Source organism: Cyphomyrmex costatus, unplaced genomic scaffold (assembly GCF_001594065.2).
Source record: "Cyphomyrmex costatus isolate MS0001 unplaced genomic scaffold, Ccosl1.0 scaffold33, whole genome shotgun sequence".
Classification (NCBI taxonomy): domain Eukaryota; kingdom Metazoa; phylum Arthropoda; class Insecta; order Hymenoptera; family Formicidae; genus Cyphomyrmex; species Cyphomyrmex costatus.
In genome coordinates, this window is record NW_017277450.1 from 874,696 (window position 1) to 1,018,874 (window position 144,179).

The 144,179-nt window shown below is 35.2% G+C and overlaps 14 protein-coding genes and 1 non-coding gene across 16 annotated transcripts in view; 6 read left to right on the forward strand and 9 right to left on the reverse strand.

The window, feature by feature from the left end:
* The window catches only part of aPKC (protein kinase C iota type), a 13,775-nt gene extending 12,212 nt beyond the window's left edge, over window positions 1–1,563 (forward strand). Inside the window, exons 6-9 of the mRNA XM_018542305.1 lie at window positions 49–501; window positions 586–1,058; window positions 1,129–1,244; window positions 1,408–1,563. Coding sequence (XP_018397807.1) covers window positions 49–501; window positions 586–1,058; window positions 1,129–1,244; window positions 1,408–1,495 — 1,130 coding nt within the window. The 3' untranslated portion in view covers window positions 1,496–1,563. The remainder of the gene's footprint in view (window positions 1–48; window positions 502–585; window positions 1,059–1,128; window positions 1,245–1,407) is intronic.
* A 7,089-nt stretch (window positions 1,564–8,652) lies between these two features.
* On the reverse strand, window positions 8,653–12,186 carry LOC108775883 (lipase 3). The gene is made up of 8 exons (XM_018542339.1): window positions 12,073–12,186; window positions 10,876–11,080; window positions 10,650–10,764; window positions 9,674–9,917; window positions 9,422–9,580; window positions 9,241–9,328; window positions 8,984–9,129; window positions 8,653–8,808 (listed from the first exon to the last, which is right to left on the reverse strand). The coding sequence occupies exons 1-8, from the start codon at window positions 12,184–12,186 to the stop codon at window positions 8,653–8,655; spliced, it is 1,227 nt and encodes a 408-aa protein (XP_018397841.1).
* A 3,258-nt stretch (window positions 12,187–15,444) lies between these two features.
* LOC108775836 (sorting nexin-25) lies at window positions 15,445–19,767 on the forward strand. Its single transcript, XM_018542282.1, has 11 exons — window positions 15,445–15,705; window positions 16,330–16,640; window positions 16,705–16,874; window positions 16,969–17,363; window positions 17,429–17,855; window positions 17,991–18,295; window positions 18,376–18,633; window positions 18,710–18,846; window positions 18,915–19,154; window positions 19,314–19,596; window positions 19,696–19,767. The coding sequence occupies exons 1-11, from the start codon at window positions 15,460–15,462 to the stop codon at window positions 19,765–19,767; spliced, it is 2,844 nt and encodes a 947-aa protein (XP_018397784.1). The 5' UTR covers window positions 15,445–15,459.
* A 2,610-nt stretch (window positions 19,768–22,377) lies between these two features.
* Window positions 22,378–27,424, reverse strand: l(3)80Fg (dnaJ homolog subfamily C member 16 l(3)80Fg). Its single transcript, XM_018542320.1, has 13 exons — window positions 27,029–27,424; window positions 26,340–26,406; window positions 26,066–26,259; window positions 25,710–25,990; window positions 25,410–25,600; window positions 24,988–25,322; window positions 24,517–24,820; window positions 24,187–24,335; window positions 23,689–23,913; window positions 23,322–23,535; window positions 23,153–23,245; window positions 22,738–23,082; window positions 22,378–22,555 (listed from the first exon to the last, which is right to left on the reverse strand). Exons 1-12 carry the CDS (start codon window positions 27,274–27,276, stop codon window positions 22,963–22,965), a joined length of 2,421 nt encoding a protein of 806 aa, XP_018397822.1. The 5' UTR covers window positions 27,277–27,424; the 3' UTR covers window positions 22,378–22,555; window positions 22,738–22,962.
* Window positions 27,425–28,729: 1,305 nt separating this feature from the next.
* On the forward strand, window positions 28,730–33,942 carry Wdr24 (WD repeat domain 24). The gene is made up of 13 exons (XM_018542321.1): window positions 28,730–28,915; window positions 29,027–29,124; window positions 29,314–29,430; window positions 29,660–29,882; window positions 30,040–30,253; window positions 30,351–30,599; window positions 30,675–30,835; window positions 31,058–31,241; window positions 31,330–31,498; window positions 31,577–31,724; window positions 31,839–32,343; window positions 32,452–32,613; window positions 33,788–33,942. Exons 2-13 carry the CDS (start codon window positions 29,028–29,030, stop codon window positions 33,914–33,916), a joined length of 2,358 nt encoding a protein of 785 aa, XP_018397823.1. The 5' UTR covers window positions 28,730–28,915; window position 29,027; the 3' UTR covers window positions 33,917–33,942.
* A 1,913-nt stretch (window positions 33,943–35,855) lies between these two features.
* On the reverse strand, window positions 35,856–35,928 carry TRNAV-AAC (transfer RNA valine (anticodon AAC)). The gene has a single exon. It is a non-coding gene; the product is annotated as a tRNA-Val (tRNA).
* Window positions 35,929–36,567: 639 nt separating this feature from the next.
* Window positions 36,568–38,298, reverse strand: RpL36 (ribosomal protein L36). Its single transcript, XM_018542329.1, has 4 exons — window positions 38,231–38,298; window positions 37,890–38,028; window positions 37,439–37,573; window positions 36,568–36,761 (listed from the first exon to the last, which is right to left on the reverse strand). The coding sequence occupies exons 2-4, from the start codon at window positions 38,025–38,027 to the stop codon at window positions 36,678–36,680; spliced, it is 357 nt and encodes a 118-aa protein (XP_018397831.1). The 5' UTR covers window position 38,028; window positions 38,231–38,298; the 3' UTR covers window positions 36,568–36,677.
* Window positions 38,299–39,126: 828 nt separating this feature from the next.
* Window positions 39,127–43,736, forward strand: Non1 (nucleolar GTP-binding protein 1). Its single transcript, XM_018542318.1, has 9 exons — window positions 39,127–39,304; window positions 40,695–40,969; window positions 41,045–41,282; window positions 41,363–41,605; window positions 41,674–41,928; window positions 42,009–42,293; window positions 42,373–42,651; window positions 42,817–42,960; window positions 43,213–43,736. Exons 1-9 carry the CDS (start codon window positions 39,257–39,259, stop codon window positions 43,363–43,365), a joined length of 1,920 nt encoding a protein of 639 aa, XP_018397820.1. The 5' UTR covers window positions 39,127–39,256; the 3' UTR covers window positions 43,366–43,736.
* A 2,784-nt stretch (window positions 43,737–46,520) lies between these two features.
* On the reverse strand, window positions 46,521–87,220 carry mav (TGF-beta domain-containing family member maverick). The gene is made up of 3 exons (XM_018542283.1): window positions 86,333–87,220; window positions 61,964–62,084; window positions 46,521–47,434 (listed from the first exon to the last, which is right to left on the reverse strand). Exons 1-3 carry the CDS (start codon window positions 87,218–87,220, stop codon window positions 46,629–46,631), a joined length of 1,815 nt encoding a protein of 604 aa, XP_018397785.1. The 3' UTR covers window positions 46,521–46,628.
* Window positions 87,221–105,933: 18,713 nt separating this feature from the next.
* On the reverse strand, window positions 105,934–110,258 carry Miox (Myo-inositol oxygenase). Its single transcript, XM_018542364.1, has 6 exons — window positions 110,192–110,258; window positions 108,252–108,438; window positions 107,833–108,041; window positions 107,246–107,382; window positions 106,676–106,906; window positions 105,934–106,107 (listed from the first exon to the last, which is right to left on the reverse strand). Exons 1-6 carry the CDS (start codon window positions 110,207–110,209, stop codon window positions 105,999–106,001), a joined length of 891 nt encoding a protein of 296 aa, XP_018397866.1. The 5' UTR covers window positions 110,210–110,258; the 3' UTR covers window positions 105,934–105,998.
* Window positions 110,259–112,575: 2,317 nt separating this feature from the next.
* On the reverse strand, window positions 112,576–118,470 carry su(w[a]) (suppressor of white-apricot). The gene is made up of 8 exons (XM_018542363.1): window positions 118,243–118,470; window positions 116,954–117,123; window positions 116,673–116,875; window positions 116,369–116,591; window positions 116,047–116,126; window positions 115,060–115,224; window positions 113,691–114,973; window positions 112,576–112,874 (listed from the first exon to the last, which is right to left on the reverse strand). Exons 1-8 carry the CDS (start codon window positions 118,437–118,439, stop codon window positions 112,712–112,714), a joined length of 2,484 nt encoding a protein of 827 aa, XP_018397865.1. The 5' UTR covers window positions 118,440–118,470; the 3' UTR covers window positions 112,576–112,711.
* A 2,706-nt stretch (window positions 118,471–121,176) lies between these two features.
* lin (protein lines homolog) lies at window positions 121,177–123,144 on the forward strand. Its single transcript, XM_018542338.1, has 2 exons — window positions 121,177–122,986; window positions 123,121–123,144. The coding sequence occupies exon 1, from the start codon at window positions 121,192–121,194 to the stop codon at window positions 122,923–122,925; it is 1,734 nt and encodes a 577-aa protein (XP_018397840.1). The 5' UTR covers window positions 121,177–121,191; the 3' UTR covers window positions 122,926–122,986; window positions 123,121–123,144.
* A 3,934-nt stretch (window positions 123,145–127,078) lies between these two features.
* Window positions 127,079–130,276, reverse strand: Rnf11 (Ring finger protein 11). Of its 2 annotated transcripts, none has more exons than XM_018542303.1 (2): window positions 129,222–130,276; window positions 127,079–128,030 (listed from the first exon to the last, which is right to left on the reverse strand). In XM_018542303.1, exons 1-2 carry the CDS (start codon window positions 129,351–129,353, stop codon window positions 127,647–127,649), a joined length of 516 nt encoding a protein of 171 aa, XP_018397805.1. In that variant the 5' UTR covers window positions 129,354–130,276; the 3' UTR covers window positions 127,079–127,646. The 2 variants fall into 2 exon arrangements, with proteins under 2 accessions (XP_018397805.1, XP_018397804.1); XM_018542302.1 differs by having other exon boundaries at window positions 129,213–130,272.
* An 860-nt stretch (window positions 130,277–131,136) lies between these two features.
* Window positions 131,137–133,292, forward strand: GCS2beta (glucosidase 2 subunit beta). The gene is made up of 2 exons (XM_018542322.1): window positions 131,137–132,142; window positions 132,218–133,292. Exons 1-2 carry the CDS (start codon window positions 131,218–131,220, stop codon window positions 132,880–132,882), a joined length of 1,590 nt encoding a protein of 529 aa, XP_018397824.1. The 5' UTR covers window positions 131,137–131,217; the 3' UTR covers window positions 132,883–133,292.
* Window positions 133,293–135,563: 2,271 nt separating this feature from the next.
* The window catches only part of LOC108775901 (uncharacterized), a 97,764-nt gene continuing 89,148 nt past the window's right edge, over window positions 135,564–144,179 (reverse strand). The window contains exons 10-12 of the mRNA XM_018542365.1: window positions 138,603–138,663; window positions 136,774–138,185; window positions 135,564–136,295 (exon numbers count right to left, since the gene is read on the reverse strand). Coding sequence (XP_018397867.1) covers window positions 135,861–136,295; window positions 136,774–138,185; window positions 138,603–138,663 — 1,908 coding nt within the window. The 3' untranslated portion in view covers window positions 135,564–135,860. The remainder of the gene's footprint in view (window positions 136,296–136,773; window positions 138,186–138,602; window positions 138,664–144,179) is intronic.

Here is a 144,179-nt window from a genome sequence, read left to right on the forward strand (position 1 = left end):
TTTTAATATTATTTATTTAATACATTTTTCATGTTTACCATTTTGTAGGAATTGGACATGAGGAAGGGGAAGAACTACCATTGGATACATTGAACGAGGGTGATACTTCAAACGACATGCAACGGCAGTATTCGTTGAACGACTTTGAGTTGATTAGGGTGATCGGTCGTGGTTCCTATGCAAAGGTCTTGATGGTGGAGCTGAAACGTACTAAGAGGATTTACGCCATGAAGGTAATTAAAAAGTCCCTGGTGACAGACGATGAGGACATCGATTGGGTGCAGACAGAGAAACACGTATTCGAAACAGCCTCAAATCATCCGTTTTTGGTGGGCCTTCACTCCTGCTTCCAGACGCCTTCGCGTCTATTCTTCGTGATCGAATTTGTACGTGGTGGCGATCTTATGTTTCATATGCAAAGACAACGTCGTCTTCCTGAGGATCACGCGCGATTTTATGTAGCTGAGATCAGTCTGGCGTTAAATTTTCTACATGAAAAGGGTAAAAAGTTATCTCTTTTTGTTTTTGAAAAATTGATAGAAGAGATTGAATATGCAATTAAATTCGATAATCGTTCACTTTCAGGTATTATATATAGGGATTTAAAACTGGATAATGTATTGCTTGATCATGAAGGGCATGTTAAGCTTACGGATTATGGAATGTGTAAAGAAGGCATTCGGGAAGGCGACAACACCGGTACCTTCTGTGGCACTCCCAATTATATTGCTCCTGAAATTCTACGTGGCGAGGAATACAGCTTTTCAGTAGATTGGTGGGCTCTGGGAGTCCTATTGTATGAGATGTTAGCAGGCCGTAGTCCCTTCGATCTTACTGGCGCGGCCGAAGACCCAGACAAAAATACCGAGGATTTCCTATTTCAAGTCATTCTGGAAAAGACTATACGTATACCGCGATCCTTATCCGTTAAAGCTGCATCTGTTCTTAGAGGATTTCTTAGCAAAGATCCAACAGAAAGATTGGGTTGCGGAAAGAGGCCTTCTGGTTTCCTCGACATTGTCGCTCATCCCTTTTTTAAAGCAATTGATTGGGAAATGGTAAGTATCGTAAATATAAAATCTTAATCAAAATTTAAAAAAGTTTTTATTAATACCTTTAATTTTGCAGTTGGAGCAAAAACAAGTTACACCACCTTACAAGCCACGTTTGGACTCCGATCGCGATCTCGCAAACTTCCCACCTGAATTTACGGATGAGGAAGTCCGTTTGACTCCGGATGATCCGTAAGTCATTAAAGAGTTTTCTAAAAATTTACGTAATTTAAAAGTTAAACAAAAATATTTTTTTGATAAAAATGTATACAAAGTTCTTATCATATCAAACAAATAAATTAGTTTTTATTATATCAATAAATTCGATGCAATATTATTACAAGAAAATTTTCAGGAAACAAATTGAGAAGATCGATCAGAGTGAATTCGATGGTTTTGAGTATGTGAATCCTCTATTAATGTCACTGGAAGACTGCGTGTGACAAGAGCCACTTTTCATTGTGCAGCGTCACAATCAAGACCAGCAACAGCAGTATCAACTGCAGCAGTGTTACATGTACGAGTTGCAAGACAGACTCGCAAAACTTCGTATCGATCCCCTACTTCCCGTTGTCGGCTCAAGTAATCAAGGTTATCACAATAACGTATTTCTAATGACGTACTCGGAGGAGAATGAGAACGACAATAATTACAATGAGCATCATCGGCTACCGCCACCCTTCCCCTTCCGATACGAAAGTCCGGCGTACTCTCGTTCTCTAAGTATCACAGACGTAACTTACAACCCAGGCAATAATAATGCGATTGTTAGCAATTATGACGAGAACGACTATGACGATATGGAGGATGAGAATCCGCGAAAAGGTCTCCTGAAACAGATATTTTGCCTTCCATTAAATTAAAGCTCGATCCGAGCTTCTTTATTGAAGTCTTGTGTTTATGATATGCTAGAAATCGCTTCGAAACTTCAAATGGAGAACGAATTGACAGATCACATTTGAGTAATTTAATCAATTGACTAATGCGATTTGGGCAACTCTTTTTCCGAGATCTTGGAACAATTTCCACCATCGAGAACATAAGGCTTTAAAGGGATAAGATTGCCTCCGATTTGATTACTCGATACGCATTTTTGTAGAAACAGCTCGAGACTTACATTATTCGTCGGACGTAAACGTCCCGTGTAGTAGTTAACACATAGTGTTAAGAAATACGGAAATATTTAAAATTTAACTAAATATATATATTTACATATGTCTATCGTTAAGTTAACTTGTTCTCTTTCACACATGGTGCTGCGAATAGACATGTCGATGGGTAACGTTACTTTCCGCAACCTTTAGTTCGAAAGCTAAAGGTGAAAACGTACCTGACTGCTTTGATCGATCTTTATAGGTATTTTTACAGTACCATTTATTTTGCGCAGCGGATTGATATTCCCAAAGTATTAGCGACTAACCATTCCTTTTTCTATACATTACATTTTTACGGCAACTTTAACATATTTTAATATGTATGAAATGCGAATAATCTGAATTATAGATTAATTACGTTGTGGAAGAGTCATACCAAACATAGTAATAGCCTTCTTTCTTTTTTGTTGAATAGCTCTTACATGTACATTTTAAACTCGCGGATAAAAGATAACGTGGTAGTAATAATATCGATATTGCTTTTATACGGACATTCCTATGAACTCGATTAAATCGATACATTGGTCACTTTATAAAGGGCCATCGTGTGTTTTTTGTAGCAACATTCCAATCATTTCTTTTCTTATCGAGAAATTGTACTCGCTGTTAGAATAGAAAGATAATATGCAGTAACAATAATTTTCTATGAAAAACGTGGTTTTTTACTTATAGGAACATATTCTGAAAATATTTTTTACTCCGCAACAAGCTAGTTGTATTTACATGTCTACATTGATAGCATACTCCTCGTCCAAGTGTGAGAGAGTATACAGATTCCTATAGTGTTATTAGGACAATTTTTATAGTTTTTCAAAGTAACATTGAGCAAACGTACAACCAGGCAGTTGGAATACTAACGACTAGTTTATCTTCTTATTGTTGAAGCTACGTAGAGATCATCATGCACAGTATTCCCTGGATATTTATAAATTCTAATGATTAAGACGTGCAATGTCCGCTCTAACTTTATTCTAAACTAATCGCAAACAAATTTTGAAGCGTATTACGTCACAAGTATTAACCGTAGAAGTATTGCTGAGAGCCGCGTGGGACATTTTGCTAGATTAATATACGGCTCATAAAGTTTAAGAGGATTGGGTGATAAAATGTTTTACTTCGAAACGCGGACGTTCGCGGAATTAAATTATACGTAGACGAGAGTATATCGTATATATTAAAGTTACTGCGCATGATTTTTGTTCCGACGATTATAAGGATTGCTGTTAAGAAAAAAAGAGGGAAGATTAAGATAGCTGTGAGGATATGGAATTATCCACATCTTATGGATATGTAAATGTGAAAAGTATTTAACATAGGGATGTCACGTGAAAAGATGTTAACGAAACGAAAAGTTACATACATATATACCAAATTTACATCACATAAAAAAGAAGGATTTAACTAAATCTCGTAGTTCTCTCCGGATTCTCTCGAGCGTATGCTAGTATGATAAAAGCAGATAAATTAGTTCCGACATTAGAGTTATCTTAAAACACAATCGATGTTACACGATACTCTATCCGGCGTACTCTATCTATGCGACGACGCATTTACATAAAGAAGAAAGTAAGTATCGTGTAATTTGCGTTAGAGAGAATATGGTGCCAACACTCAACATCTTAACAGTATCGAACGATGAGTATTACGCGTTGCAGAACTTAAGTGATTTTCCTTTTTTTTCAGCGACGAGCCGCACTATCTTATCCTTGTGTTCGTTATCTTTTTTCCGTAAGAACGTGTGGTAAGCATAGAGACTTCATATATAAATTCCTATTGTAACATAGCGAATGAATTGAATACGTGTTATCTGCTGTAAACTTAATTGTTGCAAAGGCTGCTATTATTTTATATAAACGACGATCCGCTATTTTTTATAGGGACGAGTCTGACGAATGCAAGAGAGAGAGATAACTATAAAGGTATTCTAAATAAAGAGATCCTTAACGCTGATGATATCGAACAGTATATTACAGTATATGATAACGGTAATAATGTATAAATATATTCACATACTGTTGATTTTCGGCACCATATGCTGCAGTTAATTATTTAAGAGACGCTTAAATATTTGTTAAAATCTGTATATCTTCTGGCGCGAATGTTGTCTTTCCACGAACGGAGCACGGTATTTCACGTAACAATCGATATTATTGGAGGATATAAAAAAAAACAGGTAGAGTTATATCACTTATGATCAATTGATTGCACGTCGTACCCAGTTTTGTTTACGAGTTTAATACGCGGCACAGTAATGCAGAATCGCATGGAATATATTCCATACTTTGTATCGTATTTTATATTCCTTTTAAAGGACCATACAGAGCGAATTGTAGAAAAGAACATTAAGACGTATTGTTTTTTTTTTTAAACTTTATCATCATTAATTATAAAATTTCCATGTATTTGTACGCTTTTGTTGTAGAAATTTACGAAATATTATATATTTATACTCAGATATCCGAGGATCTCGGATACTTAAATGAACAGAGAGATACGTATTCTATATGAAAAAATATATACACGTATTATAATATATATTTAAGTTAGAGCTACTTAATTTAATTGGATCCAATATGTCATCGAGAGAGAAATTATGCAGACTTTCTGCGCATCCGAGCCTCGGATATCTCAAATACGTTCCGAAAGTACGGGAAGAAATTAGATTCATGCGAGCAAATATAGTATAAAATATAAACTTAGGGGAGTAATGTAAGAGTCAATCATTTTCGTACTTCTTGTTATATGCGATTATTATCTTATTATATCATGCACGCGCATGAAAAGAGAAAGAAAAGAAAAAGTTAGGCAAATGTTTTACGACTAAGAATTTATTACTGCTTATTGACATTTATTGGATAATACATATTTCAAATAATTTTTACAAACATTTCCAGGAATTGAGACTTTTGCTTTTTATTTTATTCTTTTTCAACGTTTATCGGTTTAAACGTTAGATTTGACAAATTCAAAGACAATGACCGCGAATATAATCTTTTTTTTTTAATACTACATAGCATGATTTTCAGATTCTTATCCTATTTTTATAATATTTCTGATTCAGTTTTGTAATTTTTCATTGTGCAGTATAACGTAAAACATCTAATTTTTTTTCTCTTGATTATTTTTTATGTACAACATTATCATGTAAGAACACGTTACGACATTAAGATTGTTTTCTTTTTCCACTATGTGTACTCAACGTGTATATATAATTATATTTATGTATGTACATAGTGTCAAAAGATACAAGTACGCGTACTGAAAAATAATTTAACACAGAAAAGTTTACGAGGAATTATATATATCGGAGCTGTAGGTATTTGTAATATATTAACTCTGAAAACTGATAGTGACATTATAGTACAATAATTTCGAATACGCATCACTCCTAATGCTCAGTTAGTTTATCGTATGATTATGTGAAATTACATGAGCATAATCTATATCCTCCTTTTTTCTAATAAATCTTCTAGTAATTGTTCACTTTAGGGGACCCAGCTCCGATGACCTTGACCTTGACATATGTTGTACCCTCTCTGCGGGGGGGGGGGGGGGGGGGGGTTCCACTACTTAAAAAGAATAGTCTGGACTATTGAATACGCATAGTATTAACTGTTGATAGTATACAATAGTCCAGACTATTGAGTCTAAATATCTCAAAAATTATGAGTCCCGCCACCTAGTTGTTAAGGCAAAGTTGCTCAGAATCATGACCTTGACAACATATGTGAAGGTCAAGGTCATCGGAGCTGGGTCCCCTAAAGTGAACAATTTTCCATATTCTTTTTTCTTACTTTGCTCTACATACTTTGCTCCGAATTCATTTGATCGCAATATACGTGTTCTATGTTTATATCGCAGGTACAATTGCTTAATTGTATCTTACAGACGTAACTCTATTTAAATAATATTTTATCGTATATATGTAAATGTATATTTATATATATATCTGTATAAAATATACCTTTACTGAGAGAAATATTAAAATTTTAACATAATTCTATTGTATTATTTCTACTTGTAACTCGGCGATGTTGAGACTGTCCTTATTTCAGTGTTGAAAAGAACGATACAGTAAGATGATTATTATATGATAATTATGTAATTATAAAATTATATATACATATATAATATTTATAGATAAAATTGAACAATGGCTGCATTTAATTGTTATAGAGTACAAGATATCAAAAAGCAGAAGGGACGCTTATATCTTTAGGATTTGTTACATAATCTAAATGAGAATATAAATTAACGAGGCACATCTGCCCTCGCAAGCAGGTCAGAAGAAGGATCTTGGAGAGTGAATATTAATTAAGTATGTCTCGTTTCACAGAATTAACGAGAATCGATTATACGCGTGCCTTCCCTTGTCTACGACGACAAAGTGCGGCGCGTATGTTATCGACGTATTAACAATGGCCTCATAATTATTACTGAATATATAATTATTGTCGAGTATATTTAAAAATTGTATACGTTATTATACATATATATTACTGTTGATAGTATTTTTATAAAGCTTGACTTGCGTTTTTCGGAACGGGAATTAAATTGTTTCTCTCAAATGCATCCTGTGTGCATAATGCGAACACATGACAGGCTACCATCCCTGCAGCCGCGACTAATATCTTCATGAACTGACGAAGATGTGTGATTCTGTTCCTTTAAAGTATGGTATAATAAATAAAACAATCCTTACGTGCAAAGGAATTAATCAGTTACCTCTCGCTCCACCACAAACGCGGTTTTGCTTCATTTACTTCTCTTATGCGCAAAGAAATATATTTTTTTATGAAAAATACTTAATCCTATTCTATTTTTTTTAAATATCATCTTTTGACTTTTATCTATTATATATCAATGATGAAATATTTAATATATATTTTTATTTCACTCTGAAAAAGATTTCTGATAAAAGAATTTACTATTAAGATAAAAGCAGTATAAATCCAATAAAAAGATTTCAAGTTTTTTTCTTTTTACTTCGTACGAATATAGTCTAAATCTTTCTTTTTAATTAAAGATGAATTAGTTTCGCGTGGTGGTGAAAGAGGTGCATATTAGTTAAATTATATTATATCTATATTGATATGTATCCTTGACGTTTGCAAACTCTTCTATATCGTCAAATTATCTCGTTAAAATAAAAATGTCAAATTATAATTGTTGTAACGCTTGGGGCGATCCGCCTCAGAGGAATTGTATCGTCAAATCGATATTGTGGTAATTATGGTAACGATATTGGAGATTTATGTGTTATCAAATTTTATAGCAACTAAATTGTAATCAGATGTGATTTTATTGCGAAAGATAGATATCGTTTTAGGTAAATCTCGAAGTGGCCAACACATAAGCTGAAGTATCGATTATGATTTATGCGCAATTTTTCATCGGCATACAATCATGCAGACGTAACGATGTGCGATGCGATGAAGTCCTGTTTATTCGTAACCGTGATAATGAGGTCTTCGCTGCGATCGAAAGCGATTCATAAATTTTCATAAGAATCACGCGGGAAGCTTCCCGATCTATCCATCCGACCTATTCTAACATAAACTAATACATATCATGCGACATACAACTATGTACATTATTATACCTACGTTATAAGGCCAGTTCTGCGAGCAATTTTCAAATGTGACTGATTCATTTTTCATTCTAATTATGTCATGAAATTAAAAAGTAAGAGACAGATTGAATTGATTCCAATTAAATTGAATTTTCAGTTTAATTTAAATTGCTGCGCATAACGTATCAAAGTAATTCTTAGTCATCCAGAGTTATCATCTCATATTTGACCCTGACACTCGCGAACTGGCTCATTCATTCCCGCATGGGTAACATTAAAAAGTTATGCTAAATGATTAAAGTGTAAGTTAGCATAGGTTACATATAACTCTTAATTACGATGTACATTGGGATAAATCAGGATTGATCGCTTAAAGCATCTGCCGCAAGAAATGAAATTTTTCTCAATGTCTATTCCAGAACACGCTGCGCTTTAGAAGGATTTTCAAAGTGGAGAAAGTATTTTCTCCGGGCGATGCTCAAGTGCGATTAAAGGAGTATAAGTTTGTAATTATACCGGCGGCGGCCGGATGCGATCGCGACGAATTGTAATCGCAAATGTAGTTTCTTATGCAGTGATCGCAGATTGATTACGATGGAGTTTGTATAAATGTACATAGAGCGACATTATAATCGAGAGAAAATATAAGCGAAGTTACGTTTTACGTTAGTGACACAGTGAAATTGATGCAGCGCTATGCAATCTGAAGTGGCGGAAGTGAAATTAAATAAGTACGAACTATATATGTAAACGCAACGTATTATATGATGATAATACTAATATTATAACAACAATAAATTAGATCGATTCATTATACGCACTTGTAACTTTCTGTCGGAAAAGGATATCTTTTTTTAACCCAGAAAAAATATCGCTATTGATATTGAGCCAATAATTGTAGAATAGGCTGTGAAACCATTTGCACAGAGGACTTCCCCCATATGAAGTCATAATGATTACAGGTGGTATTAAAAGGAGTTTTATAATGAAATATGAGGCTGTTGAGCTTCGCAGCCAAGAGGTCCACGTCCTTGAATGAAATTTATATCACATTAACAAATGATGATAGATGTTATAACGAATTTTGATTATATAAATTGTAAAAAACGAGAGAAATTAATACATTTAAGGTAAGTTTCTATAAAATTTGATTAAAGTAAATTCATCTTTTATAAAAAGAACATTTTTAGTTGCATGTAGTGTACCTTTGTAGTTGCTAGCCAGTCGTCGTCGCTACTGAAAAAAGCAATCGGCGCAGTAATTTTTTCTAATTGGTAATCCGGTGGCGTCGTTGAATTGTACATCTGAAGATTTTTGTCGACGTTACCATAGTCGTATTGTCTAAAGTGACCTGAAGCATTTTGAAAAGTTTCCTCAGATTCGTCGATATTATAATACACAATACAGCACTCGATGTATTATTTATCTTTTCTTTCTTTTTGTATAATTATCACGATGTTACCCGTATTAATGTATCCTTGACCGTAATGCACGAGTTGTTTCCAGGAAGCTCCTGCAGGTACGTGGCCTATGATGACCGTCAGGTACTCCTGATCGCAATGAATGAAAGCTCGATCAATAATACGAATAAAAGAAGCGATATAGGGAATCGAAATCGACGAATGCGTGTCGTTTATTCTTACTGTATTTAATTCCGCACGACTAAATCCTGCGACTAGAAACAGGATATTGCTGCAAATGAATTGCGTGGATGCTGCTCTCTGGCAAAATAGGTTCGACACGAATTTTCCCCAATCGGATCGGGAACGGAATTCTGGATAGCCGAAAGTTTCGCCGACCCACTGTAAGAGAAATGAAAGGAGAAATGAAGTCGACCTCGAAGTCGAGGTAAAACAATAATAACATTCATTGAATGCTTCGATGATGATTCTCACCACGCCGAAGTACGTCAACTTGGCGAGTTTTTGGATCGGACCGCGAATATTGCCGCTGAAAGCTGCTGGTGCTAGACCGATCATTAGAGTAATCTTCGAATTGTATTCAGGTTTTTCCGATGCCATTACCCAAAACTGCGTGGTACCTTCCGAATGTCCAACATAATAGATCCTCTCGTATCCCGTCGTGTCCAAAACATAATCGATCATTGCGGGAAGATCGTAGATACCAAGTTCATGATAACTGAAAGAAATATAGAATACAAGTTTCTTTGCGATAATCTTTCTCATATATTCTAAAATACGAAAATTGATACCTATAAATTAATATTTCTTTAAAAAATACATATTTAAAATTAAATTAAATTATGATTTTTGTATATTATTATTTAATGTTTTTTTTTTAGATTAATTAGAGACTTAAATTTTATATGTAAATTTGATCTGAAAGGCAAAGCTAAATGTCATAAACATGGCTAGTACAGAGCGATAATTTTATATGATTAACACTAAATGTATAATCGACAATTTATACATATCAGCTATTTCTACCGAATAGGTGGTCTTTAAATAAAAATTATACTTTTCAATTATATATAGATAATTATATATAGACAATTATATATAGACAATTATATATAGATAATAGTCAATTTAGTATACAATAATAAAGAAAATATATAATGACTTTTAAATAATAAAAACATTTTTTTCATTTTAATTATAAATAGGAAACAAAAAATAAACAATAGTTATACAATTAAGTAAAAAACGATAAGTTTAAAAATTTCAAATAGCATATAGCGTCTAAAAAACGTTAATAAAGCACCACAGTGTTACTTGGGCGGCAGTTAACCAGTCATGGCAGATTTACTGTTAATATTCTTCTCTCATTCTTAAATGTAATTTATGTAATTAATATATTTTTCTTATTCGTAATAAAATTGCCACTAATCCTCCGTAACGTTTCAGTTACCTGAAATCCCAGAAATCTCGGTCGGTCGGCGACAACCAGGTATGATTCCTCGAATAAAGGTTGCCTCTGTTGTTTCCAAGCCACACGTCGTAACCTTCATCGGCTAATATATACGCTAGAAGAAGTCCTCTATTATATTACTTTATCCAAACGAATGTCAAGATTATCTTTTTGTACTGATATTGTTAACAGTTTTATAGCTCTATAAATATGAATAAGGATCCACCTAACGACTTTCCAGGACCCATAAGGACCCAATCAGCAGAGCTACCTCCCAGACCGTGCACCAAGAGTATCGGCGTTTTTGTCTTAGATTTTGTTTCCTCCTCATCCCGGCCGCACGGTATTCGATGCAGTTGAAGAGCATAGCCATCGTTCGTAACGATACTGTGAATCTCCAAGGGATATCCGTATTTCATCACCAGTTCTGGCTGCGAATAAAATAATACATATTTATTTGCTAAGAAGGAAAGAGCTCATCCATTTTTATTTCATACATCAATTAGGTACGTGTCAATCATCAGATGTCGACAAGATGAATTTAAGAGTAGACAATATCAAATTTGGACCGTGAGTTTTTAAATTAAATACCGATGAGAATAAACCATTTACGGTCAAGCTGGATCTTGAATGCTTCTAATATAAATTCACACGTAATTATATTAGTATCCAAGATCCAGCTTGACCATAAATGACTTATTCTCATCGGTATTTAGTTTTAAGAGTAGAATTTTAGAAGATAAGATTTTAAAGAGACATCTTAAGATGTGTGATGTATTAATTTCTTAAGTCTGAGTTACAATGTTATTTTTGCTTTTTGTTTCTTGCTCTTTACTTTTGTCGCTTTTTTCTTCCTTTGTAACCGTTTTATCGATAAACAAACTTGTCACGTATTTCTTGTCTCTTCTGAAGTTCGTCAATTTTTATCAGGGGCTAGAAAACGAAGAAACAAGATAAGAGGCGAAAAAACAAGAAGGAAAAAGCAAAAGATAGAAAGCAAAGAGTATTGTATAGATCAGATTTTAGGAGTACTGCACAATTAAAGAAATAGAGAATACTGTCGATCGATTATGTATAAAAAATCCTTAAACATAATAAAAATTACAAAAATTATAGCAATAATGCACTAGTTTATCGATAAAATTAAAAAATAAGGCTCGGTCCCACCTTTATTGCTTTAATCTCTATTCCCTATTCTCCTTTAATTGTGTGCTCTCCTCAAACATTTCATTTATCCTTTATACCTTACTTTCTTTTCTCTAAGAATGCATCTAAATGCCAAGATAAACACTGCAATAGAAAGAGTAGGTAATTACGCAAGCCAATTTAACATGACATTCAAGATACAATAATTCGTTGTTCAGCGAGGCTCGTAATGTCACAATCATATTATAAAGAGAGTCATGATGAGGAAAACACTCACCGTCGTGAGCTCGATGTCAGGATTGTCATCGGGTTTGACGAACGTTGGGTTCGCCAACGAAATGCAACAGCACAGAGCGATCGTCGTGATGAAGCGGCATCGTCGATCCATCATCAATGGTATCGCGACGGTGTACATCTAATAAAGATCCAAAAATCTAGCTCACGTCGACATTTTATACGTATATCACGGTGGAACGTGTAGGAGATCCACGCCGCGCGATAACGCTGCGACGTCTGCCCGCTCGCTCGCTCCCATCCTCGCGACCCTCGGGGAACTCGCGGCCCTCACTCAAGAATGGAAAGTAAACTTCGTAATTGCACACCAAATTAGTGGATGAATGCGATTTTTTCCAAACTTCACCAAGCGCGCGAACAAATATCTTCAAGATCGAGAGACTTCATTATTTTTTCGAGAGATGATAAACACAACAAGAGATCCTTGAAAAACGCTAAAATATTAAAAAAATAAACGTTTACCAGAAAACAAAAAGATCGTTAAAAATAAAAGAAAATTTTAAGCTGGAATATATGAAGAGAGAACGATTAAACTAATAATATTTATAATAAATATCAACTCCATATCTTATACTTGAAGATATGGTGAGGTTTTTCTTTGGCTGCATTTCACTTACACTCGCAATGCTCACGAGCATCGTTTTTCTTTGTTTGACATTTGATAAACAACAAGGATGAAACTATTCCACAAGCGTTGTGAGCGTTTAATGGAACGCAACCTTTTTGATTCTGTACGTCTAGCTAGAAAACTCACGTGAAGAGATTTGTGCGGAACACGTTTAATTCAACGCAATCTTCCCCTTGCGATATTTGATTTTAGATAATAATTCTTTCATTCTAATCCTTTACCAAAATTGCGACAGAAGTTCATTGAGACATAATTAAATTATGTGAACCTACAAAATGTTAAAAATGGATAAATTATTAGGTTTAGAATACTTGTATGCATGAAAAATAAAGAAAATATAAAAATAATTGACATTGTAAAAACATAAGCTTAAAATATAGAGTAATAAATAATCAAAAATAGGACAATATAAGGCATATTAATTATTTTAAAGATATTTTTGCAAAAAAAAAACATGTTTTAAACATGTCTAAAAGACGTCTTATATATGTCTCAATTTTGAACTTTAATTGTGTCGTCTAGCGAATAATATATAAATATAGATATACATTATATTCGTCTAATATACTATACGCATATATAATATATTATATAAACACTATATAATTATTTTATTTTCCATATAATACGCAGAATCATCTCTGTATATTGACGTAAATTCGTCTCTCATTCCAAGACAATCGCAAGAGGTTAGGCGAGAGACTTGAAATTGAAACAAGAGTGCTCTTGATACCTTCGAAAAATCGTCAAAGTTATCAAAGGAACAGGATTCACCAAGAGGTTAGAAGAAGATTATTTCGATTCAAAGTTCCCGCCTTTCACAGGGAAAGCATATCAAACTGAAATGAGTTACGAATACGAATTTCAAGAACTGGGTACATACGTTCGTGTATTAGGAGCGCATGATACATAAGGAGTTAAAAAAGCGGAAAATTTGAATGAGATTTTATTTTACGTGCGTAATATACGTCTTTTATAAAACTGCTTGGAAAAGGAAATAATTAGGAAAAAAGGGAAAAAAGAAAAAAATAATAGAAAAGGAAATAAAGATTTTTTACATTCCCGGCATGAAAAATGGGGAACGTTTCAATCAGCGTCGTATAGGCGTCGCGCGTTGCGCGATAAACTGATGCATAATTTTAATGGCTGCGTTTAACAGAAAATGTAATTAACTTTACAATTTGTAAGATTGTAAAATTCTTTAATATGATTGATTTATACATTTAAGTCTAGTGAGGAAATAAGAGCGAGACAAATGATATTAAAGAATTTTACAACAGTTGCAAAGCTAGCTGCTTTTTCTGTTGAACGCAGCCATGTTTGCGCCGTTTCGAAGGCAGACGCTCGGCGATGCAGTTCACCGAATCGCGATCTCTTATTTTATCTTTGGCGCGCGGTATTGCGAAAAGCTGTTATAACTAGGACGTTGTGACGCGACGCAAGGTCGATTTCGTCAGGCCCCTCGTCTCTATGACCTCGCGAAAGAAATTGGGTGGAAAGAGATGATTTTTCCACTACTGTTTCGCGACAACTCTGATATATTTCTTTTATATCGTGAATGACGATTTATCGCGCTCTCATTTGTGGAAGAAAAAAAAATTGCGCGAATCCGCGAATTGAGCAACGTGAAAATCCGTGTTTATTTTTTTATGATCTTTTTATCCACGACATCGCAATGAGCTAGGTTGTCGGATGATTGCGCGTGTTGAGATCGCGACATGCTCTAATTATTTTAATAAAAGCTTATATATATAATATTTGTTTGAGATATATATATATATATATTATATATATTCGAATCTCGTTGCGATACATTGATAAAAAATTTGATAATAAATTGAGAGTCGGTTGGACTGTAAGATTGTTGATAAAAAGACCATGTTATCGAATTCAAGACTATATAGATATCACATGTATATATATATAGTTATACTATACTTATATATGATATTATTTGAAGATTATTTATAATCTTTACATTTTTTTCTTATCTGTTATTAATACTTCTTTTTTTATTTTAATACTAGCTTTAGGCTGAAATTTGCAGGAATTTTTATGAAGAATTATAGCTCGCTTTATGTAATTCCATTATTCATCTGCAACGGCACGGAATATTTTTGTTTCTAAAATTTTAATTTTTTAATTTTTGTACCGCAAATAAATATCGACACATATAATCTTATATATTTTTATTATAATTATATTTATATAAAAAATATAATCAAATTGAAAAATTTATAAAAACGAGACAATTGCGAACATATAGCTGATATAAGAACATCCTAAAATTTATAAAAACAGAATAACAATGCATCTATAATATTATATATTATTGTTTATTATTATATATATTTTAAATAAATTTACTTAAATTATACACATGAACTGCGTGCCGATACTTTTAATTTGGAAGGAAATTATTATTTTTCAGAATTTGTATGTCCAAAAATAATATCAGTTCAGTTATACCACATCTGCAACGCGATGACATGCAAACCACTTGACCAGCTGTGGTCAAGTAGCTTTTAACTGTTTGATCTCGTCGCGAGATGACCGTAGCCTCGGTGCAACAGAGCGTAAAGGATCGTAAAGTGCGAAACACTAGACCGCACTAGACATTTAAAAATGGCGGAACTCTCGGTATTATTTTGCATTATCAGCGCGGCGAGATTAAAAGGAATTATTGCGTGTACATGTTCACTGATATAAGTACTGTTATCTCGCCGCATCGTCGTTGTATTAATGAGAGCCATGGTTACTCCCATTGCTATTGGCATTATATCATTGGCCGTTATGGGTTTGGGAACTGTTATGAACTGGACCTGCGTCCAGTGTTGTTGTCTCTACATTGTATTAACTTGTTCCTGCCTGCTTATCGGCCCGTTAATCATGATACTGATTAACATAGCTCTGTCACCCAAACACCAGACTGGCTCTGGAACTGTTAGAACCATTGCAGAAGTGGACGCCTTCCGCAACATACTGATGGTACACGATCAAAACAATGCATTTAATTAGGTCCAGTGATGTAAGATTCCATTGATGTAAAATTAACTTTAATCTCGGTTGAATTTATTCTTTATTTTTTCTGAATCTCTGTTTAATGTACTAACTATCTTTTCCTAATTCTTAGAATTAGGAAAATATATGTAAAGCGTAAACTGAACCGAGATTGAATTGATTTTACATTGGTGAAACTGAATCTAGATGGAATAGAATGGTTTATTTAATTCAATTTACTATTTATCTTTTTCTAATTTTAACAAAGAGTTTAAAAAGAAATTAGAAAAGGAAGTAGTAAATTAAATTGAGATTAAAGTTAATCTTACATTTGTAGAACTGAGCCTTAATTACAAGTAGGCACAATATCTTTTTTCTTCTAAGAATAACGAAGACAGAACGATACTTATTAACTTGTTTTAACAAAACAAAAGAAAAGAAAAGACAAATAAATTTATAATTCTTTTTAGTTGAATTTTTACACTGTCAATTTTTTTTCTCTTCTTTCGGTTCAAGAAAAAAAGAAAAGATGAACACAGTGTAAAAAGTTCACTTGAAAAGGGCAGAGGACTAATTGTTATCATTGTTTACTCCTGATTATCGATTTTTTAGAAAGGATATGAGCCCAAATCAGCCAGCACTAGGAAGCACATGCGTTATCCTGTTATCTTCACACGCCTGGTGGATAATGCCCTGCAGAATCTTCTAGATTTGATCTTTCAGGACTTTGTCGGCTTCTGGCTGAACGATCTTGTTTTTGGCTCTGAACAGCTGATAGATAACATGAAGCAGGATGTGTGGGGCGCGATACAGAGCTTACACGATCGCTTGTCACATGTTGATCACACCAAACTAGTGGTTTGCAATATAGTGAATAAGCTCACTTTTCACTTTGAGAAGATCAGGATAGCTCAAGCGGCTTCGTAAGCGTCTTTTTTCATTGACGTGTTCAAGACGAGAAGCAATTGATTTATTTATCGCATTTAGGTCAGAAGGAGAGGACCCCGTGTTTATTTTGTCAGCGCATTTGATGTCGCCTGTCGCTGAGCTAGAATACTTAAGGAAGATCAGCGAACTTTATATCCTGTTTTTGTTACCACGCTGTTACTCCCTTTCTCCAGTAAAGTTTCTTTTAAGAGAAATTCTTACATGCAAAAGTAAGCTTAATTTTTAATATTAGTATTTTTAATATTAGTTTTTTTTATATATGACTTATACTTATTTCTCACTTACTTTTCTATGTTTTTTCAGTCCTAAAACCGGCGATAGATTTAATCACGGATCCCGATTATATCAATCAGAAGATTCTGACATACATTGATCAGCAGCAGCTCGCTGAAGCGATGCACAGGAAAACGTACGAATACGCGGAATCCTTCGAGGACTTTATTCGGATGGTTAAAAGCACCAGGGATCTAGAAGTGCTCAAACATATCAGATATAATATCGTTACTGAGATTATGCAAGCCACCACGGTGCAAAACGTAAAACGAGCTCAAGGTTTGGATCCTGAAAATAATGCTCTGGGAAATTCCGATGCCATTCGAGCGAGAAAGTTAAAGAGATATATCAGTCAACTGACATACGCTAAGAATACGTGCGAATGTCACATGCAGACATTGGGATGGGATGGATATCCTCGTCAGGTAAAAAATCGTATTCATGCGAATTACGGTATAATATAACAATATTTTAAAATTATATCTTTCAGGATACGGACGATATCTGCAACGCGGCGGAGATCGCGGAGGGTAGGGTACTTCCGCTGCAAGCGATTCTGGATAACGTGACTGGCCGACGATATCTGACTCAGTTTCTGGAACAAGTCGCTAGTCAAGGATTAATCGGTTACTGGGCGGCAGTGCAAGAATTACGAGCCGCAGAACGATCCAATTGGCATCAACTGGGAGCCGAGATCTTTTACACTTACATCAGATCACCCACCGCCGAAATCAAGGTGGATAAAAATGTACGAAAACGGATGGAAGCTTTTTTATTGGGCGATACGGGACCCAACGTATTTTACGAGGTCCAAGATAGCGTTGTTAAAACACTTCAGGAGAAGTATTATCCGTCATTTCTCGTTAGTGAGCAATATAAAAGCATGCAGGAGGCATTACTTAATGAGAGAGCAGAAGGTCAGTTATATTCTACATTATATATTTTTAAAATTAAATTTTATATGGTAAAAATTTATTTTAACGTAAGTGATGTTGGTAATTAAAAAAATATAATTTTATATATTATATTTATTAACTTCTGTTGTGTATTAGGTTTAGTTGAAGACCGTGAGATCATTGATGGTACATTATCAGAATCCTCGACTTTGCTCGTTGGTGAACGATCGAATTACGCTCGTAGCAAACTAGATCAGCTGCACGAAAAATTGAACAACAAAATGCAAGCTTTGCAGGCGCTCAAATCTTCTCTCAAGCCCGAGAGCAAAGTACTTAGCATATTGGCGAAAGAGGTTGAATGGCTGCAAGGCGAAAAGCGACAACTGGAAGCGCATTTAAATCATACAGAAATGTGGGCCGAACATCTGGGTCGTTGGAGAGCCGACGTGCAGAGCGCAGAGGTAATTTAATAAACTTTTTTTCTGTACATATATATATATATATATATAGAAACATTTTTCATAATTATCTTATTGAATAGATGCCTGATAACGGAGATCCTCCGCAATTTGTATTGGTTGTTCACATGGCAGAGGATGAAGACAATGATGAAAGCATATCCAGCGGATGGGTAGTGCTGAGAAAACTGCAAGACTTTCAAGATCTTCACAGGAAATTACGTCAGTTATGTTCTAATGTTAAAAGTTTGGACTTACCTTCGCAGCCTTTGAAGTTTTTCGGAAAATCCGACAAGAGCACTCTCGATAAAGCTAAGATGCAGATACAAAAATATTTGAATGTAAGTCCTTAAATGTGAATCTAGACTATTTTATTAACACTGTTTACTTTATTAATTTGTTTATTAATTCTTATAGTTTGTTTTGGAGGATGAGAGACTTAATCAAAGCGAGGCATTGTATGCTTTTCTCAGTCCAAGCTCGGAGCATCTTAAAACCGTAGTGGCACCATCTCCCAAGAAATCTCGCTTTTCTTTGTCCACGTTATTCAAAACGTATGCGTACACTAATTTCGTCATATGATCATTGATGTATTTCCTGATTCTATAAATCTTCATGACAGATCTGTCGGTAGCAACGAACCACGCGACAAAGAAGATGAAGATGATTATTCGTTGTTATTGGATGACAGCGAATCGGGCCGTACCGGCACAGACACCTATCTAAATGCTAGCAAAGATGCAATCGCAGAGCCGTTGTATACGCTTCTCGGAGAAGTTTTTGATTTAAGAGGAGTATTTCGTTGGCTCAGACGATCACTCATCACTTTCGTACAGATTACTTACGGACGTACCATAAATAGGTGAAATATCGTTTACACAAAATTTTTTTGCCTTATGAAACTTTTAAATACTCTGCTTTTAGTTTATACAAATAACTTTTTAATTTCTTGATTTTTGTAATTTAATTATAAGATAGAACGATATTTAATAAGATACGTTAATGTATCATTGATTTGTAGACAAATCAGAGATACTGTTGCATGGGTGTTTTCCGAACCGATGCTTCATTATTACATACAATTGTTTACGAGAGCGTGGTGGCCAAATGGGCAACTTGTATCTGAGACCGTTCTTCGCACCGATGAGGAGAAGTTGAAAACACGAGGCGAGGCACGCAGGCAATTTCTCAACAATGTACCTGAAGTATTAACAAATCTAGTAGGAGCACAAAGTGCTGAACGTGGCGCGATTAAAGTTTTTGACTCCCTGCAAAACGTGAATCTGAATAAGCAGCTATTTTACGTAAGTCAATCTGCTTGTAACTGTCTCTGTTTCGTTGTCGAAACATATGTGTATAAACCTTTTTGCATTTTTTTGCAATTATTGATTCCTCTTTTACAGGATATATTTGAAGTATTAATGTATGAAGTATTTCCAGAACTGCAACATAATCAATGTACCTTAATGAAATAAAAAATATCAATGTGGTATACAATGAATATATATATATATATGTGTGTGTGTGTGTGTGTGTGTGTGTGTGTGTGTGTATACGTGCGCGCGCAGTCTCATTTTATTCCTTTTAACGAATCTAATTTATGTAATTTTTAAACGCAATAAAATTATAAATTCAAAAGTAAATATCTTTTACTTGTGAATATGTCATTAACATTGTCAAGATACGTATATACTTCTAATGTGTATGACATATAATAAACTACACGTCTCTCACGCTGTATTAACTTTGATAAATATATTATTTCTTTACAATTGAAGTGTTTTTGTAAGAGACATAACAAATGTATATATTATAAATCATAATTCATACCTTGCAAAACCAGTTTAAAAGTTCGCTTATCACATAATAAGAAATGAGCAGCAACTTAAAGCACTTTACAGTTATCGTAAAATTGATATGAATATATCACTGTATTTAAAATATTATTGTATGATAATAATTACAGGTGAAATTTAGAGTACCAACAAAACATTATTAGGAAAAAATATTAACTTCATATGTTTCTCATTAATTTTAATCTTTATATAAGGGTATAAAGTATAAACAATTGAGCGCACATAATTTGCAGTTTCAACAGCATTACGATGTATCTCGTATGTCTCTATAATACACATTTAATACATTTTAATTGTTTCTTGTGATAAAGAAATATTATACGTAAATAATTATCTACATCTGTCGCTTTACAAAAAAGGATTAGGTATACATATCTAAAGGAAGTAAATCATTGGTTCAAAATTCACTAAAATATTTTGGCCAGATACATATGTGTATAATATTTAACGATATACACGTATATACATATACGTATATATATTATTCATAAATAATATATGTATTGTAAAATGTTATATTGTAACATATATTATATAACATGCATTATGTAAATTATACAACTAACAAGAGCACAAAAGTAGAGCAAGTAAAGATAAAATATAATGGACGTATATAAATCTTGACAATTAAGGACAATTATGTCTTTCATAAGTAATACTTTTAATCATGCTAACATTTGGGTTCGCGCTTTTACGAACATCAATTTTACAGTAACTATATCGACAAAGTGTAAATTCTGTAAATAGATATGTGTTACTGACATTTGGATTCGAGAAATATACTCATATAATATGATAATATTGATAAACGTAGAGCGAATAAGCGACAGATATACATTAGATAGGTGGTAAACATATCGATATAAATTTTCTTTTTATGACATTAAAAATAGCGATTGATACAATTTTTTTTAAGAACATATTCGAACGAAATGAGAATGGTAATTGATCGCGATTTTACAATCATATCTAAATAAATATAAATGATCTATTTGCTTGTACTGTGCAATATTGCTAAAATTTTGGTAACGTGTTGACTAGATATAAGCAATTTCGAGGAATAGAAGGAGGATTCCTAAATAATATAGGTCGGAGTATTCATAGTCATTTCTATATTCAAGACTGTATTAAGTTCAGTCTTGAGGTGTCACGAACCCATAAAAGGGCCGCATCTGAAGACATTAAGATGATCTTGAAATAAGAACCGACTGTGAATACCGACCATGGGAACGGACGAAGTAGAGTAATAGTAGTAGTAATATATAGAAAAAACTTGACTATATCCAGAGAAATTGATTCACTATATAGTGATAATTCTCTTTTTTTTTATATTTGCTACATAACCTTTTTATAATGTATTTTCTTTAACAATACTTAAAGACCAATCTAAAAATGTTAAAATGCAGGAAACTGTAAATATGTTTATAAATGATACTTAGTAGTAGGGATATTACATAAGTAATGAATATGTCTTGTCTTTATACAGGATTGTGTCTGTGTCCATTTGAATCACAGTATATCCAGATGGCAATAATGTTCTGTTGACTAGGCGAACCTTGTTCTTTATCACTTTTGTTGAGGTATAGAGGAGACTTGTGATACCTATTAATTTTTTTGATATACTTTTTTTGATTTTTTTCGAACATTTAACGATTTTTTCCTTTTTTAATATTTCAAATATATATTTGCAGATTAAGCAAAAATTGGTAGAAAACAGCACATCTTGAGTCTCTTTTTTCTAATTATTCATTTTTGTCTGAAATTTACATCCATAGAGTTGTCATTGAGGATAATAATGTTTGCAATGTATATTATATTATATTTAGAAGTTCCTGAGACTAAACGCTACCTGTTCGTCTGGGTGTTCCAATATTCCATGATCGTGAGCGTAAAAATCTTGTGGGCATTCGTGAACATCATCATCAAGATACAACGAATTTTTAAGCAGATCATTTGGAGATAATCTTAAGCAATCGTTTGAAAATAATTTTGAAATTATATATTTGTTTCTGCTTAAAAAATTTCTTTTTGTATTTGCATCTGCTTTCCGACGTACATCCCAAAATTGTGGACAAATCAAATTATTTTTTTTGACAAATTTATAGATTAAACGAGGAAAATATTCTTTGAAACATTCTATGCAAACACAATGTCCTTGGGGACATATTTTTACATATAATAGAAATGCTAATTCATCGAAAAATGATAAATTTTTATCTCTTCCTTTAATTACTTTTCCCTGACTAACGATTGTATGATAAAACATCGATAAATAATCCGCATTAAGTTTGTATGCTAATGCAGCAGCAGTTAAAGTACATCCAAACTCTAACATATCTTGAATTGCTATCGCGTATCTATACAATTTAGTATCGTTTTCTAAGTTTTCACACTGCATTATAATAACCTATGAAAAAAAGGAAAAAAATAAAAATACATTTAAAAGTACATGTCTCTTGAAATAGTATCTCATAAATGTATTTACAGCTAAAATTATAGAATCTCAGTCTTTTATTCTACAAATTTTTTAAAGAAATTAGAAAAAAGTGTAAAAATTAAAAGAAGATATAAATAGCAAAAAATACTTACGAGGCACTTAGTCTCGATAACGTGTCTTTGAGGACGAAAATGAGTCCAGGACATGTACTTAGTTGGATTGTAAACACAACGACTGAAGCAATATCATCAAGCAGTCAAATTTAAAACCTTTCGTTAGTGTTGGAAAGATAAATATCATGTGCCAAAATATATGTTCCTAGGCGTCACAGTCTCCTCTATTCGCCAAGGAAAAATGTATTCGTTTTTTTTTTCCTTTTACTTGGCAGTGAACTCGGGCCAATAATTTATATAATAACGTTGCGTTAATCCTTCGAACAATCTGTCGAGCCACATCGGTAATCCATCTAAAAGGTCTTGATATAACATATTTTCACCCTGTAAGAAATATTGTTGTTAATGTGGTAACTTTTGAATCAAAAACATTTTTTAGTGTATTATCGTGTACCTCGTCTTGATCGGATTCGTCAAAACCGATAAAAGCGCCTGTTTCCGGATCATGCTGTTTTTGGGCAAGTTGCTTGGTCATCTTTTCCATACGCTGTAATATAATACAATTGTTTCATTTCCAGATAACATAGACAACTTCAAAGAATTCAGATTGTTTCAATACATACTTTAGAACCTCTATTCTTAGTACATTCTGGATGTTTGGCATGGTACATGCAGAAATACTTTCGATGTCCATTTAAGGACAAGACTGTGCCGACGCAGTTCTTGGCATTTATGTTTAATTCTGTCTCGTCGGGTAAAACGAGAGATAACAGTTTCTTATACCAATCAAGACCCCTTTCTAACGACATATGCGCAAACATAAGCGTTTTATTCTTTCTGAGAATGAAAACGATTTACGATGATACTCTCTTTCTCATACTGTCATACATCGTTATATAATTTATATATATATATATATATGTAAAATTTCATATAATTTGCAGCATAGAATCCTTATTAAAATAGGAAATACTAATAAACAGAGCGTACCTATAAGGCCACACAGCTTTATGAAAAGCTGGTAATAACTTTAATCGGCTTTGTGTGTCAACCAGCAGAACGATAGTTCGACATCCTGGTTTCAAAAGCCGAACTAATCCATAGTATTTCTCCACGCGTAATTCGTGCAATCGTAATTGCGGCTGCGATGAAAGCGACTTGCCATTGTCCTTGTACTGAGCACGTTCAGATTGCACACTTACTTCTTCTAGTTTACTAGATATAAAAAACAGAATGCACAAATTCATAACTATATATAAACATGTATATGATAATTTAAATTCATATAATACGCAAAATATTATTTCTCTTTGCAATATATTAACTTAATGTACATAATTAATGTTTAACATGCTTTAAGTAAATAGTAATTTATTATTTGGCACAATTATTTTTCACAGTCTATACTAAATCTTGAAATGGATTAATATCTGTAATATTAAAATTAAGAATCAGAATGTATTACATTACTTGATTAATTCTACTCACACTAAATATGACATTCCATATCCTGCAACTCCTATGAACATAAGAGTAACTAGTACCGATATCAAAGACAATACTTGTTCTTTTGTCAGATTATCGGATATATAATCTACCGCTAATAATGCCCTTCCTATTAACTTGTCTACAGTACCCTAGAAAAATATGTTAAAATATATTAATAATATGACATACTAAAGTCGTATTCAAAAACACTACTCGAGTACTTTTGAGTATCATTTTATTCTTGTTATTTGAGTAGATTTTTTTAAACGCAGCTTAACAATTCTTGTAGATCAAGAAGAATATTATGGATCATTGTGGAGGCATACATACCTGTGCATGTTCATCCGCCAATTCTCTTACGACAGCAGCATATGATAAAGCTTCGGTGGTACGTAATAGCCTTTGTATAGTTTTCTCTAAATGTCTACGCGTCTCGTTCCATATACGATCATTCTGAACAGCCTCAACCCATCCATGAGACAGCCATTCATATTTCAAGTGATTGGCATCTCGTCTCCATATGATGACAATGTGCAATAAGGGCTCTAATGGACTATTTTCACCGGCTGACAGTGCTGATACAAACTCAGGTTGCGTATCTTTGAATACATATGCATATCTTACACGTTCCGTGCTGTAAATATTATTAAATAAAATATTTAAGAAATATATATAGAAATTATTGTCATATACATTTTTATTCAAAACTGTATTATAATTGAACAGGGTAAATGTAATTATTAATATCTTATAATCATATAATGTATTAAAATAAGAATTTATTTATTAGATAGACATTACCTGTAAGATGACTCTAATGCCGCTTGTCTAAACTTATGCCTAGCCATGTCGTGCAGAGGACTATTTTGCTGCGATATCAAAACGGCGCACAACCGCTTTTGCGGCCTCAGCCATTCAGGTGGGCATATAGAATCTAACATAGCTTGATTTGAAAGTCTCGGTAATATGAGAAATTTATTATTAGCAATAACATTATGCATGGTTTCACTGGAAATGTCTTTCATACTAACAGATGCCATAGGTTTCTCAGAATTCTCATTAAAAAGCAGTAAAGTATCCAATTCGCCTGAGATTTTGTATTTTGACGTTATGTTTTCAGTTTCTGATATGCCAAACTATAAAAAAATATTAAAAATGACAATTAAGGGATTTGAGACTTATTAATATTGATTATATGTATATCATAAATATAAAACATTCACCTGAACAAAGCCGAAAGCTATTCGATCTCTATAATAAAAGGACATAAGTAAATACCGCAAGCGAATAAAGTCTCTTTTCTCAAATATCAAAGCGCGTATTCGGTTATCTGTCCAACCCGATAAAAAACTTTCTACATTGTTATTATTAATAATACTTATTAATTTAGATGGTAGTCTACTTCGTACAAATTCTGCAAAAAAACAAAGAAATGGATTTTATTAGTTCACAATTTGAAAGTTTATAAAACAAAACAGCGCGCGAATAAGACAAAGTATACATTTTAAAAAGAGTAAACATACCAACTACTTTCTGAATACTAAACGTAGATTCTTTGTAGATAGTAGTGCGCCCGTCTACGATAATTACGAGACACGGAAGAGAATGGATGCCGAGTCTTCTTGCCAAAGTGGGCTCTTTCTTGGCATGTGCTGTAGCCAAACCAAGTCCTAGAGGTTCTAACTCGTCGATCAATCGTCTCCAAGTAGGCTCCGCTTGCAGACACATGTAGCACCAGTCGGAGTAAAATAAGATTAAATATGGCATACGATAAGTCTTGGGCACTATCATATTCTCGAATGATCTGCAATTTACGAAGCATTTAATGTAATTTCTGTAGCAATGATAAATCGTTGTAACACGTGCAAGAAATACATACCGATGTGTGATGCTCATTTTATGGAACAATGTGATGTCTCTGCTTTGATAGTGAAATTTAAAATTACCGGTAAACAATTCTTCCAATGGATCGAGAACATTGAAGTGACTATCGTCCCTCCTTTGCCTGGACATACCTTCCTCCGTAATTCCATGATTATCAAACTTTCTTCTTCTCTCCGGATCTGTTAAAAGCTGAACCATTCATTGCAATAAGTTAATTTCTTCTTTTTACTGCTTTTTATATATTGTTTTAGATAAAATATATAACTTACTTCATAAGCTTTCGTTATTTCTACAAATTTATCCTCGGCCATTGGATGATCAGTTTTATCTGGATGCCTAAAAGAAAATCATAATGTTTAATATACATACAGAAACGTTTTATATGTAGAAAAAGCGTGTTTTTATCCAGATAGCCAAACTGCCAGGGGCAACTTGTTACAAACTATGTGTTGTATATTATGAGTGTAGTCTATTTTGCAACACTCATGAGCATTATTTATCTTTGTTTAACGCTTGATGAACAAGGATAAAATGATCCAAGAGCATTGTAAACATCAAATGAAATGAACTTTTGTGCTACAAATGTTTTAAAACATTTGACTAATCAGAAAAAATACAGGTCTATTCTTTGTAACTGACGTAGTATACACTTGTACTTAAAATGAAATACATATACATTTGAAATTTGACAAAAGTAAGATAAACAGTTTTAATAATAAAAGTTCAGTCCTACGTTGACGAGGATCAAGCCTTACAATGATATAAGTTCATTCCTGCTGAATATCTGATGTTATGTTATTGCTGGCAAGTCTTGGTAGCATCAGAAATAAACTTAAAGAGAACATAATGGATAGAAATCTAAAATTATAATCAAATTTGTTGGCATCTCTTGGTATACAACTAGCATTTGCTATCTGGATACATTTTAAAGTAAAAACATATTAAGTACGTTATTTACCATTCCTTCACGAGATGCTTGTATGCCTTCCGGATGTCCTGCAATGTCGCATGCTTTGACACGCCTAATATCTTGTATGGGTTACCCAAGGAATCGCCGGCGGTCACCGGCAGTGTCAATTGGAGGATCGTGAAGAGGCTCAGCAATAGGAACGCATGTCTCATTAACGGAACAACACTGGCAACTCGCGTAACGCCGCCGTGGACTTGCCGATTATCCGTCATTAAAAAATCAATTGACAACATCATTCGCGACGTAGCGGTGGGCCTCACGGGGATTTTTCTCGCGCGTGGCACTGTGCAGGCTACCTCGCCGAGTGTCACGGACCCGCGTGACGTTACCGTTCTCTTCACTTTCGACTGCCACTTGCGTTCTCGTCGCGTTCGGGATTAGATGACATACTTCTCGTGCGGATATCGTCGTTCACTTGTCGTCGTCGCCGTACAGAATGTCGCGATAACGTCGGCGAGAAGGAAACCTCTCCTTACATCACACTCCCCAGTGGACTGCAGCCGCCACCATGTTGCACCGGAACGGAGGGACCGAGGGACAGATATATCGAGGCATATAGGCCAGCAGGCTACTAGTTAACGAGGTCTGTTTTTATTTCTGCATTAGACTGCTCTAGAACTCTCTCCTTCTTGCTTTTACCGAATCTCAAATACATATGTTTATCTCATTTTAAGTTCCAAAAGTGTACACCAGTTCAATTACAGAAAACAGATCCCGATTAACACGGCCGATTCACAGACGAGGCGCGTGGCGAGTTTTCATGAAGTTCCCGCGAATCAACGTCGTCCACACTTCGCCGTCGTTGCCGTCGTTCGCTGCGATTCGTTTCTTCTATTCTGTTTGCGAACTGTTGCGACGTTTCAGCGCGTGCTTCAGCCGTTTAAACTCTTCAATGACAACCTCGTGTCGATTAGAGACAAGCCCGGCACCCGCTTGTATCATCATGTTGAATGTCAAAAGTTTATTCTGTGCTTGTCACAATATTACGTTAGTAAGTTACATTGCAATCGTCGCAATTTGTGTGAACAATTGATTATGTTTGACTCGTCGTAATATGCTTGTGATACTTTATGTTTGTCCCTGTACTTATTTGTTTTCTTTAAGATGACTTTGATGAAACTTGAGGAGACTCCGATTAGGTCAATCCAATCAGTGATCGATTCGACAATCATAATATTTTTTGCAACAAAATTTTTAGCATAATTTATCGTTTTTAATCTGATCTTTTTTCCATGTAACAGCAAGAGCAGGTTAATAATTCTGAACATGTCAATATATAGGTATTGACAGTTTAATCGTCGGTTAACTTAATCAAAGTTTGATCGGAGTTACCCTCAAGTTCATTTTTATTAATGTAAATTTTAACTTGAGATCAAGTTAATTTACTTTTTATCTTTTTCTAATGTTTAGGACTAGAAGAAGATAAAAAGTAAGTTAAATAAAAATTAAAGTTTATTCTATATTAGGAATGGACATTGGTTTCATATCAAATTTTTTGCTTCTTTCTGCCTCAAATTTATATTAAATATATATACATATACATATATGAATACTAATTTTATTTATGTACAGTGAGAGAAATAGATGCATCAAGCATTGTGCAGTATCATCTTGCTACAACGTGATTATGGATAGCTGAAATATATTCCATACAATCTTTTGAAAAAATGACAAATATTCATGAGAAAAAGGAAAATAACAGAAATTTGTAGAAATAGTTGTATGTTTTACAACTGTCAAATCATTTTTTGACAAACTATTCCAAAGTATATACCAAATAAACATTATGATTTATATAACTCTGTGACATGTGCTTGAGGCACATCTCTGTAAAACGAGCTCCCTAAAGCAGAAATTATAAGCAGTAATTAGAAGGTATGTATATTATTAATAATTCTTAATAATAATAATTTAATTTTGCGATAATAATTTAATGTTAATTCCTAATACTAATTGGATATTTTAATGTTAATTTTTGAAACGCAGTATGACGTCAAGGACAATATGCATCGCTCAAGAAGGACCTGCAAATGCTCTAGCCCTTAATAAAGATAACAGTCAGGTTGTGATAGCTGGTCGCAATGGTGCGTCTACATAAGTTTAAAATAAGATGTATTTAAAAATATAATTAGAATATATAGTACAGTTTATTATAATCTAATTGACATGATTGAAACTATTATAATTTATTAATTTTACCTCGTCAAACTTATTTTATATTTCTAAAGAAAATAGATCATGTGTGAAAGTTATATTACAATATTTTATTACAGTTTTTAAAATATTCACATTATTGGAAGATAGATTTGAAGAAGCCTGTAATCTTCGTGTTGGAAAGAATTTAAATCTGAATTTTTCCTGCAATGATGTTGCCTGGAATCTCAATGATGGTAATCCAATTGCTTATTATAATATATTAATGTAATATATTTATATTGAATCCTATATTATACAATTAATGATATTATAAAAGATAGATACCTGAATTCTTCCTAACTTGACTCAAATTTTCATGAATATATTTAATTCAATTACTTTTCTGTAAATTATATTTATATATTAATGAATTATATTAATATAATGAATCAGATTATTTTGTAATGTTTTATTAATTTGTAGATCATATTCTTGCAACTGCAGCAACAAACGGTGCGGTCGTTGTATGGAACTTGAATAGGCAATCTCGATCAAAACAGGATCACGTATTTGTTGATCATAAAAGAACTGTGAATAAAGTAAGCTTTCACATGACTGAACCTATGTGGTTGATATCTGGCTCACAAGACGGTACTATGAAATGCTTTGATTTGCGAATAAAAGAAGCAATCAAGACTTTTTATAGGTAAAGTAAGCTGTGTGGACTTATGTAGCAAGGTGGTCTATAAAGCTGTTAAATATAATGGTGAAATCTTTTTTCTTGTATCTGAAGAGTTTTTTTTATTTAAAAAGATTTGATTTAATTTGATGGTTGTTATATAATTATATATTCATGTTTTTAGCAATACAGAATCTGTGAGAGATGTCCAATTTTGTCCACAACAGCCTCATACTTTTGCTGCTGTGTCCGAGAATGGTCATGTACAGCAGTGGGATATGAGAAAACCAGAGCGTTACTTTCAACATTTTACTGCACATAGTGGTCCAATATTTGCTTGCGACTGGCATCCAGAAGCTACTTGGCTTGCTACAGCATCTAGAGATAAAACTATCAAAGTACTTTATTTCTTACATATTAATATAAACTTTTTATTATTAATATAAACTTTGTTGTAGAATGTATGATTTTACTTTATATATTGTAATTTTACAGGTTTGGGATTTATCGGGTAAACCAAGTTGTGATTATACTATACATACTATAGCCTCAGTGGGTCGAATAAAATGGAGACCTCAGAAAAAGTATCACATAGCCAGTTGTGCTCTAGTTGTTGATTGCAGCATAAATGTATGGGATATTCGCAGACCATACATTCCATTCGCAAGTTTCAATGAGCATAAGGATGTTCCCACTGGTGTGGCATGGAGAGGCAACCCACATTCGTTTTTGTCAACAAGCAGGGTAATACTATCAATCATTATTTGCTTTTTTTTATTACAATATACAGCACAATTCTTTTTATGTTCCATTTTACAGGATTGTACTTTATACCATCATGTTTTCGACGATGCAGTAAGACCAGCCAGTAAAGCAAATCCACAGAGTGTTGCAATCAATTTAAAACATGACGTTACATGCGCTTCCAAGGTAAAATATGAACCAGCAAGTATCGCAAGGCAACTAAGTAATTTAATGAGGTGAATGTTTTGTTATGTTTTATTATATAAAAATATTGCAATCATAAAATCCAAGATAAATAAAATAAACAAAATTGTTAATAAATTTAGATACCATTATAAGCTGTTAATTTTAATAATTATCTTTCAGTTAATAAGGATTTTCACAATAGAGTTGATTTTTGTTGTTTTAATTTTTGAAAATTTTGTTTTGATTTATTATATATCTTTGTTCTTTTATAGGAGAACGCCTGTAACAAATGATGATAATTTTTGCATGGCTTCAAGTGTAATGAATAGATTTCGTGGATGTGTACGTGAACCGAATTGGTTTAAGATAGCCGCAGAAAATTATTTGCTTTCTGGAAATTTAAGTGAAGCCTGCGATCACAATGCGCGTGTTGCGTATGACTTCGGCAATTATGTTGTAAGGAAAAAGAAATATATATATATATATATACATTGTATAGTAGCTTCAATATATTTAATAATAATAATTTTATTTATATCTACAGGTTAGCAAAGCATGGCAAGTCTTAAAAGTCATGTATACAGATCCATTCGAAATACTCCAAAAGAGTACACCAACGGTGCCTAAAGAAGATGTAGCCAATACATCAAATATAGTACCTGGAGTAACAAAAAGCTCTGGTATGGAACAATCAAATGCGAGTAAACAATCAAGTAAGTAGAAATATCATGAGCAACATATTAATATTCTACTTGCATCACATTTAATTGTATAAATTAATTTTTTCTTAGGTCATGAACAGGACGCAAGATCTCTTCAAGGAGAAAATCCTGCTGGTGCTGCCAGTGGCGGTGATGATGAGACTGAAACGGAAACTGAAGCACCGGAGAATCAAAATATCACGGGAACATCGAATAATACGACAACTGTTTTGCCAAGGTACTGAAATATATTTATCATCGTATAAATCCTAGAATTGTATTGCATGCATGTATGTTGAGATCAATTGATTTCTATTGATATAATTAGAATACTTAATGTTTCTAATTATAGGAGACCACTGCTCAGCGATATACCTTCTACATCGCGAGGTGATTTCATCTTTGGTGAAACCGAGTATGAGCCTGTGTCTTTGGAACATCACGGCGAAAGTAGGCAAACTGTGATGCGCATGGAGGACGATGATTGGACCAAAGAATTGCAGAAGGAGGCTTTTCCTTTACGACATGAGATCAAGGATCGATCTCCGCCACCAGAACAATTTCCCAATCACCCTCCTGATCTTGGCGAGAATTCAGCTTCTGTTATAGTCGAAGATCAACCTAAGTTAGTAGTTCCGGTTCTATCAAAACCTCTGCCTTTTGATTTTACGCCTCTAGTTCTGGACGGACTGCACTTTCACACAGCGATAAGAGATGTACAGACGACAGTTTCGATGCTCATTGTCTTAGGAGAAATAAGAAAAAAATTGAATATTCCCGTAGCTTTACAGGAACATTGGATATTAGAATACTTGGACATGCTTGGCAAATTTAAGCTCTGGCATGTAGCTACACAGGTTTGTTCATAATTACAGCATTATATTATTTAATTGCAACTGGTAATTTCTTTTTTAATAATTTTTATTAATGAATGATAAATACATAATTTAATATAAATAATTTAGATAATACAATTAGCATGGATACCTTCTATATCGCAATTGAATCAACAGTCGACTATGATACACGCGTGTTGTGTAGCATGCACAAAATCATTGCAACGATCTGCATGGTTGTGTGATCATTGCCATACTCCCGAGCATGCTTTATGCTCTATTTGTAATCAGGTAAGAGAAATTTAGGTCTTGTCATTTAAATTTATAAAATAATTTGTTTTATTTAAAGTAAGGTGAACTTAAAAAACATAGAAAATTACAATATTCAAGACTGTTTTTAACAAATGGGAAATGTTATATTTCATTTTTATGCAATGTTATATCTTTGAAATTGATTTATATTTTTTATTACTTTGATTTATATATTATTAAGAAATCTTATATATTTTTTAGTTTTTATTTTTTGAAATTTCATTCATATTGTTTCGTCCGTGTCCTTCCATCTTCGAGCGAGCCGAGCGAAGCGAAGCGAGGAACGCGTTGTCAGGATGACGAGTTGTTTTTGGTGACAGCTTGAGTTTGACAACTTAACGATTTTGTCAGCAAGCTATTCTGTATTCTTCTTGTATTCAAGCGTTGTGTTATGGTCCTGCGTATATATGTATGTCTCTTTATTTCCGCGGACCGAGCGTGCGCGTACGCAGTTTGCGAAACGATCGTGTGGGCGTAACATTTTGGAGGCTCGTTCAGGATCGTAAACAGACGATAGTTCATTCGCCGATCTTTATCAAAAAAAGAGCCCAAATGGAAAACGTGACAGAGACTTCGGAGATTTCAGCTCTAGAGACCGCCCTACAAGAGCTGGAGCAAACACCAGCGATGATAGCTTTGCAAGCCACGTTGAGAGAAATCCGGCAGCTTCGAGCGGAACGGCGGTTGCGCGAGGCGGAACTGTTTGCGGAGTTACAGCAACGGAAGGAGGAGCTGACACAGCTGCGAGAGAGTTTCCAGAACTACCTAACTCAGCGAAATATCCAGCTAAGTCTCTGCGAATACAAAATAGCTCGTGAAGCTGTCAAACTCAAGCTGTCACCAACAACAACTCGTCGTCCTGACGACGCGCTCCTCGCTTCGCTTCGCTCGGCTCGATCGGAGTCGGAACAGCAGGAGTAATAATATGTATGAATCTTTCTTTCAAAACTTGATTGATTTGTTATACAGATAATAGAAAATTGTTTTAAAGGTCTAATTCATAACAAATTTAGTTACAATTTAGTACAATTATATTATAATTAACATGGAAATTAATTGCATTCGATTATAATAAAATAATATTAGTACAAATGATAAATAAAATCGTTAAATGCAAATATTATTCTTATTAATATTAATATTTTTTGTGCAGGTTGTACGTGGTATTTACGTATGGTGTCAAGGTTGTGCACACGGAGGCCATATAAATCATATGAGAGAATGGTTTAATAACAATCGACAATGTCCTACTGGTTGTGGACATCTTTGCGAATACAACTAAGAAAATGTGTCGACATTATAAATGTGTATGTTAGAACTAAATTTTAAAACACTATAATAAGAAAATATTACCTAATATGAAAATATGACCTAATATGCCATTAGAGCTCCTGTATAAAGGACTTGTGTATATATATATGTATATATATATATATACATACAATATATGTGTATATATATATACATATAAAATAAAAAATTGTTTAAAAAATATAAATTATATATGTATATTCTTTCTCGTACATAATTTTTGTTTATTTATACAAAAAAAAAAAAGAGATAAAAAGAATTAAAATGAATAATTTTTGCGAGTAAAGTTTTTATTTAGTAGAAATTGCTCATATATATAATCATATATACACATAACGACTTTATAGAAAGTTATATATATAATTATATATAGAATATCATATTGCAATTATACATATTTTATACTCACAATTATACATATTTTTGTGAACAAAAACAATGCAAAAATTCTTTTTTTTAATATTTTTCAATTATTATTTTTCTATGAACAAAAATTATACAAAAGAAAAGGAACATATGTATATATTCTATATATAATTATATCCGCATTTTTTTTATTACATAAAAAATTTGTTATCAGATTTTTATAAAACTGTCAGTATTTGTATAACATTTCTAATAAGTGGAAATTTTATTATCCAAAATTTTATGTAACTATTATTATAGTAAAGCAAAAAATCCATATGTGTATGTATGTATACATGTATTACTAATAATACATGACATTTTGTAATTGTTAAAAGTATAATAAGATGTTTATGCACTTGCAAAATAGATAAAAAAACACTTTAAATATTAACAATTTTGCGAAAAGTCGCAAAAAATTTTTTTGTTATATTATATATCAATTGTAATATAATAAATAATATGAATGTATATTCTATTTGAATAATACAATGAAAGTAAAGTTACAAAAAATATGTTATTTACATCATAAATTTCCGTACTCTAAAGATTCCAGTTCTAAATTATGAATTTACATGATAAAGATAGAAATGTAGAAATATAAAAGCCTATGTCACCAGTTTCTTTTAAACAATCTAAATAAGAGTTTGCGATTAAAGATAATCCACAAATTACTTTCTTTAAATTATCCCTGTCTTTTTCCTCTTTCATTCAAAATAGCAAAATAAAAAATTGAATTATAATTGGAATATGCATCTTTTGATCCTCCAAGAAAGCATAAAAGTTATTAGAAAAACATCTTTCAAGAGGAGGTCACTGGAAGCATAATTATATTTAATTTAAATTTTGCGCTGTTGAGTAATGAGATGGTAGTATTATCTATAGTCGGTATTGTAGTTATTAAATTTATCAGTAATTATAATTACCGACATTGTCTAATTATACATTTAAAGAGTGTTAAATTTTTGCACCACTCTGCCACTTCTTGTAATCTCCTGTATCTCCCCTTCAACATGTTTTCCTAATAACTTTGACGATTTTTCGAAGGTATCAAGAAGTACGTGTTTCAGCTCTCATCTTGCTCCTTGGACTGTCTTGAAGAATGATTTGTACAATAATAAGAAATTGGAAGTATTGTAAAATAATATATAAAATGTAATGTATATATTATAAAATTATTATTTAATTATATTTTACAGTTACATAATTTAATAATTTTGATGTAATTTTAATAACAGTTAATAGTAAAACAAAATTTAATATGAACATATTAACAAATTGATTAAATATATTGAGATTTATATTTTTATAATTAATAAATGCGTTTTTTCTTTTAAATGTGTAGATTGTGAATTATGAAATAGCTTACTATATTAACAACTTCAATTGTCATTTGATTACAATATTCGCAAAATAAGGCATAGATTTTAATAAAACAGTGGATTACGCCCAGTAAGTATTTTATATTTGTAATAATAATAAAAAAATTTTTTTTTAGACAAAAATGTTTCCGCCCGGGATCGAACCGGGGACCTTCCGCGTGTTAGGCGGATGTGATAACCACTACACCACGGAAACTGATGAAAGTAAGCGGTTTACTTTTAATATATCTAGTACAATAGGTATGTAAAATTTTATTAAATTATTTGATGTTTTTGAATATTATTACTAAATATATTACCAAAGTGAGAATTAAATACTAGTATCAATTATCTTTCAATTTATTTTTTGTCACAATTAGAATTTATTTAACGTTGATAAATAAATTATCTATAATTAATAAAATTTTGTTTTGTTCTTTATTAGCTATTAATTTAATTAGTAGGTAGTTAACATTATACATTAATAGCAATGTATAAATAGTTTGTTATTACATTCTAATTGCTAAAAGCTATTTTTATAATTAATATCAATTCTTATTGGACCGCTAAATTTCAAACCGAATGAGACAATGCCGCAGCAGTCTGAACTGGATCATGGATGCTTCTAAATAATTGCGTAAATTTATATACTACATAATTTTTCGATTACGCGCCAAAATTTTTTCAGAGTTCAAACGAAATATTTTTGTAACTTATAAAAATTATTTCTAGTGTTTGTTTTTTTTACAATAGTTTGAATAATGTATGTAGTTTTTTCTATCAAATTAGACAAAAATAGGTCGTTAAAATAAAGAGTAAACAGGCTATCAAGTTCTTGTTCAATTTATTTGAATCAAAGCTGATAAAAGCATTGAGTGTTCTTGAATAATGTACCCCATGCATCGATATCGAAATATTGATTTATTCAAGTACATATATAGCGGTTTACAATTTTAATGAATATAATTAATGATGAGCTGCTTTCCTCATCTGTACCAGGATATTTCCAAGCTCCTCTCGCTTCCTTTTGGCACGGATGTGTGTACCCAACTAGAAAAAAAAAACACATCTTATTTAGAAATAAAAAAAAAACATTTACAAACCTCTACTTCTTTCTCACTAAAAAAGTTTTGATATTTTCAATAAGAAAGTATCCCTACTGTGCAATCTCACTGATGTCTCCTCTCTCCACAGCACATTTACAAAAATCTAATACTGACCAATTTATTACTAAAAGACAGTACTGATTTGGAGTACTAAATGTACTGAACAACTAAGCTCTTAATAATTGAAATAAGGAATTCTTTACTTCTTTCAGTATTGGACAGTATTAAATTTTTTAAATATAAAGGCAGAAGAGAATATTAAACAAAACGGGTTTGAAATAGTTATAATCTTTTAAACCTTTTGTCCATAATAATAGAATTTTAAGTTCTTGGAGAAAGAATTAATAAGTCACATTTGAACAATTCAGCCATTTGACCAATGTGATTTCTTTTCAGAAAGTAATTTGAGATCTCAGAGTGAGATTTTGGCATTGTGGATGTAAGATCCTTTAGCTTTAAATCTTTTTGCATATTTTTTTATTCAGCTGTTAATATCCCAAAGCAAATTTGATTAATCTATAAAACAGAACTTAAAGCATTATGAAATTATTTGACACTATTATAGTTATAGTTTTACTAAAAACCTGCTATTATTTAAAACTTGCAAGAAGAGACATTTACCCTTCTCTTCAAGAATTTCAAGGCGCGTTTATCCTTTGACACCTTCAACAATTCCATGGCGCGCTTTTCATAAGGGGCATGTCCTGTAACTTCTCGGATCAGATCCCTTACGAACTTACTATGCTTGGTTTGTCTCTGCGATAAAAAATTGAGGATGATTAACAATATATATGAGAGAAAAAAAGAAAAGGCAAGTAAGCTTCTTGTAATAAATTATAGTGCATCAGCTTTTTAATTAATACTGCAAAGAGCTCTTTGTTGATCAATATACCATATACACAATAATAAATATATTTAACAGAATGCTTGTAGTTATCAAAAAATTTTTGAATGTTGGTTAGATTATATTTTTAAATCTATACTTGTAGAGAAATAATCCTCAGCAAAAACAACAGTTGCTCTGCTGAACGCGACAATTGAGAAAATTGTGGGTTATACATTTTCTACTTACACCTTTTATCCTGGACGGTCGTACGCAGACGGTCTTAGTCCTTTCCTTCGCGGGTATATTTTTGATTTTAGACACGCGGATCTTCGTCGTTTTGTGGCCCTTATTGAGGCCGACGGCCAACTCGTATCTCGGAGCCATCCTGTGGATAGAGATCAATTTGTTTTTTTAGGTTATCTCACAAATTATACTTATTCAATGTAAATACGCGCGAGTCGTGTCTCGATACAGCGAATTATAAATCCAACTTGGATGCCAGAGCGAGGAAATTGTTCAAATTTTTTGCATCATAAAAGGATTGCGATAATATTTAACGATTTGAGATCTTACTAAACTATGCTAACCTTAGCAACAAACGTCCACGCGTCGAAAAAGAGCTCCCATTTCATGCAGGCGCATGCGCGTACTGGCGTAGCAAGCTCTGAATTTCGAAATGATCGAAGTAATTTGATCGAGAGGTGAAATTAGACTAATTATTTCTAAGATGAGAAATTGATGAAAATAACGAAAATTAATGGCAAGCCAAGGCGATGAAATGTAATATTTCATGTTGTAAAGATTTGCAAATTCAATGACAATTCCGCGCTGAAAATTTTTCTGATTTTTTAATATAATTTTTTATTTTCTTTGTATAAATTTTTTTATAATTTTCATGCAATTAAGTTTTAAAATTTTTCAAAATTGTGTATATAATTTTTTAGAAAACTTTATTCAGATATTTTTTTAAGAACATTTTTTAATTTTTTACAAATTGGAAGTACTGAGAAAGTCTATATAATATAGGAGCGATGATATTTAAAATCTGCATTAATTTTGTGTGGTACAATATTCTAATAATTCTCAAAAAACGTAAGCAATCAAGTAGGAAAACAATAATAAGCATCTTATGCCGATCTTTAATTAAATTATTTTTGCAGTATAATATTTATACAATATTTATATAACTTTATATTTTCTTATTTTTGTATTTTTTAATTTTACAATGCATTACAATTATAATCTATTTCTTTTAGTTTTTTTACATTTAAATTAATTTGCTGTTTATACAAATAACCTAGATAGAGCAGCTAGAAAAGAAACAGAGAGAAAGAGGAAAGTGAGATGGATGTTTAGATGGCGTTACTGGAAAACTTACTCATTTCGCGCATGCGCATTTTAGGCTTCACTAACATCAAAGGTGCCGACAGCGAGATAACTGAATATACTGTGCAAAGCCTAAACTGGTATATAGACACGTGTTTTTCCGACTCAGAGGGACGTGAGAAAGTGAAATATCCTGTGCTTTCTCAAAACAACGGATATTTATTAAAAAAGAGAAAAAAAAGGAAAAATACGTTTTCTCTCTAACATTGAATTTAATAAGCTAAAAAATGGTTTTGTACAATTTCAAGAAAATTGCGGTTGTCCCAACTGCAAAGGTTAGTAACATACATTTATCATCTGAAATTTTATATGTTTAGATATGTCCTAATATTTATTATAATTGCAATATTTATTGTAATACAAAGGAAAATCGGAAAATAAAATAAATTTTATTGATCTCTTACATAATATAGATTAGCAAAATATATACAATATCATCCCATCAAACGCAAATTGATTGAAATGGATTAAAGTAGATTCAGATTTTTTCATAAATATATGTACGGATTCATGAATGTTAAAATGAATCCTTTTCAATCCTGAATACATTTTTATTCATTTATAGGAATTTTGTACGGAGTATATTTGTATGCCTTTCAATCTAAAAATAATATCAGTTTTTTCAGTACATCGTGAATACTGTTCAATTTAAAATTTTGAATAGAAAACGCAGTTTTTCAATCCAGTTGCATCCAATTGAATAAAATTAAATAAAAAAAAAGTTTTCGCTGTTTAAAATATGCATTCAAATAGACAAAATGTCCAATCCATTTTAATTCATTTTTGTTTGCTGGATATTTCTCAGTATAATTATCTGGCTTTGTAACATAAATTTCATATAACGAAGAAAATTTCTGGCTGTCTTTGAAGTTATGTATGCACTTCCTAGGGGTTGATATTTACAGTCAATTTTTATTTTAAGATTGTTTTACATAAATAGTATCTTAAGTTACCAAGGCCATTTATAGTCTGTTCTTAATATTATATGACTGTCTGAAGTAGTGTCTTAAGATACTAATGCAGCCTTCTGATTAGTTTGTGATCTCCAGACTGAACTTAAGATGGCCTTGAATATAAGAACTGATTATGAATACCTTAGCTTAAGATTATTTTATGACATCTTAAGACTGTACTTACAACAGTATAAGTCCTAAATTCTGCAGTTAGTTCTGTAGTTTATCTTATTTTAAGATTGTCTCAAGTAATATCTTACAATAATAATACAGCTTTGTAATTGATTTATTTCAAGATTATACTAAGACTATCTTAAATATAAGAATTGACTAGAAATATTAACCCTGAACTCTAGAACAATTGAAATTAGTCACCCGCCACACAAGACCTCCTTCAATGATTGCAACAAATAAAAATCAGAAGTGTAGGACTAAAAGATTAGATCAGAGTGTGAGAATTTAAAATAATGTATATATGTCTTTGAGGAAAACCAAAAATCTTTTTTACAGGTGGAATCAGAATATTTTGATTATTATACAAAATGTATTGCAAAGTTGGATAATTATACTGAGAAATGATATTGTATATATTTTGTTCATGTGTATTGCACATGTGAAAAATAAATAAAAATCATTTTCTAATTTTCCTTTATATTTTTGTATTACAATATTTTTTCACAAAACTGTGTAATGAGTTTTATCGTCATCATAGGACTTCATTGATATAATCTTATCAAAAACACAACGGAAAACACCAACTGTTATTCACAAACAATATAAGATCACGAGGATACGTTCTTTCTACACGCGAAAGGTGAAATTCACTCAACAGAACTTTCATGATAAATTATCTCAGATAATACAAGAGTTTCCCAAGTTGGATGATGTTCATCCATTCTACGCTGACTTAATGAACGTTCTGTATGATAAGGATCACTATAAGTTGGCTCTTGGACAGATAAATACAGCGAGACATTTAATTGACAAGTAAGAAAAGAGTTATTTACATATAATTTACAAGATTTGTTCTAATTGTCTTATAAAATACATTTTTGATTACAGTGTAGCGAAGGATTATGTTCGTCTTTTAAAATATGGAGATTCCTTATATCGGTGTAAACAGCTAAAGAAAGCCGCTCTGGGTCGAATGGCCACGATTATGAAAAGACAGGCAGCCAATTTAACATATCTTGAACAAGTCCGTCAACATTTGGCTCGATTGCCAAGTATAGATCCTTACACGCGCACGATAATCATATGTGGATTCCCAAATGTTGGCAAGAGCAGTTTTATTAATAAAGTAAATAATACATAATAATTTTACAATTATTTTGTCTATAAATAGTATTTTATTACAACATAATGTGATTCATTTTACAGATTACTCGAGCCGATGTAGAGGTTCAACCGTATGCATTCACAACGAAATCTTTGTTTGTGGGACATACTGATTATAAATACTTGAGATGGCAAATAATAGACACACCTGGAATATTGGATCATCCGCTGGAAGAAAGAAACGTCATAGAAATGCAGGCGGTGACTGCTCTCGCTCACTTGCGAGCCGCTGTGCTTTACTTCTGCGACTTGTCGGAGCAATGCGGTCACACTTTGGAGGAACAAGTGAGCTGTGAAATATAACACTTGTGATCTGTAATATTAATGTTATAAACTCCGTTTTGTTTATGTAGGTAAAACTTTTTGAATCCATAAAGCCTTTATTTATGAACAAGCCTTTAATAATAGTCATGAACAAAGTGGATATCGTACGTTTGGAAGAATTATCTCCGGAAAAGAGGGCTATTCTGAAGCCATTCGAAAACGATACAAATATACCTGTGCTAGAAATGAGCACCATCACTGATTTTGGCGTGATGGAAGTGAAACTGGAGGCTTGCGAGCGACTTTTGGCCTTTAGAGTCGATCAAAAGATCAAAACTAAAAAGGTAATTAATCCAAAGATCCTTTAACACAAAATCCGCATGTAAAATATGCAGTTATAATACACAATTTATAATAATTATAGGTGGAAGGACTTCTTAATCGATTGCACATTGCTCAACCGAAAAGAATAGATCCTAATCGCGTTCCGTGTATACCGGAGAGCGTTCTGAAGAAGAAGCAGGCTGCGGCGGAGAAAGCCACAAGGAAGCGTAAATTGGAGAGAGAGATAGAAGAGGAGATGGGAGACGATTATGTGCTTGATCTGAAGAAGAATTACGATATTGAGGGAGATCAGAAATACGACATCATCCCAGAAATGTGGGAGGGTCATAATATAGCGGATTACATAGACCTAGATATCTTTGAAGTCAGTGAAAACTTAATTATATCGATGCGTGATTGCAAAAGCGAAATATACCGTTTCTACACCGTTTTTTCATTTTCAGAAATTAAATCAACTCGAAAGAGAAGAGCAGTTGAGGGAGGAGGCCGGTTTTTACGATTATAAGGTGCCAGAGTTAGGAGAAACGATGCGCGAGATCAAACAGCTGGCGAAACAGATTCGTGAGAAGAAGTTCCTTATGAAGGATGAGGCGCGAATACTAAAGGCTTCTACGAAACCGATTATGCCGCGTACAGCTGCGGCTAAGACCCGCGATCGATCGGTCGCGAAACTGAAGGAGCAGATGGAAGATCTGGGTGTGGATATGGAAGATACTGAAAACGTGAGTGCCAGTATTTAAGTGTTTTCAATAAGATAATTTATGACAATTTTTTATATCGTACTTTGTTAATTTAGTCACCGTTTTATTGTAATTTATTAGTTTTATTGTACCAAGTATTATATATATTATATTATAATACATTCTGTATTAATTATAACTATATAGGCGCACTTCAAACGAACGAGAGGACGATCCAGGTCGCGCTCAGAACCTGCTAGAAAACGTATGCGTGTGGAAGCGGCGTCACAGTCGCGTGCTCGCAGCGTCTCGAGACCACCGCGAGATGAGATGGGCGTTAAAAACACAGAAGTAAGTCAGAGCCAAATAAACGATGTAAATTTGAAAGCTTCAGCGTAACAGTGATCTAATCTATTAAATTAATCTTAAAATGAAAATACAATTAAATTTAAATTAACTTGTTCAATTTCTTCAAAAAAAATGTAGATTATTAAAGAACTGAAAATATCTCATTTCAACTATTTTCTAATTTACGAAAACATTTACATCTATTGTATTTACGCAATAAACAGAAATATATATCATTGTTTGCGCTTATTGCAGATGAAGATGATGCTGAAAAGTGTAGCTCATAAGGCACAGAAGAAAATGGCCAGGAGAGGTCTCAAAGGCGAGGGAGATCGTTTTATTGGCAATAAAATGCCGAAGCATTTATTCTCCGGCAAAAGAGGAATCGGCAAAACGTCCAGGAGATAAAACTTTTACTTATATCTCACGTTATAATCCTTCATTTATATTATATATTTCTGTGTATATAAACAAAACCGTCATCTTTGTAAATGTAATTTTTAATCCAGATTTTGCATTCAAGATACTGTAACGAAATATTTCATTCATCAACACGGATGCTGACCTATTTCTGTTTGATTTATGATTATTGATGCGATTACAGTTTGTGAGTGAAACTCACGTGCTTATTAAAGAGAGAGCGAAGATCGCTTTGCCTTTTCTTCATCATTATCGGTCGCTGAAAATATAATAGTATAATAGTTTTTTGACGATTCGGTGTAGCATAAATGCGTGTGATTGCACACAAGGTAACCTTCGAACTCGAAACGGGGTGAGCAGCAGCGTCACGCTTAATAAAACTTTATTGCTGTCGTGGTCAGATAACCCTTCGCGTCAATGGTAGCTTTACATTGTGTTCTATTCATAAAATCACAATGATCGCATCAAAACATCGATTTAATAGTTGTATGATTCTAATTTTGAAATGTTGTCTATAGAACACTCTACAACTTTATAAATAATAAAAATAATAGAATATTGATAAATTAATATCATTATAGATAAATAAAAATCACAAATCGAACTTTGTTCTAATTTTGCGTTACTCTAAATATTTGAATTTTAATTATTAAGACATGATGTTAAAAATTTGAAAGATTGTAAGAAGACGTGACTCTTTGTTTTTTCGATAAAAATGAGAATCATTTCGCAGGACTTTTTCTAATTTTCTTTAGTTAAATACCACCGTAAAGTGATAGAAGAATGAGCTTTTTTTTTTATTGAAAGCTGCTTCGTGTTAATTATGTATAACGATCATTGACTAGCGCAAAATTTTGTATTTGACTTCTGTCTTTTCGTAAATCTCGATTCGCTAATGATAGTAATTAATACAAAATTGTAATAAGAAAAATTTATTCGTATTTTGTAAAAATACATTTTGAAATTCGCGCCGCTTCAGAGATAAGAAGAGATTACTTCTTTCAAATCATGTTCTCCTGATATCCTGAATTTAGCTACTGAATTTAATTTGCATCTTTTTATTTGAATTTGCATCAATTTGCATCTTTTGAAGGGCGGGATATTTGAATTATATATAAGATTGTGTAACTTCTTACAGCAATATGTTGCTCTAATAATTTTGACGATTTGTGGAGTGTAACGAAAGACTCATATTCCAAGTCTCTCTTATCTCAATGCAGTAGTCAGTCCGCAGGAAGTTATAAATTAATCGAATTTATATTTAAAAAAAATTCGATTATATGATTAAACAAATGAGCTAACTTAGAGAGAAAGATTTTATATATATATTAAAAAAAATATATATATATATATATATTCTAAAGATATTGTCGAAATTTAAGAAAAAAAAAGAAAGAAAGGATAAGAATATCATATATTGATCACTTGTGAAGTTACAATAAAAATAAATAGTATTGTATTATGAATCTTCTCTAAAATGAGTTGTTTAATAAATTTTATTCCTTTATTAATATATAAGAAAAATTAATTTAAAATTAAGACAATTGTAAAAATTGGTATTTCTTGGTATAAAATCAACTCAAATTTTGATTTAAATTTCAATTTATTTAGATTTATCAACGCACAGTAGGAGATGAAAGAGAAATAAGCGCGTCTTTTTATTGGAAACTGATAGATCATATATTTAAGACTTCGCTATAAATGGATCTCCATCATTAGATAAGTTGACAATAAGAGGGACAAGAATAACGACAATAAAAGGGCGCCGCTAGATGGTTAATTAGATTATAATTTTACAATAGTGCACGCAATCATAATTTTTTATACAATTTGATACATCAGACGCATTAGAAAAACAACGATCTTGTTTCTCATCGATCTTGTTGAACGCTCGATAAATATACGATACACATTGCTTCAATAAAATGCGAATAATATTATTATCTCACAGATAAAACTCGAAATGCTCACGCATACATGGAGATTACAGTGCGGCGGCTATCGATCGACGTGGATCTCGTGGAAAATATTTATGTAATGGAAATTTTTGCGGAGGGGGGAGGAGCGGCAGAGGAATCGAGAGATTGTTTGGGACACTCAGAGATTCCATTCGTAATACTCTATAGGAACTAAACGAAACCCTCGATACAAAACAGGTTCGATAAGAGCAAAAACTTTAGAAGAACTTGTGTCACAAAGTTACGTTAGCATCAGACATCGACCCGCTCGTTTCGCAGAAGCCTAGCGTGATTATAATAAATTAACAGATAGAGAGTATGCATTACAAGATGATGGCGGGGACGCTTACCCGGCTAAAAAAGGAAGACATGTCCTTACAGAAATCTACTGGCCAATTTAAGAATTTATCACACGCATTTTTTAAAAAGAAAAATTTATGAAAAAATTACAGATTTTTCTATATTTTTATATATTGTACTTGGAAGTAATATAAAAAGTTTAGTGGCAATTTGAAACTTTAAGGATCAAAAATTATTTTAATAAGTATAGACATGTTTTTAAAAAATAATTAAGATAAAATTCGAAAAATTTTATTTTAACTATCAAATATTGTATCACTAAATAGAAATATTAACTTTACTGAACTTTCATATATTATACACATATATAACATTCATTTTTATACGAAAAAAGTGTAAATTTCCAAAATTAATTACTTATTTTAAGTATCTATCAAAAGCATTGTTGTTCAGTGCTTTTAATACTCCAAATAAGTAATTAATTATTGTCTTTCAGTAATAAATTGGCCAATATTGGATTTCTGTTATGGTAGTCATCGTTGCTCACTATTATCGACGATTCGCAACGATTCGCTTCCGCTTAACCGGGTCTGAATAGAGTGAGAATGTCCTAATAATATAAAATACGATCGCTATATAATAAGGAATATAATGACAAGTAAATATCGTTAGTATCACAGTCGATGCGAGACCCTAGGCGAGCTTTTACAGAGTCTGAGTGTTCGGTGATGCCTTGGATCGTCCGAATCGTACGAAGAAAGAAAAGAGAGAAGTAATGGAAGTCTAAGGGGATCGCGCACGTGCACGAAAATCTTAAAGTCGAACGACAGTACATTCTTTTTACTTTCGTTACATTATCAGTATATTTATTTTATTAGTGTCGTAGTATCTTAACGCGAATGCGGATGGCATCACCGAACTACAATTCGGACGATTCTTTGGTGAGTCCTCGGCCATGGTAGACTGTTTCACTCTCTTTTCCTCTCCTCTTCTTTACGAGCAGGCGCATTCCAACACCTGAATGTTCTTCCAATAGGACACCTTCAGCTGCGTTGACTGGTTCTCGTCGAAGTAGACGATCATCAGCTGGTCGAGCTTGCTGGGTGCACAGCACGGCTTAGGTACCCTCTTCCGGTCCTCCTTCCACAACAGGCTCTGTAGCAAGGCGTGATGATGCGCTGGATTGTACCGAGGCGGGCAACGGCCTTTACAGTAACCGGCATCAAAGCCCTTCGGGTATACGATGAACTCGAAGCCCTTTAGATCCTTGAACATCACCGTCAACTCGTGCCGGCAGCATTTCTTGTTGTTGTCACCCTTGCACCGGCTGCGCCGACCCTTGTGCAGTGGCATCAGTTCCTCGGGAGTGGACCTCTTCCTTCTACCACTTCCAGGTTCCGACATGGTGAACACGTTCAACGTTGCGTGGGAAACCTCGCGGCGTGTCGGCCGGCTATCGTGAAGAAATTCCAGTTCGAGGCCATGGTTCTCCAGACCGTACTCGAGCCAGCTCGTAGCTGCCTCGGTAGAGTCCAATTCCATCCACCGGGAACCCGTCGGCTCACCCTGCGGGATCTCGCGCCGCAGCAGGAGACGTCGGGAGGTCGGCGTGCGGAGATAGACCAGCGCCTCGAGATCACGTGGACGTCTGTGATCACCTTGAAGAAGAAATCTCAGGGACGCGTGATCGACCGTGACGTCCTCCGCGTCGCCGGAAATCGCGACGGGAAAGTACAGGGAGTGACGATGGTACCCTCCTCTCCGGCTGAAACCAAGGCTCGATTTGTTCCCCGGATGTTCTGTAACGAGAAAGATCCGTCGATGAGTACATATATCGTTACGTAAATGAGAAGTTGTGGAGTCGGCAAATTCGCATCATCGGGATCACTTCTAAATCGGATGACTTTATATATTACGACGGCCATTAGCGAATTCTAATTACAATATTATAGTATTAAATGTGTAAATGCTGTTACATAGATAAATTGTCTTTGATACTTATCCAGAGAGAAGGTGTTAATGTCATTAGTAGAATGTAATGCATCTCGTAATAATGTAGTACCATGTAATAGCAATATCGCCTCGGCAAAATGTAATTAATTACTAATAGAGAATGTTGCGCGTTACGCAACATTGTCATCGAAGCGCGACCTAAAACGAATGGAAGATAACAGATTCCAGTTCCTGCGTATTAATTAGCGCGGGGGAAAAACTCTTCGTTTAGGTTGCAATTGAATTCTTGCAACAATGACACGGAAGACTGAGCAAGACTCTTGCTCGTAATCGTGACTCAGTTTCGCTTTGTCATCATTGTCAACGTGGTGTTCGTGCTACACACGTATACCTCGAGATTTACAGATTATATTCACGGTAAATTTAGAGCCGCGACGAAGAACAGCTCGCCTATTGTCTACGTTTATACCGTTGCAGAGGGAACGAACCTTTGCGTGACCCTTGAACAAAACCAGACTACCAAAAAAAGAAAAAGTGAATATCTTTAAATTCAAGTCGATGTTGACGTATACGGGATGGCGCTTTATGGTTGGAATATCTCCAGTTTTGTCTTTTACAGATGAACTGATAAATCTTCACACTTTACACATCACACATTTATTATAATGACATAACAAACAAAAAATTTTATTTTGGAATTGCTTTCAAAAAAGAATAGAAATATAAAGAAAAAAGAAAGACCGTACTTTCATTATATTCTAGAATCAATTATTACATCAAAATTGCATCTTACAATTAACATTAAAAAATTTTAACGATTCAAATCAATCAAGTTTTCTAGAAGACTTTGTCGTAAATCTTTTTGCAGCATATATTGATCATCTTGAGTGTCCTACACAAATACTTTGACAGTCCAACAAAATTATTATCAGATCTGTATCTACTAAATTTTTGGATACCATATTTTGTTGAATTATGACATATTGTAACACAATTACATAGAAAGAACGGTCATACTAAAATATCTAAAAATTTAGCTAAATACAAATTAAAAAAAAAATTAAAAATTCATCAAAATAATTATGTAGAACACTCGAGCTGATTATTCAAATGTTAAAACTTTTCGCAGCATTGCTCATCATGCTTGAGTTTTCTTACGTAATTATTTTGATATATATAATTCAACAAATTATTTTCTAATCTAAATTAAATGTTTCAGAAAAAATTATTCTTTCCATGTGAGCGAGACATATTTTTGCCACACATTTTACAAAAAGAAAAAAAAGTTTTTTTCCAAGTATCGCTTAATTTAATTAAAATAAATTATTGGTAATGATAAATAAGCGATAAAATCTTGTGTAATGTAATTAGAATAATATATTTAGTATTTTAGTAAAATTTATATACGATGTAAAACAAGATGTGTCTCGATGATTCGTGCGATCGTAGTTGCTTTCGTGCTCGAGCTAAATTTTCGATGAAAGCGCAACACGCTTAATGAAAGAGAAGCAAACGGAAACGATGTTTTGTCGGGGTTGTTTTAAAAGTAGCATTACATAAATGACAGGAACTGTTGAATTCCCGACCGACCGACCGACCGACCGACGTACACTGTCACAATTTTCTCACGCGTATTTACGGATGCAGAATATGCAGATGCACGCGCTTTTCGCGACGAGCATTCTCGCCTCCGGTGGAAGATCTGCGTTATTCGCCCACGTAAATGGCAGAAGGATTTTCGCGAATCGAAACTCCGCCGGATGGATACTCGTCGCGCATAAACAAACACGGCCAGCGATCTGAGTCACGGAATGGTATTCGGCCTTCTAACAAAATCGGCCGCAGCAAGTATTGCCGATCTCATTGATCTACGAAACGATTTGAAAGTGCCACAAAAATGATTTTAGGTGAAGACTCTTGAATTTAATTTTCCTTAAACACTCGCGACGTGATGCTTGACTAAACAAAAACAATGGCTACGTTCAGCAGAAAAGTAGATTTGCAACTTTTGTAAAATTCTTTAACATGATTGCTGTTGCCTTTAGTTCCTCGCTGAACTTAAATCACTGATATAAATCAATCATATTAAAGAATTTTACAATCTTACAAATTGTAAAGCTACATTTTCTGCTGAATCCAGTCAATAAGTAATCTAATCCATTTCATTAAATATGTGATACTAAATATGCAATATTATAAGTAATTAATAGTAATAATAATTATTATAATAAATATATAAATTTATTTGTTTGTTAGATCTGTTCCGCAATATATTCTTTATTCCACTCAGCGTGTGACTTTTATTTTGTGAAGAGCGTAGCGTGTTTTGAATTTCGATTTAACGATGACGATCTGCTTCATTCTAAGAAAAAAGAAAAAGAAAATGTTGTCATCTTCTGTCCGCAATATTTTATTTCTTTTCGAGATATTGCCGGAGGAATTGGTCGCGAGCCAATCTCGTAAATATTTCCGAACGAACGCACTATTAACGAGACCGCTCAAAGGGAGGATTTAGAATTTGTAAATGGCTCGTTTCGGCAGCTGTAAAAGTCACGCTTGCAGATGAAAGAGATGAGGGTGCGAGAATTTGTGTTAGATAGATAAATTCTTTGGAGAGAAAAAAAGGAGAAACGGGTGCGAACTCTCTCTCTCCTCTCTCTCTCTCTCTCTCTCTCTGTGAGAGAGGGATAATTTCTTTAGAGGGGGAGAGAGAGAGAGAGAAAGAATCCGGTTTCGATTGCTGCAGAGTTGATATTCTCTCGCGCTTCTCTCCGTTCTTCCTTTTAACTCAATGATTAAGTCTTATTTATGGGGGCCCGCGAGGCTGTTCAGGAAAACTCTCGCGGGGCCATTAATTATCTACGAGGCATCAGCGACCACACACCGTTTTTCTTCGAGCCTGTCGCAGTGTACTCAAGTGGTTGGCGCCAGTATTACGAATGCCGCGATAATAATTACGGAGTATTTAGGTATAGAGATCTTCAAGAAAGAGATTGGACACTCCATTTAGACAACTTTTGACTGGTTGGACTATCATATATTCAGTACAGTGTGTAAAATGGAAATGTATAGAATTAGATGTATTTCATATTTAATTATAAGTGACTGATTTGTACTTTTTTGATTGAAGGGATGGAAGGTCTCGGGATACGTGCTCTGTAAAATCTTTAAAGCGGAATCTAATTCTAAAGAGTGACAAAGAATAACAATTGAGCCAGTATTGAAAAAGAGTAACTCAATTGTCGATTTTTAAGAATGAGATCTTATTATTTAGAGGAAGATTCCACTCCAAAGATTTTAAATAGTAGCGATAGCACTGCACACTTTCATCCAAAATATTTCTACAAGTTTATTATCTAATTTATTATCTGTTTTATCTAGTCGCTTAAATTTACAGCTGCAACGATTAAGATTATTATCTCGATAGTGAGGAAGGTACGAGGAATATGAAAAGGAAAAGACGGAAACAAAGAATCTGAGTGAGGACTCTATTTGTTTTATCTCGACGTGTGAAAGTGGTTAAACTTGTGGCTCTATAATTTCTTTCTTACGTAAAACTCTTTAAATAAGCCGTGAGAATAGATGATCGCTAACACGCTAAGAGATAGCTGAGAGAGTAGAAAATAATAGATTTGTTCGCGCGTTGTTTAAAATTTCCTAAAATTTTTGCCGCGCTATTTATGTTTATATAGATGAACTTTAAAAAAAAATCTCTTAATTTAATTTATTCTTTTATCTTTTTTTTACTGAAAAAATTTATTAAATTTTAGTAAATATTTATTGAGTAGTACTAATTAAATATTGGCTAAACGTAAATATACATTTATTATGTACAAAAATCATTATTTTTATTTACGTATCAATTTTTAATCAAGTAAATATTTATTTATTGCAAGTAAATGTTTAGCTTAGTACAATCCCGTATAGAAATTTTACTAATATTGGCTAATTAATCATTTATTTTGCGAATTAGAAGTATTATTAACAATACTTTTAATATTGAAAATAAATGATTAATTTATTAGTATTACATTTCTGTAAGGATATTTAAATAAATACTTATTAAACTTAGTAATTTTTTTCAGTTTAATCATTGAAACTTGAAAAGGATAAAAAATAAGTTAAACCGATCGAGCTTAAAGAAATCTGCGTTAATAGAAATAGACATTAACGATGATATAATTATGTATATAAAATATAATTATGTTTTAGAAATTGGGCGATGAGAGAGAAGGTTCCCTTCCATGCTTCGCCGCGTGTTCAGAATGCGTTACTGATTAGCGTTCTTATTTATGAGACGTCGTACATACACATATATAAGAAAAGAGACAAAGAGGGAGACTGGCGTCTCCCCGCAGAGAAAATTCGTGACATCGAGCGATTTTCAGAGTCTCGACACATTTCTTGGTTATCACGTTCCCCGTATAATTTATCTGTCTGACGACAGGCCAACGCACCACGTCGTTTCATGTTCGGTAGAATCGTACGTTTTCGAGTTTTCTCTTCTTTCTGTCTCTCTCTCTCTCTCTCTCTCTCTCTCTCTCTCTCTCTCTCTCTCTCTTTTTCTGTTTGTTTCTCATGGCGCCATGGGATCCTCTGCTTTTAGAGCAAGAGCAATACTTAATCCTTCGTCCACCGAGTGTATTTCTGCAAATAGACCTACGCCTATTTCTCGCAGGTTTCTTCGCGTGATTGGATGAAAAATAGGATCTTGTAAACGTTTGATATATACATGCGGAGTATCCGCAGAAAACCGCCGGATGTTCTCTCGCTACAGATTCTTCTGCCAACTTGCGGTCGATGTTCCCCTCGCGAAAAAGTAGAGCAAAATCATACATAAAATACACTTTTACATAATTTTGTATCCTTATGTCTATATTTACATTTAACACAAATCAAAATTCTATACAATGAAATTCATATAAAATTCTATAATAATTGTAGTCCTGTCGTCATTCTAAAATTAATTTTTAAAGACATCTCTTTAATTTCAGTCGTCGATTCTATAATAAATCAAACAGGAATTACTGCATATATTCACGAGAGCATCGTACATAAAATACATAATTATGCAAAAGATCTTTTTTTTAATAAATAATAATTGAATTATAAGCTATATATCTGTATGCACTGAGAAAAAGTATTAAATTTTAATAAATATTTATAATTAGCATAAAAATCATTATTTTTACTTATCTATTGTATCATTTTTTATTTAGTACATATTTATTTTCTGTATCTTATTTACATATTGTACATGTTAAGTTAATATACAATCTCTCTCTATTAAAAAAATATTTATTAAAATTTAGTAGGTATTTTCTCAGCGTATAAATAGGTAATTAATTATACAGACATACATTATTTGGGGAATCAAGTGCAGGTCTCTGATTAATGTAAAATTAATTTATGATGGCTCCGTGTTGCGTGTCGATCGACGAACCGAGTTTCTCGAATCGATCGATCAATCGTTCCGGTTCTTCCGAGAGACGTTTCCCAGCGATCACGTTCGTCGAATAACGGCGTACGTGCATCCCGCGCGTTTCGGTGAAATCGTTTGTTTTTTCGAGCTGCGGCGCAACGAAAGATCTACTTTTAGAGAGGGACGATAGATACTTTTAGAGTTGCGTTTGATGCATGTCGCGCGAATGGCGAGGTGGCACGGTTTCTTCGATCGCGAGAGCGAACATCACGCGATCGTGCCAACTGCTCATCCGCTAATTACATGTAAACACCTACGAGCGATACGAATTCCGAGTTGTTTTTCTTTATCAATTACTCGCTCATAAACGCAACATTGCATTTATTTTTAATTTTCTATAATGGTAATGTCATTTAAAGATTTGCAATGCTGTTTACACTTTGTGACTAAACAATTCAATTAATAAAAATGAATTGATGGAGTAGATTTGGTTATTTTTTTTATCATATTTTAAAATAAAATGATACATTTCGACATTTAAAGACAATAAAATCATTTAATTCAAAGAACAGTGACAATTTATAAAAATAATTCACAATAAATTTATAAAAATAATTCAAAATAATTCAAAATTAGGTATAAAAAATTTGATATTATAATCTTACAATCACTCATCGTGACGTTGGATTTACTTTTATTTCTTATTTTCCGCAGTTTTCATTTGTCTATATTGAAATGAATTACGGGAATTTCTCGTGCACCTATCTGATTGCCAGATGAAAGATCAAAATCGTATTTATCGTTTACTCCATTACTATTACAATACTTGTTAACTTTCCCGCGATCAGGAATTTCAGGCGCGCGAAAAGCGATTATAAATACCGAAAGCGCAAATACAAGACAAAAGATACGTGAATACAAAGCTCCCATTTCGTGAAAGATTCCTTAGGAAATGGATTTCTATATCCGAGGGATTGCGCGTCTTCTCAAGAATCAATTTTGGGAGCACCTGAGGAATGGAATGCCGCAGATGCGGCCGTAGACAACTGGCGGAGACTATAGATCTCTTCCTCTTAGTTTTCTTTTTTAAAAATATTTATAGCAAAGTGTTATATATTCTAAATATTTTTAAAATGCTCTCTTAATCACAATTCTAATTTTAATCTAATATAAAAAAACGGCTCTGTAATAAATAAAAATTTTTAATTATATAATGAGAACAGGGGGGGGGCTATTTCAGCCTAACAAATTGTCGTGTGCTATTATTATATTTTTAATTGGTACTGATATAAACAATTTCAAACACACACAATTTTAATATACCAAAAATATTTTTTAATTTAAAAAATTTCTAGATATAAGAAATTATAGATTCTATTATTATTTTTTTTTTTATGTAAATGTATTTTTAAATAAAGCGTTTTATAAATTATACATTTTATAATACTTTTTCAATATATAATAATAATTTAAATAATATAACATGATATTCTATCTTTTCATATTTAATATTAAAAAAAGATTTTGTTTGTGGCGCGTTTTAAGTTATTAACCTTCTTTGAAAAAGAATCCCACATAAATCATATGGAATAATTTGACTTTGGTCAAATTAGCTAAAACTGTGATATTTTATAGATTACGAGATTCTGAAGTTTCCTTAAGTAAAATCGTAAAAATTTGATAGAGATTTTACTTTTAGCATCATTTGAAAATTGCCATCTTGGGTCTAATTGGACTAATTGGGCTAATTGGATCCAAAGTATTTTTATCTACTAAACTATTAATTTTCTTGGTAACACTACTTTAATACTTGTATGCACAAAATAATGAGGTAAATCAATTGGTATAAAGACAATACATAGTTTCAAAAAAATTATGCAATTTGCGTATTTACAAACTACATCTTTTTAAAAGTAACTACAGTATTATATTGGGTTGGGGAAAAAGTCCTTTTACATATATTTGATTCTCCGTATTTTACATATATTTGTTTTTTTAATTGCGGTATGATGATTTTAAACGGAGTTATGAGAAATCAAAGTCAGAAATATATTTCCTTTATTTAACTCGCGAATAACTTAGAAACAAAAAAATCGTAGGAATTAACGATTTTGTATGAAAAGCTTCAAGCTTTCACGACAGACAGTTGAAAATTTTTGCAAATTTTTTTTGGACACGTAAGAGATGTACAAAGTGAATAAAAATTTTTCATTTTTTTCAGTTCGTTGCTTTTATATTTAAAAATTACCAAACTCACAGAAACTCAAAAAATATAGTAACCTTTCGAAAGTAGAGATTTTAAGTTTGAAAATTCCTTTTTTTAAATTTAAATTTTGTTTATTTTTAACGAAGATATTATAAAATAAAGTTCCTTTTATATATATATATATATATATATGTAGAGACTTTTTCCTCAACTCAATATATTTTCTTTACATCCCCTATTGATTTATCTCATTATGTCTGAGCGTAAAAGTATTATTGTATAGTAAAAAAATGAATAGTTTAACAGATAGGGATACTTTGCAATCCAATTAGACCCAACTTTCAAATAGTGTTACAGCAAAATCTGTTCATTTTTTATAATTTTGTCTAAGAAAATTTTATTGAGCAGCATCTCATAATTTGTAAAATATATAGTTTTAGTCAGTTTGACCAAAGCCATTGTTCGGTATAATTTGTGTGGAGTCCTTTCTGGATCCGCTGAAGCGATGGACGCGCATCCAGCAACATGTCGATTCATTCAATCGACCTCGGTCTCAGCGATGAATCGCGACAGATACGACCGAAAACAGACGGTCCCGTTTGGCGGTTGACCAGGTATTGGCGCAAAATAACCGGCCGATAAAGCGCCTAGGAATCCACGGAATCCGGACCATTTCTGCCGTAACGATTCGAGGTGAGGGCGGGCGTGTTTTGCCCCGCGCGCGTATATGGCACCCTCGTCACCCGATGAGAATTCGAATGTGACGGCGGAGAGAGAATCGCGAGGCGATATTACCCCAAATAACATCTGCACGCGCACATATGCGGCCGTCAATCGCGCCGGTCGGCGTGCCGTGCTTATTATTAGGCTGTATCACACGATGGCACGCTCCGAAAATAAACCGCCGCGTGCCGCGATTTACGCGCAGGTGACCCTCCGTGGACGCGGAACTTCTCCGAAATCGCGCCCTCTCCGGAACTGAGAATGTATCAACAGCGTCGTTAAAAGGCGAGTTAACTTCAGATGCGCATGCCAAACACGAGACACGTAATCGAGAAACGATTCGGATTGAAGTCCCGATCGAAATGTTGGACTTTTCAAGCTAGAGTCGAAGACGTGAATGTCTCCTGCTTGTTCCCGGGAAGGAACTCTCGAATAACAAAGATCTCATTTCTTTGATCCCGTTTAGTGATGCCGAATAGGGCTGGTGAACTTGCTTCGAAGATTTCGACATTTCAACTTCAAAGCTTCGACGTTAAAGCTCGAAGTTTCGAGGATCGAAACTTTGAAGAATCGAAATTACACAATTGTTAATTTAATAATAATATATCAGAGACAGGATTGCTTATATATAAATAATTAAATAAAAGAGGTGCCAATTAAAGTTAGATGTTGGAAGCAATTAAAAGTATCAGGTTTCGAGATAATAAATCAAAGAACAGAATTAAAATTTTGTTTGGAAAACCAAACGTAGTTAATAAAGTATAAAATAATTTATTAATGTAAAACAGTTAGCAGAGATTTTGTTTATATTACAGTTGACTCGAACATTTTATATTTTGGCACATTAATTCTCTTGGCTATCTCCATATTACGGAGATAACTTGGGATTCTAATTTAATTAACATAAATTAGACCAGGCGAAAAAGGTGCCATTTTAATCAATGCCACACGTTAATGTGACGCTTAAAAATAAACTAAGCGATGATACGGCGTGTATTTTGGAACTAGAAAATCCGGAATTAGCCCAATCGATCTGACATGCCATAATACTCTGAAGAATAACCGACGGCATCTGCATTTCTCGGTGCCCCACATTTAACCAGCGCTACTCTTCATAGAATCATCGAAACCATTGACATTTTGGAGGTCACGCTTCTAGAGCATGACCGATAACGGAAAATAACAGCGAGATCCTCTCACGACTTGTTGACAACTTCGAGGATTCGAAGCTTTGAAAGAATTCGAATTTTCGAAATAAATAACTTCGAATCTTTGTAAATGCTTTCAAAGTTTGTAAAAACTTCGAAAACCTTGAAGCTAGAGGCTTCGAAACACTTAAACTTTGAAAGTTCGAAAGTTCAGAATCAGCTTCGAATCTTCGTAGTTTTCAAAAGTAACAGGCCAGAGAGAGTTTCTCCCGACTATCTTTCGTTATCAATGATGTTTTAGTTCTAAAAGCTTCAAAAACTTCGAGAACTGTAAATTAACTTTTAACAGCCGAGGTAACAACCCTACTCGTAACCATATAAATTTGAAATTCCCGGAGACGAATTCAAGTTCTAGTCTATAATCTCACTCCTCCTGTATTCTCCTTCATTAGCTATTTTTAGGTATTACTCGGACTAATTAAGCTGCGATTAATAAGTACTCAGCGGGACACAATTACCCCGGGGTAATTAAAATGATCTTTTAAAAAGAAATAAAAAAGCTAAGAGTATCTATATGTTTCTCGAAAAAACTGTTTTTTAACAAAATTAAAAGTAAACTCCAAGTGGTAGATCTTTTTACAGAGGGTCTTTCTATACCAACCCAAGTAATAGCAGTAAGTACTCGAAAGTACACGGGGGGTGAAATTATAAATTCAGAGCAACGGTGGTTCAAGAGGTGATAGGGATGGGATAGAAGAGGGCTGAAGGGGGGGGGGGTTCCGCTGCTTCATGATCTCTCACATATCGGCATATCCTCGCAACGACGTCTCGCGGATAAAGCAAGGTAGACTACTTCTTGTGGGAACTACTTCTTGCAGTGTGTTTCTGCCACGGCGATTCGTTCTTATTGCATTCGGGAACTCGTCGTTCGGCATTCCGCCGCGGTCGGAATTTCTATTTCATAATAACAGCCGTGCACACACGACGGGGCCCATCGTGCGCGCACTCCGGGGAGAGGCCAGCTATCAAGAGAGACCATTCCTCTCCTCCTCCTCCTCCTCCTCCTCCTCCGCCTCCTGCTCTTCTTCTGCTTTACGCACCTCTATAGCTGGTGTATAGACAAGTACCCACTTCAGACTGGTTTCGACTCGACTGAGACGGACTCGAGCCCACTCGCGGCGTGCTAGGTACGTGTTATGCGGGCCGGCGTAAAACCGCGCGCACACCGCGGTGGTCGCCAGCCATCCCGTCCCGTCCCGTTTTCAACCAGATGCGTGCCGACTTTTATCTCTTTGACCCACTATTTTCAGGGCGGCTGTAATTGAGCGGAGTCGCGCGCCGACGAGCCGCCGCTTGTGGGATTCATTAGCGGGATCCACGTCTTAATTTGTCGACGCGACGAAAGGCGCGGACGGACCAGCGCATCTCGGATTTCGCGAATCTGGCACGGTGAAAATAATTATCCTTATAGAAAAAAAAAGTTGTATACTATTCGTTGTAATTTTTTTCAGTTTTTTTCACTAATTCAATAGTATTTCTCCACAAGAGTGGAACGACCGACTGAGCAATCACTTTTTAAAATTAATATGGATATATCGAAGACGCACACAAAATTAATTTAACCGAGACTTGAGCAAATTATTTCTAAAGTTAAATTTCAAGATTAATTTAATTGATCACCACGCTGCATCATGTCATTAATTTGCTTCTACGATTATTATTAATTTTACCATAAATTTAGATAATTAACATGGAAAATTGCTTGGTCCCAATAATTGAGTATTATTAATGTATAATTTATTATTACACAAAAAAATATATACTGCATTTAACTCTCCATCGGTATGTTGGACTTTAAGGGCAATTTTTTAATATTCTTCAAAAATGAATAAATATTTGAGTACATGACGAGTTAATTAAATGAATTTTTTATTTGTAAAGAGTATATTTTAAGACTGTTATCAAGAAAATTCTTTTTAAAGATAACCTCTCAAAGAAAAAAAGTAAACTTATTTATAATAACAATCATTTTTCTTATCAGGAAAATATTTTTTGTGTGTATCAATAGCTTGGAAAATAAGATTTCTCTGTTCCTTAATTTCGTAAATATATAGTTCTTAAAATGTACCTATCATATCACGAAATTGGTCTCGAATAAGTAACTTATAAATCGCGTGTAAATAAAAACGAAATAATACATAAATAATGCATGTGATTGCAAACGTAATGTATTACCAAGCCCCATTACTGTCATCCCAAGCAAAACAACAAGACACAATGACGTCAAAATGAATCATTGTGATTACTGAGTGAAAAGTGACTTCTATATCCTTTTGGAGCCATTTTGACGTCACTTTTATGTTATAATGACTTGTGTTCTCTGCGACTTTAGTTTGGCCAGTTTGATTTTGGGGTCGTCAGCCTTACAGCATTTTAATGAATGTTACACATCCTATCGGCCACCTCGATTGCGAGACGTCGTCGAGCCCGACGACAGTTCCTTTCAACGCATTATTAAACTATAACCGTTCGCTCTTCGCGAAGTCGGCGAAGTATTTTTCCTCTCTCAGCCGCGCGCCGCGAGAGAAATTAGGTGGACGGCCAATAATAGCGTGCGTATATTTTCCCAGTATCCTTGAAGAAACACGCTTTTAGATCTCGCTTCCGGCAAACTTCTTTTTCCTCCTGCCGCGAGGGATCCCCCGTCGCGAGCGCGCGCGCACGATTGATCGATTACGTTCCGATCGCGATGGCGAATTCCACGCAGCAATTCAAGCCTTATAGTTGTCCAAACGTCCCGTTCGCTATAAGGCTGGAGCACAGAACTTTGCATAACGCATAATGCATAAAGCATAGGCAAATCAATCAATCAGAGTTTTTTTATTTCATGAAAAGAAAGGAAATGAAGGACTTTTAGTTCATTTTCTTATAAATGTATTATGCGTTATGCAAGACTCTTATGCTGCGCCTATACATGGACGTACCCAAGGAACACCGCACTGAGTCAAGAGAAAGTCAAAATGACTTTACATTGGCGTCATGTAAATCAAAAAGATGATTTTTTTATTACAAAATTTGACTGTTTATTGACATTAAGAATCAAAATAAAGTCATTATGTGTTCTCTTGGGCTTGGAGCGTATTTTAGATATCTATAAACATAAACGGGACTTTTCAGAACATGTTTCGGATGTCTAAAGATGTCGAGTGTCGCGTGGAATACGCTATTCGCTTTCGCGAAATCGTACCTCTCGAACGCGACGGCGAATGCAAAACGAGACGAGACTCGCGGAAAAATTTCTCGCGACGAGTTCGTCGACTCGAGAAAAGTAAATACATCGGCGCGCCGTGGCGCCTCTCGTTACTGCTCTCGCATCGCGGCAAGATGTCCCGTTTCTGCACGGCCGTTTTTCTTCCCCGAGACGCGACTTTTATTGCCCATCCTTCGAACGATCGATCGCTGAGAGGCCGACGTCGTGAAACCGAAACGCGCCGCGCCACGCCGGCCGTGCCGAGACTTGAATGCGCTCCGCCGAGTCGTGATGACGTATCGACAGGCCGCGGTGGAAAACTGCATCGTTGCACCTTCCTCTACTGTCCCGCTCCCCGCCGCCTGCAACCCCGTTTTCCGCATTTGTTTTTGTTGGATACGTAGAGTGTGTGCGCGGAGAAGGTTTTTCGCTCGCATGCAACCGGCATCTCAGTGCAGACCTAATTCGTGGAAGAAGCAGAATTCCAACTAAGACTCTGAGATTAATTTAATTCTAAAATTAAAATTAGATCGATTAGATCAGCGATTGCATATCTATTCGATTGTTTTTTCTTATAGAACGCACATCTCGGAGAGATCATACGTGATTACAAGAAACAATTCTCGGTCGCGCAATTCTTCGTAATTTACAGTCACTAGAGAATCACTCTTTATCATGTATTTTTACATCTGTTTAATTTGTTAAATGATCGCAGCAATTATTCGAATAATAAATGGCAATACAGTTAAAAATCTCGTTAAAACATTTCGTACTTGTGTCAAAACCGGTTTCTGTTAAATTTTTATGTTTTTATATACTCAAGTAGTAATTTAAGATAAATGGGAATATGTTATTTAAATATTTTGTATAAAATTAATATATAACATTTTTTATAATTAATGTTGAAATAATTTATGAGTAAATAAATAAACATATTAATAATAAAGTTTTAAAAAAGTAAATTCTAAAATGAATAAATAAAAATAAACTAATATATATTATAAATGTTAACTTTACTGAAGAAACACGCTTCCAAAAAATTTGCTTTCAAATTGTGTAAAGTGTTACATTTTTTTATGTTAATTTTTATATGTTTATTTTGTAATAAATTAACAGAAAAACTTACGTGGACCGTTTGGGATATATCAAATGTATTAAATGTAACATATGAATGTTCCAATTATATAGAATTATTATTCTATTAACATAAACATTCCCAAATAACAAATTGATGTTATTCATTATTATTTCTGCCGTCAAAATGACATTTATGACAATATTTTTATGTCAAAATAACGACAATATGCTTACTATCTGGGTACGTATCCCAAACAATTCATTCAATAAAAGATGAATAAAAAGTAATACAAACATTACGAAAAAATTAACTTAAAAAATAACATTCGACAGAATTTGGAAACAAACTTTGGAAGCATACTTCTTCATAAAATTAATATTTATAATATGCTAAATTAACATTACATTCATTATTATTTATTCATTGTAGAACGGGTTCGTAGAAAATAGGAATATATGCGCCGCATAAATAATCTCCGTTTCCGCGAAAGTTGCGACGAATCCGACTTCCAGCAGGATTTGACGGTAGGAGAGTTCAGATGATCTTACCAGCAGCCTGGAATACATGGAGGTCCCGTCGCGTTCTAAACTTCTGTCCATCGTGCGACAGCTGCACTTGTTTCAGGTACTCTCTGTGCGCTCTCTCGTACTCGGCCTGGCTCACGTTCGCCTGGAAACAAAATGCCATAATGGCTTCCTTAAAGCCTCATCATCGGCTCAGAAACGGTCGCTTACGTAACGTTGCGTGTATAATAGCGACGGGACAATTACAACGCACATATACGGCGCGAATAAAGAGTAACTACCGGAAGCGCGTTCTTGCTTCTTGGAACTTTTACGGATAGAAATTTATAAATGTGTCTCTCTCTGCGCTCGTTCGGCGTCTACTTATTACGAACGCTGCGTACATAATGCTGACGATGATCTTTTTAAATGTCAACGATATCAAAAATATAAGTTGAAAATTGATGTGTCCATAAAATGAAAATTTTTTAAATAATTTTGCATTATCAAAATAATTATATAGAACTCAAACTGGTTGTTGAAACGTCAAAACTTTTTGCAGCATTACTCATCGTACTTGAGATTCCTATGTAATTATTTTGATAAACCAATAAAATTATTTTTAAGTCTGTATCTAGCTAAATTTTTTAGACACTTCAACAAAATAGAAAACTATGCTTTTCAGAATTTATTAAAATTTTGAAATGTTACAAATCTTTTAAAATATATGACGCAAAATAAAACATGTATTTAAGCGTAAAGAAAACGCGCGAAATAACGTCATAATCTTTCAAAAATAACATTCATTTAAGTTTCTCACAAAAGATTCTTACTTGTCGAGAAAAAGCTACTAAATTCATCTCGTAGAATTCAAAGATGCGAAATAATGTTAATAATAAGAACATCGTTGTGGCCCGTCGCGATTGCCATCCGAGATCTCGATCAACTCTCTTTCGAGTGGCGCTTCACGAGGTCGTCTGAACTCGCCAAGTTAACTTTCGGTCCGTTTAATTGATTCCTCTGTTACGTCCGGCGAAGTCAATTCGAGAACGATAATTACTTCGCGGACGTGAATCGAAATTATCTAATTTTCTGGGGTCACGACGTCGCAACCATGCTTCTTTCTCGACCCAAATAAGTGACGACCCTTTTCTCGCCTTCCCGCGTTTCCGCGTCTCCCCCCCCCCCCCCCCCCCCCCCCCCCCCCCCCCCCCCCCCCCCCCCCCCCCCCCCCCCCCCCCCCCCCCCCCCCCCCCCCCCCTCCTGAAATCTCACCCTGTCCCTTTTCTCACCGTTCCACTCTTCGCGTTTTTCTAGTTGTATCTCTCGTCTTACCCCGATTCTTTCCCCGCTGCCATCGCCCTCCTACCGTTTTCTCGGTCGACTTCCTCGAACCCATTCCCGGCTACTGTTTCAAGGCGATGAAACAACCGGCGTGCGCCCTTTTCCCTCCCCGCCGCCGCGGTGAGAAAGACCAGACGACGACGAGCCGGCGTTCGCAAAATTAGCTCGTTGAGGCCGCGACCACCGGCGCGGCTCAGCAGACGGAAGATAATGGACCACTAGAAAGGTGTGAGAACTCTCGTCCGTCGAGTTCAGAGTCCCGGTTCTACAGTAGGAAACTATCTATCTTATGAAGGGCGATATTATTATATTAATAAGAATTTATCATTAAGAACTCCAATTTATCTTCTGCAATATGTGCACGTTGTGTTTTTACTACAATTTTTTAATTAAAGACTTATGCAATTAAAACGTTATTCTTTGCATAGAAGTAATTATGCTAATATCAAGTCATAATATCATTTGACGATTCTAGATTCGGAAAGAGATAATATCCAGCTGGATAATATATGTACGCACTCACATAGAGCTAGATGTAATTAGACTGATTATGAGTCAAGAAAAGTCATTTTGATCAGAGAGAAAATATATTGAAAAATAATCATATCGAACCTTTGTTCTTTATGATTATATTATATACGAGTCATAAGAAAACATTTTCTAAAAATTGATATATTTTTGGGATTACTTATTTAAATATTCGCACCAATATATCTTTTAACAATAATTCTCTAAATAAAGTGTTTCCGAACTTCATGTGATCTTATAGACATAGAGTGTATGTTATAATAAATTAGATTCCAACATAAAATCTTATGTCCATGCTAGAAGTTGCCCGAAATCTCGGATAATGCGATTATTGGTCACATCCTTTCTTCATTATTTCTCTTAATTGATTTATTCTTGTCGATCTAATAATACGAATTATAATTACATGTAATGCGGAATCACTTCCTTGTGTGCATAAAATTGTTCTCGGCTACATACGTGATCTAATCGTTACGTTATCGTGGAATCTCCAAGACGAAACGTATCTCGGTCGCTGCACCAAGCCGCAGGACTGCGTTGTCGTCGTCGGTGCAGCGTGCGGCACGCAGCGGCAGCCGGAAGTGGCGCCGTCGAAGCGAGCAGGGGACGACACGGCGCGCGCGTGTGATGAATCATCGTGCGATTCGCGAAGAGACGCGTCGCGACTTGACGCCTCCGCAGTACCTTTTTACAGTCACTTAACCGCTTAAGAATCGCTTAACTGTTCGCTCGGCCCGGTTCCGGTCGCGGGATTGGCGCGCGAAAACAAATTTATGGACCGCCGCGCCGCGATCCTGCATCGCGCGTGGACGAACGCGGGCCGAGAATTACGCCGTGATCGAGCGAATGAATCACGAGAGCCTCCAGGAAACAGCGAGGCCTCCTCCTCAACGACCTTAATTTTTTCAATTATTACAAATCGCCAAATTAATTTCCGCCAATGCAACGCGAATGTTCTCGTCACTTGCTTAGGGCACACGCAGAAGCAAAGTTATTCCTATAAATCGCTATCGATCTCTCGTATTGTATGCTAATGTCGCGACCACCGAAGAACGTGTCTTGAAATATTAATCACGTCGAAAGAAAGAGATAGATAAATCATTTGTTACCGTTCCAGGGCAAGCTCTTTAAAAATAAGCACTGAGAGAGAGAAAAGGTTTGTATAATTATCATCATTTAATTATATAATTTACAGTCATTTTTGTTTAACAACTTATAGTTAGTTTAACCATGCAAATATAGTCAATTTTGTGAATTAATAATAAGCACACATACTGCTTAAATATCTTTAGCTTTAGTTTAATTTAACTATAATTTTTTATTGAGTAAATATTTCTTTACTGTAAGTAAATGTTTACGTAGTATTCAAACAAATACATTAAGATTTAGTCATTTCTTTCAGTACCTATATAATTACACAAAATACAACGGCAATTTACACGCGTCACACTCGTCATATTAAATTGAGTTCCTTTTAAATCTTGCCGTTTCTCTTCGGCAACACGTGACACGCATAAATCTGTCACGGTCCGGCGTCACGTCGCGTCGCGTCGATACTTTGCCACAAAGTTTTATGCTGATATTAACGCCCACGTGGGGACCTGTCACGGCTGTCATCAACGTGATGTCCACGACGATTAGAGAAATCATCTGTGACTAGTGATATATCGTTTCTTTACCGCGGTAAAGTTCGAAATCGCACGCCTCGCAGTCCACACGATGGACGTCGTGTCGTGGGAACGTGGGAGTCGCGCGATCCGTCCTGTTATAAATAATGATAATAAATAAGACATTCGCGGGGCCACGAGTGTAGAAAGCGCATTCTTGCAATCGTCTGGCTATATTTTAGACGAGAAATGTCTGCTTTAGCTTGAATTATTTGCGATAAATCCATGGGGAATAATTTAGCCTATCGTTGTTTTTTTTAAATATCCGATATTAGATATTAAAATAAATTAATAAGGCTCGCTCAAGAAATTTTCCCTTTCAATCGTTTGTGTGTGTGTGTGTGTGTGTATAATCACTACTGCCACTAGTATATACATATATATCTTAAAATTATTTCAATCAAGAGGAAGATAGATTATAAATTACGCGATCATTACGCGAACGTGCAAAAATTATATTTATCCGCTACGAGTGCAATTTGCAGTATTATATTGCAAATGTCCGCGTGTTAACGTTAATGGGTACGCTATAATGTTAATAGACCCTCAGCGGCCCTCCGACGTTGTGCAACGTTATATCAATGCTGTTTCTCACGTTTATGCAAAAGTACGAAGTGTCTGCAACGTGATGGCAGCCAGAAGAGGAAAAGATCATCTGAACAACTAAAATCGGGATATAAAGACATCTTTAAAATGTCTTTTGACGTCTTGAAGATATCTTATCGTTCATTTGCTACAATAGTAAAATTCAGAAATTATCATTTTTTAATTGTTTACAGAAAAACAAAAAAAAATACTGTATAATACTAGTCTTCCGAGGTGAGACCTCGTATGCGCATCTTCAATCATTCTAATGAATAACCAATGGAACGTCTTCCATTAAATAACGGGGGCAGTCAATTGATCCTCTTGAATACGCATGTATTCGTCCGTGAATTATGCGAATCCGCGAGAGAATCCTCAAAGATACGCGATTCGTTATGTGGAATGCATGCATTGTGCAACATCGCGGGGAGGAGGAGAGGCTCTCTTTTCTATCGCGTCCCGAGAGAGATACGCTTTGACATTCGAATATTGTTTATTTATTCATTTATTTTGCCACGTGCGCGAGATAAACCCGTGTCCCGCGCGAGACTCTGCGTCTCTCTACGGGCGCTGTCCTTCGGTCTGAAGGCAGGAGCCAGGAGCGCAGGTCTTAATTTTGTGCAACAAGTATGTCCCGGATGTCTTCAATTGCCGGGGCCTTCCGATTGGCGTATACGGCCAATGACAGATATCCGGATGCCCGGATAATGGACGTTTCAGTGACGCGCCGAACACTTCGGATGCAACGGATAATCGTAATGAGAGACGGCCGCCGGCAATGCGTACGTGCGCCTCACGTTAGCAGAAAACCATTACTTGGGCTATTTATACTGCTAATGAGGATGATCGTAAAGCGCGGCCGGAACCTCGCACTTCTCACAGTGAAAAAGGATACCGTCTCCTTTGAGGAGCTCAGAATAATCAAGCTTAATTCGTCTGATCCTTTAGTCGCGATTGTAACTTATCTCTGTAGCTTCATTAAAAAAATAAGAAAAGACAATTTTTTTTGGTACTATATAAAAAATCTATTTTTATCTTGTATATACATTGAGAGAAAAATGGTTCCTAATATTGAACTTAACTATAATTTTTACTCATTTTCAGTGTTAATATTTTTTGTAGAATTATAAATATAATTACGTCATTACTAACATTTCAGCAGTTTTAACTATAAAAATGGATAACTATAAAATTGATAACTATAATTATTTTATTGTGCAATTATTATTACAAATATCTCTGAAACTTTTATTATAAGAGTTATCTCACTCTTAAAAACTAAAGAGTAAATCACTCTATTTCAATTTTCACGTTTCAAAGTGACATTTTACTCTAAGTATTTAGAGAGATATCAAACACTTTTCTCTAGGTGAATTAATACAGTACATTTGCATAAATTATAGCATTCTATTTTGGTCTTTCGATAAAATAAAAAAAAATTGACTAGAGCCAAACAATTTTCTCTCAGTATTAGCAAAATCCAGGTCGGAAGAATTCTAGGCGCGTCTCTGGATTCAGTTTGTCGAGATTTAATTATCGTAACTAATAACGATTTCACAGTAATAATTATAGTCATAATAACAGCAATAATCGAGATTCTCAGTTTATAGTCTGTGTTCTTATCCTTATCTTTATCTCAGTTTCGCCGTTATTTAATCATACTCGTCACGAGTCCTTCGACCGACGAGAAGTTTCGCGCCTTCCGTCGTGACGCTGAAAAAAAGGCGTGAGAAATTTTCACGCGACCTCACGCGTTTACGCTTTACGGGAACGCAGTCGACGTGTGGCGTAATGCTGCACGTCGATTCCCTCTTTTGTTCCCCTCTGTCTTGTATATGTACGTCCGGAGAATGTACGTACGATGTATGACGTTTTGAGAATAAACACGAAGGTAAAATGCAGCGCCGTGCGGGCGATCGGCCGTGAACGGGTTAATGCGTCGCGCATTCCCGGACTTCTATGCGTATACAGGCCGTTCGTCGTCGCGTCGAAAGCTTTCTTTTAAAATTTAAGCCAATCATAAATCTCGTTAACGTCGATTCAAACCGTACGATCGCGGCGTTTATTGTCGCGTCGGCCTGCCTTTGAATCATTTCCTCGGCATCGAGTTTTCGAGCGAACTCTTCAGGAACGAGGGCTTCAAAGCAACGTACGTGGTTTATTGTACCGTATCGAAATAACGTACGTTTCGTTAAGGAGTCATTAACCCGAGAACAGTCATCCGGGATGTTTTTATATCTCACTGATGAAAAAATGTGAATTGTTGTAAAATATTGTTTAACTTATTTTCTTCCTTTCTTAATAACTATTTTTTACAAATCTTTAAATACATGATTTTATCAACAACAATAAAAGTTATAGTATTGTATTTAAAATTTTTATGTCTATAAAAATACTATCATAATAAGTAATTATTTCGTTTAGTTTCTACTTACTTATTTCAAAAAATTACAATTAAATCCATGTTCATAATGTTCTCAAATATTAATAAATTGGATATCAATTAATAATGTATAATATATTGTTAATAATAGTGATTTTAATTGAGATGTAAAAATAACATAATTGTTTAAAAAAAATTAGATCATTATTTTTAAATGTGAGATTCCTTATAAATATCTTACAATTATCGACATCTGTCAAAATATATAAATATTTAATTATGCAATATAGTGTAATGTTTACCTTCTTAAGGTATCTCTTTTAGGATTTCTTTATATTTTCTTTCAAAATAAATACTGGTAGACTATATAATTTCCTTTCTATAAATAAAATTTTGATCACTGAACTATAATATAAGAATAAATACTGTATTTAATATTGATATTTTATTTGGTAATATACCAATATTTACCATATAATATCGATTATATATAACATACATATATATTATATATAGGTATATATATGTATATGTGTGTATATATATATTAATTAAAGCTAATAAAAAATATCATCTTAATTAAAAAGGCTAATTAAAAAATTATCTGTCAATTCGACAGCAGCTAAAGTCGATTAATAGATTCGTTCATCGCGGGGTTATCGAAAAAGAGAACGAAAGAGATATAATAAAGACCGTGAATGTTTTCTGCGATGCACTAAGCCGGATTGTAAATAACGAGAGTTAGGACCATCAAATTCGTCTCCAAATACCTTTTCTTCATTCGTACGTAAAGAATAGTAATTTATTCGTCGGATCCTGTTTATGGAATGGCACCCTCGATTCGTTCATCAATTTCTGGATCTATAGATTCTTGAATTAATAATCATAGATCGTATTATTTGTCAATGCGCGATCTTCATAAGATTTACAGCTAATTTCTCGCGTGAATAATCTCTGGCGCATCTTGAATCGCGCGCGATTACGTAAATATTATTTAATGTCGTCTTGCCGCGTGCGGTATTGAATAATAATTGAATAATAATTGTCTGATGGAAAAAACGATTTTGCTGAAGTATATCTAAAAATTTTGTTAGATACAAATTTGAAAATAATTTTGTTGGATTATCAAAATAATTACGTACACTGAGAAAAAAACTGTACTAAATTATAATAAATACTCATTTTAATAATGCCAACTAAACATTTACAGAAAATCAATATTTATTTTAAAAAAATTGATTGTTAAATCAAATTAATGGTTTTTGTATCAAATAAATAATATTCTTTATATTTAGTATTATAAATATATATATATATATTTAGTTGATTCTATGCAAACAAATAATTTATTACTAATTTAGAATATTTTTTTGAATGTAGAAATCTCAAGTATGACGAGCAATGCTGCAGAACGTTTTGACATTTTGGCAACTTAGTTGGAACATTCTACATAATTATTTCGATGGTCCAACAAAATTATTTTCAAATCTGTATTTAGTTAAATTTTTTAATATTTCAATAAAACTTCCTTTCACGTAATACTTCTCTTTGTATCACGCATAATGCATTTTACGACTTTCTCGACATTGCCTCGCGATATCCTAAACCTGTGCTTCACCGACCACGACGACGTCGGAGTCATGAAAAACGGTACGGTCCGTACTCAATCCATAGTTAATTTAGAGCTCTACAAAGCGCGGCAATTGCCCAAGTGCTGCCGATAAGTCCGACGAAGCTGTCAGCGCATTATCGCTGCAGAAATCCCATAAATATCCGAACTTGCTCAACAAACATGCCAAGGCTTTATCATTCGGAAATTTATGCGTTCCACAGCTGAACGTGAGCCACGAGATTTGAGTGAACGATCACACGTTATTGTTGTCGTCAACGTCGTATCAACGCAATAATAACATATATCACGTTACAACATAACATTATGTTATTGATTTTCTCTTTTTTTTTTTTCCAAGAAACAAAACTCATTCGGACAAATAAGGCCCGCGTAAAAATTGCGTGACAGGAGAGTACATTTTTTAATCATATTATTAAATTAATTTACATTTATCGCATTATCGTACTCGTTTCTCTCTCGGTCGTTATCGAACGTATTTCCCCGCGCTTCTTCATTAACGTTGAATTTATTACCTTAACGTGCAGCTCTTATTATCGAGTATATAATCGTCTTACGTATATGATATCGCCGTTGGTATTACCCGGATGGCATTTGACGTCCATCCGACGCACTGACGTGCTAAAATTAAACGCATTTTCCTTCAACAACATTGCGCGCCTGACGTTCGTAAATTCCAACAAAGTACGCACCAAGAACACGGGGGACGTCTGTTTAATGAGGCATACGTTATACAACGTAAGTCGCAACGCCGGTAGAGCATGATAAATTACGACACGATGCGCGCGGCAAGATGGAGTTTATAACTGGAAACAATTAATGGCTGACGCGATTGACCGGTTGACTTGATCGCGGCTGGCCGTCGCGAACGGACGCGACGAAATCGCGGGACAATCTGTACCACAGATACAATTATGCGGTTCCCACGATTCAATCTCTCTCGCCTTAACTGATTAGCCGCGGCTCTCTGTAGCCCCTCGCCGCAATCACGGAACCACGTCAAGGTTCCCCGGACCGGATTTTACGTCTGCGGCTTCGGCGATACCGAAGCGAGTGATAAACATCGGGTGCTTTCCAATTGCTTAACACATCTTAACACAAACGTACACACAGAAATGCACAAAGTTTAGCATTGTGATTTAATTGGAACAAAATATGTACATACAGAAATATATACATACTAATAAGAGTTCACAATCCTAGTCAGTTTAATATTTCAATCAAGATTATTAAATTAAAAAACAAATTCGATTATCACTTACCGCGTTGATTATCACTTACTCCTATATAGCCGAACTTAAATTTGTTTTTGTTTTTTTATTTTGAATTATAAGGAGTCGAATATTGTTATATTTGTTTTAAATTCGATTTATTAATTATATGACGTCGCCTCTTCGAGAAATTTTATAATATGCTTAAAAAAAATATAAATTTTTATCTTGAATAAGATATATTTTAAGATATTATTATCAAGACAATATTTTTTGTTAAAGATAATTGTTACTTAAAAGAAAGAAAGTAGTCACTTTTCGTAGCAGTAGAATAATATTTTTGTATATGTACGTTGTATATGGTTTCGAATAGAGGTAGATTAAATGTAACTCTTTGCGCTTGTATTAAATAAAAAAAAAGCAAAAATTCCGTCTTCCAATCTCATTTATAGCCATCAGGATTAATAACACCTAATTGTCACTTGAAAATACAAGCTTCCACAGCCGACTAGTAGCCTTCAGATTAAGTAGTGATATGTAATGCTGTGTCGACAATTATGGCAAATGGAATTCAATTTGTGTCGCCGTGTGATTTGACAATTGAAAAACACCCATCGTAAACTTCGATCTTTTAAGCCGAGCAGATTAAAACGATGGTATTTGTCGCCCCGAGCTACGAAATTAACGAGGCGCTATCATCACTTCTGTATGTGTGTGTCCATTTCTACCAACATATTGCATATTAATTTTAATCTCGGCTTAATTTACTCTTTATTCTTTTCTGATGTTTAGAATTAGAAAAAGATGAGAAAAGTAAATTGAACCGAGATTAAAGTTAATCTGCAGTGATAGAAACTGGCATTCGAGAATAACAAAATACAAGGCAAATATTTTCTTAGGATGCCACGCGCGCGCAAGGTACCTCGTTATCCTATCTCTAAACTGAAGCTTCTATTAGCAGCTTCATCCGTGTTATCTCGCTGTTTGATCCTCGCTTGACCGGAGTAATCTGTCATAGTCTCTCCAAGTAACTTTTCCTGCTTCAACACTTAGTAACCGAACCGGTAGTCAGTATTCGTCATCAATTTCGCATTCTTCTTCTTTCTTTTACTGCGAGTTTCGACCACAATTAGTATAATAACAATACAGTAAATACAGAAAGTATTCGACCATAATTACTTAGAAAGAACGGTTTTTCGAACAGTTTAAATATTTAGCTAGATACTGTTCTGAAAATAATTTTGCTGGATCAAAATAATTATATAGAAATCTCAAGTATGCTGAACGATAATTTTGATATTCTAGTAATCAGTTTTTGAGCATCCTATATAATTATTTTGATAATCCAATAAAATATTTTCAGATCTGTACATTGCTAAATTTTTTTGAATACTACAATAAAAATGTCACAGAATTTTTTGATAAAAAAAGTCTTCTGTAGAAGATAAAAATTAGTAGCAATTATATAACAATGAGTACATTTTGTCCTAATATAAACAAAAGAATTTTGTGAAAAATAACCGTGTTCACGATCTTAGAATTTATCGATTGAACAAATGTTTTTCATGCCTTTAAATAATACAATTTTTCATTTTCGCTTATTATTAAATATGTTGTAATTATTAAACAGTTTTTAGATAAAATCATTTTAAGAAATATACATTCTACTTTATTTTCTGTTAATAAATTGCTAATTAATGTTTACTTTCTACAAATATTTAATTAAAAAATATCTCCTTTGTATATATAATAACATATTAAATATACTATGTTCGTTTCATACAACGTTATATAATAACTCAAAAGTAATACAGGGTGTCGCAAAAAGTTTGATTATTTTAGGTGATAATGCAATGACAAAAAATGCGATAAATGACAGGTAATTCCGATTCTTTTTGAGCAGTGTCCTTTCCTACGAGTCGAAATACTAGGAATTTAAGCGGACATCCCCCATCAGATTTTATACAAAAAGGCAATTCACGTTGGAATTTCCCAGTGACATTTCGAATTTCACCTGCGGCCATATCACTTCTTGGTCCACCATGGCAAAATCTTACTCATCACCCGAGATAAACTTTCGAATCAGTCGGGATAATATGATACTTTTCTTACATTGTAACGAATCGCGCGAGTATAAACCGGAATTTTATAATAGGCGATATATGAATTTTCAGAGAAAGCGGCGGCAACTTAATAAATTCGACGGACGGTCGTTACTTATATATAGCGCTGATACATTAATTCGCGACCGTTATTTATAGTCGTCAACTCGAGGAGCGAAAAAAATGTGTGTAGCAACGTGCAACGTATAATTATGAAAATTCCAAAGAGTGAATGATTGGCGAGAAATATAATTTAGAAATGATGATAATTGAACGAGTCATGATCGCGAACGCAGAAAGGTCCCTGAGAAGTTTTACAGAATAAAACGGATTACTTTTGTAAACTCAATTTGGAAGACTAAAAAAAATAAAAACAAAAACAAATGGTGCCCCAATTTCTCAAAAAGACTTCAATTTGCATACTCAGATTTACATAAGATACATGAAGCCACATTAATCGGGAACATTGAAAAATTGTAGTGAAAATTTAAAAAATATGGAACCACATCCAATTCAATAGGATTAAAAGAGAGATCCTATAGTTGTCTATTTTATCGACTTAATAAGGTTGAACACATATGTATACGACTTATGTGTTACATCAATATCGCACGCACATATACGCACAAATTTTCTAATTCCAATTAATTTTCCAAATTTATATTATCTAAGCTTAATTTTAAGAATTCGACTCAAATTGTTCATATGATTCAAATTAAAATTGTTTTATACAAAATATAACATATGTACAGCAAATATTGTTAAAAATTACGTTATAAAAGCAAATAACAAAATTGAAATTTTCCACTTATTTTGCATAAAATTAATTAGTTGGATTGTATTATCTCTTTTTAACGCTTATATTACTTTTATATTTTAAATGTAAAAAAGAATTTTTGAATCTGTATGTATAAAAGGTAGTTAGAAAAAACTTATTTCAAAAACACATGATCGGTGAAACACTGCAGATGACTTCAGAATCCCCTTTCAATGCACACGTCGCTGCGTTAGCCACACGATCATAAATTTCGCCATTTATCAATCCTTTGACAAGTAACACGAGTATGAAGCTGTCGACGACATGTACAGAGGCGGCACAATCAATAATCGATCGTCAGAGAAAGAATTAATTATCGTGCGAGCATCGCAAGCATTGGTATGCAAATCATCTTCACGAGGTCCTAAAGATCGAATTTAAGGTCAGAAAACGTTTTGAGCGGCGAGTTTAAAGCTAACAATGATATCTCCTCAAACAACGCAAAGTCCGAAATCGAGACATACGTCTTGAAGATGTCTTTTAGACATCTTTAAAGCGGTGTCTACAATGAAATTTTAAAGCGTAAAACTTAAGTTTTAATAAAGCCTCAAACCGGAAGAATCGACCAATCATAATCGAATGTGAGAAGAATAATCAGATAACTTTTTACTCCTTAAAATCTCCTGTAAACGTTACGTAAGAGGCCTTTTACAAAATGTCTTTAACGTCTTTTAGACGTCGTTAGTCTCATTTATATTATTTGTTACTCGTTAAAATTCGCTTAAAATTAAATAATCGACAGCGAATTAACGTCACCGTTCGTCGAACGATGCCGTCGCTTTTTTTTACGAGCGAAATCATTAAAATTTTTGAGGATCGTTACCGCGTGCGTATTTTATTGCGACACTCCGCGCGTTGGGCGGCTTTTAGAAACACGTCGGAATTACGAGAAACGATCTACATCTGGGAGTAACGGAATTGCGTCATCATGGGAATCGCCTGTCGGGGAAGAAGTTACGGCTCGCGATTGCGACACCCCGCTGGTTGACACGCCGATGCCGTCGAGCGGCATCCGCCAAGTCCTTCGCACCTCGAAACTATTATGTCTCTATTGTTGTTGAAGCTAATCTATATAACGTGCTCTTTACTTCCTGTTCCTTGCTTTCCTCTTGCTTTTTTTCTTTTTGTGACTATTTTATCGATAATCATATACTTCTTGTGTCTCTTCCGACTTCCGAAGTTCCTCGACTTTTATTATATCTAGAAACGTAAAACTCGATTTTATTCAGAAGGGTGTTGCACCTGAAACCGAATTATAGCAGCTAAAATTTTTTTGTCGTAATTATATCCATCTATTTTAAACTTGGGCAAAATTTTTTTGAAACTCCATTCCAACTAGCTATATATATTTTCACTATTGATATTGAAACAGTTTTCACTCGTTTTGAATGAGTTTTCTCTGAAAAATTTAAAATATGACAGAAAGTAAGAAAGATGAAGTAAAAATATATTGATTAAAATCTTAGACTAATTTTTATACTCATTTCGACTAATATTTAAAATGCATGTTTTCTACGCATGTCGCACGCGTGCACGCAACATCAGCGCGTGAGAACGCACAACACCCATCGCCGTTGGGTAACGCCGTAACACTCAAAGGTTAATCCTTTCGCGGAATCCGTAAATATACGATGTAACTGCCTGATACGCGTCTGCGGGATGCTGAATTGTTGTAATCCTTGATAGGCAATCGCAGCGTATCATGTAATTCTTGATAATGTCATGCGTGACATTTATGCCTGGCGGAGACTTCCTCGCGCATTTCGACGCCTAACGGCACCCAACTCTGCTATTGCATTCAGTTCTTTGTCGTTTGACTTTGTTGAACCTTTTCTGCGCGAATAAATGTATCCCGCAAACATTCTCTCTCTTACCTCCATTAATAATATACATCCCGTTGTGCATTCATTTGTACAGCTTTCGTAACAGGCGGTTTAGTAAAAAAGAATTAAATTATCATTCAAGTATTTGTGTACTTATATATATACATTGCAATATATTTCCTCGAGCAAAATTGCATGTGCTCGACTCGAGATTAACTTGATAGTTATACGCATGTTTCTCACCGCGCAGATCGGAAAAGTAAATGTACCAATTAGTAGCTAATTAGACTTTAAATGATATACACGACTCTGAAGAAACTCGTTGTTTATAAAAATTTAGTAAGATAAATTGAAAAGCTTAATGTTTAAAATTTTCGTCATTTTGTCCAATAATTGGGTCATGTTCACTAACTGGTACATTTACCTTACTCAAGGTTCGAAGTTATCTCACCTCATAATTCTTCGCATCGTACAGTGCGGCAGATGGCAAACTGACTGTGCGGTCTCGCCAGCTTTCACGTTTTACAATAGAAAGACGAGGGCAAGCGCTCGTTGTGTCGCGCAGAACTGGTCGGCCATGTATTAAATATCACCGATGCAAGCATGCACGCGGCGCAGGTATACACGCAGGAATGCGTGTACCAGCCGCGGCCGGTGCGGCTGCCGCGCGCACGTGGATGCTCCGAGCTCGTCGCTTTATTATCGCGAGAACACCGGGAGCAAGCGTGGCCCGGCACGCACGTGCTCGTGCATGCGTAAGCGAAAGTGGGGCAAGAAGACCACCCACGCGTGTGTCCTAACGCCGCGCGAATACGCATCGATGATCCTGAAGCCACATCGCCGGTTTGTTTATAGATTCTTATTGTTTTATTGTCTGGCGAACCTTTTACCTCGCACGTTTACTTTGTATTTCGAGCAAAAACCGTTCCGAATTGAATTTCGCGAAAGTTACGCACTGCTCCATTTATACACCGAGGTAAAATTCCGGTTGAAAATAAACGAATCAGAAGATTCTAATCGTATTGATTAGAATTCTGGTTGTCTCAACTAAAATTATATAATGTAAATAATATAATAATATAATCTAAAGTTATAATATATAAATAATAATATATATTTAACAAGAAACTTTGATTCGTTCATTTTCAACCAGAATTCCAATTAATGCAACCAGCCTCTTTTTCTAGTACACCGACATTAATTGTGACATTAACCCTTCATTATTTGCATAGAGTGTTCAGGAGATCTCAGTCTTATAAATGTATTAAATATATGAATTCTATTTACATACATTATTATACAATATTTAGCGCAAATTGCTTCAAAATTAAAAAAATGTTTACATTTATATTAATTGAAAAAATGTATAAACTACTATCATATACCTATTATCAATTCTTTTAATAGTAAATTATTAAAAAGAACAATAAAAATTGAGATACAATGTTGAGATGTCAAAAACACTCCACACAAATAATTACATAAAAAAATCGTGAAAGTAATGTATAAGGATTAAATACTTTATTGTGATTATTAGATTCGCGTTTCTGAAAGAGTAGCTATAATCCTTTGACCTAAAAAAAAAAATGGCCAAATGTCTGAAATTACTCTTATAATAAATACATATATTTGTAAAAATTGCAAATTGCCTATCATGTTTCCATGTTTTTAAATAATTAATACTTATAATATTTCACTGAAATTATTGACCTGAGAAAGTTAACCTTTTTTTCCTTCTTTTTCGAAAAGAAATCTGTGTTTAATGTTTTGTGATGTAACATGATATAGCATATATTCCTATACGCTTTCTATGCACATCTTAAGATGAAACGCCCACACTTGATGCAGGAATCCTATCTGACTATAAATATCGTCGGCTATGTAATACTGATCGACAGCATCAAGCTGAATTATATAAATTCTACGTTAATCGGTTTGACAGTATCAGGATAATTCTATCTAAAGCCGGTATAACCACGTGGCTGCATGACACCTGTTGCATGCGGAAGATCAGCAAGTATCGCGTCGATGTGTTATACCTTCAGCAATGTAAAAATTTTCGCAGCTGTAAACGATGATATTTGTCATTATTATCTCTATCTTAGCAAATTTCTGGGAAATTACATTTATGACGTTAAAAAGTTACGTAATCAGTATTAGAATGTTAAACATTGAAGCTTAATGGTATTTTTCTTCTCTGGACAGGCTAATTAGATATAAATAAAAGATAATATAAAAACTGGGAGAGTTGCAATTATACATGCATAAAAAATTTCTTTTAGTTTAAAATTTTCATAAAATATTCCACCGAAAGTAGCGATAATTAGAAACTGTAGCTCATCGAAAGATTAATATTTGAATTTGTCTCGTGCATTTTCTGGTGGAGGACAGTTCGTCTCACGTCGAGGCGGTCCATTAATCGCCTAATGTAGAAGAGACTTTATCTCGGGACGGAAGAACAAGAAGATTTGGAGCGGGCGGGCCGCGCCGCTTTCGCCTTTAATGCGCGCGTTCGGCAGCGTGCACGAAAGGCCGCGTGGAATAAAACGTCCAGGATTGGATAATGACAAGCCGCATCGCGGTGTAATTTCGCAGAAGGCGAGGACTATACTCCGGTCTGTCGGCACATGCTACCGCCGCGCGCCGCCGTGACCGGCCTGAGGAACGTCATTAAGCACGATGACGTACCGCCACCGCGACTTTCCACGCAATAACACTGTTAATAATCAGAAAAAGAAGAAAAAGAAAGAAACTTCACCCTTACGACCCCCTCGTCCGAGAAAGTTGCACACTCAATGGATGTAATTAGGGTAATCGCGATGGTATCGATGAATATTAACTGGAAGTAGTCACCTGATATTTTTTTTTTTTTACATAAATGATTACCTGGGATTTTTATACCTTAAATAAAAACACCATTATTAACCCTTGTACCCATGACTGAGTCATTTGTTTCCTGCACGTTTCTTTTCTTCAAAAAATTAGGCGCATTAAGTATAATTATAGTTTTAATGTATTGTTTATAATATGTATTATAATTTTTTTTAAATGCACAATCCCATATAATACTTTTTAGAAATGTTAAAGTATGTATACTTAAATTGCTTAATAATTTTTGTTTACTTGTTAAAATGATGAAAATTAATTCATGAATAATTTGTTACGTGTAGTAAAGGAAAAAAAATCATAGTGTGTATTAAGAGTAACAACCTATTGTACATTTTTTATTGTTTCTTTTGATTTATTAGTATTTGAGAATATTAAATATGAATCACAATTTCTGAAAACAGTAAGCATAAATAAATATTAAGCGAAATATAAGCCTGTTAGATAATTTATTATGACAGTATTTTTTTTTTTAAATCAAGATTTTACTATAATACCTTTTTATTAAGGGTTTTTTTTTCAAAATTGTGCATTTATAAAGGTCTATAAAGAATAATTATAAAAAATACAATATGTTAAATGATATTATTACAAAATAGTATTTTAATAATTTGTTTTTTGCCACTGAGAGATGTATATACAAAAATACTCCTCAGTGATTATTCCCGGGTTGTAAATTAAGAAGTTTACCGTGAGAGCGGACTGAGGCCGCATAATTTGTAAAACGATTAAATACATTAGCGACATCAATCTCGCGATATCGGATGTTTGAAAATTTTAATTATTAAAGACATATTTATCGCCCCTCTTAAATCTCCGCCGTCGCAACAAACGTGACAGCTTGTGCTAACAAATTCCAAGCCTGTATTAGAACTAATCAGACGCATTGAAGTAAACGAGGCTGATTACGGCTGCCGCAACCTCGACTTATTTCGACGATGCTCAATCAACTCCACCGCTTATACTCTCAAAGAAGAAGGAGGGAAACGGCGACACGCTCATGTCCAGCTTGAAGAAAATATTGCCGGAGTGCGTTCCTGATTTATAGTTATCCCGTGCGCGCGAGTCACACACGAAAAGCTGGCGCTAGTTAATTGCGCCGCGCCGCCTCTCGCCACGGCTCAACCTGCCGGTTTTCCCCTCCTGGACGTCTTCCCCGGAATGCGGTCCACGCTGGCCCGCGTGCTTGGAGGCGCCTAGGCGTATTCCTTGACACACTTAATTACCGCGATGAGGATCTAACGACGGCGACATGGATCCCCGGCTTTTGTCTCTGCCTCTCGGCTCGGAGTGTAACGAGCGACTTCTCGCATCTCTGGCTTCTCTTGTCGCCGGTTTTCTTTTTACTTTCACCAGCCGATCACGGCTACCAAGTCGACGTGTGCGATACGTTGCGCCGGGGTGCATTTGCAGAACAAAAGCCGCCTATGCATCAGCAGCGAGCCCTTCAAGACAGCGTTCGAGCGAAACGACGTGGAAGCGACGAGACGAGAGAGGCCAAGGAAGTCTCGACGGAGGTCAGGTTCCTGTTCGTCCTTTCTTCCACCTCCTGCTTTCCTACCCTGTGCCTCTCTCTTTCTTCTCATACGGCTTTCATCATGCTCCTTTTCGTCGTGCCTTTTCGTCAAGCCGGTCGCCTTTATGCCTCGGTTGTGATTTCGCAAATCCAGGATGAGTGAGACACGCGCGACACGTCCCCGAGATCCAAAGAACGAGATAATGTCTGGAAATATATTCACTCGCAAATCATCCTGAATAGATCAATTTCAAAGGAAGAATGACACGATGCTAAAGATACATTCTCTCAGTAGGAATTGTCGTTTCGAGAGGTGTTTAATCCTGAGATGCTATATAAGAATGGAACGAGGCTCAGAAAACATACATCTTCTTAAAGGACGTCGTTATCCTCAAGTATTTAATCCTGAATCCTGAATTCACGAGAGCGTAACAATGCTTTGAAAATACATACATTATCGAGATGCCGTCGCAACCTGCAGCGTTCGAGCTCGAAATCTTAACGGATTGAGGTCACGATGACTGGAAATATATTCACGGAAAGAACCGTTTTGTGTTGAATATCTAAAAATTTAGTTAGATACAGATCTGAAAATAATTTTGTTAACTATATTTTTATCACCTTCGATTTCTTCCTTTTTACTTTTTATTTGGTTTCCGTGTTTTCTGTCGCCCAAGATAAAAGAAAACCTTATTTTAGTAAACTTTAGAAAAGACAAGAAACATGATAAGAAAAAAGGAAAAAAACAAGAAACAAAAAGCAAAGATTATATTGTAGATTAGATTTCATTTTGAGCATCAAAAAATGAAAAAAAAAGAAGATAAGAGGCAAAAAAGCACGAGACAAAAATAATAACAAGACAAATAGAGCTGTTATTTTTGCGACAATTTCGAAACTTTAACAGAATCGAAAATTTTCGAAATAACTCTAAATCTTTGAAGTTTGAAGATCTTTGAAGCTCCGAGTTTCAAAATTGCCAAAGCTTCGAATCTTCGAAAGTATCAAAAACAACAGTGGTAGTAAAAAGTGGTAAAAAAACAAAAAAAAAAGCAGGGAGCAAAAAAGAGTACACTGACTTAAATAGATTAGACTTAATTCGCGTCTTGATACTCTTGATCTTTCATTTAACTCGCAATCTGCGACACGACATTGTACAACATCTCGAAATTAAACTTTCTCTCGAGGCGCATGATTAACTCGCTCGGCTGTTCAGTTTTATTTTTTAGGGGCCTCTTCGAAGCTCCGATCCTTAAACGGATGCGGTTTCAATGGGACGTAAATCAACGCGCAAGGTACAAGCGGTAACATTGGCTCTCGCCATGATAATAGAGACGAGATGAGGCTGGTCGTGCGGCAAAGATAAAGATCGCAACGCGTATAATCCGCCGCGCGGCACGCCGTTATCTACGACAGGAACTGCATTCGGTCGTAAGATTGTTTACCTGGGTCGGCACTTGACAAAGGGACACGGCGTCGATCATTAGCAGCGTCTAGGCAAACAGCGCGTACATGCCAGATCGCGCGTACTCGCGGAGTACATACGACGACGGCGCGAAGTATGCGAGGTTTTCGAAAGCGGAAAAAAGAGATCTCTACGTGCGTCGGCACGGATCTCTTCTGACGAAACGGTTCTTGCGCTGAGATTAGGCGAGGCAAACGCGAAAACTGGAACCGGAAAGAAAAGAGCGGACGTCCTTCGCGAAGCCGAGGCCGCGGCTTTTGAAACTTCAAACGTTCACGATGAAGTTATATACGTTCTCACGTTTCGCTTCTCTTACGTACACACTATAATGTAGAATAAAAATATAATGTAAGCCTCTAAAACTGACGGTGGGTTTATTGAAGTCAATCTCTTTATCAAAGAAATTACGAAAATATAAAATTTTTTTGTCAAATAAATTAATTTTCTTTACGTCTGAAAATTTAGATTCTTTTTATCAATCCTCTCATATAGAATTTTTTCCTCTCATGTAGAATTTTCCGTCTTCACGGAAAGAATAGTTTTGTTGAAGTATCTAAAATTTAGCTAAGATTCAAATTTGAAAATAATTTTGTTAGCAATTCAAAAACAATTCAGCTTATAGAAATGTTAAAACTTGTTGTATTGCTTGTCATAGATTTTTACGTAAATATATTTAAGGCAAATGTATTACATTTAAGATTAATTTCAATCTCGGTTCAATTCTCACTCATCTTTTTCTAATTTTAAGAATCATAAATTCTAGATAAACAATAAGTTAAAAGAAGATTAAAATTAATCATCTCACTAAATTGATTTAGTTAAATGAACAGTTTTTTTTTCTCATCGTCAGGACATATATCATATGCACAATATTAACAAAGCATACACGAATAATGTAAGGCGGAATAGGATAAAACAAATAAAAATGCGCGCACGAGAGATGCGTGCGACGCGATACGAGAGGAGAGGAAAAAAAGAAAAGAAATAGAGGCAGAGCGAGATCGAGGGATTAAGGACCCTCCCCTGGCTTTTTTCCAGGCGCGCGCGTTTCGTGCGGAGCGTTTTACGAGACTAATGATCTGGACGACCACGCGACGTGTCACGCGTCTCCCCCTGGAACGGCATTGTCGTGCTTTTTCATCGCACAGCTCCGGACAGCTCGCGTTTCAGTCCGCGCGCGACGCGGGTGCCTATACGTGCAAAGGCTAATACCTTTTTCAGCCCGGTCGGATGGTCAACGAACCTGGGGCTTTCGCCCTTTCTCCTTCCCGCGAAGGTCCGCGCGCTCTCGTTTGTACTTTCACGTACGGAACGTTAAAGTTATACATTTCCCGTCTGATTTACGGGCAATCTATAAATACCGGCGTACATCGGCGTGTGCGAATCAATGGAGTGTACTACGTGTACACGCGTGTGTTTGCTGCCTCCGTGACTGCGAGGACGTCGGGATTTACACCACCTGCCTACCCTTGAAGAGTTTCGGAGTAGCGGGAATACTGCTGCTTTAATAATTCGCAAAATCTATTTTCGTACGATTACGACGCTCGTCTGGGGTTAACTCCAGTCGGGAAAGTCTTTATCCGTGCTTTTCTTTTTCCCTTGCGAATGTAATTTTATCTATAGAAGATAATAGCGCGGGTGAATTGCACTAAGTCTGGTTCATTCGATCTAGATTATTTAAATATAGCTCGCACACTCGCGCGACAAGTAGATATGTTGTAATATCTAGAGGCACGCAACTAATTGCCGGACAATTGCCAGTGCCATTATCAATAATTCTATCAAGCTGTTGTCCGTATGTTAAAAGTCCGTGTTAAAATTGTGATTTTACACACCGCGTTGCGGCACTGGTTATAGTTCTTTTAGAATACCTAAGTTGTTCAAATATAAATATAAAATATAAACTAATACGTAAGCTAAAAGTTTTAACTTCTACAGAACGTGAAAGTCATTATAGTGACAATGAAATATTATATTTTAAGACAAGAGAAATATAATGAGAAATTAATGAGAAAGAGAGAGAGAGAGAGAGAGAATTATGTATAACAAATCTGTAAAATTTTAGAAATACATCTCGCTCAGAAAGATCTAAAATTTTACTGAATACAGATTTACAAATAATTTTGTTGAGCCATTAAAATAATTATGTTAGAAAAATGAATAATGCTGTAAAAAACTTTGATATTTTATATAGCAACCAGTTTGAGTTTTCAATAAATTATTTTATTCAATAAATTTATTTTCAGATCTGCATCCAGTAATATTACAGACCTTTGAACATAAAAAGATTGATACCTTATAGATAATAGTTTGAATAAACCATCGATATGACGACTCACTATTCAGATGAATAAATAGTTTCATGACTGTACTTTAGATAGGTATTTGAAAGAAGTGACAATATAAATGAGAGTTGTAGAAGCGAGCTCTCCATCTTCCAAAATTCATGTCAAAAAATTCTTTCGCAGATTCGGACATTTTTCGTGAGATTTTTGCCGTCATGAAAACCAGCGTAAAAACGTGAAACCCGAGATACGGTTGCTGGTAAAATTCAACCGTCCTCTGGCGTAGAGAGGGCTGCAGAGCTGACGTTATTCAAGTAATCTCGACAACGCGTCGTCCTCGATCAACGAACTCGAAGGCGCGAATGAGCGCGACATCGTCACCGCGTTCGTCTCTTATCGTCTCTGTAATAATTTAGGATTTATCGATCTTTTTTTCCCACCGCCGAGACGCGAATCGTCGATACGCACAAGGCGAGACTCTCCTACCTTTTTTTTTACGAGATCGATTTTAAATAGTCTGGCATTGAGCCGTTTTTGACCATTCGCTTTTAAAACCAGATGCTGCTTCTAGATCATTTTCTTTAAATGAATTCATAGATTCTTTTTCATCCAAAAATAATTCTATCTACGCGAAACTCCTTTACGTAATTTTTAAAGAATCTTATACTAATTATATAAAAAAAAAAATGGTTTCAGTCAAATTGGTTAAAACTGTGATATTTTGTAGATTATGAGATGCTGATGAAAATATATAACTATAAAAAAATGAACAGATTTTACTGTAGTGCCATGAACATTGCTGTTTTCTTAATAAGGCTGAAAAGTAGTTTATCTACTAGGCTATTCATTTTTTATAAATGTACTTTTTAAATTCATTGGAGTGAGAGGTTCACTCCAAAAAATTCAGAGACTATCTTAATACTTTTATCAATTGAGTCATCTTATTATTCTGTGCAAAAGTATTGAGGTACAGTTACCATTAAGAACGAATAGTAAATAAAGTTACCTTTTAGTCCGATTAAACTCAAAATAGAAACTTTTGAACAGTGCTACAACAAAATCTATCCATCCTTATAGTTACGCCTGAATTTAATCAGCTTTTCATAATTTATAAAATATCATAGTTTCAGTCAATTTGATCGAAGTTACTTTTTCCAGATGACTTGTGCGAAATTTTAAAATAAAAATTACGCGCTGTAAAATAATTAAAATTCTTTAAGATTAAAGATTACGTTCGTGCTATTAAAGGCGATTTCGTGATCTACGCGCAATATAAAAAGACTATTTCGCAAAGGCGTCTCGTCAGACTCGTAATAGTTGTAAAAAAAAGATTTTATTGCCCGGCAATCTTTATTCATAAAAATTTTCGAATTATTGAAATAATCCGCGGCTCATAAAAGCGCGAGGAATTTGGAACGCCTTATATATCGTTGATATTTTTGCATGAATTTATGATACCTAAACGCAGCGCCGTGCTTTCGCAATACACCATATATTCTCATTCATTCTGTCTTCATGTATCACTCATACTGGCAGAACCAATACAAAGTATCATATTGTAATTTTCAGAAGAGATATTTCGATAATAATCTTCTTGTTCTTCTTTCGAATTACAATAGAAATTAAGTGTTTAGCAAGATAAATATACATAAATACAAAATTTGGGATTGACAATAAATTAATATATCTATTAAAAAATCTTTGATTATATAGCAAGTAAAATAGCATTTTAAATCAAAAGAAAATGTCGAGAACTGCAGTTACACTCTTAAACTTGTAATATCAAATTATACCTAACTGATTTGAGTTATTTTTAAATATTCCAGTAAGTTGTCACTGTTTCTATAGATATTCTACATTAATTTAACTAAAACGATAAAGTTTAACAATCGAACTAAAAAATGTATATATTATATATACATATATAATAATTTTACTCAAATTCAGTTTATTATTTAATGTATACGTTATAATAAACTCTTCACTTTCAAATGATCATGGATAAAAGTTAATTAGATTATTTTTTTAACCACATGTATTCGTATCATTTGCACTTGGAAATTAAAAATAACAAAATGTTATTTAATTCAAGGAATTGGTTTAAATCTACTTGTTTAATATTGAATAGTATACGATACTTTGTATTCTCGCCAATGTCGTGTTGGTAAAGCATACCTTTGAAGGATCAGGTATCCTCTGGAGCCCGAGGCCTTGTATAATGCTCCTCCTGATGATCTCCAGCTCATCATCGCCGAGGCTGTTCCTCGGCATCCCCAGCTCTTTCTCTTCAACATCGTCCTCGAGAACTGACGATGATGACGGCGCGGACAGTACCATGTCGCAGAGCAGACTCGTCGCAAGTAGTCCCAGCAGAAAAGTTCGCTGGACGGGACCGATTCTCGGCAATTTCCAGCGCGTGTCCGTCTTGGTCCGCCACGCACGTCCACCGGGATCGAGTTTCGCGGGAAATCGCACCGTAGACGACGCGTCTCTTCGGCGTACAATCTCCTCAGCGGGAACGCACGGCTGCTCGTCGTACGAGGATTCGACTGTATCGATTTCGATCAACCTGGCGGAATCACTGGTCCGAAGGTTCTCCGTGTTAACGTCGCTGTCGATCTCGCGGACAGACGATCCTCCGGTCACTTCATGGGGCACGATACTCGAAGTGGATAAGATACGTTCGTTGCACTTGGGAAAGTCCGTGGTACCGAAGAACGAAGCCTCGAAAAACCAATCTTTCCTTCCTATCGTAATACTGTCCACCGTGCTGCGGAATATCTCCTCACCTCCCGCGACTGACCTGCTGCGAGCCAGCAGGGCGCTATCAGCTCGTCGATTCCGCCGCTCGACGATAAGGTCACGTATTACCCGGGCTGGTCCGCGCCGCGAGAGAAACGTGGTCGCGTCGACCGAGACGCAACAAGTGCGGCGTTCGTCGTCGGCAGTCCTGACGTTCCGAAATCCATCCGTCGAGTCCGTCGCATCGAGAGCGCAACTTCGCTTAGCACGATCGCCGATAACGTCGATTCTTGGCGATCCGCTCGGGTCGCGAACCGTCATTCGGACGGCATCGTCTTTATTTTCCGCGTGCCATGTATTTCTACGTGGACGCGCGATCGCGGCTAAAGCGTCCCGACGTCTCCGACGTGCGATGAGATCGCTACGTGCGCTGCTGACCGGCTGCGACGTGTCAGCAATCCCCGAGCGCCTCCGAGCGTATTCTTCTCTCGTCGACGCGATAAGGAATCGACGATCGCGATCGGCGGCAGCGTTATCGGCGATCGCGCCGTTTGTCGTGCTACATCGTGCCTTCGCACCACCGACTACCGCCGCCGCCGCCGCCACCGCCGTCGTTGTCGTCGTCGTCGTTGCTCTCTCCTGGTGCTCCTTCTGGTTGTCCGCGTTGTTGTGAATAACACCACTTCGAGGGATTATTGGGAGCTTGTCCATAGCCGAGGACACAATCTCGTGGCCGGTCTCACGCCGGCTGCTCGAATATTGGAGCGTGGGGTGCTGCTTTGTAGATGTTATTAATTCTTCGATGATATCGATTATTATCGAAGACTTTGGTGAATTCTTTTCTTCTTCTTCTTCAGAAGATCCCTAACTGCTTAAACTGGAGCTCCTAACTCCGAAAACTGCGCTCTTATAATTCTTTAAACTAGAAATTCTAACTCCTTAAATTGGAGCTGCTGGACCTCCGACCAGTGCGGACAAATTCCTTGACGATACTCCTAGATCCGGTTGGTACCGGCTGATTCCGGTTACTTCCGCATTCACGGCGTTCTCTCCGCGGAGAGTCGTCTTCACGTCCGAGAGTGAGAGGATTTTGTGTTTTTTCTGGTACGATCAAGTGACGGTGTCAATCGATCTCTCAGGAGTCCACGCGCGACATTCTAAAAGCGCGCCACCGAGACGAAGATCAAAGCCGGATGTTCAACCGGGGGAAACTTCACGTCGTGTTTTCTCTTCCAGTTGGTAAATGAAGACATCGCGTAAAACGTCGCGATTGATCGACGATGTAATTAGTCCGCGGAGTAATATCGTAGAGAGCGGGCCTTTTTTTTTTTTGCCGTCGATGAATTTTGCGCGGAAGATCGAAGATGAGCTTAAAATACTTCAGTTTTTCTTCCTGGCTACTACCGTCTCTCTTCTTCCTTTTTCTCCTTCGGCCGCAGGAGGAGGAAGGAGAGCACGAGGAGACCCGCTTCGTACGAGTGCCGCGTGCCGACTGCTCGCCGCTATGATATCGCGTGTGTATGTATATATCCAACGAGTTCGCTCCCTCCGCGGCGCGTCGCGCAATGCGCGCGCGAGGAGAGCGAGTGAGAGCGAGCGAGAGCGACAGAGAGAGCTACAGAGAGCGACAGAGAGTTGAACTGATTGTGAGCAGAGCCGAGCTAAGCGTTAAAGGTGTCGCCGAATGGGGTGAATTTTCCACGTAAGAGTAATACGCGTAGGACATCCTGATCTTCGATCATCCGCAATTCCGATTCCTAGGAGACATTTAAAGGACGTCCGGATTTCATCCAATGAAGGCCGTAAAGAGATAAATGCATTCGGCAAGATGAATCTCCGTACGTATTTAAATCCTAATATGTACAATTATAATTTTTATTTTATTAGGAAGATAACGATTATCTTATCGTTAAAATTGTTATCTAATGGTCGTTCATGTCTCTAATTTTTATCACTTTTACAAGTATATAAAAATCATTAAGTAATCTTTATATATATATATACTTTGACATTTTTAGATAGTATTTGAAAAGTAGTAAATTAAAATAATTGTGTATAAACGTTATAATTTCTTGATGCAAGTATTTCTAAGAAAAAAGATATGTAGGATATAAATAACTCAAGCGTATAAACTAAAAGTCAAATATTAATTGTTAAAAGTAAGCTATTGTAATTGACAAATCTTCATAACTCAAATAAAAGAGATAATCAGTAAAAATTATACATACATCGATTATTAATTATATACAATTTTATAGTTAATGATTTATATATAAATTTTTAAACAAAGTGTGATATTTCTTCGTCAAATTTATAAATCTATGTATGTACGTTCTTTTTTTTGCTTTAAAAAAAGCAAGAAATTTATCTTTTTCTTATTAAAATTTTAGGCAGCGTATAAAATTGGAGTTTGTCAAAGTAAAAATGTTTCTCGAGTCAACTCTACAAAGCTGAGAGATACTGTAATTAGTTATGTCTCGTATAAAACGAATGCGAAGAATTGTCAAGATAAAGAATACGTAACATTTGACGATTCGATTTCAGTCATTGAATTCCACCTCGAGACATCATCGAGATGGCACGTCCGTCTCCGTCTGTGTCTCGAGTGTCCCTCCGGTTTTTTCGTTCCCTCGCGATCGCAGAACTCGTCTCCTCGCGGCGGCGGGCCAGGTAAAGGGCCCCAGCCGGTGCTTCTCGGAATTTCGTGCACCGACTGCAACCGCTCGAACTGAGTCGGCGAGCGAGATCCGAGAAAACGACTCCTGACTCTCTCCCGAGCGAGTGATCTTCTTCTTTCTTCCGTTTCTCCCTTTCTTCTTCCCTATCGAATCTCCATCTTCCCATCATCACGTCTTCCGACCTCTCGCGAGTACCGTTCTTCTTCTGTACTTCAGACTATCGCTTTGTCTATCCGCTCGAACTCCCTCATCGTCTCGAGATGCTGACTACCTCTCTTCTGTCCTCAATGGCAAAAATTTATCTTCTGCGAAGACTTCTGCACCAAAATCTAAATCTGGGTCATCGATCGAATTTTATTCCTCTGGTATCGCTGCGATTTATATATACGATTGTAGTAAACAAATTTGCAACTATTGTAAAATTCTTTACTTTAGTACTGTTAAATTCATAATATTATGAATTATATTCAATTTGAGTTATTTTTAATCATTTCTAAAGATTGCCACTGCTTCTATAATACTTATAACATTGAATTGGGAAAAGTCCTTTTACATATATAAAAAGACTCTTCTACAACCATTTGTTGCGAAATTTTCGTTACAATTATATCACTCGATAGAGCAAAGTTTCAGCTTTAAGAATTTTAAATTTTTTTTATGGAAAGCTTCAAGCTTTCATGATAGATAGACGAAAATTTTTGCGAACCTTTTTGGGCACGTAAAAGATCTACAAAGTAAAAAAATTTTTAATTTTTAAAATTCGTATAAGTAAAAGCAGCGTACCTCCTGACGCGTCGCGAAGCCTTAAGTGCATCGGCGTCTAAATTTCAATTACGCTAAATGAAATGTAATAAGGCGATCAAATCCCCACCTCTTATCGTATAACCGTTAAATATATTATATACGTACATCATTCGAAGTTTAATTATAGAGGCGTGATCGAGAGACATAAAGCAAAGATGGCGAATTTTCAGAGTTGTTACAAATTTCTCATCCTAAAATTCTATAATTTTTCATGATTTCCAGACAAAATTTTCAATAATATTTTGCAATTTTTAAATGTTCGTCTTGATTTGGAAACTGTTAAATATTTTATTGAGAGATCAATTTAACACATAGAAATGTTAATTACTATTAATGCTACTATATATATATATCCTGCTTGCATTTTGTATTCTAAAACTGCATGTATACATGTAAGTGTGAGTATACATATATTAAACTATTTTAAGAAGAATTTTTATTTTCCAAACACAATTTTATACAAAATTCCCTGATTTTTTTTATTTTGCTGATCGTTTTTAATTTTTCTGATTTCCAATTCTGGTTTTAAAAATGGAAATCAAAACAGGAAACTGACAAAACGACCCTTCCTTATGTCTACGGAAATACGGGATAGGAATTATACATCCGTGCTGACCTCCGACCCGTGATTATTCCAATCGCGTAACCCCGTACGCGCGCGCGTCTTCGATTTTCTCATTAACGTTCCACTTAGCCTTTCTTCCGGTGATAACGAGCGGCAGGTCGCAGCCTCAGCTTTCGTCAGGTTTTACCACTTATCTTCTGCGACGCCATTTTTCTATTTATGTCCGTATACAGAGTGCGGAGCTCCGTTAAGAGACAATCGCGAGAGACTATGATGCGAGTACTTGCATCATGACGAGAAACGATTCGCTGTTTTGCGACATCGCGACATCTCGATTCCCGCGTTTCGACTAAGGACCCAAGATCTTCAGATGCGGTTTCCGAGAATCGATTTCTCCATGGAATGTGACAAACATAAGTCAGAACAGGATTCTGCTAAAAAAAAAATTAATGCGAACTTTCGCTCTTGAAAAGATCTGTTTATTAATGTATTCTTCACAAGAAGAATACATTTTTATCGTAAGACAATATCGTAAATATAATCCATAAATTAAATTATAAAATTAAAGAAATATAAGTTTATATAAGGATATACCAGTTCTTACATTAGACCAAGAAATTAAGTGAATACGTCTGAGACTTTTTTTTACAATCAGCTTTGCACAGAAGTCAACTTGCTGAAAATAATTTATATAATGAAATAATTTATAAAAAAAATAATTTATATATGACAAGTTTACTTTCAAATCCACGTGTGTATGTATAATAAGTATCTTCATTTATATGTGCAATTTAGTTTTTTGTATAAAATTTAGTTTTTTTATACAAAAAACTAAATTACACATATAGATGATATATATAAAAAATAATACATTGTATTCTCTCTCTCTCTCTGTATACACAAAAATGGATTTACACATTTAAACGTGTTGTTTAAGTTATTTTTACACGGAAAACTAAATCATGCACATATATGGACGCATTAATTGCACACTCGAGTTATACTCGAATCCAAGTGTATAATAACTTAATAAGTGTCTTTATATGTGTGTGATATATGTGATTTAGTTTTCTATGTAAAAATTATAATACATATATTATTATTATTATTTAATGTATAGTATTACGTGTTATTTTTACATATAAAATTAAATCTATCTATCTACACACACACATACACACACACACACACACACACACACACACACACACACCACGCGTGCGCGCGAAGATTAATTACACAATTGGATTTGCAGTGTACATTGCATAGTCTCCAAGGGAAAGTCTCGCGGGGTTTTCATACCTGTATGCGGCAGACGTACGAGTATTGTGCCGTCTAGGTTATTAATCGGCGAGAAAGTCAGCGGAAAATTTAATCATAAAAAAGAGCTGACGGAATCGATCGTACGAGGACGTGACGATCCGGGTTTTACGCGCGTCCTCATAAACGGAGGTCGAAGTTCTCACATATATGTAACGAATATAGCGGTGGGTGGTGGTACCTGACGGGGTAGCTGTTCTTCTTCCTTTTCTTTCCTTCTCTGTTTCTCCGCCAGGTATACACAGATCGAAGAAAACGAAAGCGTGACCGCGACGGAATCCCCGAATGAAGTCACCTCCCGGAAATCGCCGATCGATACTGGGACTACGGTCGCGCGAGCGCGACACGTGCGAGTCCCTCGCCCTTTTTCGCAGAAGCGAAGCGATTTTCGCGTGATGATCCGTTAATCTCGGTAGGTACATTAGCAGGATTCCGTATAATAGCTAGGATAATGTGTCGCGAGGAGTGCCACGGGGAACGATCGCGATCTACGCGGAAATCCCCGAGAGGTTAACAATAAAATCTCTAACCCCCGTGCGAACATCTAAAAGCTTAATCACCGTCGCTAGTGACTTCGCCGAATTCGTCCGTTTCACCTTAATTGGCCGCTGTTCTCTCTTATGTGCAATTTAATATTTAATGACAATTCTCCGAGAGACTGTCTGTTACAGACAATACAGACTGAGATGCACGTGTCTTTCCAGATACAGTATGCAATACTAATTCCACAAGGTTTCACTAGGTGATCGATCGTACCTTAGCGGAATGTTCCCTTTACCTACATGGAAAAAAATGATGTATTAACAGCATTAGCCAATATCAGTTCAATTAAAAATAAAAAGTATTTGTTTCATTAATACAATTGAATTAGACTGCTGTCGATTAATGTTAATTAATACATTTTTTTTTTTCGTATACGCAAATTGATCACGCTTACAAAAATTTTCAAAATGATGTGAGTAAACATTTTAAAAGAAGCATTAAGAAAATTGCAACTAAAAACGTATGTTGAATCCTATATCTTCGACGAATTTTTAGATTTGTACATTAGGTTCTTATCAAGGTTTTTTAAATTGATAGAACTTATATTCTTAATGACTTATCTTCTTATTATCAAATAAATTTATGTTTATCAACCAGAAAATCCCTGTTTCCAAAGAAAATATAAATCCTCAAGACGTTAGAAAAGACTTCATAAACACAGTATCTGCAAATCGTGACTTATAATTCAACAGTCTAAAATTAGATTTTCATTGATTTACTTAATAATATTTTAGTTATGTATACCTATTTTTGTATAATCCTACCTATATATATACATATGTATCTATTTATAATCTTTTACGTATACAATCTTATAGAAATTTAATGCTGAAAGATAGTGTTTATGAATAATTACTTATTATGTGTGTGTGAGTATTAAAAGTATTATTATTAAATACTCTCTAAATTCTTTGGAATAAAATCTTATTTTAAAGAGTGAAAATTCTTCCAATTAAAAAAAATTTTTAATCTTTAAAAGTGTGAGATTGTAAAGTAAAATTCCACTTCAAAGAATTTAGAAAGTGCTTTAATATTCAAAATAAGTAATTAAACATTACTTTTTAATATTAAATTGACTAGTATTAATTTAGATATTTTTGTAAGGACAAAATAGATGCTATCAGATAGACAAATATTTACGCATAAATACGCCGAATTGATGCTGCTCTACGGGCTTTAAAACATTCATGACGTCTATACGAACGGATTCACAAGTGTGATGAAGGTGGTCTAATGAGAAGACGTAGATGGTCCGATGCATCGCTCGTAAGGAAGACATCAGGAATGCACGATCATGACCATGTACGAGTGTATGTGTGTATGTCTTCATCCAAGAACGTGTCTCGTCAGGTTGCGGCGAGAAAGGTCTCTCCTACACAACGGAGGGTAGTTAGGTACGTAGGCAGGTAGATAGGAGATCCTCAACCGCAAATATGTCATAATTCATGGCCGACCTCGCCGGGGCGTACTTACATTCGGTGCACCGGTGTGCCGTCGTCGTCGCTGGCAGGGACACGACCGCTTCTCGGAAGTAACCGTAACAGCGGCCGTGGATTGACAGACTACGTCTGACATGACGCTGCACCGGTGTTATCACGAACCGTAATGTGGTAACGAGAACGTTAGAATAATGAATGGGACCCGACGATACCTGAAAGGCGCTGACGGTTACGAGAGCTGATTATGTAATCTGAGGTAACATCGAGGTTATTTAAATCATACTGTTAGTTATCAAAGAAGCAGTAGTAACCCAATGTATGTCAAAATGTGATCAATTCCATTTCTATGATTATAGTTTCTTATGTAAACAACATTCATATTAATGTATGCATTTAGTAAATAATAGACTATAAATTTGTGTCGATACATCTTTTTTTTTGGTTAAATTGTTATTTTAGTTAAATAACGACAATTAAGTAGGAGCAACGGCAGCTTATAGAAATTAAAAATAACTAATTATATATAATTATAAAAATCGAAATGTTAAAAAAGAGCTACGAGCCAAAACAATTATATCGAAGATAAATTGACATATAAAGACAGTAGGAGGCGACGAAGAACGTATAATATAACAAGTAATTAAAGAGTGTAAACAGCAATGAAACATATGAAGTTTAAATTAATCTAGATAAAAATAAGAAAATTGTTATACGTAATTATATTTTTTCATTTCTAAAGATTCAAATGTACAATGACGGTTTTGTTAAGTAATTAATAACATAATTTTCTTATTCAAATGTCTATTCTTGAAAGTTACGTCTTCGCATAATTTTCAAAAATAGAAACGATGACATATTTTACTTTTGCATTCGATAATGCAAAATATATTATCTTGCGGGAGGAACGAAGGGGAAGCAGCAGGAAAACAGGAAACTTATCTCTGCGTGTATTGCGACGGAGATAAAACCAGCTTCGTGGGAAAAATATTCTCAAGAGCTGCTTTACCGGAACTTGTCAAATTAATAAAAAGTACAGGAGGAAAAAAAAAAGGAATACGGGTTGTTACATTTTCTGTTGACGGTAATTCGCGCCGATCCTATGACGCATTTTACGGAGAAACCTACGGATTCGTGGAACGGGTGGATAATGAGCGTGAAGAGTAATCGCACTCAAGGTAGGTGGACAAAGAACGGCCGTTCCGATGTTGTGGAACTGTTACTGTCATACCTACTCCCGCGTATTTTCACACACATCCTAGGATATTCCGCATGTCCTCCCAACTCTTTCCTAAATTAAAACGCATTACCCCCAGACGAGACGCGTTATCCTCCCACGTATAATTTTCCGGGTACGTCACGGAAAATAACTCGTAGAAATCGTATTATAATAATGGATTAATAATAGCTTGCAAGCATATGCACTATGCTATTACATATTGTACCATATTATAATATTAAACCATGATAAGTAAAAATTGATCGAGAAATGTTCAATATAAATAAGCGAAGAAGACTATAGTATATGTATATTCGGTCAAAGTGGGTCTTGGTGTCTAATAATATTTTTGCATAAATCCAATAATTTCCAATTCAAGCAAACGCCTTGATTATTATGTCGGTTTTAAAACACAGTCCTAAATCGAAACTGGAGTACATCAAAGCTCAAATTAACGGTAATTTAAGTTTCTATAGCATCTATTGCTAGCCAATACTTGCTTTGACCAAATATGCTCAAATTTATTGACTTATTTTTGAATACTATAATGTTTCAAAGGCGACATTCAAAAAATTAACAATAATAAATTCAACTAGACTGTTATATGAATAAATCAACTAATTGAAGAAAAAGTTTTATACGGTTTGATAACAGAATTAAGTCGAAGTATTGGAACGATAATATATATGTTTAGACATTTTCTACAAAAATAGCTTCTGTAATAGTTCCATTTTCTTTACAGAGAAGATATTAATTTTAACTACAAATATTGAGTGGCGAATATACCGTCCAAAAATCGTTAAAATTCACTTCGCGTCTTCGGGTACAAATGCCGTAATGATCGCCTATATCAGTTTTGGATCTCCGCTTTTTGGACATCGCGAATTTCACCTGTCGCATTATCTTTTCATCGTTGCATTATATTTCATGTTAATGGTGTGCAAAAAGGACCGGGGGCGATTATCTTGGAGTCTTTGGAACAAAGACAAGTCGAAAAGATATGTTTTACTTCCAAAATGTCCTCGTGGATTATTAAGTTATACGATACCGTTAAGCAGAAAATGAAGGCAAATTGCTGTAAATTATCTGCAGATTAATATCGTAGATATTATTTGTAGATTTACAACACCTTTACAAATTTACATACGTTTCTTAAAGTTTCAGTTTTACATAGTAAATTGTATTCTTTCTGATCATGTCAATGTTTTATGAAAACTCTGTGTATGTGAAAAAAATGATGTCATATTTACAATATTAGCCAACAACAATCTAATTGAAAATATGTAGTCTCAAATTTAACTATTTTATTAAAACGAAAGCATGACGTGTTTCATTTTAACGTCAAAACGACAAATAACGACAGCTTGCTTGTTGGGTTCGTTTCATTAATACTGCAGTCATTTTGAATTAATAAGATTATCTTCAATTAGACTGCTGTCGGCTAATATTGTTAATATATAATATTATTTTTATATATATGTTTATCTATAATCAAACAATGTGTATCATAATCTTTCTTTAATTATATTATTTAAATAAAATTTCTTTAGGTAAATATACTCTCTAAAAGTAAATCAGTGTATAATTATTGATTTTTTTCAGTGCTGTATTTATAACTGATTATACATAAATTCACATAATTATCTGCGAATATATATTGTGTGTGTTTTTTAGTAATAATGCACCCGATATTTTAATTTCTGGATTAACTTAAAAGATTAGACTTAATCTAATGTTTTATTCAGTGGGTTTTATCTATGGTGATGTCATTGGTGAACTCCATAATTGGATGAAACATTAGGTTAAGCTTAACCAGATAATGAAAAATTTGGTCTTAGATATTGTGCAGATGGAAATGCATTTAAATCTGTAGAAAATCCGAACTTCTAAAAGCGAATCAGTGTATATTGAGAAAAACAATAAATATTTATAGCGTAATATTGAGAAAAACAATAAATATTTACTGATAATATATTACATCCGTTACAAGTATAGCACTGAAGTCACTGATTCACTTACAGAGAATATACATTGATTTTTCGTATACATTATAAGCTCCTTTTGTTCACAGAATTTTAAAAATATAATTATCATAATTTTGCACTGCGATTCCTTTTTATCGGTTGACATTAATCTTGCTAATTCCGTTAAAATTCTTCTTTTTAATATTAATCCTAACAATTCAAGTTACAACTACATTATTTCTCATTAGAAACTCAAGGTGCAGCTTCTACCACTCCCCGCCTCCACTGCAGTTCCATGAATCCTGTTCTAAAAACCCACGACTTTCCCCGCGGCGAGTTAAGGTCCTGCGAATCTTCATTCCGGGAACCGTATTCTACCGATTACCACGAACTCCAGTTCCTACGAGAGCGGTGTTCTCTCCCGAGCAGCATCCGTCAAGCGGCACCTCGTTGCGCTCGAGGCCTTGGCGACCTTCGGCGAGGGTTGACTATCCCGAGGTCGCGGACACAGCGGGGGAGAAAGAGGGAGAGAAGGGAAGATATCGGAGAATCGGGCGCCGTGTGTGGGTCTCGGTTACGTGGGGTCGCGTGGGCGTACATATACGTGCGCGCGTATATACCCGCGCGTCCGACTGTTTCTCAGAAGTCGCGATCGCTTACGAGGTAAAGGTAAGGTTGCATGATTCACGAGCTACGTGACCTACAGCACATCCCCCTCCGTCCCGCTCTTTTTTTCTCCGACGGGATACATGTATCCGCGAACACAGAGAACACTGTAGAGATGGAAAAATTGAAACGGTCCTTTTTACTTTTCGAAATAAAAAAAAAACCGAGTTAGAAAAAGGGTTTTAAAACTGGATGAAAAACTGTTTCGTCAAAATTCTGAAGAAAAAAGGCATACAGTTCATAACAAATAGGAACTAAAAAAATCCTAAGCATAATTTAATATGAATTTATACATGACACATCTAAAATCTAGTTTGACCCTGTTTACGACTTTTATTTCCTATTTATTGTATATTCACACTACAGTTTTAAAAAATGCTTTGTTTATTAATACAGACAATTCTTTTTTATATTTATCGTTAAAATGACTGTTCAAATTAACGTTGATTTCTGCATTATTTCATCATTATTTTAGATCTTCTATCTTAAGAAAGAGAAGTGCCTTAAATATATGAATATAAATATCGAGATTGTGAAACATTTCTTATATGTTCTTACAGTATCTAAAGAGTTAATGTCTTTTAGAAATTGGATCTAGTATCATTAACCGCAGTCATTTAAATTAAACCCGTATCTAAACTATATAGATTAGGATTGAGATTAGATCGGAATTATAAATCGATTAGAGGAACAAAATCAATGTTAGGTTTAATAAACTTTATTTTAATTGGTTAAATTCTAATTCAATCTCAATTCTAATCTACAGTCCGATACAAACTTTAGTTATTAAACTACGTATATTTTAATTATTTATAGCTATTTATTTATTCACATAGAAATCTTTTGAACTATTCCTAATTCTAATTTGTAGTCTGATATGGACTTTAGTAATTATACTACATTTGAATTATTTACGGCTGTCTTTGCACAGAAATCTTTTGAATAAATGTAAAAACTGAATTTTACAACACAATAATTTGGCATCATATATCTAAAGAAAATACACATCCGAATAAAAAATTAAATTCTTGCTTTTTCAAGTTTTTTTTAGATAATTGTTACTTCTAGAAGACACACACGGACGGGGCTTCGATACGTAACATCGCGGATGGTGAGTTGATGCTGTCACAATAATGTCCTGTTAATGTTTCGTAATGCCCTGTAATGTGGCCGCTGACTAAGCCAATTTCGCCGACACGCAGCTCCGGCGTTTGCCCAGCGGGAGAGGAGGCGGGGTGGGTGCGAGCTCCTCTCGTTCTCGCGATCGCGATTGTGCGCGCCCGGCGTTTATGCGCACTCACAGTCGCTCGTTCATTCCCCATCACGGAATCGCCTCTAATTGGACTTCCAGGTAAGTCACCTGCGTCCATAGGAGTGCCCCGGGAACGATCCATCGGCTTCCACCTACGCTTCGTCATGTTTCCTATCTCTTTGGTCGCTCGATCAACCCCGAACGCGGAGGTCGGTAGTGGCGAAAGAGGCATGAAGGTCTAGGCCGTCGCAGTGTTATGAATATTAAATATTATGCTACGAAATTTATATTTATTATATTATATTATATTATATTATTAGTGCCAATTTAATTATTAATATATTTTTTATAAGCAAACATCTGTTTGACATCATGTGTAAATGTTTCATGTACGTTAAGGATTTAATATATATATATGGAAAAAATTAAATTATTGCTTGTATACAAATCTGAAAACAGTATCGAATCATCGAAATAATTACGAAAAATTCTTAAGAATGATGAGCAATATTGCCATTTGAATATTCTAGCAGCCAGTTTGAGTTTTAAACAATTATAATATTTTGATAATTAACAACAAAATTATGTTTCAGATTTCTATTCTGCAATATTTTAAATCTTTTAACAAAATCGTTCTCTTCACACAAGATTAAAGAAATATATTCAACCGAATCAAATTTAAATTAATCAATCAATATATAGCTTCGAATTATTTCATTGATAATCATAATTTGTGAATATGTACTTGTGCAGTTTCTTCCAATGTTAAGTAAAAACTATTAATAATAATTTAATTATTAACGCATTTGAATATTGTTAACATATATAAGTATTAATATATTAATAATTATATACATCAATTAAAAGTCAATATTTTCAATTAAAGGATACAGAATATAAATTATTTTTATCTCAGTATGTAAACTTATTTATACTTATATTACACATCAATATATAGCGTCGATATCTAAAACATTTTGTGTCAAAAAGTTATTTCGAGAATGAGTTTACAAAATGATGGAAGTCATTCAGGCTCAATGGAATCGAGGAATTCCTATGAAGACAAAAAAGGTACTAACGGAAGGAAACATAACATCGCTATAGGGAAGCCACGCAGTGCAATCGAAAATTGACGTAGGAATACTGGTGGGTGAAAGGTGAATATCAGGATTCTGTGGTGACAAGGGATGGATTACTAAAAATAAAGAAGCCCCGTCCCGCGATTTCGATCAGCCGCAAAGTCTTCATGAAAAATCGCCGCGAAAATTTATCGGGATGTATCTATACGTAATGTTTTCTCACACTCGGAAAAATCATCCCTACGTGAGTTGTCGAAGTTCGGAAATATTAAGAAAATCAGATTAATCTAAAACAAAAGAGTTTCAAATTTTCACTATGTTGTTAATATTAACACAGACATGGTAAAAATTATAATATAAATCCTCACCATATTGTTAATATTAACAACATGGTGAAAATATATAAACAGCCAAAAATATTTTGCTGTTCCAGCTAAAATTATCGTTTTTGTATCTGAGAGAAAATAATGTATAGTCATACACGTAACATTTATAGCACAACATTTTAATAATAAATGCAAGAAAACTTAAATTTTATAATCAAATATGAATCACTTCTAAATATGAATCACAATCATCTGAACGTTAGAGAGACAGACTTTCTTGATAAATTTGATAAATAGTTCAGATATAAATTCTGTCTTTGTCACTATATTGATTAGATACAAAATATACTCAATATTGCAGTGCATGTTAGTTATTTATTCATTTTGGCTAATTTTTCGTTAAACACAGCAAATTCACATCTATATTTTGTAGAGTTTGATCTGGATTATCCTATTTATTCTTCAGAAATTGATTTTTTATTAAGCTGTTTTCTCTCCAGAATTTAATTTGCTTTCTTTATAAAAATTTCATAATATTTTCAATGATACACAGAAAAAAACAGTTTTATTGAAGCATTAAAAAATTTAACTAAATACAGATCAGAAAATAATTTTGTTGAACGCTATCGAAATAATTATGTAGAACAATCAAGCTGGTTGCTAGAATACCAAAGCTTTTTGCTTCATTGTTCATCATGCTTGAATTTCCTGTATAATTATATATTTTAATAGTCCAAAAAACTTATTTTTGGATTTGTATAACCTTGAGATTTTATAGATATTTCAGTAAAGTCATTATTTCCATGTAGAGGCAAGAATTAACGTGAATAGCGATCTTTTATTAATTACGTAAAACGGAGAGATTATCTTGCGAGCGCGTTAATGGTCCTATAAAATTATTCTAGCTTCCATATGTTCACATAATAATAAGTTTAACGCGAAAATTAACGTGTCGCGCCTCTTCCATTTACACGAAAACGTACTTTCCTCTTACATATACGATATAACGTGCCTTTCCTCTTATATGTTAATGCACACATACGCATATTCATACGGTATGTAATCGAATGTGTCCGCGACTTCACGATTACACGCCTCCACGCATCGGAAGATCGATGTGTAACCCCGTTTCAGGTTGAGTAACTATATAGCCACGCCGACCTGTCGGCCTTTTATTGCATCGCGCGCGTCCCAGAATCAGTGAAGGGACGCCCTTCTCCCTTCGCGATCGCGGCGGGAACCGCACGTCGCGATGCAAGAAAGCCGACAATTATATCCCCGAGGCCGGGCGGCGCGGATCGGTCGATTCGTTAATAAGCCGCGGCTCGGCGGCGATATACATCGGAATAATTCCACCTCGTTAATGGGCCGCGCAGTCGTTAATTAAACAATAACGGCCTTTCAAATTCTCGATCACGTACGACCGAGGGATCGTTTACATGCGAGATCGCAAGAACGCAACCGCGAGGTACGGGGGATTCGACTTGACCTCGCATTATTACACATCGAGAGAAACGTGAGCGGCAAAAATTTCTTTCACGGCGAAATATCTAACTTCCTTCCTCCCATTTCCGTCGCGCGATAGACAACATGTCGAGAAAAATAAACTCTTTAGTTTAATAAAAATAAAAATAATTATGTAGCCCAACAAGAATGAATCAAATGTAAGTAAGATGTCTATATGAGTCTCTGCGGCTGTTGATAATAATATTTTTGTAAGTAGTTGGCTCAGTAATTTTTATTTGATTTCACTGAGAAAAACTCAAATCTAGAGTCAAAACTTTTACTCTAAACTTCATAAATTTATTTCAATTGTTTGAGTTATATTTATAAGTACAGTATTAATAAATATAATATTAAATATATTATTATTTTATAAATATGTTTGTAAATATATATTATTAACTGGAGAAGGTGAAGATGACTGAAGAGTCCGTTAAAGGAGAGTCATAAAATAAGTTCGTTAGAGATATTCCCCTTTTTTTGCCCATAATTCTAAAACATCGTAAATCTGAATATTTAAAAGAAGTTTTTAAAAGGGAAATATTCAAAAGGATTAAATTGAAAGGTAAATAAAAGGACAAAAAGGAAAGGAAATTTATGAAAGTAATAAAGTAATGGCAGAAAACAAGGTTTATTAAGAAGGTTTAGGGAAAAATACGTTAAAACTTTTTATGCACTAAAACGTGACAACGGTTACGTTGGACGTAACAGTTACATATTACATTCTCTTTTGATAAGGAAAATCCCTCTAAAAATTCTCTTTCGATCGAAGTCATGGATCACGCGTCCGGCCGATTCATGAATATCTATCGTCTGCAGACGGAGATTTGTCGCGATCAATTTCCTCTGACGTGAATTAATTAGAGACTAATTTGTGGCCTGAGAGGCGTGCGGACGTCAAGATGGATAAAATCCAGCGCGTCGTGTGCGTGCCAAACGCGTCGGTGAGATCGGCGACCGCGTAATTGCGAAACAATGAGATTAGAAGGTATACGTTTTGCGTTCTACCTTATATGCGCCTTGTGCGCACATTCGCTTGTTAAGCACAACCGACAATTATCCCGTACAAAACAATCGATCAATCCGCTCGTTAACAAGCCTATCGTGCGCAAATATAAGACAGAAAGAAAAAGAGAGAGAAGAAGCAGGGAGAGAACCGCTGGATTAATTATTTGTAACTTTTACGAAAGGTTAAAGAGCGTTAGCTACTTCTTTAAACATGAATATTCATCCATAAAGGTCATCTCACATAAATTCAAAAGGATGTAATGATCAGAACGATATAAAGATGTTTATAAGAATTACCTATAATAATTGCAGTGGTGTCCTTAATAAGACTTGTGTTCTCCTTCATCAGATAATAACAATTTTTAGTTTCATAAATTTTAACAATCTATAAAAAAAAAACAGATTGAAATATTTCTCATTCTCCTTTTAAAATTAAGATCTTGTAATAAAATTTTAAGTTCCTTTAGTGCGAATTTGACTTTCAAGTGTCTTCAACGCATTTTCTAAATATGCTTTTCTACGTTATTGTCCTGGTTTCTCCATGCTGCGGGTACAATCTGAAAACTTGCGGATGCAACGCGAAGGTAGAGATACCGCGAAAATATAACTGCAAGACGAGATGTTACTGTCGCGTAACCACGCGATAAAGAGGCTGCACTCCATTATAACGGCACGGAACGCTGCCAGTTTATCGGGACCGTGGTGCAGTATATTGTCCGGTTTATTGAAAACTTCCTAGGTGCACTCTACATGTCTAGCAGACGGCTACGTGTGCCGAAAGTTCAGCTTCTATCGTATTCGCATTCCTAGTAATGTAACAGCGCGCGGGAATGCCCGCCGTTCGTGTCGCTAACTATATCACCTACACAAAGCTTATATACCAATAATAAACAGAGTTTGCATTACCTCTTTTTTGACAACACAAAGAAAACGTATTCTGATAATCGTAAAATATCTTACACAGTTTTATATTAATTGACTTCAAATAATTTTAATCATGGACTTGTTGTTTTTTGTATTTTTAACAAGGATCAATTTATACTTATTATTTCAACATATGACTTAAGCTATACCGAATACTTTATATCAGAAGAAGAATGCGTTCACTATTCATTTTAATTCTATTTATTGTAACATTGAAAATGACCCGATCGGAGTCGAAAGGTCTGTCAATTTGTAATTTTTAAAGATCTATTAAAGCGTTTTATTAAATTTTAAATAATTGAATATTGTTCAATAGATTTACTTGGCTCTTTGCCCTTCTTATATATGTATTGTTTTATACATATAGAACCTTTTCATTATTTATTTTAAACAGAGTTTGATATGACAGTGCAAATGATTATTTTCGTTTAGACTTCTTTCTCGGTTACTGTTGGTTTGTCATACTGTCAACTTCATCTTACATTTTTTGTTATTTACATTTTATAAATTGTATAATACTTTGATACAATTTTATAAGAAACTATAATTAGACACTATAACTAGACGATTTACAAAGGACTCTTACTATTGTACCGAAATTAATATAATGTCAGCCATGCGAATGAGATTATACACTTATTATTATATATAATTTTTATATTTTTAATTTTATAATTACATACATCATTGTTTTGTTTAACAATCTGCGATCATTTTTTTTGTAACATTGATAATGACCTAACAGAGGTCGAAACGTCTATTGTCTATGTCTTGTTTCTAATTAAACTACGTAATTTTAACCAAATGACAATTTTTATTTACTAACAATTGTATATTTTAACGAATTTTTTGGCTCGTATGTAGCCCTTTTTCTTTTTCATTATTTTTAAATTTATTGAGCCTTATCACAAACATATTTTAATAAATTTATGTTTCCATCAATCTTATTGTTATATATTCGCATTATATAGACTTAAAAATTTATATACAAAATCAGTTGTATTGACTCTTATATGTCCTTTACCTTGTCTTATATTAAACAGTTAGTAAAAGAGATAAAAAAATGTTATTCTCAGATGGAATTAATTATTCTTGAAATAAATTTGTACTATTACGGAGGATCACGATTCTCAGCATGACCTTACATGCGATTTGCCTTGAGTAAATATATATATATATATATATAGTGCTAAATATGAACGAACCAGTTCCTAGAGAACAAATTCTTCATTCGACGTATCGGCCGGTCCGCATGAGTCAAGTTCCCCTTCGCGCATACCATTTAACGGGCGGATTACTCATCTAATCGGGACAATCGCTTTATTATCGCACCGAGCAGCGGGTAATCCTAATCAATTTTATGCGCTCGAAAAGCCGCGCGCGAATTTTCGGAACGTGCGTAAGCACCGGCCGGTCCGCGAACCGCGTGCGGAAATCGCGGAAGAATGTATTAGTCGACCAGCAATAGTTTGTCATGCAGATGTCAAATTCTCTTTCAAATACTATTTCTGAGTTCGTGTGAATTATACTTATATAGAGGAATGTAATTTTAGATAGGTATCGATATAAATAATATTATATATATGTAAATATGTTATATATGTATATTTATATGTTATTGTAAATCATATTGTTATATATATATTTACATATACGTATTATATATGTATATATATTTTTATACATGTCATATAGATTATATCTTATTAAAATGATAAAATGTTTATATATACACATATGTCTAAGAATAAAGTAAATTCATTTTGTTTGCATAAATAATCGCTATTAAAAATACAAACATATGTACTAGAATCACCACTCGATCACACCAGGAATGTATTCGTCAATCAATTTCTCGTAGTAAGGCCATAATTTTTCAATGTCCGGGATGGCGTTACTCTTGGTATAAAGATCAAATTTACTGTAACATTTTTTGCATCAAATTAATCGCACTAATAATATCTTTCCAAGTCTAATAATACTGTCCGATACGGATTTTAGACCACGAATGGAACTAAGTAATTTTCATAGATCTTTTGTCGTTGAAACGAGTCCGTAAATAAAATGGACCACGTTAGGTTTTTGAGAAAATTGAACCTAAAGGTATCAAAAATGACATTTTTTTTTAGTACTTTTAAGTTAAAATATCTAAAAACGTGACGTGATAAAGCAATTTTATTTACGAATTCGTTTTCAACGACAAAAAAATTATATATAATACGAAAGGAATCACTTTGTTCCGTTTGTGGTCTAGAAAAAAAGATTAAATTACAGTGTAATTTAATGCAATTTATATTTGAATTTTATCATTAGATAATTTTTATTACATTTTATAATAATCTGATATAATAAATTATAATCTGTAATTTAACAGAATCAGTAATTTTATTTTATTTATACTTTTAACTTCCGCAATCTTTATCTTCCTTATATTTTATTGCAATTAAAATGTATATGGTAGCTACTGATATGATATGATATCTACTTACTTAAATTCCATCACCCATTTCAGCATATCGAAATCTTCTGAAGTGCAGAAGTGCATGTAGTCACCACCAGCGTGCCAAGGGTAAAAGGAGTGATAACGGATCATAGCTAAAGCTTCCTTCGGTAATTTACTCTTATTGTGCACGAGTAAGCGGTATAAGTACTCGTCATGGCCCCATGACATCATCAGATTGGTTATTCCACACTTAGGTTTGTACATACCGTATTTTGTACTGCAACATAAATATTTCCGATATATAGCGCAAAATTTTTACAACTGTTTAGTTTAAATATTCTAATTGTCTTTACGCTTTGCCGTTTTATAAAAAATTTTATAAATTTACGATCAGTGCTTGGCATTAGAATTTTTCTTGGAACACTCTGCGTTTATATAAATGACGTATTTCCCTTACTCTCGTAAATATATTACGAGTAACACTTTGAACAATATGTTCTGTATACATCAGATTTTATTTTATATATATATATATATATAGATAAAAATAATAACTTTTGTAAATAATGAAATTTCGTTATCAAGCGAAAAACTATAGTAATTAGTTGGGACGTACTTGTAACGAGAATCTTTGCCGTCGGGATTATTATCAAAGCTCGTCGTTCTGTAGACAATAGAATCACCCCATGCACAACCGACAGGGAATGTGTCACCGACCACCGCCCACTGGGGCTCTCCGTGAAATGCCATCACCTGCAATACGATATATTTCTTATATATTGGCGAATTCAAAAATTTGTTACAGAAGGGGTTGCTATTAGCGCGCTCTAAATAAAATTTTTTAAAGGTCAAATATGAAAAGATAAAATATTATATTATTATTTAAATTGTTATATTAAAAAAGTATTAATTAAATATTTTTTAAATAGCATTTTCCCATCCTTCTGAAGACAGTTCATTATTTCTTTAATTTCTAAGACCTATTATCTCTTTGTTTTCTCTTTTCATTCCATTTTCCTTCAAACATTATTCTTTTATTATTACTTAACTATTACTATTTCCCTGAGGCCATGATTTCCCTAGAATCTTCTTTTAAAAATATTTATAGCAAAATATTATATATATTTTTAATATTTTAAGTAAAAATTGTATTAAAGTTAATTATTATAATATATTTTTATAGAGTTTTATATCTTGTCTCACTTTGCCAAGATCGTGAATTAAACCGGTAAGATGGAACCAGCTTTTATCCGGATGTTCCTCTCTGATGGATTCTGCAGTTTGGAACGCGTGAACAATATTTGGCATGCTCGTGTCCGGGTCGCTTTCATCCAAGAGATCGTTTAGTTTGAGCAGGGCGTCTTTCACTGACATTTTGAATTTATTAAACCGGAGCCAATCTCTCATGCGAGCTACAAAAAAACCAGAGATTCTGCTATTTCTATCTTCGTCGTTTTTCTAACTATATTTGGAACAATACAAATACATACAAAAAAATTGGAAAACTTTCATTTACTAATCTATTATCCATCTTATCTAAACAAATTTATCCATTTAAAGGTTACGAAAGTAAATGAAACGTAACAACATAATTGGGATTTATAATCTGCGTTTTAACTAACATTTCACGAACTCGACGGTTTGATTGGTGTGCATTAGTTCGTAAGTTCTGCGAACGCGTTCCTTGATAGGATCCTCAGAGTCTTCATCGAAATTACGGAATTCACTTTGCAGCTTTCCGGCGTATATTGGTTCAGGCCGAAGCTGCTCTGATGGATCCAGCATCGTAGTAAAACTACGGAGTTGTTTCTGTTAAAAAATTATTTAATTATCCATATATAATGAAATCTTCTCTTCAATTATTTCCTATTAATAAATTACTTCTACTTAGAAAATTGCAGTCATCACGTATTTCGTACGAGTTTTTTTCCACTGCAAAAATTGTAACACGAAGAAATTAGCACATGATTGCGCGAAATATTTGTTATTGTATATACAATACAAGATGTTCCGAAATCGGTAAATGAAAATACTTTAGCAAAAAAGTTCTCAAAAAATAAGTTAAAAATGTGTTGTTTTTCCAAATAATATAGTTTTTTAAATATAAACGTCTAAAAAGCAGCTAATTATAGATTATTTTAAAACTAGTCAATTATAGATTACGGTTAAACGACTGCTTATCCTTGAGTCATCACACGTGTGATTATTAAAAGTTTATGGCATAAAAAGGCAGTAAGACATAAGCTGCAGTAAAAGCAAATCAACATTTTGGATTTGCTACTGCTTATGTTATTGCCTTACGTCTTTAATTAAGTGATTCGCTTGTTGCTTACGTCTTAATGTCACATTTTTTGTGTGCCATAAACTTTGTAATTGCAGGTGGTGACTCACGAACACGAACGGGCGGATACCTTTTAATAGTAATAATTGTTCAATTTTAAACCTATTTATTTCAAACTACGCAGAACAAAAAATAGGAAATAAAAAGGATTAAGTAAAGAGAGATATCAACAATTTTAAATAAGATGTCAACAATTTTAAATAAAATGTAAATAAAAAAACAGTTAAATATACAAAAGTTCTAGAATATAATCTCGTATACATATCTTATATATATGATTTCTATATTTTGTTTTTAATTTTTATAGATTTCTTCCGTTTACGTTATAATAAAGAAAAAAATGTACATATAGATAAAATACATATATAGATACAAAAATGTAACATAGGTAAAAAAATAAAAATGTACATATAGATAAAATACATATAGATACAAAAATATAACACAGATAAAAAAATACGCAAAATAGAAAAAAGTTTATAGTATGTCATTTAGTTTTATGTTATTGCATACAATTTATTATATTTATTAACGAAACGGAACAAACGGCTACAAAATGTTAACCAGATGATTTCTTTATCCGGCTAAAAAAATTGATGAATTTAATTTGATTATTGACTTTGTTAGATTAAGAGAGATAGCTTATATATAAAATAATATAAAATTTTCTCCGTGTACAAAAGAGGATTTATAACGCAAATTTATGACGCAATCAGTACTGATATATATTGTGTAATACTGAATTATTAATCTCTTTTTCTAATTACACAAGATATATCTTGAGACACGAATTATGAAGCAAATTTCACACGTAATTTTATGATATCCGTAGAAAAAATTCTATACAAAAAAAGAATAAAATTCACAATGTATCTGCATAATATTTTAATCACGTATTTCATTAAAAAGTTCTATATATTTAACAATAATTTCCACTAAATTAAAGAATTTTTCATGTAAATTGCATAAAAAATAAATTCAGAAAGACACAATAAAGTTGTTAATTAAATGTCAAAAATAATACATATATGTAACAATTTGATCAACTGTATAAGTATCACCTGTTAAATTTACACACAAATTGAGGAATAATTTATAAAATAATAAAATTTCTGGAAAAATAGTCTTATTTCTCGCAGTGTTATTAAATCTTGAATTCCGAAATTTTAGGAACAAAATCGAGATATATGTCTATTTCGTTAATAACAAGTAGCAACTTACAGCTGTCGTGACGGACATTTCGTTACTGTGTGGTTACTAGTGGAAATGCAACTGCTGTCGATCTTACCCTGTGTAGAACTGCGAGTTAACTTATAAAGTCGAAGACAGTTCACCCTTGATCCCCGTATCGCTTGATGGGCCGACGATGGTGGTGGTAGTCACAAGCACAAATGTCAAATCACATCGCCGCTGTCTATCGCACCCTTCCCTCTCCATATTCCGTAATTCCAAACTATTGTAAACATGAGTATAGCAAACGAAATAAATTATTGTAAATTTTTATCTGATACCACATCATTGCAATTTACGTAAAAATTCGCGTCGTACAAATCGGTGCAGCGTATGACTTGCGTTTAATAATGCGATAAAATTACTGTTAAAAAATAAATTATTGCAAAATTTTATCTATCAAAATATCAAATCCCCACGATTATTAAATATGCAAATTATTGCGCCGTACAAGTCAGTCCTGCGTGATCTGCATTTAACGCGCCATGCGATAAAATTATTCAAGTATCTAAGAACGCTTTCAGATTCTCGTGAAATTTCCAATGCAGCTCAAGCAGTTCAAGTCAGACTTAATTTCTTAGATAAGCGAATGTCGTTACGTTAAAATCAAAATACGGTAATTATCGCGATAATTATAGAAATTGAACCAAAACAGATGTAAAAAGATATCATTTATCGTCAGTCGTGAATGACGTTCTTTATAATGAAAGAAATGATGACGCGATTCTATGAGCGCTTTGAAAAATAATTTACGACCGCAATTTCTTTATTTTAGAGATTTGCTTTCAATGTCTTGAATGAATGTCTTGTTCATATTTGCGTCCAAAGATTCGTCCAATCATAAAAAACAGCGAATTTTGCGATAACACGAAATAGTCTAACAATATATAATACGATATTTTAATAATAATATTCTAAACTAAAAAACAAGTTAAATAAATATGCGACGAATAAGAAAGCGTTTTAGAATACCTGATAATTTTTAACAGCAGTGGTTTCAAACTAAAAAAGAGGTGAGTTTCTTTTTTTATTTATCAAAAAACACAGAACAATATAAAACAATGAAACAAATGAATGCCGATAATAGCAAATAAATCTAAAAATAAATATCTAAATTGTGTCTACTCATAGATCAACAATTTTTGTAACACTGATAATAGTGACGTATATAAATAGTTCGTTTAACCGTGTTGCCATGATGCTCGGTTGACACTTGGCGCAACCGACGTGCGAATGATGTCAAATATATAATAGAATTGTTACCATTCCACGACAAATGGATTCAATTGCCACGCGTTTATGGGTTGCGCGTGGTGCGTAAAGATCTCTAAGGATTCAGCCGCCGCGTGAAAATGCGATGACAGGATGATGAGAAAATGATATAACATTAGTATTTCACGAATGCAAAATATAGTACAATATTTACAATTTGCGCCAAGCGTGGAAATATACAATTCGATAACCTTTGATATTGCATAATATCGCCAGCTTTATATGACTCTCACAGAAAACCGTATGATCGTTATATATATTATCGAAATTACTGTAATTCATCGTAAACACAAATATTTTTTCAAACATATTAAACTTTAAATAATATTTTGTACATTTAAAAACTAATTTACCTTTCACATATCATTTTCAACTCTAATTTTCAACTAATATATAATTCTTTTATAGAGTGCTAAAAATCGGCTTAGAAAAATAAAGAAAAGAGAAAGAAATTTTAGTATATTTACGTCATATTATGTAAAAAATTAAATATGTGCATAATTAAATTTCTTATCCATTCCATTTCTCCAAACTTTCCCTTTTATACATGAATAATACTTTTAAGGCTTTTGCGGGTATTTTCTTCAGAAGTGTCAAAGGGTTTACGGGTTATTGTCATGATTCATTGTTAATGCCAACGATTCATGAACCTTGTCATTCACGATACAGTATCAATGCGTTCCTCACCCTGGGTAACGATCATGTAACTTTTTCTTTATAGCAGAAACGTGAAACTTTTGATGTATATATGTATTTATACACACATGTGTATGTATATATGTATATACACACAAACAATTTTCACTTTTTACATTTCTGTCCTAGGGAAAAAGTTACATAATCGCTATCCTAATGAATTGAATGGCAAGATTCATGAAACATTGCATTAGCAATGGATCACGATGGCGATAACTCATATACATATAAATAGTTGAAGGAAATTCAGGAATAGGAAAATCGGTAAACAGTTGAGCAGTAAATAAATAAGCGACTTCGAAAAATGATATAATCGGATGAATGAGTAATGGAAAATATATGTAAGAGGCGCAAAAGGTATACTGCAAACACCTTGAAAGATTAAAGAGTAAATTCTTCATATTTCTTCATGACAAAAGTGGTATCAAATTTGTCGCTGTTACAATACGCGATTATGATAGACGTTATTTATAATAAGTTGGATGTATGTACGTATATACATTTTTTACGTAAACTTATTTAAATCAAGCGAAGATACGATCATCAAGGCGAGCTGGAGTCCGAGTAGCTTGTGTTACTCTCCCGCCGCCGTGAATTGTATCGGTGTCTGTGCGAGGGACTGCGTGAGCGTGATCTATGCCGCGAGGATGACTTCTTGCTCTTCTTAGATCTGTGCGAGCGAGAGGAACTTGAACTGTCGTAATTGCTGGAAGTAAACGTGAACTTCATAATTATAATAATAGTGCAAATTAAAAAGCGATGTTTTAAAAGCAAAACTACAAGTGAGACTATATGTTTAGCAATAAATAATTTCGAAAGAATGCACATTAAAGGTAAAATTAAACTATTAGTAAATAATATAATGTAATTACAATGAGCATATATACAAGGGGGACAGATAAAATAATGTGAATATCTAGAAAATAGATTCGTTTTATAAAGAAAAGGTTGATTTGTTATTTGTCTTTAATAAAGATTTTATCCTTGTTAGAAGATACATATTATAGTATATTATAAGATATTATACAGTTTGAATAGTGTAGCAATCACTACAAGCAATGCTATATACAACATTCCTGTAGCAGAATATTTTCTAATTGCTTAAAAGATATTGAAGGAGGAAATCTTTTTCTCATTCTGCTCTTCAAGATAAAATGATTCGAATATTTAAATCACGCAATTGCAAGAAAGGTATTGAAGTTCTCAAAGATACAACTATTTTAGAAAATAGAGTAAAAAACAAATTTCTTCCATCTATATTTATATAATTGAAACATGATCTACTAAGAGAATACCATTGATAATTATTTAAACATTATGTGACTTTATTTCACCAAGGATAAAATGGGTATTAAAAGCAAATGATGACTCAACCTCTTATTAATTAATATTTTATATATTTCTTAGATGCTTATATTATTTTATTTTCTGTATTTCTTTAAATAGACATAATAGAATTTTAAACTTCATACTGCTTTATTCACATATGTACTCAATGTTACAATTAAATAATTTCAATTACCTTCGATGAGAACTTTTCTTTTTCTTGTGTTTCTTGTGCAATTTGTGCCTGTCTGTGCGACTTCCACTCCGACTCCTTGAGCGTTGTCGCGACCTTTTGCCACTCAAGTCTGCGCTTTTCAATCGATCCATTAAAGAATTAGTGCACGTTTTGGTATCTTGTGAAGATTTGTCTTTATTGTCCTCCAGAGATGGTGAAGGCACAGAGTGTACTTCGTCCGAATCGTCCTTTCGAGAATTCGGATTTACCGTGGTAGAACCGGTCTTAAGTGTTGGTGTCTGGATGTTGCTGAGAAATATAGCAGCTCTCTTTTTTCTTTCGAGTTGCAACTGTCGTTCTTTGGAAAGTAATTTATCTCGTGCAGCCGCTGCCAGCTTATCTTTGATCCTGTCTTCTTGTGCTTGTTTCTGCCTGATCTCCTTCTGACAATCCTCGAGAATATCGTCCGTCAAGTCCACCAACTCTTTGTCATCGCTCTTCAGTTTCTTTTCTGATTTCGGTAGATCTTTGTCTCCAATGGCAATCGAAAAACTCGGATCGACTGTGCTATCTTCAGGCGAACCGGGTTTGGAGTTAGCATCCTTTTTGTCGCTCTGCATCTCTTCATCGCTCTCCTCCAATGGTAAGGCGTTCCTCTTCTCGATTACCGTGCTTTCCCCATCTTTCGGCTTTTTGATGGAGAATGATACAGTGGTAATTTGCTTCGCAGATCCTGAGCTCTGTTTCATTTTCGAATCACCGCCGTTCTTCTTCTTTGCTTGTATCATTTTCACTCGCTTCTGAACTTCCTCCATTCGCTGTTGCTTCTTCTGCAGTTCCTCCAGTTTTTTCTGCTTTTCCTCCTGTGGTTCCTGTTTTTGCAATAATTGTTCCTCCGTCAACACTTTCGGATTTATAGCACCCTCGTTCACAGTTAACTTGTGCGCGTAATAACCATGATACTGATGGGACAGCTCCAAGAAATTGAATCGAGGATCCCCTTTGTTCTTCACGATCGTTTCGAAATCGCGCCCGTTCTTCGCTACATAACTCGCCATTTTGTCAATGATGATCTGAACATCTGCTGGTGGTACGATAAAGGACGGTCGGCTTAATGGTTTTTGCGCAGGTATCCCATACGGTACCAACGGGGTGGGTGTCTCCTTGGGCGATGCGGTTTGCGATGTGGCAGTATCGTTTAATGTAATTGGCATGGCAAGTTGTGAAGGTGATTGCATTTGTCCATTTGACCCATATATAACTGGACCATGTGAGTACTGCATGGGCGTGGTATAAGAATAACCCTGAAAAAGTTGTAATATAATAAAAATAACATTAAAATGTTCATACTTTGAATTATCCTACTATTAACATGATGTTAGAATTCTACCTGTGGTGACATCGAGTGATATCCTGCAGACGACATTGACTGCATCGCCACATCTAACCCCTGTGGTGTCTTAGATGGTGGTGGTTTCCCCGTAATCTTGTTCACGAGCATAGAATATGCGCAATCCGCTGATGGCTTATACTGTATGCTCGGTATACTAGGTGCCTATAAACGGAAAGAATTCTCTTATAATAGTTCTATATGTATTTTTTTAGTCTATTTTAAATTTATATATTTAATATATGATATCCGTTAAAGTACAATTAGAAATATAATGCATCTGTTATTACATATTTACGTTATATCTACGAATATAAATTTTAGATAATTTAAAAAGATATGAGGAAATTATTTAAAAAAAAAGCTTTTAACATACAATTGCAATTTATAAATAGTGAGCAATTTTAATAATAATAATTATTATGTATATTGTACTTGCAAATTTAGAAACCTATTCTATAATTCTTAATAACTGTAATCCTATAGTTACAATTGTTAAGAGTTACGGAACTTATATTAACTATATTTAAATTTTGTTTATTATATTATTTCTTTATTAATCAGTGATAAAATGATAAATGAAAAAATATTAAATGTATTTGTTGAATTTTTTTACTATCATTTATATATTGAACGCGTACGGAAAAGGATTGTCAAGGAAAATTTTTATTTTAAATGGTGCAATAAATGAATAAATAAAAATGTACAAGAATAGATCAAATGCATACCAAAATCAGTCCTGGAAGCAGAAATATTTTACATATAAATTAGTGTTGGAGAGTATTAATAATATTTCATCCTACTGTGTGATCCGTGTGAATTTCGAGATTGCCATTCTTAAAAATAATGTAGTTTAGCTAGATATCTTCATACTTTGAACTATCCCGAACATAAAGTTTTTCAGCATGAGAGTGCAGAGACCGCTTATGCATTTTTAAGAACAGATTAATGTATAACGTACAAAATAATATACCGTGCAAAACATACCGCTTCAATCTTGGTAAGCGATGATGCGAGACTTGGATGCAGATACGATTCGTCATCATCGTCAGATTCTTCCTCGGGTTCTTGAAAGAAAGGAAAACAATAAGACTCATGCACATCTCAAGATCATCAAGATGGATTATGATAGGTTACCAATTAGAGTATTAACAAAAATTTATGGCAATACTTACGGTAAGAAAAAATTAAGTAGAATCAAAGTAGGTGTGGGTAATCAAATCCTGCTTTATGTTGCTTCAATTACTTCAACTCAACTTCAATATAATTACTATAAGACATTGCTTGTTATAGAAAATGATATGCATACCGGATTCTTCTTTCTCAGGTTGTTTTTCAGGATTATATTTTCCACTCTTGATAGCATCGAGGACATATTTGTAATATTGATGGAGCGGCTCGTCTATCGATAGGAACGCGAATTGTGGATTGTTTGCCTGTTTCGTCTTTATGAGGATTTCCAATTGGCTTCCGTGTTGACTTATAAACAGCGCTGTTTTCATTATAATGGCATTCAGTTTTTGTGTTTCCGGCTAAACATTCACGAAGTCAATATATTATATAATCATATTATTTAATACTTATAAAAAAGTTAATGCAAAGTGACATCTTACCAGGATCATTCCTTCGGGAATTTCCAGTTCAGGCGGTGGCACAAATGCCTGATCTTCCTCTTGCGAACCCTCCGATTGTTTCGGGCTCTGAGAATCCTCGCTAGAAGCTTTATGACCATTTTCATCTTCATTGTAATTATATCCTACTTGATTGTACGAAGATTCAGAATCCAATGCTTGATGCAATCTCTTTATCTCTTCTTCTACAATGTAAATTTGGAATTAAACTTTTGTGACATTCAAGAAACATAATTAAAACGTTCTTGAAAAAAAAAAATTACCATGATACATGGATTCTTCAGCATCATTGTTGTAGATGGACCGATACCGCTCTTCATCACAGAGTTGCTCTACTTTCAGTTCTTCCTCGGTAAATATCGTCCGTTGATCAAAACCACCTGGTGGTGGCTCGTGAATCCGTAAGTCAGCCAGTGCCCCTCGTCCATCGTACCTATACACATACAATACATCTGTTAGAGGAAGAAGATGATATCGTTTTAATTGTTTTCATATATAGTTGATCACAGCATCTGGAAATGTTAAGTCAAGCAGTAAATCCCACCAAAGCGATTTCTCTGAAATAGAACAGAGCTATAAAGGATGCCTCGAGTAACGTTTTTATCTCTGCTTTTTCGAAATATCAATATACTACAATAATATGGACAAATATTTTACATATATATATATATATATAATTCTATTCCAAGTAACACGATTATCATTACTAAATTACGATGTTAGACTTAATTACATTTAATTTTAAATTTAGCATACAGATACTAGGATGTAGAGATCTATTATATCTTGTTACATATACGTGTTAAAGATTGATATAACGAAACATGGATGTGATTCAGTCTATTGTAAATTAGGATGCGTTTCACTTAACACTTGGAACGCTCATGGAAGCTTTTCATTCTTGTTTATCAAGTATTAAACAAGGACAAATAATACTCACAAGCGCTGCGAGTACAAAGTGGAACGCAATTGAACATACACGCATGTGCGTATTATAGACTGTCAAAGAAATTCATAACTGTAAGCTTGCGAGTATAAGTAACAATATCCTGTTGCGCGTCTCTCAAGGCAAAGCCCGAATCTAATGTGCGAATACATACCGTGCTGAGCGGTTGTATAAATACCTACAACCGTCAGCCTTTGCCCATTTGTCTCTCAACGCCGTGTCTCACCTTGCTGCTGCACAGGCGGCCAGCCATAAGCGTCACGTCTCACCACAGCACCCGTGCAGAGCGCGTAAATCGCGCTGCCACACTGCGCGTTTTTCACAGCCGAGAGAACACCTGCGGAAGCCTTAAACAGTCTCCAGTTTGCTTATCCAGAGATTAACGATGAGAAGGGGGACCTCGCTTTTTCGCTTCTAAATGCAGTACTTGGTTTTGGTTTATTTTTGTTTTCGAATTTGGTGGTCGGTTTGTTTTGCGGTCGAGGTCAGTCGTTACTTTTTTTTTCGTTACGTTTCGTCGTCGGGGAAACGTAACGGTGCGTGGTCATTTATGGCATGAGAACAAATATCCTAGATGAGAAATTTGTCTAGGTTAGAGAAACGGACCTGTCTATCCTCAACGTGTTATCGCCCATCCATGGTATCAAATGCTTTCCCTGATCAATCATTTTCGCCTTGTCATCATCGCGAAATAATTTGCAGCTATATCCAAACACCAACAGCTCCTGCGGTTCCTCGTCGCTATTCTTTTTACGCAGAATGCCCGAGTCTACCATCCACCGTTGGCTTTTCGAGGACGCCATTTTCCGTTTTAACTGCTCCGATCCGACTCATCTGTGGAGGTGGACTGCTTCGAGGCTCGCGAGTGGTTTCGAGCTTCGAGCACCTTCGAGTCAATTCGACCGGATGATGACGCCGGGTGACTGAACGATCGAGGGACGGAAGCGCAAAGGGAAACGCGCGTTACTCCCATTTCCGAGATGCGCGCGCACGGAACGCGAGGAACGTTTATGTTCGAATAACCATTTAAAATTTGTTATCGAAGAAAATTTGGCGTACAATAAACGCTTTTAAATTCTTAAATATTTAATTCTTTTCAAGTTCTCTCTTTTTAATTCTTAAATATTTAAAATATTTAAATATTAAATATTGCAACTCCGTGAGTTATTTAAATATTAAATATCTGAGCATGCGATACAATTACAAAATGATGTGAACTTTTCACAAGATTGAGCCTGTTCTTTTTTTTTCTGAACTACACTGAGAGGAATGTAGTTTTTTGAATAATATTTGCTAAATATTTACTAAATGTATATATTTATTTGGTACACAAGAACCATTCATTTGATTTAACGATCATTTATTCAGTAAATATTTATTCATTATAAATAAATATCAAACAAATATTTGTTCAAAATATTTTTTTCTCAGTGTAGAGTGCACTGGAGAACTTTCTTTCTCGTTTTAATCAAATATCAAGAACGTATGTACATCTATTTTATTTGAAGTTCTAAAAGTGTATTCTAGTACAATATATCTATTTTATTTAAAGTTACATAAAAGCGTATTTCTGTTTGACAGAAAAGAAATGTTTTTTCCCCGAGAAAAGGACGTCTTGGAACCGATTCAAATCGCCCGCCATGGCGCTAACGTTGGACGGCCGGGCGGGGGCGTGCCGATCGATGCTGAGTTGCCGATGATCGCGCGCTTATTTATCGCACGGCATTTCGTTACGGGCGACTTTTATCAGCGATAAACGGCGTATTTCGCGCCCGTGGATCATCATACGCAACGGCGTGCGCGTCCGCCGGCAATTGGCCGCGCGGCAGCACCGCGTACCGCCCCCTCAGTACGTTATGGAATGCGCGACGGACTGCTACCGTGTTACGCGGCTCCGCACGATGCCCGGCCGTAGAGGCACGCCAACGGACCGGAATACGTACGTGCGACGCGGCCGCGGCCACGACGTTTCGCCGCCCGACATAGGACACGGTACGCGCCCCCGCCGTCAACCGTCGTGCACCGTTCGACCGTTTGTCGATCACGCGAGTCCCCGTGTCATTTCTCGCCGCCGCCGTCGCCGTCGGTAGCACATCGTATACGTGGCAACAGAGCGAGTGTGGCCGCTGTGTCGTGCGAGCGCTGTGTGCTCCGTGGGTGTCACTTCCTAGTCCGCGAGGGATCCCGTGCGTTGGCCCCCCCCCCCCCCCCCCCAGTTTAATCGCGTACCCCCCCGCGTAACGTACGGCGCGTCTCGTGCGCCGGAACGGGGATCGTCGGCCAACCTGTGTCCAACTCGACGCGCGACGAGGACGGGGACGGGGAGAGGTGAACGAGACGCGAAGCGACGCGACGCCGCGGATCCCCGTGTGTGATCGGAACCCTCGAGGGGGTGCGCCAAACACGTCGCCCACCGACAGCGGAACATCGCCGTCGTCGACCCGGTATGCTAAGTTAGTTCCGTTGCGCGCGCGATCTGCCATTGAAGACCCCTCTCTTGTCTTGGAACGAGGGAATTCCTGGATCTCGGGAAATCGCGAGTTCAGCGTTGTCGAGCACGTTGCCGAAGGATATCCAGTTACCGTTCGCGACGTCTTCTAGGAGTCGAGAAGCAGTCCCCTCTCGCGGCGAGGATAATGCGGTGGGAATTTATAATGGTGTAAGTTGGCTTGTTGCCTACTGGCTTCTGGTGTTACACGTCAGTCATCGTCTACCATGCTTCTGCCGTGTTGCTAGTATCTAAGGTGACTTGGCGTTCGTACAAAGGAATGCGCGTAACGTTTTTAAGCTCACAGGGCCAATAATAAAGCAGATAAATTGCATAAAAAGACAGAAAGATGTTGATTTGAAAGAATTAATGTGTCAAAGTGTATAATCATTTGGTAATACTGCAGGTGCAGGTAATAAATCTTAATTATTTTATTTTTCTGTTTAGAACGTCAATCTTATTCAAGCGTTTGTATGACTTTCTTCGTAAGAGTCCTATGAAATATAAAAAATAAGTATAGATCTAGAATTTACATAATAGTAATATTTGGACTGTGTTTCAAAATTTGCCAGTAGTAGAAATCTATAGTGCGTTCAATGTAAACTGTAGACTTTGCACTAGACAGTGAATTTTGTCATGTAAGTTGAAGAAATTGGCTACGTTCAGCAGAAAAAACAGCAGTTTTGCAACTGTTGCAAAATTCCTTAATACGATTGGTCTTAGTTACTTACTGGATCTAAATGTATAATCAATCATATCAAAGAATTTTACGACAATTGCAAAGCTACTTTTTTTTTACTGAATGCAGTCACTGTAAATTTCACCGTAAACTAAGTCCTATCTTGACATACAAGTTGAAGTAATAAATTTTTATTCTATTTGTAACAGGCATTCCCGTTGGGCCTGCATATCAGCTGACTTACAATGGCTGACTACAATGGACTGACACAGAATACAATTGACTTGGTACTCGGATGCTCCTCTCTTTGTGGCATCACTTGCATAAAAAAGCTAGCTTGACAAGAGTTGATGGTGCACCGTGTCGCTGTTGTCCTCCAATCAACGTAATGGAGGAGCCAGTTAAGAAGAAGCAGCGCATCGAGGTTAGCGCGGGCAGCAAAAACTTGCTCACCGACATCGAGGAATTGCAGAGAAATCTACTTGCTCGATGCTTATGCAATATGCCGGAAAGCAGTTTGCGCAAGCCGTTCACCACCTTCACAGTGGAAGAAGCTGACGGTAGCATCCGTTATGCCGTTCTGTCTGACTGGGACACGGTTCAAATCTTGGAATATCTTAGCGCCCTGCAGCTACTGTTCGACCTTGCCATCAAGCAAAACACGAAAAATGTTATGTGCAAACGAGTGGCAGACGTCTGCGACGCAGTTGCGCGGAACGAGCACGGCATCGTCGATCAGATTATCGATCTGTCTTACACGACCAACAAGTTCGTGTCGTATGCAGCGAGTCGCGTGCTTGCATCATTCTTCATTGTTACGAGAGACAATGTAGAGACCGCCTGGCTGGAGAAACTCATGCAGTTCCTAGTTAATACACACTCGCCCAACCAGATGCTGTTCACTTTGGATGTTGTCAAGAGAGTGGTCGAGCATAAAGACTGTAGTATACATCCAGAGGATGGAGATACATATGTGCCACCACCCGGTTGCAACACGTTTGTCATCACCGACTTTGATAGTACAACGGTCAAAGCGATGTGTGTGAAGGCTCTCGAGTCTAAGTGGACCATTCTTGTGTCCAAGTTCAATGACATTCTCGGGGCGTACACACCGCAACACGCGTCTGTTGTCATCACGTTCCTGCATTTATGGGAGACGATCATCTCGGTCAAAGCCAATCTTTCTGTCATCGACACCAAGACGTTTTACTCGCAGCTAAACAATCTCGTGGTATTATTGAATGCCAACGTGCCAGGCGTAATTTGGCGACATTTGCTTAGACTCTTTAACGAGGTACTGTGCTATGGTAGCACTCTGGCATTACAAGATGTACTACCGGACGAGCCATGCTCCTTAGCGCACCTGATCGTGCGCGCCGTCAAGGATTGGCGTCTACTCGACGCGTTGCCGTACCGTCATGGTTCTGGCAGGTTTGGTGGTGGCACCAGCGAGGGTGATCGTCCTCTGCTGCAGAAAATGGTGCTGTTAGTGCTGAAAAGCGTCGCCGTGACAGTACGGGAGACGCGCAGCGATTCCAGTGACTCATCCCTCGGTTCTGAAGTCGAGGATCTCGACGAAGATATGGCGGTGATCGAGAGGAGTATCCGCGAGGTACTTCGTCAACTGGATCAGTGCGTAAAGGCGTTGATGCCCTTCCATCCAGAGATGCCACTGTCGCAATGGGTCGTCCGGATGTTTCATGACCAGGATGATTTTCTCATTGAGGGTATGGTTTGCTGCCTGGATGTTGCGGTGGGCTTATTCTATCGAGGTCCACCACAGAATGATCTAGGCCAGATGCTCAGCCCTACATTGACTTTTGTGCAATTCATCCAAGGTGTGTCGCACGATCCGAGCATTCTGCTGGATCTTCTTGTCAGCAACGAGACTTGCTTTCTGTTGTATCTCTTGCGATTTCTCAAATATATTAAGCGTAATTGGATTGAATTCGTCAGGTGCTGCGGCCGTGAACTAGATAACACCATGACTATACTGATAAGACTACGACTATCTATTGATCGGTTGGTGTCCAAGAATCTGTTCCCCTATAACATTATTCCGGTTCTTCGTCTACTTGAGAAATGCGAGTCCTTTTACGAGGGTAACGTGGAGAACGGGTAATCTCGTGTACAAACATAAAAGATGTTTGGAGAGATTCGAATCGTCACCAAGTCGACTGAGTGTGTGTACAAATTGTATAAACCGAAGTATTCTCCGATCTTAGCTGGAAATATCTGGCTATACTCGGGGAGAATGTTTCCATTTATATAATTCCGTTCATACTGGATTTTGCCATCTGTAAAATATCATGTGTAGTGTACAGATTGCCGCATACCGTCCCGTAAACGCGAAACGGCCGGATTGACTCGCCGATTCGTCTTCTTGAATTGTTCGAGCACCGATGTCTCCAAGGACAAGATGTCTCCAGTGCTTAAAAAGCTCAAGAAGATGAATGCGTTTCTTATTTATTAGTCTTTAGCGAAATTTTTCAATATAGCTGGAATTGCAAGATGGAGGAACTTCCGTCTGTTTAGGAATCAACGAAGTGTTGAGAATTATTCAATCGCGATCAAGTCGGAGTACAAAAAAAAAAGAACGAAACTCGCGTTGATTAAGTCTCAAAACGAAACTTTGTGTCTTACAGAAATCTCATACTGGTCAATTTAATATTAGAAGTTACTTATTTTAAAATTATTAAACAGTTCCAGTCAGCCAAATCTGTTAAAAACTAATTTTGTTAAATGTTTATTTTTTATCAACAAATTTTGTTGATAAAAAGTATCAAATTTGATGTAAATTCTGTTACATTCAATGAATATTAGCAAATTGATAACAGGTATAGAACAAAATATGAGAATAAATTGTTGATAAAATTGTACAAAATTTGTTGATAATCTGACAGTAAATTGACAATAAGAACCAATCAAACTGATTAAAAGCTTTGCTTGGTTTTTGCTGATAATTTTAGCAAGCTTTAGCAACAAAATACAGACTTAATGCAATTGATGTCAATTTGCTGAATATTTTGATTGAAGTTGCTGATATTTCGCTGACTGGGAATGTTTTTAATACTCGAAATAAATAATCAATCACTACTTTCTAGTATTAAATTTCTGTAAGGGGTGGTGTTAATGAATTATGTTTCTGGCAAAGCACCATTGAAAACATATTGATGTATACCGCTAGTGTAATATTTATATGTATACTTCGAGAGCTATTTGTACAATTTCCAGTCACATCTGTAAATGTAACTTTATTGTATTTTGATAATACCTGAGAAATCTGTACATATCTCACAAGCATCAGAACCGATTTTGTACCAAGTTTTGTTGGACGAAGTTACATAATTTTTCAATAATTCTGAAGGAAATGAAAAGAGAAAACTCTTCTTATATTAGTTTCGCATAAATTATAATGTAGCAAGTATGGAAAATGTATCACGTAGAAAATTGTGTTGTCGTCAGGTCTGGTCTCATACAGCTTAAGGAAAAATACATTTTGTCATATTCCTAATTTAAGAGCCAAACTCTCTGAAAAATAACGTAAAATATAATTTGCAAATGTCAATGATGTGGAGAATACTTCCGATTAGCATTTTGTATTATTCGTACTCTATTACAAACGAAAAATTAAATCTCTTTACGATATTTAAAATCTAAGTGAAAGAAAAAAAAAAATGACAGTTATTCGCAGTTGTTTCGAGATTTCGGATAAAACGTAACTGTAAATAGTGACATTAACAACGCTATACAGGTGTGCTACGTATTCTACATAAGATTTCCTTCTGTAAGTAATGTAATACACTAAAATTCTCACATTTTTACTTTTATAATTGTGGTGTCGTTAATTCAATCTCCTCCTGTAATTAAGAGATGCAAGAATCGTCCTTGTAATTTTACAGCAACATAGACTCCATGATTTGCGGAAAGATCAGATTCGACTGCAGCTGGAAGATATTTCTTTTTTTCAATCAAATATTTATTATCATTTTTCCCAAACGCCAGTCAAATACAATTGCCACTGTCGAAACTTATGATTATAATGTGTAGCCTGGCAGATTGTCGTGATATCCCACGGTTAACCCTTTGTGTCACGACTGATTTTTTCAAAATCGACTTTGTATCCTGGGATTTTTCAGATCACCGATTACGAATCAGAAATCAGAATTTTTAAATTCAAAACCAACTATGGCGCTTTACTAAAATAACTTTTAGTAAATTATATTTAGTTTATTATTTATAAAAATAAATTATTTAATAAAAAAAGATTTTAATAATGACTTCAGATGCAGTGACCAAAATATTTAGAAACTAAGTTTTAAAATAATTGACCCCTCGGATTAGGATTTAGAAATCCAAAAAAAATCCCTAAAACACGATTATAAAAAATATTCAAATCATTTATTTGGATTTACAGTTAATTTTTTCATATTTTTTCAAAGTATTAATTTATAGTAGAAAAAAATCAAAGTAGTAGACAAATCTGAAAAATTCTAAAAAAAATACTTTGAAACGTTCTAAATGAATATCTATATCAAACGTCGTTTTGATATTGATAATAGTTTAGTAGAAAATGCACTTTTTTAAGTACAACTTTAGATTACTTGTTTAGTTATAGTAATTACACAAATAAAAATTTACTACTTTTTTTTTATAAATACATTTCATGTTCTAGGGATTCTACGAAAATAAAAGACCACTTAACTAATCAAAAAATTCATCATAATAATTAAAAACTCAAAACTAATTAAGAACGAAAAAAGATGGGACTCTTAGATTACCGTCGTGACACAGGGCGTTAATTGCGCAATTAATGTTCAACATATTGATTAGAGCGATTCTCTCACCGGGACAAACCGTTCGGATATCTCCTTTTTGTTTTTCTTTTTTTTACTTTAGAAAGATCCGTATATAGAATTAAGTTTGTAACGTTAGCCTTCCTTGGCTTATCTTTCTTTTTTTTTTATAAAATTTACGCTATTCTCTATTTAGAATTTGCAAATATAGCTCTAATTTAAACGTTCGATCAGAGCGCGATCGAGGAATTTTGTGTCGAGATGGAGCTTCCAGAAACACAAAAATTTTCTTACTAAATATTTATATTTGTGTATTAAATCATTATTTATATACCTCTGTACTTCGTCAATAAATCACTATTTCACAGCATTATTTTCCCATTAAAAATGAAAACTTGGCGATATCATATGTTAAGTTTTCTTCCTCCTCTTTTCATAAATTAAACATTTAATCGCGTTCTTTCCGTCTTTTTTTTTCTTCGACTTAAAATGTTGCTTTGCTCCAAATAAAACTATTTATCGCATATTACACATCGACGTACGAAACTCTCTATGCGAAACTGTACATACTTCTGTAAAATTTTTAACAGAACGGTAAATGTACACTGCTTTACTGTAACTGCAGCAAGAGTTAGTTTAACAAGCTTTACTAAATTAACAACAGAATCTAAGTTACGTAGCCCATTATTTAGCGTGTAGTATTCAACAGGGTGGATCATTTATCGCGTTTTAGATTGATTGATTGATTCATTCATTCATTCATTCATTTTCTCTCTCTCTCTCTCTCTTAGTTTACTGTTTTGTTTGCTTTTTTATTCGTTGCTATACATGTTCCCATACTATTTGTAGGTACAATAAATCGCTAATCGTCCGTAGCATACAATGAAGCATTTTTTCTCTTTGTACATGTTATCTAAATGAAAAATGTTCAATGTTCGTCGCGGCAGAAGCGATTTACGTAACGACACGTTGCGAGGCATAAAAAAAAATTAAAACATTGCGAATATCATTAGAGACAGTCTCCCTTTTGTCACGAAAATGTAACAGACTGTCGTCCGCTTAAGTCCCAACAGTTTTAGATGCGAAGAAAACCGCCAATTTCTGCACGTGCTTACTGCACGTGTAAGCTGCATATTAAAACAAATTCTACCTCATAGGCTTAAAATTAAAATTATCCACTAATTTAGTTTATCCGAGAATAGATACGTTACGTCCGAATTCAAGGAGGCGATTAAAAATGTTTATGCAAGAGCAGAGAAGGAAAACATAATTGCGTCGGCTCGTCAACATTCGCACAAGAACTTACATGAAAATTGTTACACAAAGCCGCTCGAGAAATACAAACGACATAATAATTTCCGCACGTGTCGTACTTATTATCTTGTTACTACACACACACACACATCATACATACATACATACATCATACATACATCATACATACGTACGTACGTGCGTACATACATACACCACATATATATATATACACATATATATATATATATTCATATATATATATGTATGTATGATGTAGACTTATTGTTCCGATATACTATACCTACCAGTGTACATGAGGCTTACTCAACGTTTTATTGCACTTTTACATCGAGCCGCCTCCTCATTTTCGTTTTTAATTGAAAAATCAATGTACAAGCAATTAAAACTCACTACGAAAAAGAATTTGGGGGCTGTGATGTTTACTAGGATTTAATTAAAATCAAGTCTCGTCCTCCTTTTCATAGGAAACAATCTAAGAAAAAACAAAATACTTGCGGATTTATAGGGAGGGTGTGTGTTCTTTGTTGTATAGATTATTATATTAAACATCACGCGCGCGCATGTATATATCGTGTATAACGGCGAAATACAATCGGATCATTAACACGCAATTTCTCTACTACTCAGAAGCGTTTATACGTTCTATAGCAAAAGTAGCGACTTTCTCTTTTCTCTCGCTGCCACTTCAGTTACACTTCATGTTTAGCCTGATAATTTAATTGCGATTCGCCGTTCGGCTAAATCGATGAAAATTCCCGTCACTCCTGTATTAAGTAGTCGGATGATATGAGCTAATTAGCGCCGCGTCCACTGGCTCCATACATGACGGACATGTTAACGAGCGCAGCAACCAATCGTCGATGCAGATCGCGTGGTAGGTGTGCATGCAGGGAAGGTAGCGCACTTCTTCGCCCACCTGCAGCTCCATCATGCATATGACGCACTCGCCCTTCTTAGCACCGTCGTACTCTCGCATTGGCAAGTGCTGTATCAGTCCTATACGCTTCGCAATTCTCACTTGTTGTTCCTCTTCGCTTAAACCAGCAGAGCCAATACTCTGTACCAAGTTGACTCCAATCCCGTGACCAATATTCAAGTTGGTAGACTGTAAATGACGTTCCCTCGTAGCGATCGACGGATAATAAGCTGCTTGCTGTAGAACATTGAAAAATTAATTAGTATTCAATCGCGACATTTTTCTACATATTATTTGTGAATCCTTAAAACTTGTAAAAGAACAGAAATATCTATTCCAGAATTCTCATCATGTTTTGTGAGACATCAATAGTTTCAAATGTAATCTTAAAATGCCTTTTCCATGCAATAAAAATTATTTAAAAAAATAAATAATTAGTGTATATGACAGAGAATTCTTTTTAGAAAACGTTAGAAGTATAATAGAATTATTGAAAATATACTCAAAACTCTCACTAATTTATAAATTTTTGCAAAATGATACGCTACCTTCATACATACTATAATGATATTATCATATTATTTAACATAACATATACTATTTCATTATCAAAGTTAAGTAAGAGTTATTAATGCTACTGCATTTGCTTTAATTTGCACTAATCCTGTCTGAGTCCATTACCAGCCTGAGTCCACTTCACCATTAATTACAGCCTTTGTGTTTAAAATCAGATCTATGGGTAGTATTCACAGTTCATTCTTATTTTAAGATTGTTTTAAGTAACGTTTTAAGATGCTAATATGGCCCTCTTTTCAGATTGTACTTAAGATGATCTTATATAAGAATCAACTATGAATACTTTGGCTGATATTCATAGTCCATTCTTATATTTGAAATATATATGAGACTGTTTTAAGTACAGTCTTAAGTTGTCATAAGTCAACCAGTGGCTGGGATTCATAGTAGGTTCTTATTTTAAGATTATCTTAAGTAATGTCTGAAGATGCATATACATGACTCTGATTGGTTCTTAATATCTTAAGACAGTTTTTGATATAGTATGAATAGTGGCCAGATAGCAACTTAAAAATATTATTTCAAACAATCTTAAAACAAGAACTTACTGTGAATATTAGTCTATATATATTCAAATAAATAAGAAATAACCAAATAACTAAGGAAGATCACAAACAGATTTGAAAAAAAGTATTGGGAAACAATACTATCACTCCTCGTATTATTCTATCTTTATTTTATGTTCAATGAACAATAAAAATAGAATAATACAAAGAACGCTAATAGCGTCTCCCTAAATATATAGTACTCAAAGACTATAAAATATCTTGGGTAAGATAAAACAGACAACAATAACGATAAAAGACAACCAACAATAATAATAAGAAAGCAATGGCGATGTACGTGAATTACGTTGTAGGGGATTGGTGGTCCAAGACCCTCTTGCGAAGATCCGCTCGTGGATACGTTGGGCTCGGGATTATTGCTCAGGAGAGTGGTATTGTCCTGTTGGTTGCCGGTGGCACGTTTCAAGCAGTTGCCCATGATTCTCTCTTTCTTTCTTTCTTTCTCTTTCACTGGTGGCGAGCTGTCAGCTTTACAGATCGCTCGCGCGTAGCATTCGCGTACGTCTACTCGAGATCGCGATCCCGCTTCCTCGTTCCGCGCGAGCGATTACAGGCTTCCGTACAGACGCGATGACGACGGCGACAGCGAGACAGCGACTTTCAACGCACATTCGACGACCGTGCTTCTTGCCATTTTACCTGGACGACCTGGACCGCCGCTCGTCGCGGCACGACAATACACACCGTCGACTCGTCGCGAGAAGCAGCACGAATCACCCTTGCCAAACGTGATCGAGGCGTAACGATGTTGTCGCAGTACTCGCAGTAGTCGTCCGAACGCAACCGTCACATACCCCTCATTAACTAGCAGCAGCAGCAGACCCACTACCAGCTGAGCGTCGCCATGATGCGCGAAACACGGCAGGTGATTCGTCCGCGCATCATTATGACAGAACGGAAGTTGGTCGATTTCGACGCATCACCCTCGCAACGATTTCCTCGATTTTATCTCTGCTTTATGCGCAGATCGAATGATTCTTAGCTGTCCCCTCCCCTTCTCTCTCTCTCTCTCTCTCTCTCTCTCTCTCCTTCTTTCGATCTTTCTGTCGATGTTTTCACGCCGTGACTAAAATGAGAAAACACTAAAACAGGGGAAAAGAACAGTCATGTTCTTGTATAATCTCCGCGCTGTGATCGGAACTATTGGAGCCTTTTCGATTACTCTCGATCAGCCTGTGCTTCGACAGATCTCACCTGATGACTCCTGGTGTCTCTTAAATCACGTCTAAGAACGTGAGAGCGTGTCATGCTCCATGAGAAGGCAATTTCGAGCTTGTTCGACGTTCTTAGAACAGATAGTAGCGAGATCGCGACGATTTTTGCCACTTGTCGTACGTGAAATAAACGCGTGAAAGAAATAAAGTATCCACGAGAGGGAAAACAAAATGAACGGTTTCTACGAGCAAATCGTAATCACCGAGAATCTCCCAGAGTCTCCGTATTTTAATTCTGTTTACTCCGTTCCTGATTATCTTCTGCTCATGGTTGCACTTTCAGTGCACCGCTCCAACTCCAACTTTCAAGTGATACTCCGTCGTCGATTAACATCCCTGTTACTTGTTTGTAGAAATAGTTTATGCTCCATCTATGATTTCCTAAGTCTATGAGAGGTATTCATAATCCATTTTTATTTAAAAATTGTTTTAAAAATATCTTATGTTCCGATATCTTGATAAACGTGCCGCGTTTGAATATTATCAGGTCTGAATTAAAGAGGGGCTAAAAGGGGGCTACAATCTCGGACTCCATTTTTTTTTTAGAGGCTCCTTAGTCTCTTAAAAATGTATTTTATTGATAAATACAAATAAATTATTAAAATTTTTAATTTTGCATTAATAAAAGGTGAATTATCTTTATGTGTTTATTTTCAGCACCAGAACTGTATTGTATCTTTTAAGGAAAAACGACAAAAGTAGTTATATGAATAACAATAATCACACTTCTTAAATATAGAAAATGCAAAATATGTTTATATGTTATCATAGTTATTATTCAATAGATAATTCTTAATTCAAATAATCGCGGCAATATGGCGGCATATGGTTTTCATTGGCTGCTAAAAATATATATGTAAGAGCATAACCTGAGTTCCATGATGCTTGAGGTCCATTGAGATCCCTCCACCTTCCACCTGACCGAGTGTGGCAGTCGTGTCGCGTTGTACTCGAACCTCAAAAGGACGGCCCTCCTTCAACATTCGTGAATCTGACGTGGGCGAGTCCGGGCAGTCCGGGTAAATCGACATTAACCTCCGAAGAGACTTGTGATCCGTGAGCCAGAGAATGGACGGTCGTCGAGCGTCGCGATCTCTGGCACTCGCGGCATTGATGAGCCTGCTCCTGGCCACGTACACGCCAGGCCACGTAGCCGGCTCGGGAGTGCTGCAGATACGCGGTATACCGGTAGCGAAGAACTCGTTGTACCGGCCTGACCGCGACTTCGAGTGCCTAGACGGCAGTCGGCTAATATCGTTCACCCGAGTGAATGATGACTACTGCGACTGTGGAGACGGCAGTGACGAGCCCGGGACAGCGGCTTGCACCAACGGTGTCTTCTATTGCGAGAACACCGGTCACAAACCCGCCTATATACCGTCATCCTGGGTGAACGATGGTGTGTGCGACTGCTGCGACACGAGTGACGAGTACGCGTCCAGAGTGGAGTGCATCAACAACTGCAACGAGCTGGGCCGGGAGGCCCGTTTGATACAACAGAAAGCGGAGCAGTTGGCACGAGAGGGTAACAAACTGCGTGTAGAGCTAGTGGCCAGAGGTAAAACTATCAAGACTGAGCACCAATCACGTTTGGCCAAGCTGAGAACGGATTACACAGAAGCGGAGTTGATCAAAAAGGAAAAAGAGCTGTTGAAGAAGCAGGCAGAGGAACTGGAGAGCATAGCACTCGAAAAGTACAAACCTACCGAAACAGAACAACCGGCAACTGAAGAGGCCGGCGGAGAGGAAGAAGAGGAAGACGAGGACTTGAGTGTTTCCGAAGTGGAAGATTATTTTAAAATATTGGACTCGGACTCCAGCGGTACGATAACGATAGTGGAACTACAAACCAGAGCTACGTTTGACAAGAACAGAGACGGTGTTGTGTCAGAGGAAGAAGCGCTGTATTTCCTTGGTGATAAGGAAGTCACTTTGCAACAGTTTACAGATAATGCTTGGGCAAACATCAAGCCTTTCTTGATGTTGGAACAAGGTAAATATCAAAACTTATGTGTTATCTTTCGTTTTCTACAATCCGTAAACTATCAATTTTATTACATAATTGTAGGTATATTCAAAGCAGCAAAGGAAAGAGGAGAGATCAGTGATCATCAGCAGCCTACTGAAGACTTGGATCACGAGAAGGAAGAAGAGGTTTTTGATAAAGAAGAAGAGGAAGTACCTGAGGAGGAACACGAGAAGGAATCACCAGAACCGGAAGTTCAGTATGACGAGGAGACGCAGGCACTTATCGATGAAGCTACTAATGCTCGCGAACGTTTCCAGGAAACAGAGAAGGCCATCAATGAATTACAGTCGGAAATTAGACAATTGGAGGAGAAGCTGGGTCGTGATTATGGGCCTGAAGAGGTGTTTACATCGCTTGATGGCGAGTGCTTCGAGTACGCGGACTTGGAGTACATTTACAAATTGTGTCTGTATGCCATGGCGACCCAAAGGTCCAAATCCGGTGGTAGCAGCGTCAATCTGGGCCACTGGAACGAATGGGTCGGATCGACTGGTGCCAAATATACTAAGATGAAGTACGACCGAGGCCTTACTTGTTGGAACGGCCCAGCGCGTTCCACGATTGTCACTCTCTCGTGCGGGACGGAAAACAAGCTCATATCGGTAACGGAGCCGAGTCGCTGCGAATATGCCATGGAATTCTCCACGCCGGCACTTTGCAATCCTAATGCAGCAGAAACCGCCGACAAGCACGATGAACTGTAAACTCGTGGATTTGTATAGTAAAATGAAAACGCGATTAGTCGCACATACAATGTGAACGTCAGGCACTTAAGCTCTTTCGCGAGATGCGAATATCGAGTTGCAAGGACCGATAAGAAATAACGTTGAAATAAAAAATCTATTTCTTGCAAGTATTTCCAACGCAATCGCGATTAGTAATGTAGCTAGTATTCTTCATTGTTTCAATGGATATCTGTCCTCTGGTTGGGACCCAATACTTTTCGTTTTTGTTTCCAGAATAGCTATAGCAGTCATTACCGTTTAGCATTTAGGTGATGGAGTTCCTCAGAAATTTTGAAACGCTATCGGTTGTCGTACCTTTTTAGTATCAAAATTTGTACTCTTTTAAAGACGAAATAAGATCACTACCATGGATAAAATACATTATCAATGGAGCCTAGTCATGTATTAGTTTGATCAAAAACTTTAATCGCTTTTACATTAATACATCGTGAACCGTTCGAAATCGTTATATTTTATTGACATGTTATATATTTTATCGATTATTATAATTCGCATATCATCGGTCCACAATATGTTAATAAAAATAGGCAAAAAAGTTCCTTGATCAATCTAATACAATACATGAATATATATCATTTAAATAATAACTTCAGTAACTTCGGTACTTTGAAACAAAAATGATAAATGTTTCCGCTGAAATGTGCCACTATATACGCAAATTACAACTATTATGATCGCGATCAATAATTCATCCTTGCATCCGAGGAGTCTTTTGCATAATATTGAACAAAATTCGTTAGAGCGATAAAGTAATTATCTTGAATCTTATCCTGTTTCGTGAAACCGCAGAGACCACATTGTTACGCGCGAATTTATTGCCAACTTTAAAAAAAAAAAAACTCGCGTTACATTCCTCTTTTTGTACGTACACAAAGCGTTTTTACGTGATATAAAAATATATAAAATCGAGATATGTCATGGCTGACGTAAAAAAATCTGAATAAGATGTACATTATATTATTTAGTACAACCTTGTAAGAGAGAAAGAGTTCATACCTTTTTCAGGATTCGATTATCCATACGTACGTATAGATAATGTCTTAATGTTCAGCATTATAAGTACACTTAAGTCAGTGATTTTGTAATTTTTTAAGGACGCGCCACGGAAATGGCGCGAATATTATGGGATGTGGATGTAATAAAAAAAAAAAAGAGAAAGGGATTCTGTTGTCGAACCGTAATTGGCAGCTTTATTTACATCAATGGAAAGAAAATCTGTTGAGTGTGTAAATGCGCGCTTGTATGTATGCCTGTGTGTAGAATTTCTCTTGTTATTCTGTATATTATTATATATAATATTACAGTGACGTGATGGTTAAATCCAGTTTTCTCTGATTTACTCTAAGAGACAATCTCTACATCTTTCGGGATCCGAAACGTACGTTCATTATCTGAATAACTAAATGGGGAGAAGGGTGATATTTCCTGCATTTCCTATATTGATTTAGTTCCTCGATTGATTCGGTAAGGCACTTGAAAGGCTACAAAAAATCATTTCTTTCTCGCGAATTTCGAAGAATGTAAGATGATATGCTCTATACAGACTCAACGCATATCCTGGGTCAGCAAGAAAAATTGGATAATCGCATGCTATCGCCGACTATTGACAATTTCAAAATTTTCCTCTGCATACATCATCTAGATGATCCTCCTTTTAACAATCTTTTAGGCATTTAATTAAATCGAGACAAAAAGTATCAATATCACTTAGTGATATGTTTCAACGACGAGGAATTGTAAGCCCATTTTAACATAATTCGGGTTACGCATTACACATATAGGCAGTCTATGGGCAATTCGTGTGGGAGATTACGTTTCTTGTATAGAACAAATAGATTTTTCGAGAGCGTCGAAAATATACAATTGCACACGTAACATTTCTTAGACCGTCGTACAGTTTACAACTCGTGTCTCTTCTACATTTATCAATGTTAATACTATGATGTGTGACAAACATATATTTATATATATTTTTTCTTTAAAATCATTAAAGTGATAACGCACAACTTTGCTATATTCCTTTCGTATTTACACAATACGGGATAATATACGATATTTATAAATGCATCACTCCGAAAGGATCACATCTTTGCTACAACTACTGTACAACTATCTGCGAATGAAATAAAGCTCCCTAGGAGAATATACGCGCATTTGCGAATGCGTTTCTGTAATGGTATAATCTCAAATGTCGAAGTTTTCAGTCGTATAAAAAAAAAACCACGAACATGAGAATTGAAAAATGTCGCAGATGGGATTGATTTCCCTAATAAATGTATCAACGACAAAGCACAGCCGGATGTTAATTATTATTAATGTGAAATAAAAGTTTTTTTGATTTTCAAAATTAGAGATATCGTGCGCTGTCGTGATTACATTTTGATTAATTGATATACAAATATGCGAAAAAATTATTTAGAAATAATTTAAATACCAAACCATTCATCTTGGTACTTCAAAAATTTTTACTTTCTCTAGATATATATTATATATATATATATATATATATGTATATTTAAAAGAATATGTTCCGATTTAATACTTTTACTCGTATGTGTGTGTGTGCTGTGTGTATATACATGTATATAGATTTAAATATATATATATATACACATACCACACATATATGATTACTCGTTGATTTTTTTTATTTCGTATCCACAGCTCTGGACGATAAAAAAAATTGTCTATGAAAAATAATTATCTGCAATTTAATTCTTGATTTCTTTTGCTTTTCTCCATTTATATAATCCAAATAGCTCCAATAAGGAGAACACTAATCTACAACATGCGTATTTACCAAGCGCTAAACGAGATCGTTTATCTTTTCTCGCGTTTCCCGTATTTTCTCTTCCTGCGTTAAGCATCGGCCGCTATAACAAAGCGATTCGCTAATCGAAAAAAAATCGTGAAACAATGATTCTATCGCGTCGCGTTCATTTCCCGAGTTTCTCGAACATGATCAGCTTCTCCTTGAAACTCTTGGTGTCAGTAGACACCTCCGATATGTTTCCATTGAGCATGTTCTGCAGGTCCTCATCGTTCTTATTGCTCACCAGCAAATTATCAAAAAGCATCTTTGTGTCTTCCTGCTTGGCCACCGGCGAGGATGGCTGCGACGTGCTCACTTGTTTCTTCTTCGGATAAATGATGGAACCTCGTTGATTATTTCCGTTGTCCGTCACCCTGGTCATTATTGTGATGGCTAACAACTGTTGGATACCTAAGTTTTCCTTAGATACTGGTTCAGAAGATTGACGCCAGTAGTATTTATTGTCGGCGGAAATGAGCGATTTGGAGTCTTCGGTGTCGTCTCCCATCGACGTTTGATCGGAATCAATTGCTGGTACGTTTCTGCTAGACCACGAATCCTGAAAGATTATTAAAAATTAATTCTCCCATTATCGAGAAAAGAATTAAGAATATATTTGGAGAATACACAGGTAGAAAAAAGCTTTTTAAACTTATATATAATTTAACATTTATTGTAAATTTTATTATCTTGAAATGATAAAAAAATAAGTTAATACTAAGAAAATTTATTCATTTAATTACCATAATTTCTTCTCAGATAAGAAGAAAAACTAGAAAAATGCTCTCTTATAACCCTCGACTATTGTAATGAGTCATTTGTACATGAAGCGAAAATTTTTTATTTGTTGTACAATCTTTATTTTATTTTACTACTATGAGATTCTAAATTATAGGTAAAAAAAACTATGAATTTTCCCCTATCAATCACCGTATGACGGAAGATTTCAATTGAAGTCTGTAGAACTTAGATGCAGTTTTTATAGCTGTAATTGAGAATTAATGTATATCATTTTCTTGTCTTTCATAAAATCTTACATTTTTTTCACGCCTATCTATCACACTATCTGTGATCTCCTCTTCCTTCCTATCCTGCTCCAAGTCTTTCTCCAGACTATCCAACGTCTCGGTGCTCTCCGATGACTTATTTCTTCTCTCCGAATCTAGGGTATCCGTGCTACCCAGTTCTGAGCTTTCAGAGGATTTTTGTAGCCTTGACGGTTTTCTGGTAGGAGTCGGTCGCTTCTCTCCCTCGTGGTCATCTCCAGAAATTACCATATCCACTATGCTGGTGCTTGGTATTCTTTTAGGTGTTCTTCTGACCCTCCTGTTCTCTAGCCTGTCTTCCACGTCCAAATTATCCGAACTTTCCGAGGACATTCTCTTGCTTGATCGTCTACCACCTTTTGGCACGTCGTCATCTAGTATCACTTCTGCCTCGACATCGTCCTTCATGTCGTTCATATCGATTCTCTCAAAGTTCTCGGACGATTTGGATATGCTCTTCGACAGTCTTCTTCCGCGCGATAAATTGATGTCGGACACGCTGCTTCTCTTCTGCAATTCTTGACCGATTTCTTCACCGGCGCAGCTATTCTGCTCAAGCAGGTCAAAGCTCTCCGACGATTTAGACATCGCCTTCGAACTTCTGCGCGCTCGGAAGTCAAAACTACTTCGTCGTCGTTCCATCGAATCATCGCTGGCCAGCGGTTCGATCGCTTCTAAACTGTCCGATGATTTAGAAACACGATCAGTAGATTTCGAAATTGGATTCAACAGTTGTCTCCTGACCGAAGCTACTGGTTTTGCGATCTCTTCATACTCCATCAATTTGTCGAAGCCTTCTTCGGTAGATTTGGAGAACCAACAGCCAGGAGACGAATCCAGACTGTCAGGCGACTTGGACAATCGATTCGATGAAGATCTTCTACGCGGTAGTTTCGCTTCCAGTTCCTCAAACACATCGGAGCCCTTGGATATCCGATTAGACGGCCTTCTAGCGACCGGTATCCATCTGACTTCTGCCTGTTGTTCCTCGGTAGCAGTGCTGTTCATCTCTGCACTGCTTCGCGACGCTGTCGTAGCGTCCAGACTATCTGGCGATAACGATGTTGCGCTTGGTTTTCGCGGCAGCTTTGATTCCAATTCCTCGAAGATGTCGGAATTGCGGGACAATCGGCTTGACGACTTCCTAGTCACGCCAATGGCCCTAGGTGGCTCCGTTGGTGACGGCGCATTACTGATTGATTGGAGCTGTTGCTGTTCTTGTTCCTGTTGCTCCAAACTGTCCAAGGTGTCCTCAGCGATGGTCGGTGGTATCGATGGCGAACTGGGTGCGCCACTGTTGGAGGATGTTGTCGTCGTGCGACGCGGTGGACGCCGGTTCTTCGGACGCACAGAGATTCGGTGATGCGCCGCAGTGTGGCTTAGGCTGGCGCTTTCTAGTTGCGCTGTTATAAATAGAAAAAATATTGCATTTATTGCAATTATTATCATGCAAAATATGGCAATTATATTGCAGAATTTATAAAATACAATATGTATATGTAATATATATTGTTAATGTGACAATAATTGTTGAATCTGATAAAAACATGTTTTTAAGACAAGCAAAATAAAGAATATTTAAAAAGAGAATAAATTATTATATAAATCATTTTGTTTAAAATGAACAAATTTGAGTTCAACAACATCATTAGTGTAAAATATTTTTTAGCTAACTTTCTCTTATATTTTTCTTATGTTCTAACATTTCCTTATATTTTCATGTGCAAGCTTGGATTCTAACCAGTGTAAATTACAATTATCTGAACAATTTAGCATGTTGCGAAGCAATGAAATCGTGAGTAACATTCTACGAGACTTACGTAAATCTTCCTTGGCCACCGGAACAATTCGATCAAGCGTATCTTTCGTTGATTTCGCAATCTATATTTAAAAAAAACGAAGATTTCTTTCATTATTTAATTAATCAGATTAAGCTTATATAATGCACTGTCAACGAATCTTATTCCGCGATTTCTCGTTTTGATTGTCGAAAGTTTGTAAAAAAAAAAGTAAGGTTCGTAAAAAATTAAAATTTTCAAACATTGCTATCCCTGCTTAACTTAATTCTGGGATATAATATCAATTAATTAAAATCAATAATAAATATTTCTAAAATCTCCACACCGAAAGAAAAGATTGGCTGCTGCAGTAAATTGCGAGTTCGATTGTTTTCGATTTGCTAATTAATATGCATGAATGTGAGAAGAGATTCGGTGCGACATTACGTGATTCTCGGCGCCGTTACCGGCGCCGATAATTCTCAACAGGCAAACCAGGCAAAGCGAGTACGTCGCTTGGTCGGTCTCTAACGGTATTGACCACCGTGCGAGCCGAGTTGCTGAGTTTGCGGCGCGGCCACTTAACCGCGATCGACTTCGAAAACCGGTCGCAGGTGCGTCGCCGCCTGCTTTCGGTACCAAAGTCATTTTCCGAAGGAGAAAAGGAGAGCTGTCGCCCGCACACACGCGAAAAAGAGGAGGATAACGAGAGAGAGGAGAAAGGATGATACGAATGAGCTTGGATCGTTCGTCTCTTTAACCGACGTATAATTGCGCCGACGATTGCGCGGTTCACGCGATCTTTGAATCGTCACGTGGGTGTACGTATGAGAGACGATAATAAAGGCACGAATGAGCAGCGAACGAACGTGGTCAATCTTTAACCCGTTAAAGTCATTTGTACGTCAAACACGAAGCTCAAAGCTCGATGTACAAATATCTCGGAGTATTTGAGAGACACAATCTTTTATTAGAGAGCACACAAATCAGCTCTAACATTTTAAACAATTTTAATACAAATTAGTATTAACACATTTATAAATTTAAATTATTATTAAAAAAATATATATATTTTATATTATATTAATTCTTAATACACACACAATGATTTTCCGGTCCTTTTATACTACACATGGGTCATTGATGTCCCGAGTTTTAATTTTCATAATTTTTAATTTTTTAACAATATATAAAAGAGTTATTATAAGTAATTCTTACATATACTTACTTTTTATTATTACTATTTTATTTTTTATTATTATTACTTTTTATTATTACTTATTTACTATTATAACATCTTTAGAAAAGATTTGTATCGTTATACTATATTTAAAAAGTTGTATGTAAATGTTATAACTAATTACTTGATACTCCTAGTATTTCAAGAAAAAGAAATGCACAAGACATGATCATGTGTGTACTAAAGGTTATTAATAATAGATGCCTCCAATATAGCTTAATATTCAATATGACCTTTTTGCTGTTTGTAAGTTGCATAAATAGTTAAATCTTCACTGCACGCATGAAAATGTTTCATATTTTTAATTAATATTCGAAAATGTGTTCTATTTTAAATGTGCTCTCCATGTTGGACTGAACAAAAATGTAATGCTCAGGAAAGCCATGTTATGTTAAGTTATTTTATAAGATTTTTACTTTGGTAATAAATGGCAAACATGGCTTTTACTTACGCATTACAATTTAAAAAAAAACATTCCTTCTAAGATTCTTTAAAATGTTATATATAAAATGTAGATATTCTGTCACACAATCGCTCTTCGTACACTTTTAGTATTAATTACTAAATTAACAAGATTTTGGCAACATTTTGAATAACCTTAGACCACAAATGCTTTCTTAAAAAATATAAATCGATGTTGTAATCAAATAAACGTAAGACGTTCGATTTGATTTTCCTTACGGATCTAACGTTTGGAATAACTTTTAGTCACCATCGATTACCTCGATCGCGTCTTCGACGCGAGACTGTTCCTTCGCGATCGTCGGTTCCCTCGCAGCTTGGTGGATCCTGACAGTCACCGTCGTATCAGGTTGCCTCAATCTGAGACGATCTTCGATCTTGTACAATGGTCTGATCGACACCGTCGTCGACGCGTCCGCGACCTTGTCCTTACAGAGTCGTAGACAGGCCGAGATTACATGATTATTCATTTATTAATTCGCATTTAATAGTTACGTTGTAAACACAATCGCGGAAAAAATCTCGTTTATTTATCATACGATCGATTACCTCGATCGTGCCGACGTCAATTCGAGCTATATGCTCTCCCTTAATTGCTCGTTGACCTTTTGGTTGGATCTTCGTTGGTACTGGTGTTGTCGTCACTCGACTTTCATCCTTGTTAAGGGATATATCCTTATTAAGGGATGTTTCCTTGTTAAGAAACGTATCCTTATTAAAGGACATATCCTTATTAAGAAATATATCCTTGTTTAAGGATATATTCTTATTAAGGGACGCATCCTTGTTAAGGGACGTATCCTTATTAAGGAACGTATCCTTGTTGAGAAACGTATCCTTGTTGAGAAACGTATCCTTGTTAAGAAACGTATCCTTGGTGAAACATCCAATCGACACAATCGGCTGGCACTCAAATTTGCTCTTGAACCCCTTGAGTTTTTACAAAAAACTCAAATTAAATCCTATATTACCGCGTTTTCATACGATCGATTAATTTGTTCTTGTTTCGTTCGCGCGAGAATTCGATTAATGGGATTTCGTTGCGTTTAATAAAGTACCAAAGTATTTCGCCATCAAAATCCAGAACGTGTCTGTTCTACATTATAACATCAACTCGCTTCATTAAAATTCTGATTAAAGATCGTGTGCGGTATAATATTAATAAAAATGTGTTTTTAAGGTGACTAACGTGACACTTTAAGTACAAAAAAAGTGCTTCTGATTAATTTATTTCAGAATGAATATATAAATAGATATAGATATAAAGAGAGATAAAATATCGATATGTAAGATAAACATCATATTTATCATTGTCAATTTAAGTATTGATAATAATAATCTATCGTAGATAAAAATAAGCGCATAAATTCTTGCCTTTCTTTTCGCTAATCTTAATGAAATTTAGAATAAATTGGCAATAAATGGCAATTATTTCTCGATCGAGGCAACGAGTGCCCAGTAAGCAAATCTTATCGCACGATCGTGATTGATATTATCTGTTTTACCTCGTTCGCGTATTCTCTTTTTACCAGAGTGGCAGGCGCTTCTCTCTTCATCGGTACAACGGGTGGTGCTTCTTTCTTCACCTGGCACACTATGTGCGCTTCCCTCTTTTGAGGAGGGAGTCTCTGCCGTGTCTCCGCCTTTGACCTCGACCGCTCGATCTCGATCTTCCGCACCGCGATCGCAGTCTTGCTAATCGGGGTCGGTATCTCGTATTCAGTGTCCCGATTTTTGCAACCGTAGACGCCGATGCTGATCTTCGGTGCTTGCGACTCCACCACTATCCCGTCCGTAAAGCTCTTGCATCGCGCGTTGCTGCCCTGCCTGGTCTTGTCGATCAGCCGTCGCCTTTCCACCGGGTTCAGGTTCAGCTGTTCGATTATCGCCCGTATGTTCGACGAGATGCTAGACTCGCGATGTGACACCACCATGATGACAGCAGTGACAAAGCGCGTAATCGAATCGCAACGGTCTTCTTCACGTAGTCGCACCTGGTAGATCCGTCTTGCGATTCATACGTAGCTTCCGGCTACGAAAGTATGCGTGTTTTTATCAAAATGGGAGAACGTCATGACGGTTTCCTAATCGCCGTAAATCTATGTCGGTTACTTGAGTGTTAATTAAAAAAAAATCGCTCGTGTCACCACGGCGTTTTCCAATTACTTGAATTTACGTTGAACTCGTACTTCCCACTTTTCAATTCATAATGATTTATTTTTCGATCGATATTAAAATTCGCCATGAGATTGAATCGTGATTGATTTAGCTCTCTCTTTTTAAAAAGTCATTAACTTATCAAATTGCTCACGCAAATATGATTGTCTCTATACTTAAATATTAACCTAAGGAAAAATGATAACCCAGTCTCTTAAATCAAATAACATTTTGTTAATTTGTTTTTAACTTTTATATATGTCAAAATATAAATAAATCCATTTCTTGAATTACTTATAGTAATTTCAAAGTTAACAACAATGTTAGTATTAACATATCTACATAATAAATAATAAATTAAATATGATGCAAATTTAATACATTTTTTAGTTAAATTTAACTCCATTGATGATTATTGTATCCTAATTATTGTCAATTTATATAAAATCTATAATTTCATATCTTTTATTATAATTTATAATTTGTCTCAATTAATTGTCTAATTAAATTGTCTAATGGCCATTGAAATCCTTATACGTGTCAGAGATGAATCACGTTTTTTAATTATCGTAGATGCATTTTAAATTTATACGAAATCACGTTTTTCAATTAAGATTTCGCTCAATGGAATTTCCTGTGCGACCATCTCGCGACTAGTTCGATTAAATTCATATTCAAGTATTCGTAAGACTTTCCACGCTTTTCATCTCGAAAAGAAATTCAACGAGGTCATCTATACTTCCTAATTCCCACAGCTTTACCGAATTCACAGTTCCTATGATTCATCTCGATTAACTTTCCGCACGGACGCGTAAGAATCCAATTTTCCACGCGTGTCTTCGACGGAATGCACAAACAGAATGCACGCCACCACGCCAACTACTTGATTGCCGTTCAGTCTATGCAGTGGAGATTTATTCGCTATCTTGATTAAGTTTTCCATTTGAGCGTCAATGCTAGATTTTCTACCGTCTCTCTAGACTAGAGACGCGGGTTGATTTGAGCATCCAACCAAGCGAACAATTAAGCCTCTAAGGCCTCGCGTTAACGAATACCAACCGGCGAGCGCCGGGCTACCTGGTTTTCGCAATTAGCGCTCACCCTTTCACAGAACCTCACACAGGCAAAGCCAGCCGTACGAAGCAAACACCACGTCCTCGTTTCCCCGACCTATAAGGATCCACCGCGATCCCGATCGCCTTCCCACGCGATCATCTCTCTCTCTTTTTCTCCTGCCGCGGTCTCCCCATCTTTCTATCTTTGCGATCGTAAGCCAAATCGTACGTCGATCTCGACGGGATCGCGCACTTCGTCGTGTTGACCTCGAAAATTCTATAAATAACTACTCTTTCTCTCTTTTTTTTTTCTTTGATCTTACATTTTAGCTTGTCGACTCCGTGAAACGTCAAAGTGCCGCTAATTATCTTCAAGACGCGCTTTCCAATTCGCGTAATCGATTAATACCCGTTTTCACCAATGTAGAGTAACTTTAATCTCGGTTCAACTTAGTTTTCATGTTTATCTAGTTCTACAAATTAAAAAAAGATAATGAGTTTTTGAGATAAAAATTTATCGACATTGATAGAAACGAGCATAAGAAGTTGATCAATTATTTCTTTGACTCTTCCCCAACGATGAAAGTCTTTAAGGTACTATCAATATTTTAAGTATGAATTTTAGTTGATAAAATTAAAAATATGTAAATAAAATACTATATTAAATAAGTAAATAAAATATTAAAATATTTTTTAAGATCTCAT

Coding starts and splice junctions, on each gene's coding strand:
- mav (XM_018542283.1), bottom strand. CDS start 87,220: ATGACGGTTCGCGACCCGAGCGGATCGCCAAGAATCGACGTTATCGGC. Junction 62,085..86,332: donor GGATACCTGATCCTTCAAAG/GTATGCTTTACC, acceptor TTTTGTTTCCAG/GCGAACGTGAGCCAGGCCGA. Junction 47,435..61,963: donor CCATGTATTCCAGGCTGCTG/GTAAGATCATCT, acceptor TTCTCGTTACAG/AACATCCGGGGAACAAATCG.
- GCS2beta (XM_018542322.1), top strand. CDS start 131,218: ATGGACGGTCGTCGAGCGTCGCGATCTCTGGCACTCGCGGCATTGATG. Junction 132,143..132,217: donor TTTCTTGATGTTGGAACAAG/GTAAATATCAAA, acceptor ACATAATTGTAG/GTATATTCAAAGCAGCAAAG.
- lin (XM_018542338.1), top strand. CDS start 121,192: ATGGAGGAGCCAGTTAAGAAGAAGCAGCGCATCGAGGTTAGCGCGGGC.
- LOC108775883 (XM_018542339.1), bottom strand. CDS start 12,186: ATGATGGATCGACGATGCCGCTTCATCACGACGATCGCTCTGTGCTGT. Junction 10,765..10,875: donor GGGTCCTGGAAAGTCGTTAG/GTGGATCCTTAT, acceptor GACTTCTTCTAG/CGTATATATTAGCCGATGAA. Junction 9,329..9,421: donor GTCGTGCGGAATTAAATACA/GTAAGAATAAAC, acceptor CATTGCGATCAG/GAGTACCTGACGGTCATCAT.
- Non1 (XM_018542318.1), top strand. CDS start 39,257: ATGGTTTTGTACAATTTCAAGAAAATTGCGGTTGTCCCAACTGCAAAG. Junction 41,283..41,362: donor AGAGCAGTTTTATTAATAAA/GTAAATAATACA, acceptor TTCATTTTACAG/ATTACTCGAGCCGATGTAGA. Junction 42,294..42,372: donor TAGACCTAGATATCTTTGAA/GTCAGTGAAAAC, acceptor TTTCATTTTCAG/AAATTAAATCAACTCGAAAG.
- RpL36 (XM_018542329.1), bottom strand. CDS start 38,027: ATGGCTCCGAGATACGAGTTGGCCGTCGGCCTCAATAAGGGCCACAAA. Junction 37,574..37,889: donor GACCGTCCAGGATAAAAGGT/GTAAGTAGAAAA, acceptor TTTTTATCGCAG/AGACAAACCAAGCATAGTAA. Junction 36,762..37,438: donor TGAAATTCTTGAAGAGAAGG/GTAAATGTCTCT, acceptor TTTTTTTTCTAG/TTGGGTACACACATCCGTGC.
- Wdr24 (XM_018542321.1), top strand. CDS start 29,028: ATGACGTCAAGGACAATATGCATCGCTCAAGAAGGACCTGCAAATGCT. Junction 29,431..29,659: donor TGCCTGGAATCTCAATGATG/GTAATCCAATTG, acceptor ATTAATTTGTAG/ATCATATTCTTGCAACTGCA. Junction 30,254..30,350: donor CTAGAGATAAAACTATCAAA/GTACTTTATTTC, acceptor GTAATTTTACAG/GTTTGGGATTTATCGGGTAA.
- Miox (XM_018542364.1), bottom strand. Junction 108,042..108,251: donor AACCGTCGAGTTCGTGAAAT/GTTAGTTAAAAC, acceptor GTTTTTTTGTAG/CTCGCATGAGAGATTGGCTC. Junction 106,108..106,675: donor AAATGGGTGATGGAATTTAA/GTAAGTAGATAT, acceptor AAAATGTTACAG/TAAATTTGATCTTTATACCA.
- LOC108775836 (XM_018542282.1), top strand. CDS start 15,460: ATGAGAGCCATGGTTACTCCCATTGCTATTGGCATTATATCATTGGCC. Junction 17,856..17,990: donor ACTTAATGAGAGAGCAGAAG/GTCAGTTATATT, acceptor GTTGTGTATTAG/GTTTAGTTGAAGACCGTGAG. Junction 19,155..19,313: donor TACGGACGTACCATAAATAG/GTGAAATATCGT, acceptor ATTGATTTGTAG/ACAAATCAGAGATACTGTTG.
- Rnf11 (XM_018542302.1), bottom strand. CDS start 129,353: ATGGGCAACTGCTTGAAACGTGCCACCGGCAACCAACAGGACAATACC. Junction 128,031..129,212: donor TCCCCTACAACGTAATTCAC/GTACATCGCCAT, acceptor AATGTTCTACAG/CAAGCAGCTTATTATCCGTC.